The sequence below is a fragment of the Hordeum vulgare genome, chromosome 3H (genome assembly GCF_904849725.1).
Source record: "Hordeum vulgare subsp. vulgare chromosome 3H, MorexV3_pseudomolecules_assembly, whole genome shotgun sequence".
NCBI lineage: Eukaryota > Viridiplantae > Streptophyta > Magnoliopsida > Poales > Poaceae > Hordeum > Hordeum vulgare.
In genome coordinates this window covers 231,357,107-231,501,285 of record NC_058520.1, presented here as the reverse complement: position 1 = coordinate 231,501,285, position 144,179 = coordinate 231,357,107, and positions in this window count along the sequence as shown.

The following is a 144,179-nucleotide window of genomic DNA, read 5'->3' as shown; positions in this document are numbered from 1 at the left end:
TATTCAGAAAGAGAGAGAGGCAATGCAGGCGGCTATGGCGGAGAAGGATAAGGAAATTAGGGAGCTGGAGAAGAGGACGAGTGCATTGGTGGAGGCGGAGAGGGCACGGAATGATGCGTCTACCAGGGCCATATACGAGCTCTTCGTGGTAAGTTTCTTCTTCATGTTATTTCAAATCTTGCATTTGAATGTCCGTTTCATTAATAAATAAAAAGTTTGACTTGTCGAAACCAAATGTACAGTCTATGTGCGAGAAGAACGGCCAAGTCCCCCCGCCGATGCCAGTCATTAACGTGGCGGGGACGGTGAGTTTCATTTCAGTGGAGTGATCTTAAGAGTGTCCTCATGCTAACTACACATTGCAAACGATGTTTGGTGCAGAATATGTCCCGAAACGCATCGCACGACCCTTCTACAGTCGAGCCTTCTCCAGGGCAGCCTTCTCCAGGTGAAACAAGCCAGAGCCACCGTGCTTTACCCTAACTTAGGTATGTTATTTCTAGTGTTTTAATAAAAGATAGCTAGATGACATAATTAGCTTAGTTAGCTCCAAAATGACATATTTAATCAAAAATGACCTATACTTAGCTAATTATCCTCGAAATGACATAATTAGCTCCAAATAGGCATTCTTAGCCAATTTAGCCCAAAGAAGGGGACAAGAGGAGAAGAAAGAGGAAAAATGAAAGGAAGGAAGAAGAAGAAGAGGAGAAGAAGAAGAAGGAGAGGGAGGAGGATAAGAAGAAGGAGAAGAAGGAGGAGAAGAAGGAGGAGAAGAAGGAGAAGGAGCTCCTCCTTCTCCTCCTTCTCCTTCTTCTTCCTCCTTCTTCCTCCTTCTCCTTCTCCTTCTTCTTTTCTTCTTCTTCTCCTCTTCCTTCTCCTTCTCCTCCTCCTCCTCCTCCTCCTCCTTCTTTTACTTCTTCTTCTCTTTCTCTTCTTCTACGTAGCTTAGACTCATCCAAGAAAGGCTAAATTGGCTAATTATCCATCTAAATGACATAATTAGCTTAGTTAGCTCCTAAATGGTCTATTTAATAAAACATGACCTATAATTAGCAATTTATCCTCGAAATGACATAATTAGCTCCAAAAAGGCATTCTTAGCCAATTTAGCCCGAAGAAGGGGACAAGAGGAGAAGAAAGAGGAAAAATGAAAGGAAGGAAGAAGAAGAAGAGGAGAAGAAGAAGAAGGAGAGGGAGGAGGATAAGAAGAAGGAGAAGGAGCTCCTCCTTCTCCTTCTTCTTCCTCCTTCTTCCTCCTTCTCCTTCTCCTTCTTCTTTTCTTCTTCTTCTCCTCTTCCTTCTCCTTCTCCTCCTCCTCCTCCTCCTCCTCCTCCTTCTTTTACTTCTTCTTCTCTTTCTCTTCTTCTACGTAGCTTAGACTCATCCAACAAAGGCTAAATTGGCTAATTATCCATCTAAATGACATAATTAGCTTAGTTAGCTCCTAAATGGTCTATTTAATAAAACATGACCTATAGTTAGCTAAGTTCTCTCCTAAATGACATAATAAGGCTTACGTAGCTGCAACATGACCTATGCCCCCTAACTTAGGTATTAAATGGCCTATAATTAGCCTAGATAGATCAAAAATGGCTTAATAAGCATAGTTTGCTCCGGAATGACCTATTTTACCCAAGTTAGCTCCGAAACGACCTATAGTTAGCTAGGGTTCCACCTAAATGACATAATTAGCTTAGTTAGCTCCTAAATGGTCTATACTTAGCTAATTTCTCTCCGAAATAACCTATATATACACTACTTCATCTAGTATTATTCTTCTAACTTTCTTATTTGTCATTTTGCAGATTACCTTCACTTCACGGGAAGCTTGGAAAATATTGATGGAATGCTTGAAGATGATTTCATGTACCATGGGTTGTATTGAAACTATTGTAGTATATGAATATATGAAACTTTGTATGCACGTGGATGAAACTGGTGTAATATATGAAACTTTGTATGCACGTGGATGCAACTTGAAAGCTGGATATAAGAGGCTATTTTAATATGGTTATGAGTACGAAAAGAAATTTATTTATGTCATATATATATATATATATATATCCTGATTATTGTTAAAAATGCTGGATATAACAAAAAATAAATAAATAAGGGGCTGGTTCCCCTCTTTGCCGTCTGCCCCCACATGGCAAAGGGGGGAGGCAGACGGCAAAGGGGGGAATCTGCCCCCTCTCTCTCCCCTCTTTGCCGTCTGCCCCCACATGGGAAAGGGGGGGAGGCAGACGGCAAAGGGGGGAATCTGCCCCCTCTCTCTCCCCTCTTTGCCGTCTGCCCTCCCATGGCAAAGGGGGGGGAGGCAGACGGCAAAGGGGGGAATCTGCCCCTCTCTCTCCCCTCTTTGCCGTCTGCCCCCACATGGCAAAGTGGGGGAGGCAGACGGCAAAGGGAGGAGGCTTGTCGTTAACACTTAACGGGGACGTTGCAATATATGCCGTCCCAGTTAATTTGCCATCTGCCTCCTCATGGCAAAGATTCTTTGCCGTCCGCTTTGGGAAAGCAGACGGCAAAGAACTTCTTCACCGGATTTTTTTTACCGTCTACTTTGCCGTCAGCTGACCGACGGCAAAGCCTTTGCCGTCCGTGGTTGCACCATCTGCCGTCCGCTTTGGCAGATGGCAAATATCTGAATTTCAGTAGTGAGAAGCACATCTAAGCTTCTCGCAAACAAGGTATCACAGCACATAAATAATAATAACAGATAGACAATCAATGGTTCAATTGCCTTCTCATAATTATATCAGAGTACATCACGCATACAATTAAGTAGTTCCGCTACAGACTACAAAACAAGGGAAATGGCTATGCTACCCTGCCTGCTGGCCCACGATCACGACCACGCCTCAATCTTCTGGATAGTTCACGTACAGGCGGTCGGTCTCCTCGTCGTACTGCCACGCCAGCTGCGTGCCGTAGGGATCACCTGTCTCTGGGGTACCTGAACCTGTTGGTGTTGTGAAGGAATCTGTGAGCCACGGGGACTCAACAATCTAAGACCTTGGTGCCAGAACTAGTCAAGTTATTAGGTTGGATAGGTGGAGTGTTTAAGGTTGCAGCATCCTAAGCTTGATATGGTGGTAAGCTTGATACTAGCGGTCGTTTATACTTGATCACTAAGTGATCCTGAACACCTACCTACGTCATTCATAACCCCACCGTGTTCCCGATCGAAGAGAGATCTTCGAGGGGACATTCACGGTTACGCACACAGTTGGCAATTTTATTAGCTTATGTTTAAATTATCTATTACCGGATGTTAACAAAATATTCCAAGTTGCCACATAACCACGGGCACGTCTTTCCGAAAGATTAAACTATGCAGGGGTGCTCCAACTAGTCCACCACAAATTTACACGGGCCGCAAAGTAATCCTCTATCACGAATCTCGTGATCTCGTCGGATTCCTTAGAGGAAAACCTCAACTCTGGGGAGAACCAAAGCTTCACCGGGATTCCTATACGCAAGATATATCGCTAAGGTAAGACAAGACTAGCAGGACCTCCAGACGTGTCGACGACCCTGATAAGAGCCGCGTATCTCAGTCTCAGTACACGTTGGATAAGCGAAGCGTACAGTGGCCAGAGAAATCTCCCGAGTTGCCCCGGGATGGTCCCGCACGGTTCTCTAGTTTGGACCAATACTCATGAGGAGCACTGGCCCGGGTTGTTGATTAAATTCCTCGGGTAGGCCATTCCCTATGCAGTTTATTATTAAGTGATTAGCAAATTAACACCAATGTTGGGTCATGCCGGACAGGTCTTAACACTATGCGATTTATCGAGGGGGTCCCATAACAACCCCGAACGTGTTAGGAGCGATCAATATGGAATCAAACACTGGTAGCCGGTAACTATGGCGGCAATAACGGAACAAAGCACCCGGCAAAAGGCTAGGCCTTCCGTTATTTACAAGTATATAGGTGCATTAATTAAATAACAGAATTTAAGATAATGATATCAAGCTCATGTTATCACATGAGGCAAAGCACCTGCATCTAGCAACGCTAACATTAGTAGCTGAGCAAAGCCTACTTAGCCATTCAAGTTTTCTAGGAAGGGATCAATGTTTGGGTTCATGGCATAACAAGAGGCAAATATTTCAGTGGTAGGTAGCGAGCATATGACAAGGAAACGTAATCTAGCATAACAAGTCAAGAAATGGAATCAAGGTCATTTCATCTTGCCTGTGATATCCTCAGCTTGGAATGGTTCTTGTTCATCCTACACGTACTCTCCTGAATCCATGTATTCGTTCTCCGATCCCGGTGCTACCCAACATAAGAATAACATCCGATGAACAACAGCACCTCAAGATGCAACAAGCACATGATGCATGAGATGAATATGAGCATGCATCACTATTTCTATCACTAGCATAAGCATAAGGAGTGAAAACATGTTCCTGGACAGAACTGCATCCTAATATATTTTGACATGCATGAGAATGACATGATCATATGTGTCTTGTGAAAACAATGCAAAACCATATAAAGAACATTACAATCGGAGCTACGGATCAACGGGAACCAACGAAACAAGATATGAAGCCCTACGTGTCAAAAATATCACCACTCACTCAAATGGCACAACTCTGGTATTTCCAGGTTGCCAAGTCATAAGACAAACCAACATGGATGGGGTGGAGCAAGGAAGAACACCACATCATCAACTAAGCACCCACAAACATAAGACAAAACTACACCATCTGCCATAAACTGCATCATAGCACTTTGTGAGCTACATGCAAAGCACCTACAACCACCCAAATATGACAAATAATATATATGGTTGTATCTATTCAAGAATACTACAAGCACAAGCAAGAATCACACAAAAATTAATTAAACACAGAAAGATACAAGGCTGCAAACTTGCCCAAAAATATCAGTTTTCAGAGACTTAGTGAAAATTCCAGATTCTCACTTTCTGTCTTTGCTCTGAAGCATTTTGACAGCAGCCAAAACAATATCTACAGGGCTCCAAATGACATGAAATTTTACAGGGAGGTAGACAAACATATCAGGTCCAACTTTCCAGTTTAAAGCTAAGGCTAGATTCACAACACGTTGACCTTGACAACCTCATCAACAGGAGAAGAAAATATAAACAGATTCTCAGACTTAGTGAAAAATCTCAGATTTTCACTAATATGGAATTTCAGCCACATGCCTACTTTGAGTGGGCATAACTTGCACATATGGAATCGTAATCATGAGATGAAACCAACATGAGGTAGAGGGGGTCACCCTCTACTAGCACAACCAAGAAGCAAACCTTTGTGCTCAACAAATCACATGGAACCAAGCTCTAAACATAGAAGAAAATGAAATATGTCATCTCCAGAAAATGTTCCAATGGAAAAGCTGAGTTCACCAATGGATTCCTTGGGATATTATACCCCAAAAACATATATAATATGAATGCACTTACTTGGAGCAAGTGACTACAAACTAGGAAGGAAGAAACTACAAGAAATCATGCATAGTGAATAGTGCAACATTTCATGCATTTGACTAGAACAACTCCTACAAGGATACTTGTTCATGTGCATCATGACAATAGTGGCATGAGGGTTTTGACCCCATGTATGTGTCATAGCCCATCAAAACAAGCTCATCTACCCAACTATCCACACACACACAACACCATGCCCTCTCACATATGGTCATGTGAAGGAACATAGTTTGCAAAGGTGGGAAAGTTCCACACACACACGTCTACTCCACATCACCCACAACCACATCATGCTCTTGATCAAAACACATACCTACACATGTTATCATAACAATCATCACTAGAACAAGATCACACATACCAAAATATATGTGGTGAGGGGGATACCATCTACACACACAATCACACTCCTCTAAATCTTATAAAATCACTACACAAGAGATATAGTGCAGCAACCTAACAAATCATTGAGCTTGCAAGCCTGCAAACATAACACAACCTACACTAGTAACTCCACTTCACGCATCTACAAGCACATGCTTATGCTAGCATCTCCACACAAACACTTGCACATCACCATGTGCACACACATACACACATGCACCACACTCCCATGTTTGTCATCACCATTGCAAATACTGGACAGGTAAGAAAAGAATAAGATGCACACCTTCATGTCTATAAATCAGGGACAAGGTGTAGCATCATATAGCAAGGCAAAAGAAATAAAGAAAGAAAAAATAAAATAAAGGGCAGCCCTGGGTTTCGAACCCCAGTGCCCCTGGTTGCTGGCCTGTGGTGCAAACCACTATGCTACTGTCATGGTTTTTGACAGAGAGAGGGGAACATACCAGGTTAACTCCCCTGCTGCTGCTACTACTATCGAACAGAGAAAAGAAAACCCAAAAAGGGACTCGAAGGTGCTACACCTCTTGATAACCAACATGACTCTCTACCACTGCGCTATGAAACGATTACTGACAGAGAAGGGAACTAATCCTAGGAATACTAGCAACATCACCTGGTGCTCTGCTTGCACGCAGGTTCGCCGACGACATGAAGAACGCCGGGGCTGATCTGTTGCTGCTGCTCCGAAGGGAACCACTACCCTACGCATCATCGCTGATAACACAAGGGGGAGGAAGCCCCTGCCCTGCACACTTATCCACGAGCGTGCCAACACAGAACACGCCACAACCATCACCTGCACCTGCCGTTCTCTCCCCTGAACAGAGGAGCACGGCGACCCACTACGATGGATCTGAGCCGATCCAAATGAGGAGTAAGGGGAAGGAGAGTTCCTCAGCTTGGGAAGGAAGAGAGGAAGCCGAGCTGCGGAGGAAGAGGCGCTGGAGGGATGAAGTCGATCTACTGCTATCGAACCGATGAAGGGAAAGAAGAGCTCCTAGTCCGAGGCGATGACGAGGTCCTGGCCGTCGAGGAGGGCGTTCCCCGGCCTCAGCGAGGTTGGGAATGGGACAGGGAGAGCAACCCCTCGCCCCTGGACATGGCGGCCTCGCCGGACGACGTGGATGCAGGGGGTTAGACGCCAGCGACGCTCTCTCTCTCTCTATGATCTGAGGATGCAGAAGCTTACCTGTGGGGAAGGAAGAAGAGAGGGAGATGTGGAAAGGGGAGAGGTGGCGGCGGCGGCTGAGGAAGAAGGGAACCCTAGGACGAGGGCATAGACGCCCACGCATATAAATGGGGGACCTCGGCGTTGGTGCCCTCACGGCGCTCGCGCACTCTCTGTGCTTCCTGACGGAAAGCACGCGCGGGGAGCGAACGTCGTCAGAAGAAAGAAGAAAGGTGCCACGCGTGGGCTCCTGCGCTCACGAGAGGGAGTTGAGATGGGCCGTCCTGTGGGAGTGAGCCCACAGGTGGCGCCAATTAAAAGGAAAACACTCCCTGGACTCTCTATTTACAGAATAACAACGGACAAGAAAGAAACGCTCATGGAAATCTACTGGGGATAAAAATACAACAAAAATGCCCCTGTGCTTGGAAAAATCTAATCTATTTGAATAAAATGCAAAGATGAATATTAGGGCAATTGAATATTTTACAAAACAACAATAAGTGGGCTGTTTTGTAATTATTTTGCACGTGTCAAACCTAAGTTAAAACAGAGACTTCACTTCACCACACCCAACTCAAATCAACCTAAACCATAGGCATTTTTAAAACAGAAAAGGAAGAAGAGTTTTCTGGAGCTTGGAGTAAAAGAGAAAGGAAAGGTTTTAAAACCTATGCCATCCCAAGGTTGCTCCTACTAGCACAAGGTACACTTCACACAAGGTCATAACTCACATCACCACATAAGATCACATGACTCAAAGCAACAACACATAACACATGAAATGATATGACCATATTGTAACAACACCTAACACATGACATGATATCATATGCATGCAAGCAAGGGAACAAATAATAATGAGACAACACATGAATTCACAAGCATGGGCTCTCTCATAGCAATGTCAAGGTGGACCCACATGGAATCTTACAAAAAGGGGAAGCTTTACACTTGGGGCACTACAATCTGCCACTGTTCAGGTTCAGGCACACAACGTCTAATAACACCATCTACTCCTTCCTTATAAAGGTGAGGATCATCCCAAAAGTAGTGTCTCAAATCAAAGAAGAATTTCATCTTTTGCTGATAGGTGAAACTGGGTGGTATGTATTTGGCTAATATAATTTGCGTAATCAGCATACCACGGTGTACTATGTGAAGTGCGGATGACATTTAATTGCTTATCAGGAAAGTTGTCATCAATAGGTCGTGGGTCATCAAGGACATTCTCTAGCCTGGACAAGTTATCTGCTACAGGGTTATCAGCACCCTTTCGGTCAACGATGTGCAAATGAAATTCTTGTAGCAGGAGAACCCATCTGATCAGACTAGGCTTACCATCCTTCTTATCCATAAGGTACTTAATAGCAGCATGATCAGAGTGAATAGTGACTTTGGAGTCAACTATATAAGATATGAACTTTTCACATGCGAACACGACTGCTAAAAACTCCTTGTCCGTAGTGGCATAGTTTCTTTGGGCATTGTCTAGAGTTTTACTAGCGTAGTGAATAACATTCAACTTCTTGTCAACTCTTTGTCCTAGAACAACACCAACAACATAATCACTAGCGTCGCACATGATTTCAAAGGGTAAGTTCCAGTCAGGTGGTTGAACAACAGGTGCAGTTATCAAAGCCTTCTTAAGTATTTCGAAAGCTTCCTCACAATCCTCATCAAAAACAAAAGGAACATCCTTCTGCAAGAGGTTGGTAAGAGGCCTAGAAATCTTAGAGAAGTCTTTAATGAACCTTCTATAGAAACCAGCATGACCTAGGAAACTTCGTATACCTCTGATATTTGTGGGGCAAGGCATTTTCTCAATTGCATCAACCTTAGCCTTATCAACTCCAATGCCTCTTTCAGAGATTTTGTGTCCTAAGATGATGCCTTCATTAACCATAAAGTGGCACTTCTCCCAATTCAAGACGAGGTTGGTATCTTTGCATCTCTGTAAGACTCGATCAAGGTTGCTAAGGCAATCTTCAAAGGAAGACCCGTAAACGGAGAAGTCATCCATGAAAACCTCGACAACCTTTTCACAAAAGTCAGAGAATATAGCCATCATTCATCTTTGAAAGGTGACAGGTGCATTGCATAAGCCAAAAGGCATACGTCTATAAGCAAAGGTACCGAAGGGGCAGGTGAAAGTGGTTTTCTCCTGATCAGATTGTGCAACAGGTATTTGCGAGAAACCTGAATTACCGTCTAGAAAGCAGAAGTGTGTGTGTCTGGATAGCCTTTCTAGCATTTGGTCAATAAACGACAAAGGATAATGGTCTTTCCTGGTTGCCTTGTTCACTTTCCAGAAGTCTATTACCATCCTATTTCCAGTAATAATCCTTTGTGGGATTAATTCATTCTTATCATTAGGAACGACGATGATACCTCCCTTCTTAGGTACGCAATGTACTGGACTTACCCAATCACTATGAGCAACAGGATAAATGATTCCTGCTTCCAAAAGCTTTAATATTTCTTTTCTAACGACCTCTTTCATCTTAGGATTTAATCTCCTTTGATGATCAGCAACTCGTTTAGAATCAGGATCAGTTTTAATCTTGTGCTGACATAGAGTGGGACTAATACCCTTCAGATCATCAAGAGTATATCCAATAGCAACACGGTGCTTCCTTAGAGTTTTTAGTAACTTCTTCTCTTCGTGCTCTGAGAGGAGAGCACTAATAATAGCAGGATATATCTCCTTCTCATCAAGATAGGCATACTTAAGAGTATGAGGCAACTGTTTAAGCTCGAACACAGGATCACCCTTTGGTGGGGGAGGATCCCCAAGCAGTTCAATAGGCAGATTATTCTTGAGAATAGGATATTGTTCTTAGACAATTTTATCTATCTCATCTCTTTCCTTTCCACACTTGTGCATATTAAGCACCATGCACACTTGTGCATATTAAGCACCATGATCTTCATGATTGAGAGTCTCTCGTTTTGTCACCACCATATAGCTAGTGGGAAATTTTCATTATATAACTTAGCTTGTATATTCCAATGATAGCCTTTCTCAAATTTGCCTTAGGTCTTCGTGAGCAAGCAAGTTGGATGCACACCCACTAGTTTTCTTGAAGAGATTTCACATACTCTTAGCTCTAGTGCATCATTTGTATGGCAATCCCTACTCATTCACGTTGATATCTATTGATGAGCATCTCCATAGCTCATTGATATGCCTAGTCAATGTGACCATCTTCTCCTTGTTTGTCTTGCAACCTCCACCACACTCCACACCACTTATAGTGCTAAAACCATGGCTCACGCTCATGTATTGCGTGAGATTTGAAAAAGTTTGAGAAAGTAAATGTGTGAAAACAATTACTTGGCCAATACTGGGGTTGTGCGTGATTTAAATTCGTTGTGCAATGATGATAGAGCATAGACAGACTATATGATTTTGTAGGGATAACTTTCTTTTGGCCTTGTTATTTTGAAAGTCCATGATTAGCTAGCTAGTTTGCTTGAATTATTATTGTCTCCACGTCAATATCCAACTATTGTTTTGAATCTAATGGATCTGAACATTCCTGTCACATAAGAGGAGTTACAAAGGACATCTATGCTAGGTAGCATGAAAGAATCAAAAATTCATTCTTTATCACTTCCCTACTTGAGGACGAGCAGGAGTTAAGCTTGGGGATGCTTGATATGTCTCAAACGTATCTATATTTTTTGATGGTTTCACACTGTTATCTTGTCAACTTTGGATGTTTTGTTTACCTTTTATATCTTTTTTGGGACTAACTTATTAATTCAGTGCCAAGCGCGAGTTCCTGTTTTTTCTGTGTTTTTGACTCTTTTCAGATCTGATTTTGGAACGGAGTCCAAACGGAATAAAATCCCCAAAATATTTTTTTCCAAAACGGAAGAAGATCGGGAGGCTTGAGGGCCAAGCAAGTGGGCCCACAGGGGCCCCACAAGCCCTGTTGCCGCGACCAGGGGGGTGGCTGCGGCAACCAAGCTTGTGGCCCCCCTGGCGCTCCCCTGCCCTAGGTCTTTGGCCTATAAATTCCCTAAAAATCCAGAAAAAATCAGGGCATCCACGAAAACACTTTTCCGCCGCCGCAAGCTTCCATTTCCGCGAGATCTCATCTAGAGACCCTTCACGGTGCCGTGCCAGAGGGGACTTTGGTGTTGGAGGGGTTATTCATCAACATCATCATCTCTCCGATGACTCGTGATTAGTTCACTTCACACCTATGGGTCCGTAGTTAGTAGCTAGATGGCTTCTTCTCTCTCTTGGATCTTCAATACAAAGTTCTCCATGATCTTCATGGAGATCTATCCGATGTAATCCTCTTTGGCGGTGTGTTTGTCGAGATCCGATGAATTTTGGATTTGTGATTAGTTTATCTATGATATATATTTGAGTCTTTGCCGATTTCTTATATGCATGATTTGATATCCTTGTAAGTCTCTCCGAGTCTTGGGTTTTGTATGGCCAACTAGATCTATGATTCTTGCAATGGGAGAAGTGCTTGGTTTTGGGTTCATACCGTGTGGTGGCCTTTCCCAGTGACAGTAGGGGCAGCAAGGCACACATCGTGTTGTTGCCATCAAGGGTAACAAGATGAGATTTTATCGTAGATATGAGATTGTCCATCTACATCATGTCATCTTGCTTAAGGCGTTATTGTGTTCTTCTGGACTTAATACACTAGATGCATGCTACTGCTACGGCTTGTGTCTCCCGTCTTCTGTTGAGGAGTAGCAAGACAAGGAGTGGGAGCATGCTACTGCAACAAAAGACCTTCCAACGGCGCCAGACACAAGCGTGCTGACGGGAGAGTATTCTTGTCTTGCTACTCCTCAGCAACGACACCAGGAATCCTTCTGCTACGACTACGCCTTTAGGGACTTCCTTGGCAAATATGCAAAGGATTCCCACGTGGCCTAGGAGCCTTGCGTTGGTGTTGCCTCGAAGCGGAAAGGGTGATGTAGCACAGCGGCGGTAAGTATGCCCTTAGTTTTGAGAACCAATGTATCGATCCAGTGAAGGATTATCACAAGTACCTGCACAAACACAAAGAGCTTGCACCCAATGCTATGAAGGGGTTGTCAATCCCTTATAGATTGTTTGCCAAGTGAGAACTGAAAGCAACAAAGAAACAAAGCAAAGTAAAAGCAAAAGTGGAAACGATAGGTGTGAATAGACCCCGGGGCCGTAGTGTTCATTAGTGGCTTCTCTCATGAAAGCAAGTAGACGGTGGGTGAACGAATTACTGTCGAGCAATTGATAGAACCACACAAAGTCGTGACGTTATCTATGGCAATGATTATATCTATAGGCATCACGTCCAAAACAAGTAGACCGATACTTTCTGCATCTACTACTATTACTCCACATGTCGACCGCTATCTAGCATGCATCTAGTGTGTTAAGTCCAAAAGAACAGAGTAACACCTTAAGCAAGATGACATGATGTAGATGGACAATCTCATACATACGATAAAAGCCCTTCTTGTTACCCTTGATGGCAACAACATGATGTGTGCCTTGCTGCCCCTTCTGTCAATGAGAAAGGTCACCACACGGTATGAACCCAAAACCAAGCACTTCTCCCATTGCAAGAATCATAGATCTAGTTGGCCAAACAAAACCCAAGACTCGGAGAGACTTACAAGGATATCAAATCATGCATAATCAGCAAAGACTCAAATATATATCATAGATAATCTGATCACAAATCCACAATTCACCGGATCTCGACAAACACACTGCCGAAGAGGATTACATCGGATAGATCTCCATGAAGGTCATGGTGAACTTTGTATTGAAGATCCAAGAGAGAGAAGAAGCCATCTAGCTACTAACTACGGACCTATAGGTATGAAGTGAACTACTCACGAGTCATTGGAGAGGCGATGATGTTGATGAAGAAGCCCTCCAACTCCAAAGTCCCCTCCGACAGGGCACCGGGAAGGGTCTCCAGATGAGATCTCGCGAAAACGGAAGCTTGCGGCGGCGGAAAAGTGTTTTCGTGGATGCCCTGATTTTTTTGGATTTTTAGGGAATTTATAGGCCAAAGACCTAGGGCAGGGGAGCGCCAGGGGGGCCACAAGCTTGGTTGCCGCGACCTCCCCCCTGGCCGCGGCAATAGGGCTTGTGGGGCCCCTGTGGGCCCACTTGCTTGGCCCTCAAGCCTCCCGATCTTCTTCCTCTCTGGAAAAAAATTATTTCGGGGATTTTATTCCGTTTGGACTCCGTTCCAAAATCAGATCTGAAAAGAGTCAAAAACACAGAAAAAACAGGATCTGGCGCTTGGCACTGAATTAATAAGTTAGTCCCAAAAAAGATATAAAAGGTAAACAAAACATCCAAAGTTGACAAGATAACAACGTGAAACCATAAAAAATTATAGATACGTTTGAGATGTATCAAGCATCCCCAAGCATAACTCCTGCTCGTCCTCGAGTAGGGAAGTGATAAAGAATGAATTTTTGATGCTTTCATGCTACCTATCATAGATGTCCTTTGTAACTCCTCTTATGTGATGTGAATGTTCAGATCCATTAGATTCAAAACAATAGTTTGCTATTGACGTGGAGACAATAATAATTCAAGCAAACTAGCAAGGTAATCATGAACTTTCAAAATAACAAGGCCAAAAGAAAGTTATCCCTACAAAATCATATAGTCTGGCTATGCTCTATCATCATTGCACAACGAATTTAAATCATGCACAACCCCGGTATTGGCCAAGTAATTGTTTTCACACCTTTACTTTCTCAAACTTTTTCAACTCTCACGCAATACATGAGCGTGAGCCATGGTTTTAGCACTATAAGAGGTGTGGAGTGTGGTGGAGGTTATAAGACAAACAAGGAGAAGATGGTCACATTGACTAGGCATATCAATGAGCTATGGAGATGCTCATCAATAGATATCAACGTGAATGAGTAGGGATTGCCATAAAAATGATGCACTAGAGCTAAGAGTATGTGAAAGCTCTTAAAGAAAACTAGTGGGTGTGCATCCAACTTGCTTGCTCACGAAGACCTAAGGAAAATTTGAGAAAGCCTATCATTGGAATATACAAGCCAAGTTATATAATGAAAATTTCCCACTAGCTATATGGTGTTGACAAAACGAGAGACTCTCAATCATGAAGATCATGGTGCTTAATATGCACAAGTGTGGAAAGGTGGTATCATTGTCCCTTCTCTCTTTTTCTCTCATTTTTTTGGATGGGCTCTTTGGCCTCTTTTTTTTTGGTAGGCAACTTTGACCTCTTTTATTTCCTCACATGGGACAATGCTCCATGAATGATGATCATCACACTTACAACTCAGAACTTAGAGCAACGATGACTCTATATGGAATGCCTTCGGTAGTGTACGGTGACAATGATCTAGCATGGCATATACATTAATGGAAACATCATGCTAGCTATATTACGATCATGCAATGGCAATGTAGACGTGGTGGCACATGTCATGGTGGTAGTTGCATGCCAATATATCTCGGAATGACTTTGAAAAAGCCATAGTAGGTAGGTATGGTGGCTGTTTTGAGGGAGGCTAATGGTGGGTTTTGTGCACTGGCGAAAGTTGCACGGCACTAAAGAAGATAGTGACGGTGGAAGGTGAAAGTGCATCTAAACCATGGACTCAACATTACTCATGAAGAACTCGTATACTTGTTGCAAAAGTTTTATTAGTAATGGAAGCAAAGCATTCAACGCATACTCCTAGGGGAAGGGTTGGTAGGTATAAACCATCGTGCGATCCCGACCGCCACACAAAGGATGACAATCAAAAGACTAATCATGCTCAGACTTCATCACATAGCGGTTCACCATACGTGCATGCTACGGGAATCACTAACTTCAACACAAGTATTTCTAGATCCACAACACCTTACTAATGTAACTTCAATATTACCATAACCACAACTCAAAACTAGTTGAGATGAATCAAACTTCTGTAACTATTCAATGCACATGAAGGTGGAAGTTTTCATATCCCTTTGGATAACTACCCCTTTTGAGACTACTTTCATAGCATAGATCAACTACCAAGCCACGCACCGCCATGCTCTAAAAGATATAAGTGAAGCACATAGAGCAAAATCAACTAGCTCAAAAGATATAAGTGAAGCACATGTGAGCTGAATTGTCTACCAAAGGATATAATTGAAGCTCGACAAAATCACGGTGAGTGCATGTCTCTCTCTCTAGGTGTGCAGCAAGGATGATTGTGACACAACAAAAATAAAATACTCCTAAGATACAAGACGCTCCAAGCAAAACACATAACATGTGGTGAATAAAAATATAGCCCCAAGTAACGTTACAGATGGATTGAAGACGAAAGAGGGGATGCCTTCACGGGGCATCCCCAAGCTTATTCTTTTACGACATACTTGAATCATCTTGGGGAGCCTTGGGCATCCCCAAGCTTGAGCTCTTGCCACTCTTTATCTTTTTGTCCATAAGAACTTCACCCAAAACTTGAAAACTTCACAACACGAAAATTAAACACAGACTCATGATAACATTAGTATAAGAAAGAAAACCACCACTTCCTTAGGTACTGTAGAAAACTTAAATTCTACTTATATTGATGTTGGGTTACTGTATTTTCAATCTTCCATGGCTAATACCCCCCGATACTATCCATAGTTTCATCAAAATAAGTAACCAACACAACAAAAACAGAATCTGTTAACAGCAGACCAGTCTGTAGTAATCTGTATACTTCGTATACTTCTGGTACTTCAAAAATTCTGAAAAATTACGATAGTCTGAAGAATTTGCGTATAAATCTGCAGAAAAAGAATCAACTCAAAATCTTGTACATAAAAAAATGAAAATTATTTTCGTGAGCAGAAAGTTTCTGTCTTTTCCAGCATGACCAAACGATCATCCCCAAGACTAATCATAACGGTTTTGCTTGGCACAAACGCAAATAGAAACACAAAAAACACAATCATAACAGAACTATGAAAGTGTGGAAAACACAAAACAGAAAGAAAAAGGATAGATTCGTTGGGTTGCCTCCCAACAAGCGCTATTGTTTAACGCCCTTAGCTAGGCATAAGGATTTTAATGATGCTCACATAAAATACAAGAACTGAAGCACAACGAGAGCATCATAAAGCATGTGAAAATCACATCTAAGTCTAACATACTTCCTATGCATAGGCATTTTATAGAAAACAGATTGTCAAGACAACCAATAGTTGCCATATGCAAGGAAGAAGAAAGAGACAATAGCAATCTCCACATAACGAGAGGTAATTTGGTAACATGAAAGTTTCTACCACAATATTTTCCTCTCTCATAGAAATTACATGTGGGATCATAATCAAATTCAACAATGTAACTATCACATAGGATTTTCTTTTCATGATCCACATGCAGACAAAGTTGACGCTCTTCAAAAATAGTGGGATTATCATCAAATAAAGTCATGACTTCTCCAATCACACTTTCAACATTGTTGCAAATATCATATTCATCATGAGGCTTAAACAAATTTTCAAGATCATAAGAAAAATCATCGCCCAACTCATGATTATTGCAACAAGTAGTGGACATAGCAAAACTAGCATCCCCAAGCTTAAGGTTTTGCATATTTTTAGCATGATTGTCACTAATAGAATTTATAGTGAAACCATTGCAATCATGCTTTTCATCCAAGGAGCCCTCGTGAATCACTTCATCAATTTCTTCCTCACAATTTTCAGATTCATGCATCTCAAGCAAAACTCCATAAAGATAGTCAAGTGCACTCAACTCACTAGCAATTGGATCAACATAATTGGATCTCTTAAGGAGATTAGCAAGTGGATGAGGATCCGTATCACTAGATTTTCAGCAAGTGAAGATGCAAGCATATTGAAGGCACATGGCACACAAACGAACAGAAAGCAAGCGAGAGAAAAGGGCGAACGAAAAAGGCAAACGAAAAAAAGGCAAACGAAAAAGGCAAATTGGTGAAGTGGGGGAGAGGAAAACAAGAGGCAACTGGCAAAAAGGTAAATGCAAGAGATGAGTTTGTGACACCTACTTGGATAGATCTCTCCTTCCCCGGCAACGGCGCCAGAAATACTTCTTCTACTGCAACAAAAGACCTTCCAACGGCGCCAGAAACAAGCGTGCTGACGGGAGACTATTCTTGTCTTGCTACTCCTCAACAACGGCACCAGAAATCCTTCTGCTACGGCTACGCCTTTAGGGACTTCCTTGGCAAATATGCAAAGGATTCCCCCGTGGCCTTGGAGCCTTGCGTTGGTGTTCCCTCGAAGCGAAAAGGGTGATGTAGCACAACGGCGGTAAGTATTTCCCTCAGTTTTGAGAACCAAGGTATCGATCCAGTGAAGGATTATCACAAGTACCTGCACAAACACAAAGAGCTTGCACCCAACGCTATGAAGGGGTTGTCAATCCCTTATTGATGTTTGCCAAGTGAGAACTAAAAGCAACAAAGAAACAAAGCAAAGTAAAAGCGAAACTGGAAACGATAGGTGTGAATAGACCCGGGGGCCGTAGTGTTCACTAGTGGCTTCTCTCATGAAAGCAAGTAGACGGTGGGTGAACGAATTACTGTCAAGCAATTGATAGAACCACAGAAAGTCATGACGTTATCTATGGAAATGATTATATCTATAGGCATCACGTCCAAAACAAGTAGACTGATACTTTCTGCATCTACAACTATTACTCCACACGTCGACCGCTATCCAGCATGCATCTAGTGTATTAAGTCCAAAAGAACAGAGTAATGCCTCAAGCAAGATGACATGATGTAGATGGACAATCTCATATCTACGATAAAAGCCCATCTTGTTACCCTTGATGGCAACAACATGATGTGTGCCTTGCTGCCGCTTCTGTCACTGGGAAAGGTCACCACACCGTATGAACCCAAAACCAAGGAGTTCTCCCATTTGAAGAATCATAGATCTAGTTGTCCAAACAAAACCCAAGACTCAGAGAGACTTACAAGGATATCAAATCATGCATATAAGAAATCGTCAAAGACTCAAATATATATCATATATAATCTGATCACAAATCCACAATTCATCGGATCTCGACAAACACACCGCCAAAGAGGATTACATCGGATAGATCTCCATGAAGATCATGGAGAACTTTGTATTGAAGATCCAAGAGAGAGAAGAAGCCATGTAGCTACTAACTACAGACCCGTAGGTCTGAAGTGAACTACTCACGAGTCATTGGAGAGGCGATGATGTTGATGAAGAAGCCCTCCAACTCCAAAGTCCCCTCCGGCATGGCACCGGGAAGGGTCTCTAGATGATATCTCGCGGAAACGGAAGCTTGCGCCGGCGGAAAAGTGTTTTCGTGGATGCCCTGATTTTTTCTGGATTTTTAGGGAATTTATAGGCCAAAGACCTAGGGCAGGGGAGCGCCACGGGGGCCACAAGCTTGGTTGCCGCGGCATCCCCCCTGGCCGCGGCAACAGGGCTTGTGGGCCCACTTGCTTGGCCCTCAAGCCTCCCGATCTTCTTCCGTTCTGGAAAAAATTATTTCGGGGATTTTATTCCGTTTGGACTCCGTTCCAAATCAGATCTGAAAAGAGTCAAAAACACAGAAAAACAGGAACTGGCGCTTGGCACTGAATTAATAAGTTATTCCCAAAAAAGATATAAAAGGTAAACAAAACATCCAAAGTTGACAAGATAACAACGTGAAACCATCAAAAATTATAGGTACGTTTGAGACGTATCATGGGACCGGAAGGGAATAGCCCTTCCTAGTGAGCGCGCGGTATAAATTTTGTATCCCATGCTAGTCGAGGTCAGAGCCTCCCCGTCTTATGGTTTTGTCGGCAGCGTAGTACGGGTGAAGACGGACTTTGCGGAGGTAAAGTGGGTGTGTGCTGGTTCTGAGTGTCCACTTCTAAAATGCCGTACGCCGGATTATTCTTCTGGACTATCGAAACCCGTGAGCTATGGGTAAAGAGTACACCCTCTGCAGAGTCAAAACTATTCGAGTAGTCGTGTCCCCGGTCAAGGACGTTGTTTGACGAGTCAAGTGTCGGTCCTAGAGTCGGTCTGTGGAGTATAAGCGGTGATAATAATAATGGTTGTGGAAAATCATATGATGATGTGGGGCATGATCATATTATTATTTTACTCTGGTCTAACTCCTATGATTATAATTGTTGATTATCCCTGGGACGGTTCTACCTCGTGGATATTCTTTACTTATTCTTATAAGCCCTTTCTGTGGTGTCGCTCAGACGCTCGATTGTGGCATGTTTATTATTATCCCTTATAAGCCGTTTTTGTGGTGTCGCTGAGACGCCCGACTGTGGAATGCTTATTATTATTTCTTATAAGCCCTTTCTATGATGTTGCTCCGACGCCCGACTGCGGCACGCTTATTATTACTTATTCATTATTACCTTCCTTGCTTGTTTATAAAACATTGGTGGAAACATTGCATATCTTCATGAATGCATCCATGAATTAAACTCTGATGGTAGAATATAATTGTTGGTGGAATTTGCATGCATCTCACGTGCTTAACTTATCTGTTTTCTTGATGTTTGTGAGTACATTCAAAGTACTCACTGGCCTGTCCCTGGCTATTGTCTTGGCCAGATTGCATTCCGAGAGGAGCACGATGTCGTCAATCCGTTAACCTAGGAGCCGAGGATAGCAACCTTGTGAGATAGGAATTTATCTAGGTCAACTGTTCCTGTGGGAATGGAGTCCCATGGGCACTGGAGATTCCTTGAGTCGCTTCCTTCATCAACCTCAGACTTTTGTTCCACCCAGTAGACCTTCGTGGTCTTGTAACCCAGATTTTGTATTTTTCTTGGATATTCTGTATCAAGTGAGTGTGTACCAGCTAACACTAGTCCTGGGGCTGGTGAGCACAAAGACTTGTTTTCTAAAAAATATTTTCTAAAAAACACGTCGCTACAGAAACTGTTAAGGAACGCTGTTTTGACAACCATCTGTCAAATTTCATAATCGAAACATGCAGCTATTGCTAACATAACTCTGAAAGACTTAAGCATCGCTACGGGTGAGAAAGTCTCATCGTAGTCAACTCCTTGAACTTGTGAAAAACCCTTTGCCACAAGTCGAGCATTATAGACGGTGACATTGCCGTTTGCGTCCGTCTTCATCTTAAATATCCATTTATTCTGAATGGCCTTTTGCCCTTTAGGTAATACTTCCAAAGTCCACACTTTGTTTTCATACATGCATCATATCTCAGATTTCATGGCCTCTAACCATTTGTTGGAATCCGAGCCCACCATCACTTCTCCATAGCTCATAGGTTTATCATTGTCCAACACCATGATTCGTAAGATAGGGTTACTGTACCACTTAGGAGCAGTACGTGTCCGTGTTGACCTACGAGGTTCGATAGAAACTTGATCGGAAGCTTCATGATCATCATCATTAGCTTCCTCTTCAATTAATGTAGGCTCCACAAAAACACTTTCTGTGTTGCGCTACTCTCCGGTTGAAGTAAAGGTTCAATAACCACATAAAGTTATATCTTCATCCCATCAATTCTTTCGAAAGAAACACTTTCTGAATAAATGATCCGTTTTTAGCGACAAACACTTTGCCATCGGATCTAAGATAGAAGGTATACCCAAGAGTCTATTTCACGTATCCTATGAAGACGCATATCTCCACTTTGGGTTCCAGCTTTTCTGGCTAAAGATTTTTTACATAAGAACCACATCCCCAAACTTTAAGAAACGACAACTATGGTTTCTTGCCAAACCACAGTTCATATGGCATCGTCTCAACGGATTTTCATGGTTCCGAATTTAAAGTGAATGAAGTTGTCTCTAATGCATAACCCCAAAATGATAACGGCAAATTGGCAAGAGACATCATAGAATGCACCATATCCAATAAAGTACGATTATGATGTTCGGACACACCATTTCGCTGTGGTGTTCCGGGCAGTGTTAATAGTGAAACAATTCCACATTGTCTTAAGTGAGTGCAAAACTCATAACTCTGATATTCTCCTCCTCGATTAGATCGAAGGAATTTGATCTTCTTGTTATGATGATTATCCACTTCACTCTAAAATTGCTTGAACTTTTCAAATGTTTCAGACTTGTGTGTCATTAAGTAAATATAACCATATCTAGTTAAGTCATCAGTGAAGGTGAGAAAATAACGATATCCACCACTCGCCTCAATGCTCATCGGACCTCACACATCAGTATGTATGATTTCCAATAAGTCACTTGCTCGCTCCATTGTTCCAGAGAATACAGTTTTGGTGATGTTGTCCATGAGGCATGGTTCACATGTGTCAAGTGATTCAAAACCAAGTGACTCCAAAAGACCATCGACATGGAGTTTCTTCATGCTTTTACATCAATATGACCGAAGTGGCAGTGCCACAAGAAACTGGTACTATAATTATCAACTCTACATATTTTGGCATCAATGTTATGAACATGTGTGTCATTACTATCGATATTCAATAAGAATAAACCCCTCACATTGGGTGCATGACCATAAAAGATATTACTCATATAAATAGAACAACCATTATTCTCTGATTTAAATGAGTAACCATCTCGCAATAAAAAAGATCCAGATATAATGTTCATGCTTAATGCACACACTAAATAACAATTTTTTAGGTTCATCACTAATCCCTATGGTAATTGAAGTGAGAGTGTACCAACGACGATCGCATCAACCTTGGAACCATTTCCCACGTGCATCATCACTTTGTCCTTCGTCAACCTCCATCTGTTCTGTAACTCCTACTTTGAGTTGCAAATGTGAGCAACCAAACCGGTAGCAAATATCGAGGCATTACAACGAGAGTTGGTTAGGTACACATCAATAACATGTAGATCATATATACCTTGTTTGGTGCTGGCCGCCTTCTTGTGGTCCAGATATTTGGGAAGTTCCAGTTCCAATGAACAGTCCCCTTGCAATTATAACACTCAGTTTATGGCTTGGGTCCAGGCTTGATTTTCTTCTCGGGAGGGGCAACAACTTTTACACTCTTTTGGAAGTTACCTTTCTTGCCCTTGCCATTTTTCTGGAAACTGGTGGTTTTATTGACCATCAACACTTGATGTTCCTTTTGAATTTCTGACTCTGGGACTTTCAGCATCACAAACAGCTCAACGACTTATTTATTCATCCCTTGCATGTTGTAGTTCATCACAAAGCTTTTGTAAATAGGTGGCAGTGATTGAAGAACTCTGTCAGTGATTTCCTGTGGCGGGAGAATGGTTCCCAACTCAGCCAGACGGTTGGAATACCTAGACATTCTGAGCACGTGCTCATGGACAGACCCGTTCTCCTCCATCTTGCAAGCATAGAACTTATCGGAGGTCTCATACCTCTCGATCCAGACACTCTTCTCAAAGATAAAATTCAATTCTTGGAACATCTCATACGCTCCATGACGTTCAAAACGTCTTTGAAGTCCCAGTTCTAAGCCATACAAAATTGCACACTGAACTAGTGAGTAGTCATTCAGACGCGACCGTCAGACGTTCATAACGTCTTCAACCGCCGGGAAGGGGGCGCTTCACCAAGTTATGCATCAAGGACATAACTCTTTTGGGAAACCATGAGGACAATCCTGAGATTATGGGCCCATTCTACAAAGTTTCCCCCATCGTCTTTCATCTTGGCTTTCTCTAGGAACGCATTAAAATTCACGGGTGCTACTGCGCGAGCCATTGATCACCAACATAAATTTGCAAAGATTACTTAGACTATTGTTCAAGATAATGAGTTCAGTTAATTATATTACTAAAAAAACTCCCACCCAAATTGATATCCCATTATTCATTCAAGTGATACATGATCCAAATCCTCCAACCCAAGTTTGATCATCACGTGAGATGATCTGGTTTCAATGGTGAACATCTTCATGTTTATCATATATACTATATGACTCATGTTCGACCTTTCGGTCTCTTGTGTTCTGAGGCCACGTCTGTACATGCTAGGCTCATCAAGTTTAACCCGAGTGTTCCGAGTGGGCAAAACTGTCTTGTACCGGTTGTATGTGAACATAGTGTCTATCACACCCGATCATCACGTGGTGTCTCGAAACGATGAACTTTCACAATGGTGCACACACGTGGAGAACGCAATTTTATCTTGGAATTTTAGTGAGGGAGCACTTTATAATGCTGCCATCGTCCTAAGAAAAACAAGGTGCATAAAAATGATTGACATCACATGCAAATCATAAGTGACATGATATGGCCATGATCTTGTGCTTTTGATCTCCATCTCCAAAGCACCAACATGATCTCCATCGTCACCGGCACAACACCATGATCTCCATCATTGTGTTTCCATCGAGGTTGTCACGCCAACCATTCTTGAACTACTATTGCTATCGTTTAGCAATAAAGTAAAGCTTTACATAGCGCTTTATGAGTGACACACAGGTCATACAAAAATTAAAGACAACCCTATGGCTCTTGCCAGTTGCCATAGCATCGACATGCAAGATATTAACTGTTACAACATGATCATATCATACATCAAATATATATATATATCATCATGTATTTCGCCATATCATATCACAACATACCATGCAAAAAAAAGTTAGACAACCTCTAATTTGTTGATACATGTTTTACGTGGCTGCTATAGGTATCTAGCAAGAACGCTTTAGACCTACGCAAAAACCAAAACGGTGATATGCAAGTTTCTATTTAACCTTCTACAAGGACCGCCTCTGTCGAATCCGATTCAACTAAAGTAGGAGATGCAGACACCCGCCATCCATCTTTATGGAACAAGTTGCATGTCAGTCGATGGAACCGGTCTCTCGTACGTGGAAGACTAAGGTTAGTGTGGGCCGCTTCATCCAACAATACTGCTGAATCAAGAAAAGACCAAGGATGGAAGCAATTTGAATATCAATGCCCACAAACTCCTTTGTGTTCTACTCGAGATGTCATCTACTCATGCACCTAGCTCACGATACCACTGTTGGGGAACGTTGCAAGGGAAAAAATCCTATGCGCATACAAGATCTATCCATGGTCATGACCATCTACGAGAGGAGAGATCGTATCCACATACCCTTATAGATCGCTAAGCGGGAAGCATTAAGAAACGCGGTTCATGTAGTCGAATGTCTTCACGATACAAATCGCAAGCTGTCCCGCGATCCAATCACGATCTAGCACCGAATGGATGGCACCTCCGTGTTCAGCACACATACAGCTCGATGACGATCTCCGCCTTCTTGATCCAGCAAGAGGGGGCGGAGAGGTAGATGCGTTCTCCGGCAACACAAGGCGTGGTGGGGGTGGTGGTGAACTAATCCGACAGGGCTTTGCCAAGCTCTACCGAACTAATCTAGACGAAGAAGAGGGTCTAGGGAGGATAGGGCAGCACGTGGCTTTTCAGGTGGTGGCTACCGTCAAAACCTCCACTATATATAGGAGGAAGGGGTAGGTGGGCTGCCTTGGCCCCTCCTCCAACAAGGAGAGGTTTGGCCGAAGTAGGGGGAGAGTCCACCTCCCACAAGGGAAGTGGACACCCTTGGGAAGACTCCTCTCCACCTCCTCCACCTAGGCATGGCACATGGGCCTCGTGGTGTGGCTTCCCAAGCCCACCACAGGGTGGTGCGCCATCTCCTAGGCCCATATGCGCCCGCGGGGTGGGTGGACGCCCGAAACCTTTTCGGAACTCCCTGTATAATACCAGAAATCCTAGAAACTATTCTGGAACCTGAATACCACTTTCCTATATGTAAATCTTTACCTCTGAACCATTTCGGAGCTCCTCGTGACATTCGGGATCTCATCCAGGACTCTAAACAACTTTAGGTCACCAACATACATAACTCAATAATATCGAAATTTCACCGAACCTTAAGTGTCCACACCTTGCGGTTTCGAGAACTATATAGACATGACCGAGACACTCTCCGATCAATAACCAATAGCGAGCCGTGGATGCCCATATTGGTTCCTACATATTCTACAAAGATCTTTATCGGTTGAACCTCTATGTCAAGGATTTAGCTAATCTCGTATGTTGTTCCCTTTGTCCATCGGTATGTTCCTTACCGAAGGTTCGATCATCGGTGTCTGCATACCTAGTCCAATCTCATTACTGGCAAGTCTCTTTACTAGTTGTCTAATACAAGATCCTGTGACTAACTCCTTAGTCACATTGCTTGCAAGCTTCTTGTGATGTTGTATTACCGAGTGGGCCCCAGATATACCTCTCCGTCATACGGAGTGACAAATCCCAGTCTCATTTCACGCCAACCCAACTGACACCTTCGGAGATACCTGTAGAGCACCTTTATAGTCACCCAGTTAGGTTGTGACGTTTGATATACAAAAGGCACCTCCAGTGTCTGGGAGTTGCATGATCTCATGAGCATAGGAATAGATACTTGACATGCAGAAAACAATAGCAATAAGCTGACACGATCATATGCTACTTTCATAGTTTGGGTCTTGTCCATCACATCATTCTCCTAATGATGTGATCACGTTATCAAATGACAACTCATGTGTATGGATAGCAAACCTTGTGCATCTTTGACCTACGAGCTAGTCCTTAGAGGCTCACTAGGGAGAGTGTGTTGTCTATGTACCCACACATGTATTTGAGTTTCCAATCAATACAATTATAGCATGGATAATAAACGATTATCATGAACAAAGAAATATAATAATAAAAAATTTATTATTGCCTCTAGGGCATATTTCCAACACAATCATCCTCCAAAGTTCACAAGTTTTAACAGTTTCAGACTTATACACTAAGCCCTTGCAACACAGATTTGAGCATGTAGATGCAACCTACTATGCATGCAAAGACCATAAACATGTAGAGCACGAAGAGTAGAACATTTTCCATACAAAGTTTATTAACAAGTTTGTTGCAACAAAAAAAAAGAAATACAACAGGGCCCAAACTGTATCTAACGGGCCACGCGGGGATTGAGCGCAGGATAGCAATTTCGCGCGCTAGGCGGGGAATACAGAGGCGCCAACCAAAAGGCCTTGGGTTTGCTCGGGGTCGCGGGGTACTGGGCCTTGGGGCGAGCTGGAGGAGGTTGGGCCCGAGGCACGCATTGGCCATGGTCGGGACCCACCTAGCCTTGGCGCTAGACATCACACACAAGCGGGAGCCGAGGTCGTCATTCTCCTCATGATCGTGCGAAGGGCGGCGCTCGCCATGGCAGATGCGAGGGGGCTCGGGATGGACGGGAACTAGAGGATCTCGCATGGGGATGCCTAGATCTACCCATTCCCGGTCAGATCCAGCAGGAAGAGGCTCGAGACAGCCATGGCGTGGGGCTTGGGATCCATGGCAGGGTTGCTCCTACAGGGAGAACATAGGGACACAGAGAGAGCACTGAGATGAGAGAGAGAGCAGCGGTCGAGGGAAGGAGAAGAGGGACGCGAGGTGACCCGATGGTTAACGGCGGTGGGGGCTCCGGTGTCCGGCTGACACGGGGGAAGGTCGGAGGTGACCAGGTGGTGGGTGGCCGGATTTTGAGGAGGGCTAGGCTAGGTAGTGATAACTTCCCTTTTATATAGCGGGGTAACTAGGTTTAGGGGGATTTAGCCCGATTCGATCCATTCGATCACAATCAAAGGGCTCCGGTTGCGGGATACGGTAGCTTGGGATAGGTGGGTCGTGCAGAGGGGCTTGGCGGGGATGAGAGGAAATGTTGTGGCCTATGAAAGGTTTTCTACAAACCGAAATGTCTGAAAATTAACCTGGCTATAGTGCCGCTATAGGTCTAATGGTAGGGGTATAAAACCACCTCGGAATGCTATTAAATTTGGCAGACGCTCTACATACATTAAAATAAGATAGCACGCCAACTTTCAACCCATTCTGAGAAAGTTTTATACACACTTCTAAAAACAATATTTCAATGCTCCAACGAGCGTGTCCGTGTGCGGTTGGTCACGAAATGGTCGACGACGAGAACGGAGAGAAGCGCAACTATGAACCGATGAAAGTTTTGAAAAAAATGATGACAATGGAGTGCTGATGCAATGTTGATGATGTGCAAGATGAAATGATGAATGTGACAACCAAATAAATCACAAACCGATACGAAATAAAAGGGAATCTTCGGAAGCATCAGTTCTGGGATGTTACATAGGCGTGGGATGAATCTATGCCCTGTCATCTTAGATCTGTTGGTTGAAATAGGACGGGTTTGGGGATTTCGATATCAGAGGGATGTGGGTCTAGAAGGTGGGGCTGTTTAGGGGGTGGTCGTAATTTTAGCAAGGGGAACCCTAGAGAGTGAGAGGGGTCTCTCAATGGGATGGTTTTTATATAGGGAATGGACTATGGTGGAATGGATAAAGTCCGTCCGATCGTGATCCAATAACCATAAACGAAGGGGTAAGTTAGGTGGGCTTGTGGGTTGTGTAGTTGGGCTAGGCTGAGAAGATAGGGAAGATTGTGGCCACCCATAGAGTTTTAGAAACTGAAATCATCCGCGAATTAAACCGGCTACAGTGCTGCTCTATGATTATCCATTGAGGTATCAAACATCCTCCAAATATGACGAAATTTGGCACGAGGTCTTCCTACACTATTGTAAGACTGCATGCCAACTTTCAACCCATTCGGAGAATGTTTTATATACACCTTTAAAAACAATAGTTTATCAATGTCGCGGGCGCGTGCGTGTGTGGTTGGACTCAGAACGCTCATTGATGAGAACAGAGAGAACATGCAACTAATAACAGATGCAAATTTTAAAAACTGAAGGCAACAAAGTTCCAATGTAATGCGGATGATGTGCATGATGCAGTGATGAATGCGAAAACCAAATAAATCACACGGTGATAATAAAATAAAGAGAGAATCTTCTGGAGCGTCGGTCTCGGGTTGTTACAAATCTATTGCAGACAGCCATGGGAATCAAATTCTTGTTGATGGTTTAGTATTCTTGATTCTTTGATAGCTCTCACGACTTCAGACATCAAGATCATTCTGGGGATGGACTGGATGACAGTTCATCATGCCAAAATTGATTGCTACTCCAGGTCTGTTCAGCTGACCCATCCTTCTGGCTAGATAGTCAATGTCTTGACTCATATTTCAAAACGCCACATATATGCTCTCAATGCCAACCCTCTTCCAGACCTTGAAAACATTTCGTTAGCCCATGACTTTCCGGATGTCTTTCCACAAGAACCGCCACGTGTTCCACCTGGCAGAAAAGTAGAGTTTGTCATAGACCTTATTTGAGGAACTGCTCCAATCGCTAGGAGGCCCTATAAGGTATCCCCTCAAGAGATCGCTGAGCTTGAAATCCAACTCGATGAATATTTGAGGAAAGGTTTAACCGTCCTATTTCTTCCCCCATGGGGTTGTCATGTCCTCTGCGTCAAGAAGAAGGATGGTATGGATTGGGTGGTTGTAGATTATCGACCCCTTCATTTGGTTACAATAAAGAACAGATATATGCTCCATAAGATCAATGGTCTGTATGATCAGCTTCCTAGATCTATAGTCTTTTCCAATGTGGATTTGAGATTATGTTATCATCAATTAAAAATCAGGAATTGGGACATTCCTAAGACGACTTTTGTCACTCATTATAGCCAATACGAGTACAATGTCATGTCCTTCGGTCTAACCAATGCCCCAGCCACCTTCTCCCTCTTAATGAATTCGATCTTCATGGAGTATCTAGATAGATTTATCGTGGTTTACCTCGATGATATCCTCATTTACTTGAAGAACAAATAAGAACATGTTGAGCATCTTAGGAAGCTATTGATGAAACTTGGAGAGCACCACCTTTCCGCCAAATTCTCTAAGTGCAAATTCTAGTTGCCAGAAGTGACCTATCTAGGCCACGTAATCTCTGCGATAGGTATTGGTGTCAATCCTGAGAGAGTTAACGTTGTTCTTGATTGGACTCTACCTAAATTGGTGAAGCAAGTTAGGAGTCTCCTTGGCCTCACGAGCTATTGTCGCCGTTTCATTGAGAACTTCTCCAAAGTTTCCAAACCTCTAACTAAACTCCTCAAGAAAGACAAGAAGTTCAAGTGGACCCCATAGTGCGAGGAAAGTTTTCAGGAGTTGAAAAGATGGCTAACTATTGCACCAGTACTTGTGCCCCCAGATTTCCAAAAGGACTTTATTATCTATTGGGATTCCTCATTACAAGGACTAGGTTGCATTATTATGCAGGATCGTCATGTGATTGCCTATGCTTCTCGACAGTTTCATCCACATGAGGAGGATTATCCAACACAAGATCTAGAATTTGCCGTTGTAGTTCATGCACTTTTAACCTGGCGACATTACCTTATGGGTAATCATTGCAAAACTTACAATGATCACCAGAATCTCAAGTATATATTCACCCAACCAAATTTGAATCTCAGGAAAAGACATAGGCTTGAGTTGGTTACACATTATGACATAGGAATATCTTACACCCCACGCAAAGCTAATGTCATGGCTTATGCACTAAGTCATAAATACTATTGCAACAACATCATGTTGCTAAAAAATCAACAACTTATCCATGAGGAATTTCATAAGCTTAATCTTCACATTGTTCCTCGAGGATTCCTTTCTACCTTGGTCGCGAAACAGACTCTTGAGGATCAGATCATAGAAGCACAGAAGCATGATACAGGAATTTCTTAGATCAAGAGCAATCTTCCCAAAAGAGTTATTGGTCCCCTCTCTATAGATGGTCAAGGTGTTGTATTCTTTGAGAACCTCTTGGTGGTCCCAGCTGATCCTTAAAGAAGCTCATGAATCTCCTCTCAGATTCATCCCGGTAGTACCAATATGTATTAGGACCTACACCAGAGGTTCTCGTGGACTAGGATGAAGTGAGAAATATCTCAATTCATAGCTAACTATGATGTTTGTCGTCGCGTTAAGGCAGAGCATCAAAGGGATGTTGGCACTCTTCAGACCTTACCTATTCCCGAGGGGAAATGGGACAAGGTCGATACGGATTTCATTACCGGCTTTCCAAAGACTAAGAAAGGGAATGATGCCATCTTCATGGTCATCGATTGCCTTTCCAACGTTGTTCATTTCCTTCAAGTTCAAGAAAGTATAACTGCTAGTCAATTAGCAAACATGTATGTTTCTCGAATAGTTTCTCTTCATGGTGTTCCTCTAGAGATCAATTCAGACCATGGAAGTCTTTTCACCTCTCGATTTTGGGAAAGTTTCCAGAATGCTATGGGAACCCGTCTCTCCTTTAGCACCGATTATCACCCTAACTCAAGTGGCCAAGTAGAAAGAGTCAATCAAATTCTTGAAGATATGCTCAGAACCTATGTTATCTCATTCATAATGAATTGGCAGAAATGTCTTATGTTTGCCGAATTTGCTTATAATAACAGCTTCTAGTCTAGTCTACGCAATCCTCCTTTTGAAGTGTTGTATGGACGAAGATGTCGAAGACCATTAAACTAGTAGGAAACCAGTGAAAGACAATTCTTTGGACCGGATATGATCCAGTAGGCAGAAGAGCAAGTTTGCATCATTCGTGAAAATTTGAAAACCGCCCAGTCTCATCAAAAGAGCCAATATGACCATCGTCATAAGGAAGTAAGTTATTAAGTAGACGAGAAGGCTTATCTTCGGGTTTCACCTATGAAGGGTACCCATTGCTTCGTATCAAAGGCAAATTGGGTCCTCGTTACATTGGTCCTTTTTATATTCTTGCTAAATGAGGAGGGGTTGCCTACCAATTGGAAATAACCCCACAATTTTCCAAAGTTCATGATGTCTTCCACGTTTATCAACTAACGCGTTACTTCAAGGATCCTCTCCGCAAAGTGCACCACGAAACGCTTGATCTCCAAGATGACCTTTCATATCAAGAATATCATGTTCATATTCTTGATGAAGCTGAGCACAACACTCGACATTGCAACATCAAGTTTCTCAAGGTACAGTGGTCACACCATTTAAAGGATGAATCAACTTCGGAGCATGAAGATCGTCTTCGACTTGAGTACCCCGCCCTCTTCCCGACTAGTCTCAGAATGAGATTCTTTTTTAGTGGGGTGAATTGTCAGATCCCTAGTTTAACTTTGCTTGTTAGTCATTCATGCATGCATTTATTTTTGATCAAATAAATTTCAATTGGGGAACTATCAAGCCTCAGAAATCATTTATGAAAACCTGGCCAAGATAGAAGTTGCCTCAAATAACTCCAAGAAAATGTCCATATTGTTCTATGAAAATATTGGCAAGAGGAAAAACCTAAACCAATTTTTTTGAATCATAGAAATATTTATCTTGGGCATTTGAGTTAACCCATATATTACTTGCATTGGATTTATATTTAATATATATATAATATATGTCCAATTTTTTTGAGATTTATTATGTGGCTTTGGAAAAGTCCATTTGACCCACATATAAATACTCATGAGTTTTGAAAATGGTTTTATATTTTTTATAAACCAAAACAAAACTTCATAAATTAGAAAAAACATGAAATAACACAAAGCAAGAAGAGTTACCTGGTTTACCTGAGCCAAATAATAGGTCATCCCAGGTGACCCAGTGGCCAGTCATCAGTCACCTCTTGCCAGGAGCACGAGGTGTGGCAGCACGCGCATGCCCGAGGCCTCCACCTCCTTCCTGCCTTCCTGGTCCACTCGTGGCCAGTATGACACTCCGGACGAACTCTCCATTTCCTCGCCTCCTCGACTTGTCCATAGTATCTGCCACCTCGATCTGGTCCTCTCCATCGAACGACGGAGGCCCGGACGCCCTCTAGAGTCGCCACTGTCGTCGTTCCCATCTCCGGCCACCGAAGATCGCCGCTTCAATTAGCTCTCCTTGGGCCATCCCATCCATATCATTTTCATGCATGTTTGAACAACTTATACACACTATTTAGTTCAATTTCATTAAAGGCATTTAAATGCTTATAAATGGAGTTGGAATTGATGTATATTGATCAAATAACCTCCATTTAACTTGTGACCAATTCCACTAGGTACATCCAACACCATGTCAACATGCCATAATCATGCATCATTGTCAAGCAATTGTCATGCTTAAATTGTTCCTCGTTTGATCTTGTCGATAGACTTGTTAGAGGTAGTTCTCGATGACATCGAAGAACAACCGTGTTCTTCCAGACTTTCTGGTAAGCAACCCCCACTTGAACATTTTGATACAAACCCACTCTCTCGCTATTGGTCTATTTTGAATGCATTAGGAAAACACAATTTCAACTGTTACTTGTGTTCCGGTAGTTGAACCCATTCATGTGCTGACGTGTCATTATCATAGTAAATAGCTAAACCTTTCTAGAATGATTAGGAATTGCTTGAGCCATGTTGTGGCTCTTCATCCATAACATGCTTCCTATGCATAGAGTTGAGCCGGTCTGGTTCATTTGGGTGATGAGTTGGAATGAACATATTCTACTAAAAAGAGTTAAGCATGTGAACTCGTTTTTGTAAAGGTAGCGATGAGAGGCCATGTAGGAGTACATGGTGGGTTGTCTCATTGACGCCGCACTTAGGACCTAATATCTTTTGTTGGTGTTCCAAGATTAGCTACTACCGCACATTGGGTCCCGATAACTTGACCCCTCTCGACGTATTAACCTACCCTGTTCTCAGTCCAGGAGTCGTAGTAGTTCGAAAAATTTATAGGTTGTGGCATGACCTGCGAAGTGGATGAACGGGCCAATCGGGTCTGGCTTGGGGCCCTGCTCACATCGTTTGAGGCCATGTTGGAAACCTTTTTCGGACTTCCATTATGGGCTCCAACTCAGATAGGCGACTACCTTGGATGTGAGTTGTTGTAAGTTAACATCTATGGACGATATCCTCGCATGGCCTCCACTTTAAGGTTGATGAGTACATGACGTGTCCGGGCGATAAGTGGTGGAGGAATGTGTGACGAAGTACACCCCTGCGGGGTAAACTATCTATTCGAATAGTCGTGTACTCGGATATGGACTACTTGGAGACTTGCCTGGCTCATAGATAATTTAAATGGATACTCTAAATTGCACAAGATAAGTGTGAGTTCTATGGATGTACTTCTCGTAGGGAGATGGGAGAGAATCCATAGTGCTGTGTTGTTTGGTGACTAGCTAGATGGACTGGTGTGCGCTCTCTCATAGGGAGGCGGGAGAGGGATAATATTTTGTCATAGTTCAGGTTAGCCAAAGGTCAAAGCTGGCATTTCTGCAGTAAACCCCACAATACCGTTCATTGATACATGATGCATGAGTAGTTAGTTTTGATGTAAGTCTTGCTGAGTACTTTCATACTCATTGTTGCTTATTTACATTTTTGCAGAGATAGACACTGTTCACTTTTTGTTTTCCTCTTGACATTGACATCGATGGATTACCTTGGGAACCCATATAGTGGTCTGGCTCCTATGCTAGGGTCATTGTTGCTTTTCAGGCTCTTCCAGCCATTTTTAGTAGATGTCTAAACCAGACATGTAACTTCTGCTCATCGTTTGTATACTCTTAATGTTGTGTCATGTGACCCCCCTGCTTGTAACATCATACTATATTAGCTCTTTGGAGCCTTCTAAATAAATGTTGTGTTGTAGAGTTATGTTGTGATGCAATGTTGTATCTACACATATCATGCATATTGCATCTATGTCTCAAATGCATTCGTATGTGTGGGATTCGACACATAGTTGTGTGACTATGGTAGAGTGCTTTACAGGAAAGTGCATCTTTGTGCTTCCATTGAGCCCTGGTAGCTGATACATCTCCAATGTATCAATAATTTGTGAAGTATTCATGCCATATTTGCCTATGTTTATAATAACTTTATATGGTATTGATGCACTTTATATGATTTATTTAGAACTAACGCGGACTGACGATGTTTTCAGCAGAATTATCATGGTGTTGTTTTTTGTGTAGAAAATGAAAGTTCTCGAAATCGCCTAGAACTTTTTTATGATTTTTTCTGGAACATATGAGCAACGTTGGAGCGAAGAATCACCAGAGGAGGGCTGCCACGGAGGCACAAGACAACAGGGTACGACCTGGGCCTTGGGCGCGCCGTGATGGCTTGTGGGGCCCACGTGGCTCCGTGGCGCGTGATTCCAACGCTGAACAATCCTATAAATCCTAGAAACCCCAGAAATAAAGAGAGAACTTCCGCTCCGTCGCCGCAACTCTTTGTATCGTCGAAAAAACAATCTGGAGCTCCTTGCACCCTATCGGAGAGGAAAAACCGTCACCGGTGGCTATCTTCATCATCCCGACGGAGGCCATGATGGGGAGGGAGTAATTCACCCTCAAGGCTGAGGGTATATACAAGTAGCTATGTGTTCGATCTCTCTCTCTCTCTCTCATGTTCTTGAGATGGCACGATCTCAAGAACACAAGCTTTGTTAATATAGTTGGATCATATGATGTATTTCCCTTACCATCTGGTTGTGATGAATTGAGTCTTTCCCTTTAAGATCTAGTCATGTTGGATTGAGCATATTGGTATGACAGCACTTGATGTAAGTCTTGCATGGGATACCCGTAGTGACATTGGGGGTATTCTATTGATTCACTTGATATATGTTGAGGCATCATCTTGGGGGTTCCGGTGACCTTGGGGATCTATGCATAGGGGTTGATTGCATGTTTTCATACCATGTTCTCCGATAGAAATCTTGGGGTGCTCCTTGCACGTTCTTTGTGTTGGATTGAATATGATAGCTCTTATATTGTTTGATGCAATTCGCATAATTTACCCATGGATACTTGAGGTGACATTGGAATATCTAGGTGAAATTAGGGTCGATTGATATGTATCATTGGTGTTATTCTAGTACGAACTCTTAGATAGATCGAATGGAAAGGATAGCTTGCTGTTATCTTAGTATGAACTCTTGAATAGATTGAACAGAAAGGATAGCTTGATGTTACCTTAGTATGAAACTTGAATAGATTGATCGGAAAGAATAACTTTGAGGTGGATCTACTACCTATACCAATTTCATCTGATTGTTCTCCACTAGATAGGAACTTTGGAGTGATTCTTTGTTGCACGTTGAGGGATCCAACTATGTTAGAATTGTTGAGAGATTACACTAGTGAAAGTATGTACCCTAGGCCTTATTTGCAAGCATTAATACAATGTTTTGATCGTTGTTTGCCACTTGTTACCTTGCTGTTTTTATATTTTCAGATTACAAAAACCTACATCTACCATCCATATTGCACTTGTATCATCATCTCTTCGTCGAACTAGTGCACCTATACAATTTAGTATTGTACTGGGTGTGTTGGGGACACAAGATATTTCTTGTATTTGATTGCAGGGTTGCTTGAGAGAGACCATCTTCATCCCACACCTCCCACGGATTGATAAACCTTAGGTCATCCAATTGAGGGAAAATTGCTATTGTCCTACAAAACTCTGCGCTTGGAGGCCCAACACGAGTCTACAAGAATAAGGTAGTGTAGTAGACATCAGTAGCTTGCTACTACTCCAGACACACTGATTAGTCAGAATGTATCCTTCTTTGTTGGTGTGTTTATACTTACGGGGAAATACCACATGGTGTAATGGAGTACATGTAGCTTTCTATGAATCGTCTACACGTAGTTGATGACCGACACCTGCACTGTTGGGTTACGTATGTATGTTCTTGTACGGTTGCGCCATTTGGGTCTATAACTGGTCATGTCGACCCGGGTTCTCTGACATATGATTTCTAGCAACATATTCATATACGTGAGCCAAAAGGCGCAAACGGTCATGTCCAAGGTAAGGTGGCAGTCGTGGTGATATGATGTTTTACATGCTAGATTCATATGGCTTAGAATCGGGGTCCCCACATCTACACTCAGACAGAACTCAATATAAAATTTAGTGTCAAAACCCTCTCGACACCCCGTTCCCATGGGTATGTACCATGTGCACGAGGTCCCCATGCATAGGGGGTAATTTAGCCCCGTGCAAACAAGGTGTTCGGTTCCTCGACTAAAGAGGTGGGATGTTGGGGGCTAGGGTTCATTCCCACCCAATCACCCCCATTGCCCAAGAAACCTCCAGGATTGTCGTTGTTGCCTCGAGCCTCTCTGGCGCCTCCTCGCACCGCGGAGCCATCCCTCTCCGCGAAAATCATCGAGGATGAGGTCCTCTCAGGTATGCCGCTCCCATTTTCCATTTCCTTTGTTGTTTCCTCCTAGAATGAATTCACCCATTCTAGGGATTCCACTATTATCTAGATCAGGATTAAAAAATTGCAATTTAGAATAAAACTGGGTAGATCAACTATATAGGTCCTCTCGCCACATCCACTCCCAACTTTTGATTTGGAAGTGGTTGTCGCTGGGAGACCCCCGTGTGCACGGGTCGGTACCATGCCCATGGGACCCCATGTGCATCACCTTGTATCGTGCGCATGGGGCCCCATGTACATGGTGGTCTGACCCCCTATGCATGGGGTGTACAGAAGGTGGTGCCAAATTTTGTTTTGAAGTCATTCCTTGCCATGTCCTCGAGCATTTGCACTCGTTCCTTTTGCATATGTTGTTTGGTTGGTTTTGTTTCTCAGACTTCGCTGCAAGGTGGCGATTGCTCGTCACAAACACAATAAGATAGGAGGTGATCAGTTTGCTGTTACTCGCAATCAACCGTGAGAAGGTCTTCGCCATGGTTCGATATTGCTAGTCGCGCTCGTCGTGCTACCTCAAAGATGCTAGTTATGGAAGCCTATAACGAATGAAAGTAAGTATGATTCTCATGATGATGCACACTATAAAGAAGATCCATAATATGTGTTTTTTGATGACGATGAAGAGGAGGAAGGAGATGAGTGACCAGAGGAACATGTTCTTCTAGGAGGTCGTAATTTTAGGAATCTACCCCTCTCTATGTGGACCAAGCCAGAACTTCTAGGTAGAATTTCCCCTATGAGCTAGACACACGTACACGAGTTGACACAAGGTTCAAGAATGAGTTTCATTACCACGTGTTCACTGAGTTCATCATGACCAAGAAGAACAAGTTTGCCCCTAACAAGTAGATCATTGTCTTGCTATTTGTACACCACACCTCGGGTTCAGAGTGTTTCATGTGTGGTGGTGTCCTTGTGCGTCCGATCTCCAACGCCGAACTGCATCGAAGGTGTCTTTTCCGAGATGTCATAAATTACCCCGGCCTCTGAAAATTTGAAGGAGTTCATCCGAGTTTAAAGGCCGAAATAGTCTTTTATGGAGCCAGCCATTCGCATCTGAGCTTTATGTCGAACTGCTTTTGAGGTGGTGAACCACCTCGGTGTTGGGCTGTTTGTTACGGAATTTATTTCTGATCACCGCAATTTATTTACTACCGAGATGTATAGCTAGTAGTCCCCAAGGTGTGTGTCGGTTTAAAACCCGAGATGACCCTGAAGGAAACATAAAAACACTGATCCCAGTAGCCTGAGGCTCAGGTCCATTCGCGAAATCAGCATGTGGATCAAGTCCTTGCTCGTCAGCATACGTTAGGAATAAAAACATGATGTGTTGTATCCCCTGACACTCAGGTTGGGTATAGCCGACCGACCTGAGGATTGAATCTCCTCAGAAACCGTATTGCACTTTGAAATTGCTACATTGAATAGACAATGAAATAGCCCTCGAGCCTTAATTTGGGCACGGGTGGTCAAATTAGGGATCTATATTTGTTTGACACAAATTTTGTTACGTTTGGCACAATTTATGTGTAATGATTCTATATATCCAAGTACTTTACATCATTAATGCTTGGATCCACATTGTACAAGACTTTATTGACCGGCCATCATAATAAACCTCCTCGGCCAGTAGCCGAGGAGTGCTTGTTCTACTTTATATATCCTTTATAAGCGAAAAGATTTACGGAAAACGAGGCAACCCGACCATACGGTTTATAAAAAAGGGTATGCGGAGTGATATGTTATATTACTATTTAACATAAGAAACATTTTGTGGGAAACATAGTTTATTTATAAGTTCCTTTTCCCAGGATACCATGTTAACCATGATCGTGAAACCTCAACTTCGCTCAATGTGGGGGGTATTGAAGATTCAGTTTGGGGAATGTTCCCAAACTCTGTGGTCTTTACTGAACCAAAATTTTTGTCTCATCATTTTCGGCCAATTATATTCTTAAGATGGCTAGCATTCGGCTTCACCCATTTTGAGGTACTAACCTGGATGACCCGTAAGTAACAATCACAAAGGTGCTCCCTTTACCCCCTAGCCGAACAATCGAGAATGTAGGGGGTAAGCACAGGAGCCAGCAAACCCACCTTGGCTAGTCTTAAGTCAAATTGATGCATATTTATGGCTTTACAATGATGATTACGGAAGTCAACACTCACATATTGAATACAAATACTTTTATGCTATATGCTATTTTGACACCTTTGTGGCCGTTTATCATTTGAGACTAGTCCATCGTTGGCTTCTACCCCTTTGTAGATGATATGCAGGGTGTTTCCGCAATAACAAGAAAACACTTAGCTGACATCTCGGTGCCCGGAGGTGGTTGTGTTAGCGGAAATGAAGCAATCAGGTATCTAGTCTTTATAACTTTCACTTAGTCATAGGAGCTTAAAGTTCGGGAGGCCAGTTACTAGCCCCACGTTTAGTGTTCGACGTTAGCCGAGGTCAAGCCATTAACACTTTGGGAAATTTTATGAAAGGCCTACGAGGTAACCTCTATAGGTCTATAGTTTGACAGAGTCATAGGATCGTTGAACAGCTTTGCGCTCATTGTGACAGTCAGTTTTCAGCTTTCTCCACTAAGGTACTTGACTGGTTAAATCGGAAGTACAATAGTAGTGGTTCTCCTTTTGGACACCTAGCCGAACAACGCAGAATGTATGAGGTAATCTCAGGAGCTGAGCAACCCAACTATTGACCGAAGACACAATTCTAAACTCATGCATATAAAGCAATATCCGAGAATGTTTTGCCAGGACTACTTGGAGTACCTTGGCTTTTGCTGGGTTCGGCTCTAGTCACAGTCCCCCGTTGATATTGCCGGTACTTTAAAGGTATCCGATGTTGTACAAAGATATGAGGCAATCTCGCGTAAGAAGTATGATGTGGTCCTTAGGTTTTAAAGGTTGCATTGTTGTGGGTAGTGATGGTCAGAGTGGTGGCCTGGCCCTATTCTGGTTACAGTCTGATGATGTTGAGCTGAAATTGGCTAATAGTAGGTGTATTGATGTTCATGTTACCTCCGAGGGGGCCTACTTGGCGTTCTACATGTGTGTACGGTGAACCTCGAAGGGAAGAGAGATATCATTTCTATAATTTCCGTCGACTCATGCGTGCACAATGGAATGGCCCATGGATATGTTGTTGTGATTTTAATGAGGTTTTGTCTCAAGATGAACATTGTGGACCTCGGGATTGTTCAGAGAGTCAAATTGTCACTTTTCGTGATTGTATGGTTGAGTGTGAACTTGTGGACCTATGCTACTCACAATCGAAATTTACATTGTGTAATCGTCAGAATGTGGATAGTCATGTGAAGGTTCGCCTTGACAGGGAAGTTGCTAATTGAGAGTTTACCATGTTATTTGATGATTGTTGTGTGGAGAATGTCATTACCACTACTTCCGACCATTATGTTCTACTGATCTAGCTATCTCATGACAGTTCTTTGCAGCGTCCCAGGCCAATCCAACGTGCTTTTAAATTTGAGGCTATGTGGCTATGAGCTAATGATCACAAGGAAATGGTGGAACAAGCTTGGGAAGATGGAAGAAACAGTTATGTGTCCTTACAATCTACCTGGTCCAATCTGAATCATGTGGTTGGATGTCTGCGTATAAGGAGCCAAGACTCTTTTGAGAGTGTCCGTAAGGAAATATACGAATTAGAACGGAGGCTCAAGACAATCTGGTCCACCTCTATTTCAGAGACTACGCTTATGGAGGAGCGTTCTATTTAAGGTCGCCTTTGTGAGTTATTTGATAAGCAAGAAATCATGGAGCAACAACGGTCTCGGGTGGACTAGTTGTGCGATGGGGATAGAAACACGACGTTTTTCCATGCACATGCGGCTGCAAGACGTCGAGCTAACAAAATTTCTGCCTTGTTGCGTAATGATGAATCTGTTTGTGACTCGCACGGTGATATTAATAGTATGGTTCAATGTTTTTATGAAAATTTGTTCACATCTAAATCATGTATTGAGATTGATAATGTCCTAGCCTCTATTCCTCGAAAAGTGTCAGACATGAACGAAGAACTATGCAGACCGTACACTAATTAGGAGATCAAAACAGCCTTATTTCAAATGGGTCCGACCAAGTCACCTGACCCGGATAGGTTCCATGCCTTGTTTTATCAAACACATTGTACTTTCGTGGAGGAGGATATTTGTCATGGAGTTCGAAGCTTCTTGGAGGCACGGCCGATTTTGGAGGGGTTTTGTGATTCAGTCATTGTGCTTATCCCTAAACTTGCGAGGCCAAAAGATTGAAGAATTTTCGTCCCACTAGTCTCTCCAATGTCCTCTAAAAAATCACCTCCAAATTCTTGGCTAATCTTCTCAAATTAATTTTGTCGTTGATTATTTCTGATTATTAAAGTGCATTAGTCCTAGGAAGACTTACCATGGATAAGACTTTGATTTCTTATGAATGCATGCATACTATACGGCGCCAAATGGTGAAACAAACTTATTTTGCTATGAAGATTGATATGATGAAGGAATATGATCGTGTCGATTGGTGTTATCTTCATGGGTGTCTTTCAAGGCTTGTCTTTGCTCGGACCTGGATTGACTCCGTGGTGCGGTGTGTCACTAATGTTCGTTAGGCCGTCAAGGTTAATGGTGAGCTTACATAAGTTTTGGTTCCATCACGTGGTATTAGACAAGGTGACCCAATCAGCCCTACTTGTTCCGTCTTTGCAGAGAAGGTTTGCCAAGTCTGTTATTACAGAAAAAGAGATGTGGCGAGCTCCAAGGTATTCGTAACGGTCGCCATGGCCCTCCTATCTCACATCTTCTCTTTGTCGATTACAGTGTCTTCTTTGCGAGAAGTGATACACGAAGCACGGCTTCTCTGGACACTACTTTGGACATGTATTGTAAGGGTTCTAGGCAACTTATTAATAAAGAGAAATAGTCTCTTTTATTTGGAACTCACTGTGATGATGTGGTGAAGAACCGAGTCAAGACCCAGTTGGGAATCAGTAGTGAAACAATTCAAAAAATTGCATCTGGGAATGCCTACTGAGGCAAGATATCGACCTACAACAACTTTCAGCATTTGGCCCGACAAAGCATGGCAAAGGAGCCATCCTTGGTCAGATCATCCTGCACCTCGTGCGAGCAAAGAGGCACTTTGTCTGTCATTCAAGCGATCCCAACGCATGTCATGAGTTGTTTTCAGTTTCCTATCACTACTTGTGAGAAGTTCAGACAAATCATGGTTGATCAACGGTGGGGCTGTCAGAATGTGAAGAAAAAAGTACACTGGTGACCCTGGGAATGGCTTACACCTCCTAAGTTCCTGGGCGGGATGGGATTCCGTGACATGGTTCGGTTCAATCAAGATAAGCTTGGTCGGCAAGGTAGGTGTATCCTTACAGCGCCAGACTCCCTTTGTGCTCGTGTTCTAAGGGAAGATATTTCCCTGATGGTGATTTCTGACATCCTGTTGTACCTCGAACTGCTTCTTACACTTGGCACAATATTTTGTTTCGTCGGGAGATTTTACATCAAGGAGTGCAATGGGGCATTGGTGATGGATCGTGTGTTTGCATCACTACTGATCATTGGATTTCGTCCACACCACGAGACTTACTACAAACAGTGTCTCTGATTCCTTCTTCCGCTACAGTTAAATGTCTACTAAATGAAGACCAAGGCTCATGGTGCGTGCAAACTGTTCGTTCTATCTTTCAAGAGGATATTGCTAATGAAATATTGACTCTCCCAGTTGGCCAATTTGGCAAAAATTATTATGTGCGATGGCCTCACACAAGATTTGGAGTATATTCAGTGTGGTCGAGGTACAATTTGGCATGAACTTCTCGTTTCTAAAGGTTGCACGGTGTTCCCGGACGTGGTATGTCATCGGATGGTGGGGCTATTATTAAGAGATGGAAGTCTATTTGGTCTATCAAATCCCCAAATAAAATGAAGGTAGTTCTTTGGAGGTTAGCGCATGATTGCCTTCCATCTAGTGTCCAACTCCAGCACCGCAATGTGCCGACGTCCAACCTTTGTTGCTTCTATGGAAGAATTGAAGGTATTAAGCATGTGTTTCTGTTGTGTCCATTTGCTTACGAGGTTTGAAAAAAATGTGAAGCAATCTTTTGATAGCAAGTTATGTCGGACTAGCTTTGTTTGTCCAAGACAGTGGCTATTAGACTTCCTCTCCCACTCTTTGTATGTTATGAACATGGTCATGGCGGTGCCCGTATGGCATATTTCGGAGGCACGGAATTCTGCTCAAAATAACGAAGATGAACCACATCCTATTTATACTGCTTTCAAGATTAAAGCATACGTTGATCTGATCTGTCGGCATCTATACAAACTAGAGTCTACTCATAGGCGTGAGAGTATTGCTTCAAGCATTATTTGGTCTCCGCTGCCGCAAGTCTCTCTCTTAATCATGTCCTATGCCGCAATCTTCGACGATATGGGAAAAGTTGGTCCCGGGGTGGTTGCTCTGAACTCTAATGGTCAATGTGTTGTGGCATATCAAGAAGCAACCACTTGAAGACAGGAACCTGAACATCTCGCGTACTGTGATCTTTGAAACCAAAGGACCACATCATGTTTCTTACGCGAGATTCCCTCATATCTTAGTACAACGTCTGATCTTGCGTAGTGTGATATTTGCCTCCGACTGCCTTTATGTGGTGCACAGTGTTAATTCTCATATCCGTGACCATTCGATGGTCAGCGTTGTGGTAGAAGACATCAAGAATGGCGTGTCGCACATCTCCTCTGTTTGATTCAAGCACATTCGTCGACTGTCTAACATTTTAGCTCATAACTTAGCTAAGTCGTGTATGAACTATACTGGTCTTTGTGTTTTTTCCTTTTACGCCGGAGTGTATCCGGGAGACTATTTGTAGCTTTACTGCTTGATTAATAAAATAACTATGTTTCCTAAAAAAATACATCTGATGGCAAAAATAATTTATGTTGTATGTAATCATTAAAATGAATAGCACGTGATATTGGATCCAAATCAGCTAGTAATAAGATATTGGATCAAAATTCGTACAGTGTGATAGGTCTGGCATGGGTGTTAGCAAGTATAGGTATACGATACTACCCACGAAAGGATCAAACCAATCTAGTACTAGAGAAGTGCAAGGAATACATACTACAAGAGAAAATCATTGACTATCTCCAGGCTTGATTAAGGCTGGCCATAGTGGGAGTAACTTAGGTAGTATCATGTACTTGGGACTAGCAAACATGGTGATGTGGTAGACAATTAAAGAAGAGAGAGGGTTACAGTAACATAGGTAGATATCGTATCATGTTAAATGTTTTGTTACTATGTGTCATGCATGTCAATAAATGAGGTCATCTATGATACTAGTTTATGATACTATGCATTATGGAGGTAGTATCATACAATAGTATCAATATGCATGATATTACTATATGATACTCCCCACTATGAGTAGCCTATATAAAATAAAGAAAACAAAGGGTTGAATCTCCTTGTGGGTTGGCTGAATTCATGTCGATCCCGGCGTACTGCTCCATGAGAATTAATGTGTGTGTGATCTCCTCGGCTAGAATGTTGCTGGTCGGATCACTTCATATTTTTCTGTTGCGCTGACCTAGATCGAAGTTGTTGTTCGCACGCCGGCATTTCTTGGATCCGGCATACTCCCCGGCGGGCGGATACAACTGTCATTGCTAAAATCTTCTCAACCCAATCTACGTGTAAACCAAGTAGCACGACGCAGCAAGGAGACACCGCTTAGAGCTCCCGCGACCGCTTAGGCCTTGTTTGGCGCTGGAGGCTTTCAAGCCCCAAAGGGGCTAGGGATTTTCAGGGATTTGGTGAATCCCTCCCCTTCACCAATCCCCTACAATCCCCTACATTCCCTCCCACCCCCAGCCCCAATATTTCCAAACACATAAAATTGTTGTTTAGCTAGGGATAGCCTTTGGATGCACAATAGAATAAAAATGTAATTTTTATCACACCAACAGCATGTAAAAATGTGACTTTTATCACAACCATCATTTCACATCTGGGCCAAATAAAAATAATTATGACAGTTGTCAATTACAACAGTTCATTCCAGCAACATCACCATCATTTTTCACACCATTGAGTCAAATAAACCAAGAATATCTCATCTAGGCTAAAGAAAAAGATCATGCCATCATAACAAGTCAAGTATGGAAGCAGCGCATACGGGGTGGAACTTTCATCAAAGGCAAAGAATCGTCGTGATCTTCTGAACTCATGAACATGAAGGCTGAAGGGACACACCTACAAAAACAAAGCAAAGGAGTATAAATCAGAAGTTGATCCATCCACCATTGGAAGCATGCAAGAGAAACAACAACATATCGAGCAATGGCTATATATGTGCTGAAGATTGCACAGTACCTTCAGTGCCTGCTCTACGTTTAAACTAAAACTGCAGCATTGGGTTGATGGTGTTATCGACATACAAATAGAGAGGGAATAAATCATGCATGGATTGAAAAATAAGAACACAATTTCTGTAGGCTTAAACATGTAATTCCTCCGCGGTTCATGTTCACAGTATGGAAAACTAGCTGGGTTGACACAATATCATGTCCAAATCGTATCGGTGAGAACGAGAACAGTGGCACAAAGACCCAAGGCAAAAATGTAAAAAAGGACAAGCCTTTGCATGTTGAAAATTTTGAAAAGCTTCGCGTAAAGGATTTGATATAGCACTGGCATCTCAGAGTGAAAATAGAGAGAGAGGTCTGGAGAAACACACTAAAATCCTGGCCTTGCAAGAAAGTAAGAAAAAATGGCCTTGTTCCTTGATCTTTGAACTTTATATTCATTTGTTCTTTGCAGTTTGAATATGCTAAGCTCTTCTGCTGCTTTGCAGATCATGATAATTCTATCTATCCTACCTATGTAACTTAGACAGCCTAACACATGCACCTCCTGCCTAACTTAGCAAGGCTAACTGAACTTACATATATATGTATATTAGAAGAGAACATATATACTCTCTCTTGTCTCTTCTTGGGAGACATCAAGCTAATTAATCCTGATGAGATAAACGACACCAAAGACTTAAAAAAATGATTTTGCGGCATCCAAAAGCAGGGCATGCATGGATTCAAAAGCAGGGCATGTATGCATAAAAGTTTCTGGACCAAAATCTGTGATGATTATTGTGGACATTCCAATTACTGTGATGCATATTAATATGTGTTCACCAATCATGTGTTGGCTGAATTAAGCAAGCAAGAAACTCTAATATCAAGCAATATTCAAGAACCAAACCAAGCAAGCAAGAACATTATGAACCGATCCAATATTCAAGTTCCAAGAAAGTTTACCTCTTCTAGGTAGCCAACTCATCCATTTCGCTCCGAAGCCACTCGACTGCACTCGCTTCATCCTCGGCAGCGGAAGTGATGAAGGTTTCACGGTTCTCAACATTTTTGAACACCTTATATGCTCTGGCTCTCTCATGGCGTACGATGTCTCCCATCTTGTGCACTAGAGAAATGCACCTGCTGATGGAGAATTCATGCCCATTTGTTGATCCAGCACTCTCTTTTGTCACCAGGGCGATTTCATCCTCCGCTTGTTTCTTCTTTATGTTCACGTACTGCTGCATCACTTCCACCATCGCATCTCCAGTCTTCTTTGCCTTCTTTGCCTCCTTCCGAGGCTTCATTTTTGCAGCAGCAGGAACCCTCTTTTCACTAACTTGTTCATCAGTTCCTACAGGATCAGCGTCTGCAACCCTCTTTTCACCAACTCTAGCAGCAGAAATATCCTCTTCCTCCAGGATCTGCAATTCATCAGCATCTACCTCTTCTACCCGCTCTTCTTCAGTCTCATCCTCCACTTGTGTAATACCTGGTACTTGTGACAGCCCAGCTTGATGTGATGGTTCAGAAGATATGAAATTGTAATAAGACAATATACAAAATCTGAAGATATAGATAAGACAAGAAGTGAAAGTGTCGAGGTGAAAACCTCAAAGTATGGGAAGAATCTTGGATCTCCAGCAATCTTTGGATGAGGTTCATCGATGCTTTGATGCTTTAAAAATCGACATGATAGAGTCGGGACGATGTCGAAGAAAGACTTGATGTATTCATGGAAGGTCCACCCGCTATGTTGGTATTCTAGTTGTAGATCTTGAAAAGACGCGTTGTGAGACAACATGTAAAGGAAAAAGGCTAATTTCTCCTCCACCTTGATTGTCTTGTCCTTCATCAAATTTTCCCTTCTAAGATATGATGCTAGCACTTCGAAGATGTGGGGCTCCATCCTAAAAGATACCAGGCAATTCTTGACATGACCTTGAAGGATTTCATTAACACGCCTCTTGCCATACAGGACAGAGCTATGTCGCTGTTTTTTGTCGATCCTACTAAGGTTCTGGTACAGTGTTGGCCAAATAAAGAAGATCATGTCATCTTCATCCTCTTCCCTCCTCTTCCTAATTCTCTCAAGGCTCCGTGAATTCATTTTGACTGTAAGTAATTAAGAAATAATAAGACTGATGATATACAAATGAAACTTATGTGCAGCACAATGATTCTCCCCTCACATTTTTGCACTACATCCAGTTATCATACATACTATATATGCTAATAATACCACTACTGAAAGGTAGAGATCCTACTTGAGCATCTACATGTATAATTTTAAATAGTAGTCCAGATCCTACTTGAACATCTACTTGAGCATCTATATGCTAATAATATTTTAAATGGAAGTGACTAATTAATCAAGGAAGAGAAGCCGATGGTGGAACAACAGGAACAACAGGAAGGTCTGGGCATGCGCACTTTGGCATTTCTTATTCAGTAGTGGTGGCTTGTGGAATTTCCTATGATTAGCTCAAAAGTTAGGCAACAACCAGTGCATGAACATGGATGGGACCATGGCCAGCACCATTTATATCAAATACCAACTCAAGGAACATATATATGTGATCAGAAATCCTCGCGAGAATAATATTTCAGGCACACGCACAAAAAAGAAAGTGTAATAATCCAATTCAGAAAGGGAAATTTCCAAGCAAAGTCCAGGATTGCCTCCAACTTGCCTGAAAAAGGTGGGTTGTCTCAGTCAACAAAGGTGAAACTGACACTACAAGGTCGCATCAGCACTCAGCAATCTTGTATGAAAAACACCGCCACTAAACAGTTGAGCACTCTTAAATCTGAATGTACTGCATCATGATTGATTAGTCACTAATTGCATGGTCAACAGTTGAGCACTCTTAAATCTGAATGTACTGCATCATGATTGATTAGTCACTAATTGCATGGTCAACAGTTGAGCACTCTTAAATCTGAATGCACTGCATCATGATTGATTAGTCACTAATTGCATGGTCAATAGGTAGTAGACATTACCAGTTTTCAGTACGTACTAATTCAGTCGCATTTTGCAGGTTCGAATCCGCCTATTATTCACCAATATTGAGAAACCCTAGATCGAGATGGAGTGGAGGGGAGGGGAGGGGGCGGTGTACCTTGGGGGAGAAGGTCAGTTTGCCTGAAGCAAGCGCCCGGTGATGACGACGACGACGGAGGCGGAGGCGGAGGCGGGGACGGAGGCGGCGACGGAGGCGGAGGCGGAGGCGGGGACGGAGGCGGCGACGGAGGCGACGACGACGCAGGCGGAGGAGGCGACGGCGACGGAGGCGGAGGAGGCGGCGGCGACGGCGCGTGGTTCTTGCACGGGGTGTGCGAGCCGCGAGCCCTCTCTCGCGCAGGGTGTGCGAGCCGCGAGGTACCGCACGATGCTGGAAAGCCCCGTGGATTGGGGAGGATGTGACGGGATATTTGGGGCTGGGCCGGTTGAGGCCCGGTGTGCCAAACGCTCTTTTTGGGATTTTAGGGGCTTTTAATCCCAACGGGGAAAATCCACTAAGAACCCCCTCAATCCCTGTGTGCCAAACAAGGCCTTAGGCGGTCTGGCGGCGATGGAATATGAGAGAGGGTGAGAGGGGAGTGCCGGCACCAGAGGATCCTCCCGATGAGGGCTTTCACCTGAGCCTCCTCAGCAGGAGAGAGTGGACCATCTTCAAGGAAGAAGCAAGGCAGATCCTATCGATTATGGAAGCTCGGAGAAGTTGTTTGGAGAAATCAAAGAAGAGGGCAAGGGAGGTCTGGACTAGTTCAACATGTGAGTCATCCTCTTCCATGGGGGATAGAGGATAAATCAAAGGGAAAGAAGGTTTTTTCCTGTGTTGATTCCTTAGAGGGGGATGGGGTTTCGATGCCTTATTTTGAGGATGGAAAGGGGGACAGCTCATGCGTGAGTGAATTAGTGGATTGGAAGCGTTCTTCTTCCTATGATTGGAGCATGGAACAAGGGATTCAGAGGGTCTGTATTAAGGCAAAGGAAATCACACAAAAAGGGCATACTTAGAGTTAATTCTGGCATCACAGCTATTAGCGCTGGTAGTTTTGAGTAACTGCAGTTCAGGATCAATTAGTCGTTGTAATTCGAGTTATTCCCGTTGAAAAGAGGGCTAGATTTCTGGAAAATCTGCATTATATCTATCCCAAGACAAAAAAATTCTCTACCACAAGGAGAAGTGCAGAACAGGGGAGCGCTTGTCTCTGTTCTTCCTTTCAGGGGTGGGCATACATGGGAGTTGCTAATGGCGAATCAAGAAGGAAACACAAAGAGGACTGAAATGGCAGACACGAAGATGACCGCGAGTGAGGGACGGTTGCTGGCATCTGCTGCCATCGAGGGGGCGTGGCTTCCCAGTCTCCTTCTCCTCCAAGAGTGTGACGTGACACGCAGTGGCGGAGCCAGAAATGAAATGGAGGGTGTGCACACCTAAATTTTTTTTCCTACCTAATCCAAGTGTCACACAAAAGTTGGCAACAATATAATACATATAGCTCAAAAGTCAGACAACATTATAGTTTCCACATGTAGCAAATTTGCAACTTGCAAATACAAAGTCTTACATGGATACAAATATGTAGCAAACTACTACACTAAGTAACTCTACGACGTTCCTTTGCCATGAAAGCTTCAACAATGTCGTCCTCGCTTACTTTCAAGAACACATCTCGTTCAATGAATGTCACTAAGCAATCATTCAGGAGATCATCACTCATACTATTTCTCAATTTATTTTTCACTAGATTCATTGCCGAGAATACTCTTTCAACACTCGCTGTGGCGACCGGTAAGATCAATACCAATTTGATAAGCATGTAGACCAAATTATAGAGAACATGTTTGTTTGTACAAACAAGCATAACAGATAGTTCACCAATAGTATGCACAGATCTGAACCTAGCATCTTGTCTCATATCATCAATAAAAGTAGCAAGTTGGAATTCTAGCCTTACCAAATCCATGCTTGATATGTCCTGAGGGTAGAATTCAGCAAGTTTCATTACCTTGAGTACATCATAAGAAGCAAATGAATTGGCGGGATTCAAAGCAGACATGCAAATCAACAACTCCATATTAACCTCGTCAAACCTATTGTCAAGCTCTTGAATGATTTGATCAAGGATACCAAGATATACTTCTCTTCTATAACGATCATCATTTGTTTGCACTTCATAATACCGAGGTGAGCTTCCATGAGGCACATAACTATCCTCCGGTGTAGGAACTTGAATGCCATGTTTGTTGCAAAACAATGTTACCTTTGCAAGAAATTCTTCCCAACCATGAGACCTCATATGCCGCATTTTATTCTTTGCCAAACTAACAAGTGCCATTGCATTAACAATATCTTGATCCCTCTTTTGCAATGACTGAGATAACTCATTAGTGTGGCCAAGAATAACAAGCATCACATGAAGATTGAAAACAAAGTCATATGATTCCAAGGCAAAAGTCACTGCACGTATTCTTGTCCACTCACCCCTTTGTGAAGGATCTTTTCCAATAGCATCAAGTACTTCTAGTATTGTGGGATACATGGTAACAATGTGCAAAATGGTTCGAAAATGAGAACCCCATCGAGTATCACCGGGTCTAGGTAATCCCATCTCTTGATTTAAACCACTTCCACTTTCAATTTCACCCATTTCAAGTGCTTCCAAAACCTTTTGAGCTCTAACATCTCGAAGCATGTCATGGCGCTTGCAAGAAACTCCAACAATATTAAGCAAGTAAGAAACATGATCAAAAAACCATTTACATGGTTCATTTCCCTTTGCCACGGCAATAAGAACCAATTGAAGTTGATGTGCAAAGCAATGAATGTAATAAGCAGAGGGTGACTCATTCATGATCAAAGTTTTCAACCCTTTTATCTCCCCTTTCATATTGCTAGCCCCGTCATATCCTTGCCCACGGATTTGAGTAAGAGACAAATGATGATCAATAAGCAAAGATTCAATTGCAGCTTTAAGTGACAAGGAAGTTGTGTTGGCAACATGAACAACACCAAGAAATCTCTCACACCCCTTTCCAACTTTATCAACATAACGTATGCAAATAGCAAGTTGCTCTTTGTGAGATGCATCACTAGACTCATCAGCTAGGATTGCATAGTGCTCATCACCAAGATCTTCAATAATTTGTTTTGTAGTTAGTACAGCACAACATTGAATAATCTGTTTTTGTATCGTTGGACTAGTCAATATGCAGTTTCCAGGAGCATTGTGCAAAACAATATTATCAACTTCTTCATCATTTTCTGCAAGCCATTTTAGAAGTTCAAGAAAGTTCCCCCTATTACTAGATTCTTCACTCTCATCATGTCCACGAAATGCCAATCCTTGATTCAAAAGAAACCTCAAGCATCTAAGTGAATAGGTTAGCCTAGCCTTGTAAAGACGCATATCCTCTTTAGACACCCTCACAATGATATTATCAATTGCCATTTGAGGTGTCACAAATGAATTATACTTCTCTTGAGCTTGGTTGTGAATGCTACCAATACCACCTACATGCTTGTCCAATGCATCAGGTTTGTTCCAATTTCTCCAACCATTTTTAACAAAGGCATCACCCCTAGGCCCCCCATTAGTTTTCTCTTTGAACAAATAACACACAAAGCAATACGCCGCTTCCTTTGAGACACTATATTCTAGCCAACTATACTTTTCAAACCAAACAAAACTAAAGTGTCGTTTTTTACCATAGATTTTCCTAACTTCAAAAGCATGTCCATATGGACGACATGCTGTTTTTGCAATATATCTTCTCCGAACACTATCTTGATCATTAAAATCATACTCTGAAATAGGAGTTCTTTTCGCTGGATCACCTGAAAAGACATGTGCACTTGGTTGTTGAGGTGATGGAAGACTTGGCGTTGCCTCCTTGATTTCAGTATCCGAATGGATAGGAGATGGGGAATTAGGACACCCCACATTTTCAATATCTTCCGTGTGATGTTCAGTAGCAATCTTCCTCACTTTCTCTTCATGTTTTTTAAAAAGATCCAGAATGGCACTTTTCCTCTTCATGTTCTGCTTTGCAAGTTGCAACTGCAAGTCTACAATTATATCCAATCCAATGTGAATGTGTGAATATATCACTGGCTCCAATGAGAAATCCTACAGGCTACAGCCAGAGAAAAAATATGTTCCCAGTGTGCTTACCACTTTACCAGACAAAGGAGGGGATCTGACGATCTGTGCAGACCGGCTGAGGCCTGAGACTGAGAGGAAGGGAGGGGCGACCGCAGCGACCGGCGGGAGGAGGGGCGCCGCGGGCGCGGCGACCGGCGGGAGGAGGGGAGCCGCGGGCGCGGCGACCGGCGGGAGGAGGGGAGCTGCGGCCTGCGGGCGCGGCGGCCACGGGATGACGGGAGCTGCGGGCGCGGCGACCGGCGGGAGGAGGGGAGCTGCGGCCTGCGGGCGCGGCGACCGGCGGGTGGCGGGAGGAGGGGAGCTGCGGCCTGCAGGCGTGGCGACCGGCGGCGGCGGGAGGAGGGGAGCTGCGGCCTGCGGGCGCGGCGGCCACGGGATGACGGGAGCTGCGGGCGCAGCGACCGGCGGGAGGAGCGGAGCTGCGGCCTGCGGGCGCGGCGACCGGCGGCGGCGGGAGGAGGGGAGCCACGGCCTGCGGGAGGAGGGGCGAGCAGGCGACGGGAGGGGAGCTGGCCAGCTGGGGAGGGCCAGCGACGGCTTGGTCAACTTTAATTTTTAATAGATAATAATAAAATATTCCAGATTCTGGGTGGGCCACGGCCCACCGTGCCTACACGCTGGATCCGCAAGTGGTGACACGTCTAACATGGGGGCCATGGCTCCCCTGCCTCCTTCTCCACCTCGGCTGCGACCTCTTGCACCCAAAATGGAGATAGTGGCTTCCCAACTACCCACTTGTGATAGGCTGGCTTATTAGGGATGATATAGAGTACTCATATAAATAAGGAATTCCTTCTTTTCCGGGAGCCCATTCAAACAGAACTCTCAGGTTAAGCATGCTCGGCTTGGAGTAGTTCTAGGATGGGTGACCGAGGTGCTCATGAGTGAGGACAAAGTGCGCAGAAAAAACTAGTATTGATATGTCGGGCCATTATAGATCTCGCTAGGAGTAACGACCGCGGTTACACGGATGTTTGCGGACAGGTGTGCGGTCATGTTGTTCATGACGTTTGTGACCCATCGTGTCACACGGCATGGCACATGTGCTAGACTGGATGCAAAGACTAGTATTGATATGTGGGGCCAGTATAGATCTTGCTAGGAGTAACGAACGCCGGCGGGCGCGGTTACACGGATGTTTGCGGACGGGTGTGTAGTCATGTTGTTCATGACGTTTGTGACCCGTCGTGCCACACGGCATGGCACATGTACTGGACTGGATGCGCACACGTTTTTGCCAAGAGGGAACACTCCTATGTCCCGACGAGGATGTCGGTTCCTTTAAGTGGTGGTGCATGTGATAGCCTGGCTTGTTAGGGATCATAGACTTCTCATATCAATAAGGAATTCCTTCTTTTTCGGGAACCCATTCGAACAGAACTCCTAGCTTAAGCTTGCTCGGCTTGGAGTAGTTCTAGTATGGGTGGCCGACCGGGAAGTTGATCCCAGGTGCGCATGAGTGAGGACAAAGTGCGTAGAAAAGACTAGTATTGATATGTGGGGCCAGTCCAGATCCCCCCGGTGGGTGTGTCCGGGGCGTTACACCACTACACCAGATCATGAAGGCAAGATGGCATCGAGACACCTCCGGGGGGTGTGATGGGTGACCGACCGGAAAGTTGATCTCGGGTGCGCATGAGTGAGTACAAAGTGCGTAGAAAAGACTAGTATTGATATGTGGGGCCAGTCTAGATCCTGCCAGGAGTAACGACCGCCAGCGGGTGTGTTTGGGGCGTTACACCACTACACCAAATCATGGAGGCAAGATGACATCAAGACGCCTCCGGGGGGTGTGACCCCTCCACTCGTCATCGAATTGGAGACGGCTAGGAGGGCCGTCTGCAGGTACTTGGTGGTCGGGCGTCTACTTTCGCCTTTCTAGGTGAACCACCAGGTCCTCATCGATGAGCTCTGGGCCTCGGGGGCGTGGAGACTCCAAGGCGATGTCACTGTTCAATAGATGGTCTGTGAGGACGGGAGATTCATCCTCAATTTTGCAGTGAAGGGAGATCAAAAGTTGGTGCTTAAAATGCAGCCTTCACATTACAAGCGAGACGGCATCATCTTTGCTGAATTCGATGGCAAGGACGATGTGACGAAGGTTGACCTCGGCGTTATGGCCATTTCGGACCAGGTAGGCGACCTTCCGTTCGAGCTAAAGGCGAAGAGTATGGGAGGACTCTTCAGGATCAATTGGGGGTGGTCAAGGCAGTATCACACTGTAACCATGTTATAATTGAAAAATACCTCCAGATCAGGCCAGAGATTCTATTGCATGAAGCTATCAAAAATTTTAGTTGAGTTTACTCCTCTGGATAGTTCTAAGGTGTCGAAATATGATGTAAAGTATGAAAAACTACCTATGTACTGTGAGTGTTGTGGTCTGGTAGGACATACGTATGAGATCTTTTGTGGCATACCTAGAGACAAATGAACTGTTATGTAACCAAAGAACCTCAGTGTAGATGCCTACTCGAAGGGACAGAGCTCAAATAGGAGAGCCTGATCTTTGGGGGTGCTCCTCGAAATGTCAAGCTTAAGATTGGCGGCTCCAACAACAAAGAAACCTCCATGGGCATGGAGGCATTCATCGTCAAGGTGGCCAAGGATGTGAGTGGCCTTCAAGTCTGTGACGATTGCATCGTTGTTACCAATCTGGGGGCAGTCCAGGCCTACCACAAGCTCGGCCACGAGGGCCGGGTTGTTGGGGCTACTTCCACGGCGACTTTGGGCGCAACTTCTAGTAAGGAGGACTCGGCAGTGGCGCCATCTGTTGCTGTCAAATTTGGCCAGGACAGCCAAGGTTTGGCCATCGGGCTGAACACACATCTGGGTCTAAAGCTGATCCAACATGCCAATCCAAAGATATGGCTGGGTATTCTCAGCAATGATGGGTGTCTCTCTGTTGCACATGAGGGCCACAAAAAGAAGTTGTCTAGTGTGTCTGTTGTGTACCATGCAGGTGATGGAGCCGCTGCACAGCAAGCAAAAAATGTGGATGCACCACAGGAGCAACAACTGCTCTTCCAGTCGGGACTCCTAGAAGCTCTTACAAGGGTTGTTCTAGCTCGCCTTGCTACCTCATCAATGGCAGGTGATGCAATTTTTGTTAATACTTGCTATACTTTCAATGCTACAAAAAATGATGTGCATGGACACACTAAGATCAAATAGAAAAAGAAGAAAAAGGTAGGAGGCACCGTGAGAGAGGAGGAAGCTCGCAAGAAATCCATAGGTAAAAATAGAAGACACATGGTAGAGGCTCACCGGACGGGTAGTGAATTATACTTGTCATTTGAGAAACATGTGTATAGTTATGAGTGCCTACTTTACGATGACACTGATATCACAGAAGTTTCCTCTAAGCAGGTTTCTATGGGCAGAGTGGAGACAATGAAATATGCAAAGGGTGTGATGAAACATGTGGCAAGGGAGACATAGGAGAAAGAGGAGGAGTTTGTGGAGAACGACGGAGACACAATTGCAGAAGGAAAGAAAAATGTTGGCGCATTGGCAGCCTCCGAAGAGGATGACCGCTAAGCTAAACGTGAATCATAAGTTGGAACTTTCTTGGTATTCAATCATTTACGATAGTTCACGAGCTCTTGGATCTACAAGGGCGAACTAAGGGAGAGTTAATTTTCCTTTTAGAGTCTCATTTGAATAAATGTAAAGCTGATTAACTTCGTCATGTTTTAGATTTTGAGTCGATGTTTGTAATGGAGAGTGATGGGCGGGCCCGTGGCCTTGTATTATTTTTCACAAGAGGAATAAAATTGTTTTGAACTACATGTCGGATAATTTTATAGATGTTCTTATTATGTATGAGAATGTTGTACAATGGCGCTTTACAGGCTTCTATGGTCATCCCAGTTGGAGTGAGCATACACATTCTTGGGATGATATGCGTAACTTGCACCACAAGGGTAATCTTCCCTGGGTGGTCTTGGGAGATTTTAATGAGATTTTTCTTTCTTCAGAAAAAGAAGGAGGTAATGCAAGACATAATGCTTTGATGAGGGATTTTCGTAGTTGTTTGGGAGAATGCGGTCTCGATGATATGGGCTATATTGGTGATATTTTAACTTGGAAGTGGGGAGATATTAGAGAAAGACTTGATCATGTGGTTTGTAATGTGGAGTGAGTGAATAAATTTCCTCGGGCTGCAGTAGTACATGTAGAACATATACACTCTGATCACCGGCCTCTCATAGTAAACACGAAATATTATGATGATAATATATTTGAACAATCAAAGAGACGTGTGAAACAGTTCGAGGATCGATGGCACAAAGAAGATACTGAACACGGAAATTGGTCGCACATCATGGGGTAAAGCGAAGATGTTAGGCATTGGACCGTCCCTTGCTGATTGTACAAAGGCGGTGCATCCAGATTTGCACATGTGGGACCATGATATACTAAGGGGACCAAAAAGAAGAATTAATAAACTCAAAAAAGATTTAGAAAAGCTAAGAAAGGGACCTATGAATATGGAGTCCCAAGCACGACAAAAGGAGATTCTAGTCCTGATTAAAAATCTTTTGGAACAAGAGGAGATCTACTGGATACAACGGGGTCATGCTAATTGGTTGTTACATGGAGATTGTAACACTTCTTTGTTTTCATAATCCGACAATGGCTAGGAAAAAGAGAAAAATGATTAAAAAATTTCTTGATGACAATGTTGTTTGGGTACAAGACACGCAGATGAAGAATCATATTAGGGGGTATTTCACAAGACTGTTCACTTCGGAAGTAGCCCAACCCGACCCGGAGGTTCCATCTCTCGTTAAAAAAAATAACGGATGAAATGAACAATGATCTTATGGCCCCTTATACGGAAGAGGAGGTTCGGAAGGCCCTTTTTGATATTGGAGACCTGAAAGCATGGGGTTTGAATGGGTTACACTCCATTTTTATAAAAGATGTTGGTCTATGTTGGGGGATGACCTGGCCGAAGAGGTACTCCAGGCGGTGAATACATGTACTATACCTGAAGGGTGGAAAGAAACTGCAATGGTAATGATTCCAAAGATTAACTCGTGCAATGTCGTATACAAGGTAATCTCAAAAATTATTATGGTCCATTTGAAGTTAATCCTATCAGATATTATCAGCATGACCAAGAGTGCGTTTGTGCCAGGATGGATTATTACAGATAATATTTTAGTGGCATATGAATGTTTCAATAATATAAAGAGGAACAAAAATGGTAAAGAGGGTCTGTGTGCTATTAAACTAATATGCACACATCATATGATCGAGTGGAATGGTCTTTTCTAAAGGAGATTATGCATAAATTTGGGTTCAATGAAAACTGAGTAAATTTAATCATGCAATGTGTAACCTCAGTGGAATATCAAGTTCGTTTCGATACAGAAAAACTGAAAGTTTTAAACCTACTAGAGGATTGAGGTAGGGCGGCCCTCTCTCTCCATAGTTATTCTTGTTATGTACAAAGGGGTTAACAACTCTCTTAGCCAAAGTAGAGGAGAATGGGAAATTTTCAGGAATAAAGGTTAGTAGGGATGCACCATCGATTTAAAATCTTCTCTTTGTCGATGATTCACTAATCCTCATGAAAGCAGATGCTATGAATGCACAGGCACTGAAATCGGTTTTGGACTCTTATTGTGTTGCCTCAGGGCAAAAGGTTAGTATTGAGAAGTCTAGCATATTTTTTAGTCCTAATACCAAGGTGGCAGATAAGGTGCAAATTTGTACAATTCAAAATATTATGACTGAAGCACTCAATGATAAGTATTTGGGTTTGCCTGTGAATGTGGGTATGGATAAAAGTGATTGCTTCAAATTCCTGATTGATCGGATTATTAAAAAAATTAGTGGATGGAAAGAAAAAAATTATCAGTAGGAGGAAAGGAAATTTTACTCAAATCTATTGTACAAGTTATCCCACCTTATGCCATGTTTGCCTTTAAAATTCCTAAAAATTGTAAAGGAATCATTGACGTGATGTCTCTATTTTGGTGGGGTGATGAGGACAATCATAAGAGAATGCATTGGATGGCTTGGTGGAAGATGTGTGTCCATAAAGAACAAGTAGGGGCGGTTTCAGAGATATACACTTTTTAAACCTCGCACTATTAGCAAAACAACCGTGGCATCTGATTGACAACCCTGACTCCTTATGTGCTATTATCTTGAGAACAAAATAATTTTTGGATGCGATTTAATGGGTGCAACCTTAAAAAAGGGTTATTCTTTCACTTGGCAAAGTATTATGGTGGGACTGAATTGTCTAAAAAATGAATATATATGGTGAGTTGCTAATGGACATAATATTAATATTTGGCGAGATGCTTGCATCCAGAACTGTGCGAATAGGAAAATTATTACTCCTAGGAGGGGACATCTTGTGTCAAAGGTGAGCGATCTTATTGACCCAGTCACAAACATATGGGATGAAGATTTGGTGAAACAAATGTTGTGGCCAATTGATCCTCAAAGGGTACTTGAAATTCCATTTCCCATGAATAATATGACGGATTTTATTGCTTGGAGATATACAAAAAAATGGAATGTTCCCTGCTCGTTTGGCTTATTTGAAAGAATGGAACCAGCAATGACTCCGTGTGACAACAGACCTTCCCTTGCAATGGCACCAGAAGTATGCTGCTGGCACTCCCTGGTAACGAAACTAGAAGAATGTTGTTGACGGCCCACCAGCGCGTGGGTTCGCGACAGTTTTCGAGGGTGGAGTATTCGACCCAATTTGTTGATACGCCAAATGGAGGTGAGAGGATACTCTCGAGAATTAGCAGCTGAATATGTCAGATTCAACCACACCTGAAAGATTAGTATCTACAAGCAAAGTATCAACAACAAAGTAGTATGATAACAACGGTGTCAGAAATGATCTGTTGACGGCAAACTATTCCTAACTGTCGTATCAATGGCGCCAGAAGTTGCCTCGTTGACGGAAATTGTCTGTTCCCGTCAACGACCAGCGTACCAAAATTGTAGCAGCAGTGTAACGAGTAATTGCAGTGGCAAGGAACAGCAGTAGTGACAGCGGTAGCAAGTAGCAACAGTAGCAAGCGACAGCAGCATCAAGTAACAGTAGTGGCAGCAGAGCAAGTAACAGTAGCAGCAACAGTAGTAACAGCAGCAGAGCAAAACAAGTAACAACAGCAGTGGGACAAACTCGTAGGCAATGGGTCGGTGATTTGTTTGGATGATATTTATCATGCAACAGTTATAACACGGAGAGATATGTGGCTAGCTCCCGTTTGTCAATTCGATGTAGGCATGCATTCCGTGTGTCGTCATACGTCCTTAGGGAAAATAACTTGCATGACATCTATTGTCCATCCCTTCCATGGCAGCGGGGTCCAAAAGGATACTACGGGATATTAAGGTTCTCCTTTTAATAAAGAACCGGAACAACGCATTAGCACTTGGTGAACACATGAACTGCTCAAACTATGATCATCACCGGGAGTGGTTCCGGTTATTGTCACTCCGGGGTTGCCGGGTCATAACAAATAGTAGGTAACTACAACTTACAAGATCGGATCTAAAACACACATATATTGGTGACAACATAATAATTTCAGATCTGAAATCATGGCACTCGGGCCCTAGTGACAAGCATTAAGCATGGAAATGTAGTAGCAACATCAATCTCAGAACATAGTGGATACTAGGTATCAATCCCCGTCAAAACTAACTCGATTACATGATAGATCTCATCCTACTCATCACCGCCCAGCGAGCCTACGAATAGATTACTCACGAAAGATGAAGAGCTTCATGGAATTGGAGAGGGAAGAAGGTTCATGATGACGATGGCGACGATTTCCCCTCTCCGGAGCCCAAAACGTACTCCAGATCTGTCCTCCAGATGAAGAACAAGATGTGGCGGCGCCTACGTATCGCAAACGCGACGAAATCTTCTCTTCAGATTTTTTTTCTGGGCGAAAGTGAATTTATAGAGCAGAGATTGGGGGCGGCAGAGCCACGTGGGCCCCACAAGCTTGGTTACCGCGACCAGGGGGTGGCCGCGGCAACAAGGTTTGTGGCCCACTGGCCCACCCCCTCTGGTGGATCTTGGCGCAGGTATTTTTCATATTTTCCATAAAAATTCTCCGTAATTTTTCAGGACGTTCCGAGAACTTTCATTTCTGCAGAAAAACAACACCATGACAATTCTGCTGAAAACAGCGTCAGTCCGGGTTAGTTCCATTCAAATCATGCAAATTAGAGTCCGAAACAAGGGCAAAAGAGTTTGGAAAAGTAGATACGACGGAGATGTACCAAACTCCCCCAATCTTAAAACCTTGCTTGTCCTCAAGCAACTCAGTTGACAAACTGAGAGAGAAAGAAAAACTTTGACAAACTTTGTTTGATCTTGTTGTTGCAACTATGCCTAACTCATAACCAGAATTTCAGCAAGATCACAAGTTAACCACATAAGCAAGGGACACAAAGGGTCTCACCGTAAACTAATATCAATGGCATAATCAGCTAGCGAGCAAATAATAATGAGTTTCAGATACCAACAATTCAATCAAAACAAGCATGAGGCAATATGAGTAGGTGGTATCTCGCTAGTTCTTTCTGAGACCGCAAAACATAAATGCAGAGCACTTTCAAAGATCAAGGGCTGACTAAACATTGTAATTCATAGCAACGAAGATCCAGTCATAGTCATACTCAATATCAATCAAAAGCAAAGCATAAAAATGACACAGGTGCTCTCTAATTGGTGCTTATATAAGAAGAGGATGACTCAACAGGAAAATAAATAGACAGGCCCTTCGCAGAGGGAAGCATTGATTTGCAGAGGTGCCAGAGCTCAACCTTTGAAAGCAGAGATAATAATTTTGGGTGGCATGCTTTCATTGTCAACGTAATGACCAAGAGTTCTCAATATCTTCCATGCTACTCATGCTATAGGCGGTTCCCAAACAGAAAAGTAAAGTTTTAACTCCCCCACCACCAATCAATCACACTCCACGGCTAGCCGAATCCTCGGGTACCGTCCATACTAACATCAATCTGGGGGGAGTCTTGTTTTACAGTTATGTTTTCAATTTAAGCGTGGAACTGGGCATTCCAATTACCGGCCCCTTTCTCGTGAATGGCAGTGAATAAACACATGTCGAGGATAACACGCCTAGCATGGAAGATATCAATAGCCCCCTGTCACCACATGAGCGGTTTGGGCATGCAAAACAGATTATTTCTTGAAGGTTTAGAGAATGGCACATGCAAATTTACTTGGAACGGCAGGTAAATACCGCAAATAGGTAGGTATGGTGGACTCTCATGGGAAAACTTTTGGGTTTATGGCAGTGGATGCACAAGAAGTATTCTGCTTAGTACAAGTGAAGGCTAGCAAAAGACTGGGAAGCGACCAACTAGAGAGCGACAACGGTCATCAAGATGCAATGAGTTTGACTAACATGGAGTGCAAGCATGAACAGGATATAAATCACCATGAACACGAACATCATAGAGGCTATGTTGATTTTGTTTCAACTACATGCATGAACATGCGCCAAGTCAAGCCACTTGAATCATTCAAAGGGGAATACCATCCTATCATACTACATCATAGTCATCTCAAAATCTATGTTGGCATTCAAGGCAAACCATTATAAGCTCCTAGCTAAATAAGCATGGCATGAGAAACTATGATCTCTAAGTTGTCATTGAAAACATGGTTCTCTCACAACAAAGCTGAATCTGGGACGACAAGCTAGTCATATTTACAAAAACAAAATAGATAGAGCTCATACCAGCTTTTTCCAGTCTCAGTCACTTCATCATATATCATCATTATTGCCTTTCACTTGCACGATCGAACGATGTGAACAATAATAAGCGTGCTCGTGCATTGGACTAAGCTGAATCTGTAGGCAAACACAAAGGAGAAGACAAAGTAATATGGCTCTTTGAAAGCTAAACAGGTATGCATGCAAGAGCCACTAAACATTGTAACCAATATGTTCTACCTTGACCCAAAGAAAAAGAAAACTATTTACACGGGAAAGCTCCCAACAAGCAAAAGAAGAAAGGAAAATCTTTTTGGGTTTTCTCAAAAGGATACAAAACAAGAAACCAAGAAAACGAAAATAAACTAGCATGGATAATACAGTGGCTAAGTGTAAACACCGACGAACAAAGTAAAAGCATAAGCATGAATGTAAGATCGGTGAGAACACGTACTCCCCCAAGCTTAGGCTTTTGGCCTAGCTTGGTCTACTCCCAAGGACGGTCCTGGAGAAATCCAAAATCATAATCGGGGTTATACGGGAGCGCTGCAGCCACTGCCTGAATAGCTGCCTCACGAAGACGAGCAGCCGTCGCCTCCCTCTCATACTCCTCTGCCTCTCCTATGGTTATGTAGTATCTCTGTTTTACCTGAAAGTAAAAGAAAGCAGGAGCGGGAAGGGTAATATGGAAGACACGCTGCCGGTTAAATATCAATCGGTATAGGAGGGATTCATCATCCCTCTCAAGAAACTGGTAGCGTGTCAAAGCGACGCGGTCAAGGAAAGCTGTATGGAGCGGGGGATCTCCTGCGCGGATGGGTACTCCAAGAAAATTTGCTATGCGAGTGGCATAGATGCCGCCAAATAAATCTCCCTCAATAGCATTCTTATTCAGCCTCCTTGCTATAATTGCTCCCATGTTGAAGCTTTTGTCACCCATAACTGCGCTCTTAAGGATAGTAAGGTCGGATGCGCACAGGTGACAATGTTCAACCTTACCGTTAATGCATCTACCTATAAAGAGGGCAAAGTAGTGCAAGGCAGGGAAATGAATGCTTCCTATGGTAGCTTGTGTGATGTGTCTAGTTTCTCCAACAGATATACTAGAGAAAAAATCTCTAACTGAAGATTTAGCAGGATCTTTAAGATTACCCCCATCGGGTATTTTGCAAATCCTATTGAAATCCTCCAAATCCATGGCATAGGATTTATCATACAAGTCAAACAGTATGGATGAGTCACGGCCGACTGAAAATTTAAATCTATGCACGAAAGATGTAGTGAGCATAGCATACTGTTCACATTTATCTGAGAGGAATTCTGCTAACCCGGCATTGCGAACAAGCGTATCAAACTCATCCTTGAAGCCTGCTTCGATCATGAACTCATCGGAAGGCCATTCACATTGTTGTACCGTTGCATCCCTTAGTTGATAAGGATCGGGCTCCCGAAAAGAAAGACGGGGACCCTTCTTACTTGAGGAACCACCATGAAACTTCCTCCTGAACATAATTTATTTTTGCTGAAATTTTGAAGTTCAAGAGAAAAGTGAATAAAGACCAACCATACCTTGTAGCAACTACTCCTACTAGTGCCTAGAGACCGTATCACGCGCTAAAACTACTTGGGACCAGCTAAAATCAACATTTCAAGCTCAAGAACAGGGTCACCAAGGTAGCAAGAATACGCGAAGGATAAAGTACTAGAGCAAAAACTAATTGGACCAATGGACGAGTCACTTACCAAGGAGTAATTTCCCCAAAACGGTTCGGAGAATGGTGCTTTGAGCAAGGAGATCGAGAATCACACCCAAATGAGCAAGAACACGGGTTTGAGCTACGAAACAATTTTTTCTGGAGGAAGAAGAAGAGGATAGGAGCTGTAATGAGTGGAGGGGGCCCCTGTGGGCCCCACAAGCTTGCTCCCCGCGGCCAGGGGATACCCCGCGGTGACAGGGCTTGTGGCCCACTAGGGTGGCCCCCAGGCCAGCTCTCTGTCCCAGTACACTACAAGGAATATGCTAATACACGACGCTATTTTTTCGTCGCTACATCGTCACGGTTTTTAATTTACGACGATCTCACGACGAAAAACCAAGCATCGAAAATGGAGCGTCAGAAATGAACAGCAGCGATGTTTTGATCAAAATCGTCGTAACTTTTACGACGATTCCTGGATTGTCGTAACCTTTATGATGATCCTAAATCTTCGTTGGCAATTTAACTCAGTCCTACGTGAAAAAATTACGACGAAATCAAAACATCATAGTTGAAATCAGTCCAACCCATTTCAATTGATCACATGGGCTGGTTTTATTTTCTTTGGGCTTTTTCTTATTGGGCCTTGGCCTGTTTACATACATTTCTAGTATTTGTTTCGATTTTTTTTATCATTATAATTTGGGCCCTGGCCTTTTAGTGCCCAAATACATTTGGTCCAGTTTCAGTTTTGGCCCTTTATCATTTTTGAATTCAGCAACTTTTTGTTCGAAAACTTGGTTTCATTTCTATTTGTTGGGCCTTTTTCAACCCAATTATTTGTCCAATATTAAATCCAACACTATTTCATATTCAAATCAAGAAAACTGCAAGTCGAATTAAAATCATCCATCATATAAAATCACATAATACATCTCTCAAGTTTACATAACACAATAACTCATCTCATTAATACATTTCCTTACACAGGAAAATAGCAAGAACAAGCAGAATTGACCAATAAAACAATGACACATCTGCTAACAATAGAGTTCATTCCACTCTCCTATGAGACATAGGTTCAGAAATTTTTATGTTGTGTTGATTTGAATGTCCCAAGTATGCATCATCGACATCTTCTCACCACTTTCCTAGCAAGAGAAAAAGAGACAAAACAAAAAACATTAGACCGTAACATTACACAAGAGCATAGATCAGTAACTTCAAATCACAAAATATATCCATTATACTAGATGTAAGAGTTGTATAGAAGTTGCTAGTTATAAAAAAATATGGAGCTACCAAATTAGCAGAAAATTAGCTCACACTAAATTTGCCTTTGTGGAGCATATGAAATATGAAATTGCAGTGAGTTTCTATCAAGGATGCTTGCAGTAATTGTAACTGTTCTGGAGGTGATAACAGCAGAATGCTTCGGTTAGAAAATTCAACTCTAATTATGCACCCATCTAGTCACATGTTACACTATCCATTTACAGATGCAGTAAGAGCAGAGGAGGTGTAATACAGCAGCAGCTATCTATCTATTTTCCATAAGCAATACCAGCCAACGACATAGCTCACACTGAAACAGATTTAGTGCATGATGTACTATGTAACAACAGCATCTAATAAGCAAAACATATGCACATCACGCCCATGCCCCAATCTCCAACACTAGTCCTGTAATGGTAGGAGCTAGTCCTGTAATAGTCAGACAACAAGATATCAATTAGGAATGGTCGTGTCATCTACAAACTACCACTTTAACTGCAAACTACCACTTTAACTGCATCCCTTAGAATCCTGACAATACAGCCCATCATTACTCTTATATACAAAGAAAAATCCTAAGAAACTGATTTCATAATGTCCATCCATGATTTTATATATAACACAAACATTGTAGAAAAGGTACACAACAGATAGAGCACCACGACCCAGATATGACCAGCAGCCATATGCCAACTTACAGGTGCGCGTCGAAGCGGGAGTCAAGCAGCGCCAGGATGGCGGCGTCCTCCGGGTCATCGTACAGGTGTGTGTCCGTGCCCATCCATCCCACCACCCACGACGCCGCCGTGCCACTCGCGTGCATCCCGAACATCCCTCCCTATAGGCTGCAAACATATAGCAGACGTGTAACGCAGCAGCATCTGCTTCCAGTGGCACCAAGTATAAACTTAAAAAACATGTTCGGACGACCAACTAAGAATTAGTGGAACATGAGAGCACTGGCAGGTGCGGAGCTGGAGCCAAAGTCACTCTGATGCATCATTTAAAAAAATTCAGCAGTAAATATAAGTGTGCTTCATAACCTCTGCCATAGAAAGACAAGTATGCTTGGCACAGAGATTGATATAGAATGCAATGCCAGTGCATCCGAACCAAATATAGAGAAAGCGGCAATATATCATTTTCCTTGATGCAAATTTGCAAATGGGAAACATGGAACAAACAGCAGCAGTGCTCATCCCAGATTTTCCTTGACTGCGCTTTGTTGTTTCGACAACACCCACTACTGAATCCCAGATTTAATTTACCCCCATCTGCATTTGTTGTGGATACATTTTCCCCCCTCTTGCTGTGGATACATTTGTGCACAGCTTGTTTCCTGAGGAGATGAAACATGAGTGAGACCCATGGTACAACAGATTTTTTATGGTAGATCAATCATAAAACAACGCTCCAGTTATTCCCAGAGTTACTGAAATGAACTGAAGCATTTCAATTATAAGCCATGGTGTATTACCAATAAAGCAACAGACCATCAAATTAATTACCTTATGATACCGACTAATGTCAGTTCTAGATTATTATAAAAAAGATTGAAATGATTCACAAAGGAGTTTGATAGCTCATGTTTTTGCAGTTAGATTAGTGAGAACTGTACCATGGTAGCTTGAAGTTGTCTCTCCAGCGAGTTTGCTTGGAACAACTTGCAGATATCTTGTTCAGGCGTACAATTATATCTGAGAACATTGGCCTGCCGGAAGGTGTTGGATCCCAGCACTCTTGTATTAGCCTGTGACATGCAAAAAAAAAACTACTGTGAGCCGCAGATAGCGAAATTAAGCAAGGACAATGCAGGGGAATTTGGACACGTGAAGCCAGAGCACCTTGAAAGATTATTAATACAGTATATAGATATGTATGAACAGAAAGCAAAAGCTACGCAAACATATGACTGTAAATAAAGAGGGAGAACGGAGCACAGCATAAGATTCACTTACTCTTTCACGCCCTCAGGATATGATTTGGATTTATTCTTGAATAATGGTCTCAAACCCTCTGAACAAATCATCTTGGCCGCTTCCTCTTGAGGCTTTGGGTGAAATGCAGGAGATCCTTCAATCATCTGACACTTAGCTAAAAATATGCGCTCATTTGAATTACGGACTGGCGATAGCTGCAACAAAATATCAGTTGATTTATTGTTTTGAAGGTTGGATACTTCTACATACCTCATAAAGAATGAGACTGAATGCAAATGTTGATCTAGGCGAGAGGAGCAAGGAGAGGGAGCGCACGTACCAGCGCCACTCGCGGAGGAGGATTCCATCATGGGCCCCCATCTGGGAAGGGTCGGGGAGGACGGGGTCGGAGTCGGTGAAGAGGCCGTCGTCGTCCTCGTGGTGGGTGCCGTTGCCGTTGGAGTCGAGCATGTCGAGGCGTGCGCGGCGGCGGAGTCGTGGCGGAAGGCGTAGGGGCCAAGGGAGGCCGGGAAGTTGTCGCCACCGCTCCCGGAGACGTGGATGTCGGCCGCCGGGGCTCCGTCGTCTGCGAAGCTGAGGAAGGGGTCGTCGTGGAAGGGCCCGACGGCCGGGGAGGAAGTCGGCGAGTCGAAGGCGGTCGCCATGGACGGGCGATGGGGTCAGGATCGGGTCGGCCCTGGCTGCACGGAGGCGCCCGCGGAGGAGGATCTACGACCTCGGGCACTCCGTCGGGGCGCCGTAGGAGGGGGCTCCCTCTCGTCGCGTGCCCAGCCGTCCACGGCGCCGTCGTCCTGGGCCTGGTGCGAGGGGAAGGGAAGGGGCCTGGTGCGAGGCGCCGTCGTCCTGGGCCTGGTCGGCGATGGGTGGGAGCGGCAGGGACAGGACTGGATCCGGAGGGGGCGGGGACGGGGAGGAGGTGGCGGTGGCGAGGAGATGGGGACGAGGGTGCGATGGGGGGAGGGGTCTGAGCTAGGGTTTGGGTTGCCGGTGGTTTTTTTCTGTAGATACATCGATGGATGGATGTGAGATCATAAGGTGGATGGATGGATGGATGGGCGCCATGTCATCAATCCGTGGAAAGAGTTTTGATTGGTTCGAAAAAATAATGATTTAAAATAGTTTTCAGGTACTAAAAATAAAGGAATTTTGTGAAGCATCTATCAATTTTTTTTACAAAAGGGCATTGTTTGATGTGATTTTGTGCTTATCTTTTGCTGAAATTTTAAATAAGATGGGTCATTGCCCTTCTTCCAGCTTATCTTTAGCTAGCTTTTGTTTGATTTGGCAGGGTTCTTTGCATGCATGTTAGGATTATGTGGGTACGTATACTTTTTGAAAGGCCAGGACTCCATCACCACATGGAGCTCGTCGAGATACCGCCCACTTGGTCATGGAGGTCGACGGCACCAAGGGCTCCATCACCACCGTGCTCCTCTAGGTCTGAAGCGGAGTGGTCAGCACAACAAGGCGGGTTCACGAGCCACAGCAACGAGAGACACTGCTGCGAGCCATGACGAGCAGCCGGGATACGAACGAACAGAGAAACGGGAACGGTCAAACATGAAGCTAGCTAATTTGGGCTCGGGCAGTTTGGTCACTGATTTTGTGTTATATTTCCATGTCGTCCATAAGGGGCAAATCATTAAGACTCTCATAAAGGTGTGGCTAATTATTAGTAACAAGAAAAACATGGGTAAATCCTCAAAGTGTAAACAAACTAGTGGAAAATCTTCAAATTCCCCTTCAAAAAATCAATGATTTAAAATAATTTTCAAGTACTAAAAATAGAGGAATTTTATAAAAGCATCTATCAAAAACATTTTGCAAAAGTGCACCATACAAATTTTGAAAAGTCAGCTGGAAGCGTCTCAAATTTGAATTGCAGCTATATTATAGTTTGATTTTATTTTTCTGAAAAATCATTTCTAGGTACACAAGTATCTACTTAATCAGAGAAACATCAAAATATTTTCAAGATTCAGCCACTAGGTAGGAACGGTCATACCCGCTGTTTTGACCACATTTTGAAATGGCCATGAAAAATTCAAAAAAAATCAAAAAAATGGAAAACCTTTGCATTGTGTCATTATATGTGACAGAGTTACCAGGAAAAATAATAAACTTGTAATACGACAATTATTTTAAAAAAGTGTTCTTAAAAATGAGCTATCATGTGTGAAGATCCATGTCTTTCAAGCCAAAATATCAATCTTATGGCCACATTAATGACATAGTTTGTTGAAATGATATAATATTATGCACAAGGATGCATATTGGAATGACAAACAATATTGATTAAGAAGTTTTCATTTTCCTGGTATGTAAAAATCGTTTTCCATTTTTCAAGTGTCCAAAATGAACTTTTTTGTGAAGGACCTACCATATATTTGTTTCAAAATTGGACCAAATCATTTTTCTAAAATACTAGGCCATATTTAATGTATAATTGACAAAATGGTTGGGTGTTAAAGGCTTTTATTGATCTCTCCTAAAAAAGACAAATTTTCGTTGAATCAGTTGAAAGCGGGTCAAATTTGAACTGCATCTACATTATAGTTTGCTCTATATTTTTTCTAAAAACAATTTATAGGTACATAAGTATGTATTTAATCATAGAAACATCAAAACATTTCCAAGATTCAACCACTAGGTATGAATGGTCATACCCGCTATTTTGACCGCGTTTTGAAATGGCCATGGAAAATTCAAAACAAATTCAAAAAATGGAAAACCATTGCATTGTGTCATTATATGTGACAAAGTTACCAGGAAAAATAATAAACTTGTAATACGGTAATTATTTTAAACAAGTGTTCTTATAAATGAGCTATCATGTGTGAAGATTCATGACTTTTAAGCCAAATGATCAATCTTATAGCCACATTCATGACATAGTTTGTTGAAATGATATAATATTATGCACAATGCATATCGGAATGGCAAACAATGTTGATTAAGGAAGTTTTCATTTTCCTTGTATGAAAAATTCATTTTCCATTTTTCAAGTGATCAAAATGAGTTGTTTTGTGAAGGACCTACCATATATTTGTTTTAAAATTGGACCAAATCATTTTTATAAAATACTAGTCCATATTTAATGTACAATTGACAAAATGGTTGGGTGTTAAAAGATTTTATCCACCTCTCGTGAAAAAGACAAATTTATGTCGATTCAGCTGGAAGCGGGTCAAATTTGAACTGCAGTTGCATTATAGTTTGCTCTTTATTTTTCCCAAAAATAATTTATAGGTATATAAGTATCTATTTAATCAGAAATACATGGTGTGGTGCCTTGACATCGAGGTTTGCATGGTGATCGAGGGCCCCAACTCCAGAGTGCGTGAACTTGCATGCCAGTCGCATGGTCACCGCCTAACCGTTGCATTGCCACACGTTCTAGGTGGAATAGTCATGTCTGGTGGGTTGGAAAATCCCTCGATAGGTGTTAGCAAGAATAGTACAATAGAATAATCTCATGAGGAGACTGAACTAAGCATAAACATGAATTAGCAGCCAAGTGTTTGATTAGCGGTGCGGGTAATTCACATAGACAATGGGCCTAAATTTTGGCTGAGGATGATCATCTACTAAGGAGACTCTCTTGACAAATTTTTATCTCAAATGGATGAATCTAGGTGGCACTTGCTTTGCAAAGTAACACATTGTGCAGAAATATGGATGTTGAAGCTAGGATCAAATGAATGAATGGATTGACCTGAAATTTGGTGTATGATGTTAATTTGGGCATATGAAGGCACTATATAAAAATTATACCATTTGGACATGCCAAAGTGACACTTCCTTCACAATGTGCCAATCTGGACAGAAAATGGTAATTAAAACTGGGCTCACATAGATGATTGGATTGAGCTTAAATTTGGAGGAGGAGGATAATTTGGGCACATTAAGGTACTGTAAAAAATTCATAAAATTTGGATAAACAAAAATTTTACTTCCTTCACAATGCTCTCTACTGAATAGAATATTGGGAAAAATATTGAGAGAAACTGGCTGAATTAAATGAGCTAAAATTTGGTGCAGTGAGGTTATATGGTCAGTATCATCCCGTGGTAAATTTTTCATCAACTATAAAGCAATATAAAACATAGTTACTTCAAAAAATGAAAATATTACCAAAAACAAAGATTGGATGATGAGCTCACATGAATTGTTAGATGTGGCTAAAATTTTATGGAGAGCTACGTTTTGGGCACATAGATGATGTGGAAAAAATTCAACTCATGAGGATATTCCTATCTTGTACTTCCTTCACAAAGCTGCTAGCTGAACACAAACTTTGGAAATTTGCTGAGAAAGATTTACTAGGCAAATCATTACGAAAGTTTTCATGAGGCAATGACTTGGATAGGAAAGAGTGCCCAAACAATATGAGGGTAATCAAAGAAATAGAAATAGCACTTCCTTCACAAAGTGCTATTCTGAACAGAATAGGAAAATGAATATTTTTGAATTATTTTTGAACTATGGAAAGGAGGGTTTTCACATATTTGAGGAATACATAGTCCAAAGTATTTATGAGAATTTTTCGAGAATTTTTGGAATGATAGAATAGTAGGTTGCTTCACAAACTAGGATCAAGTGGGATATAATGGACCCACGAGTGACATGTCAACATAGTTAGAACATGTTACGACATTTTTACAATCGTCGTAAAAGTTATGACGATCTCATCTTATGCGGTTACGACGTTTTGACTCACATCGTCGTAATTTATATGTAGATTTGATCCCCTCAAACGGTTTACGACGATCTCGGATGAAATTGTCATAGATTTATGACGAATTCATCAACGACATTTTAAAAAACATCACATATGAGCATATTTCTTGTAGTGGTATTTTTCAAATATTCCAGAAAAATCATACTAGATTTTCAGGGACATCGGAGAACTTTTATTTTCGAGGTATTTTTCTCCGGGACGCTAAAACAGAAAACAGGAAAAACTAAACTAATTCTATCATTTTTCTTCTAAGAAAAAGAAAGTGACAGCTTAAAACAGAGGTATGTGACTCCTTGGTTCATCCATTTCATGGTCATCGAAAGAAATCCGTCAATGGGGTTGATCAAATCCTTATGACAAAACTTTCTCGAATCGCAAGAGAGCACGAAGAATTTTCAAATAGCCACTAAGTCACCTCAATGGGGATATGAATCTCCCCAACAAGCAATTCACACTTCATCTTGACACAAGGAATATGGCATTCAAAGCTCCCAATAAGAATCGATGAAGTTTTTTGATAGCATTGATGCAATGTACTGGATATCGTTTCTTTGAAAAGTGCACGGTATGCTCATTACCGTTGACATGGAAAGTGACATTGCCTTTGTTGCAATCTATAACAGCCTCTAAAGTGTTTAAAAAGGGTCTTCCGAGGATGAAAGCCATGGCATCGTCCTCGGGAATATCCAAGAAAACAAAGTCTGTTAAGATAGTGGTATTAGCAACCACAACAGGCACATCCTCGCAAATGCCGACATGGAAAGCAGTTGATTTGTCGGCCATTTGTAGAGAAATTTGAGTGGGTGTCAACTTATCCAGTTCAAGTCTATTATAAAGAGAGAGAGGCATAACACTAACTCCGGCTCCGAGGTCACATAAGGCAGTTCTTACGTAGTTTCCTTTAACGGAGCAAGGTATAGTGGGCACTCGAGGATCACCAAGTTTCTTAGGAGTTCCACCTTTGAAAGTGTAATTGGCAAGCATGGTGGAGATCTCAAGATCTGGTAACTTCCGTTTATTGGTCACGATATCTTTCATGTACTTGGCATATGGAGACATTTTGAGCATATCAGCTAACCGCATCTGCAGAAAGACGGGTCTTATCATTTCAATGAAGCGCTCAAAATCCTCATCATCCGTTTTCTTGGATGGATTAGGAGGAAAGGGCATGGGCCTCTGAACCCATGGCTCTCTTTCTCTACCATGCTTCCTAGCAGTGAAGTCATTCTTATCGTATCTCTTAGGTTGTGGGTTATCATGATTAACCGTAGGTTCAATCTCCACATCCTTATCATTGCTAGGTTGAGCATCATTATGAACATCGCTGTCCATATTGTCACCACGTTCATGTTCATCACCAGATTGTGTTTCTGCATCAGACGCAGAGATATCACTTGGTTCTTCAGGTGTGACAGTATTTGGTGAACTAACATGTAGGTTTCTATCATCCTTCTTCTTCTCCTTAGGATGACTGGGTGCATCTGCATTAATTCCTTGAGAATCTTGATCGATTCTCTTAGGATGACCGTCAGGATACAAAGGTTCCTGAGTCATTTTGCCTCCTCTAGTAATGACTCTGACAGAGTTGTCATTTAACTCATTGAGAAGGTCATTCTGAGCTTTAAGTACTTGTTCTACCTGAGTAGTAATCATAGAAGCATGTTTACTCAGAAGCTTCAGATCATTGACATTTCTGTCTACACAAGGACTTAAATGGCTAAGCATACGAGTGCTTTGTTCCAAATGTCTGCTAACATAATCATTGAAACTCTGTTGTTTGGCAACAAAGTTGTCAAATTCATCAAAGCATAGGCTAGCAGGTTTATCAAAAGTAATATCACTCTCATCAAACCTACGCAGTGAATTTACTTCCACTACCTGTATCGGGTTATCGAGACCATGGATCTCTTCGATAGGTGGTAGATTTTTGACATCTTCAGATCTAATGCCTTCCTCTTGCATAGATTTCTTGGCTTCTTGCATATCTTCGGGACTGAGGAATAGAATACCTCTTTTCTTCGTAGTTGGCTTAGGAGGTGGTTCGGGAATAGTCGAAGCATTATCGTTGATCAAGATGTTATTCAGTAGAGTCTCAGCTTGTTCTACAACTCGTTCCCTAAAAACACAACCGGCACAACTATCTAGGTGGTCTCTAGAGGCATCGGTAAGTCCGTTATAGAGGATATCAGGTATCTCTCTCTTCTTAAGAGGGTGATCAGGTAAAGCATTCTGTAGCTGGACAAGCCTCCCCCAAGCTTGTGGGAGACTCTCTTCGTTGAGTTGAGCAAAGTAGTATATTTCCTGCAAGGCAGCTTGCTTCTTATGGGCAGGGAAATATTTCTCACAGAAGTAATAGATCATATCCTGGGGACTACTCACACATCCAGGAGCAAGAGAAGTAAACCAGGCTTTAGCATCATCCTTTAGAGAGAAAGGAAACAGCTTAAGGATATAGTAGTAGCGGATCTTCTCCTCACTCGTGAAAAGGGTGGCTATATCATGTAGTTTGGTAAGATGGGCTACGACCGTCTCAGACTCATAACCGTGGAAAGGATCAGATTCAAGTAGAGAGATTATCTCAGGATCGGCAGAGAATTCATAATCCTTATCGGTGATAAAGAAAGGTGAATTGGCAAACTTCGGGTCATATTTCATCCTAGCTTTCAGAGATTTTTCCTTCCACTTGAGAAGTAATTTCTCAGCGTCATAGGCATCCTTACATGCAAGAAAATCCTCAGCTATCTCTCCCTCCATAACGTAACCCTCAGGTATATCAGGAAATCCATATCTAGGAGAGCTAGATCTAGCAGGAGCAAAAGCAGGTTCTATCTCAATGGTATCGGCAGTTTCAGAAGCATCACGAGCATTGGCAGTAACTCTAGAAATATGAGCATAAGGGAACACTCCTAGTGGCACATGAGGCAAAATAGCATCTCTAGCAGCATCAGGCATAGTATCATCAGGCAAAATAGCATCTCTAGCATCATCAGGCAAGGCAGTATCAAGCATAGTATCTCTAGCAGTATCAGGCATAGCATCTCTAGCACCATCAGGCATAGTATCAAGAATAGTATCTCTAGCAGTAGCATCATAAGCATCATCAAGCACAGGCGATATATCAAGATTTCTAGCAGGAGGTGATGTCGCAAACTTGCTCTTAACTGAAGGTGAATCAAGTGCAGAGCTAGATGGCAGTTCCTTACCTCCCCTCGTAGTTGAGGAAAAGACTTTGGTTTTTGGATCCTTCAAATTCTTCATAGTGATCAGCAGATATAAATCCCAAGTGACTCAAAGAATATAGCAATACCTCCCCGGCAATGGCGCCAGAAAAATGCTGACTCCGGGTGACAACAGACCTTCCCTTGCAACGGCACCAGAAGAATGCTGCTAGCACTCCCCGGTAACGAAACTAGAAGAATGTTGTTGACAGCCCACCAGCGCGTGGGTTCGCGGCAGTTTTCGAGGGTAGAGTATTCGACCCAATTTGTTGATACACCAAATGGAGGTGAGAGGATACTCTCGAGTATTAGCAGCTGAATATGTCAGATTCAACCACCCCTGAAAGATTAGTATCTGCAAGCAAAGTATCAACAACAAAGTAGTCTGATAACAACGGTGTCAGAAACGATCTGTTGACGGCAGACTATTCCTCACTGTCATATCAATGGCACCAGAAGTTGCCTCGTTGACGGATATTGTCTATTCCCTTGAATGACCAGCATACCAAAATTGTAGCAGCAGTGTAACGAGTACTAGCAGTGGCAAGGAACAGCAGTAGTGACAGCGGTAGCAAGTAGTAACAGTAGCAAGCGACAGCAACAACAAGTAACAGTAGTGGCAGCAGGGCAAGTAACAGTAGCAGCAACATTAGTAACAGCAGCAGAGCAAAACAAGTAACAGCAGCAGTGGGACAAACTCGTAGGCAATGGGTCGGTGATTTGCTTGGATGATATTCATCATGCAACAGTTATAACACGGAGAGATATGTGGCTAGCTCCCGTTCATCAATGTGATGTGGGCATGCATTTCGTGTGTCGTCATACGTGCTTAGGGAAAAGAACTTGCATGACATCTATTGTCCATCCCTCCTGTGGCAGCGGGGTCCAAAAGGATACTACGGGATATTAAGGTTCTCCTTTTAATAAAGAACCAGAACAACGCATTAGCACTTGGTGAACACATGAACTCAAACTATGATCATCACCGGGAGTGGTTCCAGTTATTGTCACTCCGGGGTTGCCGGGTCATAACACAGAGTAGGTAACTACAACTTGCAAGATCGGATCTAAAACACACATATATTGGTGACAACATAATAATTTTAGATCTGAAATCATGGCACTCGGGCCCTAGTGACAAGCATTAAGCATGGCAAAGTAGTAGCAACATCAATCTCAGAACATAGTGGATACTAGGGTTCAATCCCCATCAAAACTAACTCGATTACATGATAGATCTCATCCTACTCATCACCGCCCAGCGAGCCTATGAATATATTACTCACGAACGATGAACAACTTCATGGAATTGGAGAGGGAAGAAGGTTGATGATGACGATGGCGACGATTTCCCCTCTCCAGAGCCCAAAACGGACTCCAGATCTGTCCTCCAGAGGAAGAACAGGATGTGGCGGTGCCTCCGAATCGCAAACGAGACAAAATCTTCTCTTCTGATTTTTTTTCTGGGTGAAAGTGAATTTATAGAGCTGAGATTAGGGGTGGCAGAGCCACGTGGGCCCCGCAAGCTTGGTTGCCGCGGCCAGGGGGGTGGCCGCGGCAACAGGGCTTGTGGCCCACTGGCCCACCCCCTATGGTGGATCTTGGCGTAGGTATTTTTCATATTTTCCAAAAAATTCTCCGTAAATTTTCAGGACGTTCCGAGAACTTTCATTTCTGCACAAAAACAACACCATGGCAATTCTGCTGAAAACAACGTCACTTCGGGTTAGTTCCATTCAAATCATGCAAATTAGAGTCCAAAACAAGGGCAAAAGAGTTTGGAAAAGTAGATACGACGGAGAGGTATCAAGCAACATGAGACAAATTACAACATGCAAATGGAATGGGTAGAAATCATGTCAATCCTATTTGGGGAAAGATTTGGAAATTATCCTCTACAGCGAAGGTAAAAAAATCATATGGCGTACACTGCATGGAACCCTACCATGCCAAGTGACATTGGCTAATAGGCATATTAAAATTTCACCAATCTGCCCATCATGCTCAAAAGGTCCGGAAGATACATAACATGTTCTATTTCGGTTCCCAAAGTCAAAAGAAGTTTGGAAAAATTTAGGCATGTATGATGTCATCAATAAAGCATGTGTTGTTAATAGGGCGGGGGAGACGGTTCTAGAATTCTTACTCCTTATGCAAGATCACGAACTAACTATTCTGGGCATCCAGAATGCATGTAAGTTGATCGATATGACAGCTTTGTATTTGTGGTGGGATAGATGGAAATTGGTTCACGAAGAAAGATCCAAGATGCAAATCAAACTTCAATGGAAGCTCGGGCCATAACGACATATTTTGTCAATGTATATTCTGCCAAAGGAACAAAAAAAGATTGAGGGATGGAATATCTGAAAGCATAATTGCTCCCTAGGGTGGTTTTGATAATTGATCACAACATATGCATCACTGGACTAATGTGTTTTCCAAGTATATTTCAGAAATTTTCAAAAGATGATATGGCTTAAGGTTTATGTGGAGATGCCCCTGGATGCAAGAAAGGAATAATATTGGCTCAAGCTTCAAACTAGAAGACTCTTCATTTTATATTTGTGAGAAATCACTTTTGAGTCCATAGGAAAGCCAACACTATTAAAAGGGGGTGAGGTAGTAACATGAACTGATTGCTAAAATGCTCAAAGTTAGCCACGAAAACACTGAGTCATTTTTCCCCACATATCCACTCTGTCAAGTTCCACATTCACAAATTCGATGTAACCAACATTGCCACATTGGACCCACCGAGTTTGACCCTAAGACAGAACCCTAGCCATTCCCACCAAATAGGTGCAACTGAAACTGCATCAGTGCTACCGAGTTCACTGTGACCAACATTCTGTTGCCAAGATATACAAAATCAGAATTTCCAAGTTTGAGTATCGGTGCCACCGAGTTTGGCCATCTGACCGTTAGTCACCTTCTCGGGGCCACCGAGTTCTATATATCGGTCTCACCGAGATTCAAAAGTTCACCACTTTAGTGCTAATCGGTACCACCGAGTTGTCCACTTCGGTGTCACCGAGTTTGCTCTTTTGTGAGTAAGGGTTGGATTTTGGCTGCTTCCTATATATACCCCTTAACCCACCTCTCATTCGTGGGAGAAGCACTCAGAACACACACTTCATTTCCAGATCCATTTTTTGAGAGAGAACCACCTACTCATGTGTTGAGACCAAGATATTCCAATCAAATCATTTGAATCTTAATCTCTAGCCTCCCCAAACTACTTTCCACCAAATCAACCTCTCCTATCCATGCATATTCTGTGAGATAGAGATTTGTGTTGAGGAGACTATCTTTAGAAGCACAAGAGCGAGTTCATAGATCTACCCCATCTATTACTTTTTGGAGGGTGGTGCCTCCTAGATTGGTTAGGTGTCGCTTGGGAGTCTCCTACTTTCTGTTGTGGAGTTGAACCAAGATGTTTGTAAGGGCAAGCAGATCGCCTACTTAATGAAGATCTGCCATGAGTAAGGCTAGTCCTCTGTGGACGGAAGCCGTGGTAGGATAGACAAGGCCGGTCCTTTGTGGACCCTCCGTGGGTGGAGTCCTCCTTGCACTCTCGCAGCCGTTACCCTCCGTGGGTTGAATTCTCCACTAACATGGACGTACGATAGCGCCACCTATCGGGACCATGCCAAAAATAGTTGTGTCAACTTTATGCGTTTGATCTCCCTTCCTTACTCCTCTATTTACACTTGCATGTTTACTTTCCGCTACAATACTATTAGAACTGCATGTGTAGGGTGTATTTGACTTGTCATAACTGTCGTCATTGCCTCTCAAGTAAAATTGGGAAAAAGAAAAAAATATCTTGTCAAGTAGTCTAATCACCCCCCCTCTAGACATACTTCCGATCCTACAAGTGGTATCACATCTTTGCTCTCCATTTCATTGGTTTAGCAACCTAGGAGAGTATGGCATCTAGTGAGGGAAATTATCATTGTAGAGGTCCTTACTTCGATGGCACTAATTTTGCTAGTTGGAATCATAAAATGAAGATGCATATTCTTGGCTTTAGTCCTCATATTTGGGTTGTTATTTGTGTTGGTGCAAAAAGTAACTTCTTTTGAGAAGGGCATGAACCAGATCGTGATGCGACAGCTAATGAACTGAAGATGTTGTGAAAGTGCGTTATATCGACTAGAGGGGGGCGAATAGGAGATTTTTAGAATTTCATCACTGAGGAAATTCCTTTTGAGGAAATTCCTCACTGATGACTAACTTGCAGCGGAAACAACAAAGGATCAGGGGTGCTACGTATCACTACAACAGTTTTCAAGATTGAGGAATATGAAAAATAGTTTGCAGAGTATGCAGACACAGAGAAAACAGGTGACGATTAAATTACGTGAAGAATTTGAGGTTGAGGAATTTCAGAGAAAGTCTTCAGCAAATTCTTCAAATAGTGACAATGAAAATCTTCAACATACAATATTGAAGAATTAAAAGAGTTCAAGAAAATGAACCCGTATCATAGTGAAGACAGTGGTTGATGACCCAGTTCCAACTGCTATGACAGTTTTACGTCTGGTTTGGAGCGGCTTGGTATTGAAACCAAAGGACACACAGTCCCGGAAGACACAGTCCCTACCGTATTCTCCTTGAGCTAAAGACACACAGTCCTCGCCCAACACTCGTCGTAAGTCTTCAGGGCAGACTTCCAAACCCTCACAAACTTGGTCACCTGGCGATCCACAATTGACTGCTGGAATGCTCCACACCATGACGCCTAACCGTCTGGAGGATGCACAGTCCTCAAAGGTAAAAGGCTTCAGTCCCACACAAGAACAAATTCTTCAGTGATGCTCTTTGGTTTGTGGTTTAGTGTTTGGGGTATTTCCTCATTGATGATTTACTCTCGAAGACTCTGAGGAATTTGGGTTGCTCTAAATGACAAGTGTGAGTTTCTCACGGAGCAGCCAACCAGCTAATGGTTGTGGGGGCGGCTATTTATAGCATGGGAGCATCCCAACATGATTTGACATTAATGCCCTTAAATAATATGACCGTTCGTGTGGATAAGATCGGTAATGTGGCGCGAATTGCGGCAACGGTCGAGACCCTCAATTCTGAGAGTCCTCATGTCTCTCATATTCCTCACTTGAGGCTTTTGGTAGGATTAAGCTTGGGTTGAGCATCATGAGGAAATTCATTCCAAAGTGTTACCTCGACCCCCTTTAACAGTACAGTGTTCCTATGACTCAAGAGTGAAGAAAATGAAACAGAAAGAATAAATCTTCATGCTTCAAAGTCTTCGGATTTATTTTAATTAGGACACATCGAATTCCTCATCTTCAATATCTACATGAGGAATATCAATTTCATCGCAATTTCTTTGCGATCAAAGTCTTCAGCACAACACCAATTTCTTCACCCGAAGATATATATATATATTTAGGGGTCGATATTCATCATATATTTCAAACTCCTCAGCGACTTATAGATCAGGTGTACACTGATGAACACAGTAGATACTTAACCTATAAGTCTTCAAACCACCAAACTCACTAAGGGGCACTAGATGCACTTACAATCTCCCCCTTTTTGGTGGTTGATGACAATTAGGTTAAGTCTTCAACGGGTATAAAACTATGAAGCCTAAATACTCATTTTGAGGAATTTGAAATCAAGATACACAGAGACTCCCCCTGAAGATGTGCATATCTTGAGGATTTTGCTTTTCATAGCAAATGCACATTGATGATTTATATCATGGAGATCTCCCCCTGAGTCTTGTAAATCATGCATGCATATGACATATAATATGAAGAATTTGAGAATGCATGATGACAAATGGTATCTGACGAATTTCAGCATGCGTGCATTAATATTTTAAAGAATAAGCATGCGAAGAAAAACGTTCAAAAGCGTCATTGTACCATCGGGCTTAAGTTACCACTCATTACATAAAACACTTCAGAAGAACCAAGATTTTGTAACTTAATAAAGTTCATAAGCCCCAAAATATATCCCGCGTGAAGACTAACTCTCAGATTTCTCCCCCTTTGTCATCAAGTGATGAAAAGGGACAAAACTGAGGACTAACGCCCCTTCAAGATATTCACTTCTTAGCTGATGAAGAAGATGCGTGAGGATTCTTGGCGGGCTTCCTCCTTCGGCCGGTGGCAGTGTCTTCTTGATCTTTATCAGACTCAGCACTGCGGAATGAAGAAAATGAATTGTCCTCAAGGTCTGGAACTGGGATTGGTTTGAATTTCCTCTTGGGAGGCCACGACTAGTCAAAGTCCTGAGTAAATTCCAATTTATCAATTTCTTGTCGAGTCTTCAGATGAGCCAAATTGGACCAGGTGCGATCAAAAACCTCATGAATATAATAGTGATTTTTCTTCACTGCATTCTGAGTCTCATTGAGGGTTTTCACAATGGCACTGAATTGACATTTGACACATTTGTGATTGCGATTGACCTTCTGATGAAGACTGAGGAGTAGTTCCCGGTTAGTCATCACCCTTGGTGCAACAAGGCTAGGCGGCTCCTAAGTTTCAGTATCATCTCATGAGGAATATGCATCTGGTTGACGAAACTGGCCATGAAGGGGCCGACTACCTTCATCGATGACTGATTTTCCTTTTGCTTCAACAGGCTCAAAAGTCTTCTTGTTGACTCTCATAGGAGGCATATATCCAATGTGATTGTTGAAATCAGCATGATAGTTGATGTCTGACCTATGTCTGATGAATCTCATCATCCATGGAGCGTAAATCTTCAGATCGAAGGGTGACATAACATTGCCAGCCAGAGTCCTTAGGAAGAAGTCGTGAAGGTTTATAGGGATGCCATGGATGATGTTGAAGAGGATATTCTTCATGATGCCTACAACATCTTCTTCATCATCACGGACCTTGATTGGAGCAATGACACTGCACAGAATCCTGTAGACGGTCCTGGGTTCATACTTCAAGTCTTGAACCAGAATAGTCGTTCTAGGAGGTTGATCCTTGGCCAAAGGCTTCATGAGGACTTCCATCAGCTTATTGGGCAACTCCCGTTCATCATACATCATCAGAACATGTTCTGACGGAATTGACACTAGAAGTACTCACAGCAGTTCAGTAGCAGGGGCCTTGTAATGTGTGTGTTGTGTCATCCAGTCCAGCACCCAAGTGTTGATATCCTTCGGGTCTCCAGAGATGTTCAAAGTTGCATAGAATTGAAGAACGATATCGTTGTTCCAATCATAGATATCAGTGCAAAGTGGCAGCAGTCCGGCTTCATGAAGAACGTTGAGGACTGGGCCGAAGGAAGGAATTTCTTCCAACTCAACATGAGGAATATGCCTGTGTTGAAATATTTTGTTTCTTCCACAGAGCACAGATGCATAATAGTTGAGCTGAGTCCTTGTCCAAAACTTCATGTGCCTGATGCAAAGCTTGTCATAAGGATTGTCGCCGATGAAATACAAACATTCTTCATAGAACGCTGCCTTCTGGAACTTTGGCCTCTTTGAAAAAGGCTGATTTTGCATAGGCTGAAGATTATGCTGCTTCTCTTGAGGAGATACTATCATTGCAGTCTCAGTGTTGACCACCACAATAGCAGTTTCAGTATTAGGTGCAGGAGCATTTTCTTCATCCTGTACCTCAGGTTGAGGATTTTCTTCGGTCCGAACCTCAGGTTTACGATTTGCTTCAGGTTGAGGGTTTTCCTCAGGATGAGGATTTTCCTCAGGTTGAGGATTTTCCTCTGGGTTTTCCTCGGTTCAGGAATTTGCTTGGAGGAGGAGGCAAAATCTTCAGCTGTTGCAGCTGATCCTTGTGCAGTTTCATCAGGCGTCTTGTGAGGAACGAAGGACAGAGGAATGTCATCAATTTGAATTTCCTCATCCATGGTTTCGTCAGAATCAGCGTCCTCCATTTCCTCATCAACTGGAATCTCCTCATCTTCTTCAGGAATGACATAGTCAATTTCGAAAGGGACCATACTTTATGATGGAGCTATCTTCAGAGGCACAACATCCAGTGGAGCAGTTTCATCAGGAGTCTTTTGACGCTTAGCCTGTGATCATTCTGGAGTTAAAGAAGCTTTTCTTTTCTTTGCTTCTTTCTCGGCTGCCTTGGTTTTCTTCACGTCTAATGCACACGGAACCATTTTCTTCACCTTTGATGACTGTGGTGAAGTAATTTTCTCTTCAGGAGCTGGTGCAGTATCAGTCCTGGCAGTTTCCCTAGCTGAAGCATTTTGTTCAGCTGGAGCAGATTCATCAGCTGGAATGTCCTTAGTTATTTCTTCAATAATCGGTGCATCAGCACGACTTTCTTGAGGCATTTACTCAGCAGGGGTTGCTTCTTCTTCATTTTCCTCTGTGAGCTGAACAGAAAAGCTGGGCTCAGACTGCTCAGGCTGCTTTGGTTCTGCCGGAGGGGCAGCCTTCTTGTTGTATTCATCAACTGCATTGGTTCCAAACTTGATGAAATTGGTCTTGAGACTTTGATGATTAGATAGTTTGGTATACTTGTCGGTCAAAGTCTTCAGTTCCGCATGGGTTGACACAAGAGGATCAGGCGTCATGTTTAGGAGATTTTGTTTGGGGAATTTCTCCTTCTTCAGCTTTGCGGCCTTTGCTTGCTTGGCTTGCATCTCCTTCCATTTGGCCTCATTGATGAATGTGGCCACCATATGGCTGATACCAGGGGGAAGCTTCAAGTCATCAATGGGTGTGTTAGGGTAATCATACTAGACATTGATGTAGTCCAGCAGGACCTTTGGGTCCATGGCAAGAGGAATAGCGCTGCCTGAAGCTTGTGCGACGCGTTCCTGCTTGTTTTGGATGATGGCTTGAAGAGTTTCATCATCATATTCATCACTTCCTTCTGATGCAGAAGGGACTTGGATGACTTTGCTTGGGCTGGGTCTGATGCCTCTTCCAGTAGTCATTTTAGTCTTCAAAGGTGTTGGTGAATAATTTGTGTCCGAGCTTGTGGCAGGTGGAACAGAGGAGCTGGAGTGAGCAGGCTGTTGCTTGACAATCTGCTTGTGTTCAGGCTTTGAAGCCTGTGTGCCTGTTGAGGGTTTTGGCACAGGCGCACGCGCAGCCTTTTGAAGCAATTTCTCTTTACCCTTTGACGCCTTTGGTTTCTGTGGCACATGCTTCACTTGAGGAATAGTTGTGCCTGAAGCTTCAGCGGCAGAGGAGGTGGCTGCAGTAGCAGCAGCAGATTCCTCATTGAATTTCCTTACTGCAGCTTCTCCTTTCTTCTGAAGCTTTGACAAGTGTTTGTCTTTCTCCTCAGGATAATCATCAATAGTTACGAGGCTTGAAGGATGTGCAACCTGATGATCCTCTAGAGGAGGCCTTTTGCCAGGTGGCTTAAGGGCGAATTTCTTCGCATACTTTGGAGTGACGAAGCCGTATTCCTTCCACTCCTTAGCCCACCTGCGTTCTATCTTTTGAAGCCTGATTTTCCTCTTTGGCATTGGTTCTTGCTCATCTGGCGTGCAATAGTCAATGTATATATCCTCAGGGATATCAATTGCAGTGTTTTGTTCGAGTTTCTTGCCACCCTTTTGCTTTCTATCATCTTCCAATTTCTTCAGCTGATGCTTTTGCTGAGGAATTTGCACTCTTGAGGATTCTGATTACACTGGCAAATTTTCTTCGAGAAATGCTGCAAATGAGTTAAGTTGATGAGAAACTAGAGATTCATCGGCTCACATTTTGTACGTGTGAACAGAGTATAGGTGCAACGAATTGGGAGAGGTCATATGCATTCTCAAATTTCAAGAAATTGAAAATTTTAAAAGTTGAGGAATTTGACCAGTGGGTTGAGGAATTTGTCTAAGCACTCCGATCTTGGGTTCCAGAGTTGTACAGATTCAAAAATTTGCAAAATTGGGGAATCACGTGAAGAATTTTAGTGGCTTAGTGAAATTGATCAAGTGTTTGAGGAATAGAGTGTGCGAAGCTGATAGACATTGAGGAAAAACAGATTTCACGAATCTAAGGTAAAATAGTAGATCGAAAGGGACAGTAAAAATAGGATTTTATTTACCCTATATAGCAAGCACGAAGAATAGAGGTAGCAAGAGTAGATGCTCTTTGCTGCGAGTCCACTGCGCCCTAACTTGGCGGCAGAAGACGGCTATGGCGGAGGTGGACGAAGATGTTCCGGCTCCGGTGTGAATTCGGCGATGGAGAGATCGAGGCAGTGAAGTTGTTCCTCGCCGGCGACGAAGCTTCTAGCAGTGGCACTAGGTTTTTGCTGAGGCGGGGAGAAGGTTGAGACAGAAGAAAGAGTTTTGACCGAGGGGGGTAAGGACGTATTTATAGCTCAGGTGAAAACTGTCCGGCCGAAACTTTCGGACCGAACTGCCCTTGCCCATCCGTCTCCGCGTCACACGTGTAGTTTGAGTTTAAAGAGGTGGAGATCGTGCTTATCTGATCGTGGGAAGTGGGGATCAGTAACTGTGTAAAGATTTAAAAATTATTTTTGAAGATTTTAGGATTTCGTTGTGAAGTCCTCAGCTGACAAGGACACGGTGAGGATTTTGAACAAAGTTTCAAGTAGAACGCATATGAAGAATTGAATAGACTGGGTGAGTATAGCATAGAGGGGAGTAGGGTCCGATCACATTCACTTAGATGAAATATCAAGTTGAAGAAATAGCTATAAGTGAATGCTGTTGAGGACTTTGAAATCACAATATATATATATAGGAAAATGAAAATCATCAAGTGTTTGAAGATTTTGAAGATTTTTTTAAAAAAACTTGAGGATTTTGTGACAAAACGTCAGGTTGATGAATTTCAGCTTTGAAGAAAATCAACTTTGAAGAATATCAAAGTTGGGTGGTCGCGTGACCCATTGTATAAGAATGATGATTTCAAGCGCCGCGTACAATTGTCCTAGGGCCCTGAGAACCAAATTCTTCATTAATTTCCTCATACTAAGAGTGACATTCTTCATTGGTTGAAGAAAATCAATTCTTTGTGTGTTGCACATCTAAGTCATCAATTTTGCATAAGTGTTAGGATGTGTGCATGTTTTTACAAAACATTTGAAGATTCTAAGATATTTAGCTCACACTGCAAGTTGCAAAACCTTTTCTCATCCAAGGGCTTAGTGAAAATATCTGCTAGTTGATCGTCAGTCTTCACATGGTTGATGAGGATATTGCCCTTGAGGACATGGTCCCGATGAAAATGATGACAAATCTGGATGTGCTGAGTCTTTGAATGTTGTACTGGGTTGTATGCAATCTTGACTGCACTCTCATTGTCCCAGTAGAGAGGCACATTCTTCATGTTGATGCCCTAGTCCTTGAGGGTTTGCTTCATCCACAGCAATTGAGCACAACATGATCAAGCAGCAATGTACTCAGCTTCGGCAGTAGAGAGAGAAACGTAGTTCTGCTTCTTTGAGGACCAACAGACTAATGATCTTCCGAGGAAATGACAAGTGCCAAAAGTTGACTTGTGATCCACATGGTCACCAGCATAGTCAGAATCATAATACCCCACAAGATGAAGATTTGAGCCCTTGGGTACCATAATCCTAGTGTTAGTGTGTGAGCTAAGTATCGAAGAATATGCTCCATAGTCTTATGGTGTGATTCCTTCGGTTTTGCTTGTAAACATGCACACATGCAAACACTAAGCATTATATCTGGCCTAGACGCACACACATGTAGTAAAGAGCGAATCATGGAGCGATATACCTGCTGATCGAATTCTTTACCATTTTCGTCATTGCACAGGTGGCCGTTGGTAGGCATGGGAGTCTTGGCGCCTTTGCATTCATGCATGTCGAATTTCCTCAGAACATCCTTGAGGTATTTCTCCTATGATATGAAGATCCTATTGCGTTGTTGACGAATTTTAAGACCTAAGAAGAATTTCAGATCCCCCATCATAGACATCTGATATTCTTCACTCATCATGTAAGCAAACTCATCACTATAACGTTTGTCAGTACAGCCAAATATGATGTCATCGACATATATTTGACACACAAATAGTTCACTGTCATAGGATTTTGTGAAAAGAGTTGGATCGAGTGAACCAGGTTTGAAGCCTTTCTTCATGAGGAATTCCTTTAATTTATCGTACCACGCCCGAGGGGCTTGCTTGAGACCATAGAGCGCCTTTTTGAGTCTGAAGACTTTGTCTGGATTCATCGGATCCTCAAAACCTGGGGGTTGAGCAACATATACTTCTTCCTCAAGATTACCATTGAGGAATGCACTTTTCACATCCATTTGATATAAGGTAATGTTATGATGATTAGCATAAGCAATTAGTATTCGAATAGCTTCAAGTCTAGCAACAGGTGCAAAAGTTTCATCGAAATCAATTCCTTCAACCTGTGTGTAGCCTTGGGCTACAAGTCGTGCCTTATTCCTCACCACTTGACCATCCTCATCTTGCTTGTTTCGGAAAATCGACTTGGTGTCGATGATATTGTGCTTGCGAGGATCTGGTCATTTGACGAGCTCCCACACACCATTTAGCTTGAATTGAAGAAGTTCGTCTTGCATTGCTTGAATCCACTCAGGTTGCATGAAAGCCTGACCAACTTTTGAAGGTTCTGTGATAGACACAAAGGAAGGATGCCCACAAAAGTTAACTAAGTGTGAAGCTTTTGAGCGAGTGAGAGGACCTGGCGCATTGATGTCATCGAGGATTTTGTCAAGTTCTACTTCATTTGCAATCCTTGGATGAGCTGATTGAGGATTTCGTCTAGGCTGAGGAGTTGGTTCTGGAGCAATTTCCTCAGGAGCATCTTCTTAATTTTCATCAGTGTTGGGAGTGATTTCTTCAGCAATTTCCTCAGTAGGAACAATGTCTTCAGTAGCTTTGAGCTTTATTGCTTCCTCAGGAGACAACTTATCTGGATCAGGAGGCAATTGCTCTCGTTGTGAGCCATTAGTTTCATCGAACCGCACATCTACAGTTTCAACAACCTTGTTTTGATAGGTGTTGAAGACTCTGTAGGTGTGCGAGTCCTTTCCGTATCCAAGCATAAAACCCTCATGTGCCTTAGGTGCAAACTTTGAGCTATGGTGAGGATCTCTAATCTAGCATTTTGCACCGAAGACTTTGAAATAACTTACATAGGGTTTCTTGTCAATGAGGAGTTCATATGAGGTTTTCTTGAGGAATTTGTGAAGATATACACTGTTGATGATATGGCAAGCAGTGTTGATTGCTTCAGGCCAGAAACGGCGAGGAGTCAGATATCTTCAAGCATGGTTCGTGCCATCTCAACCAGAGTCCTGTTCTTTCTTTCCACGACGCCATTGTGGTGAGGAGTATAAGGAGCAGAGAATTCGTGAGTAATACCAAGTTCATCAAGATAATCATCAAGACCTGTGTTTTTCAATTTTGTTCCATTATCACTCCTGATGTGTTTGATCTTGTTGCCGAAGTTCGTTGAGGCCCTTGAGGAAAATCGTTTGATGACTTCCTGCACTTCAGTTTTATACAAAATGATATGCACCCAAGTATATCTAGAGTAATCATCAACTATAACAAATCTGTATAGAGATGCTGAATTTGTTAGTGTCATAATGAGTAGGTACAAATAAATCCATGTGAAGCAATTCAAATGGACGAGTAGTAGTCATGACAGTCTTCGAGGGGTGTTTGGATCTGGTCATTTTTCCACACTCACAAGCACCGCAGAGGTGGTCCTTGAGGAATTTGACTGATTCGATCCCAATGACATGCTTCTTCTTCGTCGGCGTGTGCAAATTCCTCATGCCTGCATGACCAAGTCTTCGATGCCACAACCACCCTTCTGAGGTTTTTGCTAGTAAGCATGTGGCTGGTTGAGGACCTATAGAGAAATCAACAATGTACAAATCCCCTCTTCTAACACCTTTGAAGACTTTGGATTTTTCAGATTCCATGATGACAACACATCTATATTTTCCAAAGATAACAACCATATCAATATCACAAAGCATTGAGGCTGACATGAGGTTAAACCCAAGGTATTCAACAAGCATTACTATGTCCATGTGCATGTCCTTGGAAATAGCCACTTTGCCAAGTCCCAATACCTTGCTTTTACCTTTGTCAGCATAAGTTCTTTGCTTCAGTGGTGATGGAGTCAGTGGCATATTCATCAGCAAGCTTTTTTCACCACCCACATCTAAAGGGGTGGTAAAGAGTTCATCATCCTGCGAGCACCATATGAGAAAGGGGGCATTGAAGCTAATGCACTTCTCTTCACAGTAGGGGGGTTAGAGTACTCAAATGAATAGGCAAAGAAGTTCTTTGAGGATTTATGAACATAAAGATTTAAAGAGTAATGCACATATTCACATCCCTTGTAATTTCCCTACATATTAGAAGTATTAGCACGGGTACGAGCATAGTTTTGACCAGTAGAGGATTTTGATCCTTTTGAAGACTTTGGTCCTCCTAAGGAATTTGATCTGGGGTTCAAATTCTTCACAGGTGGTGTCATGAGGACATTCACCTGAAGATTTTCAAGGCAACTCTTGGGCACCCAAATTTTCCTCAGGGGTGGTCCATTCCTGAAGTTAGTTCCAACATATTGAGCAAATACGTCACCAAATTGATTTTTTGAACAGTTTATAGTTAGAGTCAAATGACTCATCTAAGGAATAGGAAAATTCACATGCAAAGCCTGTTAGATTCGATGGATCAACAGGAGGACCTTTAGCAGCAACCCATGAGGTTTTGGGGTACTGCTCAGGTTTCCAGTATGATCCATCAGCATTCAATTTCCTCTCAAAGGCAATTCCTTCTTTCCTCGGGTTCCTATTCAAAATATGCATTTTGAGCACATCGCAAAGGGTTTGGTGCCCTTTGAGACTTTTGTACATGCCTCTCGCATACAATTCCTTCAGCCGTGCATTTCGTCAGTGACATTTGTGGTTTCATCAAGTGAGGAATTTGATACCACATGAGCAGTTGAAGAATTTGTAGCAATAGAGGCATTTGATGATTCTGGTGAAGAATTGGCAGTTTCACATTCAATGCATTTAAGACATGGAGGAATGAATTCAACCTGAGGGGCACTGATCTGTTGAGCGAGTAATGAATCATTTTCCATACGAAGATCATCATGAGACATCCTCAGCTTCTCAAGATCAAGTTTCCTTTGAAGAAATTCATATGAAAGTTTATCATGATCAGGGAGGAGTGTGCCATGACGACCTTGAAGATATCAAATCTGGACTGAAGACTTTTCATATTTCAGTGAGGATTTGGGTAAGATTTATTTCATCATTCAATAGGTCATTGCTTCTGTCTAGTTGTTTCTGAAGTTTTTCAAGGGCAGTTTGTTGTTTGGTTGCAATGATAGCAAGTTAATTGTAACTAGGTTTGTTATAATCATCAATTTCACAGTCACTTGAATTAGAGGAGGAAGCATCATTCGGTACCATTGAACCTTTTGCCATGAAGCAATAGGTTGGAGCAAAGCCATCAGCATAGTCATCAGTGTGGATGGCGTTGTCGTTTTCTTCAAAGTTGAAGATTGACTTGCTGACGAATCTGGTAGCTAGTGCAAGACTAGTCTGTCCAGATTCTGATTCTTCTTGAGAACCCTCCTCTTTATCACATTCCTTAGATTCTGCCTCAGAATCCATTTCCTTGCCAATAAGTGGCCGAGCCTTTCTGAAACTAGTCTTCTTGTGCGATGAGGACTTTGAGGAGAGGATTTTTAAGATATCTTCTTTTTCTTCGAGTCATTATAACTTTCATCCCTGTATTTCTTCTTCTTTGATTCCTTCATCCAACGAGGCCAATCAGCAATGTAGTTACCTGATTTCTTGCATTTGTGATAGGTTCTTTTCTTGTAGTCCTCAGATGAAGATTCTGATTTCCTCATATCTCTTCTTGAAGATTTACCAAACTGGCCACGTCTTGTAAACTTCTAGAATTTCCTCACGAGCACTGCAAGCTCCTGTCCAAGTTATTCGGGATCACCAATGCTGCAATCCAAGTCTTCTTCTTCACAAGAGGAAATTGCTTTGGCCTTCAGTGCACGAGGTCTAGTATAGCTTGGTCCATATAGATCTCTCTTTTCTTCTTGTTGGAATTCATGAGTATTGAGTATTTCGAGTATGTCAGCAGGATCAAGCATTTTGTAGTCTGGTCTTTCTTGAATCATCAGAACTAAAGTATCAAATGAAGAATCCAAAGATCTTAGCAGTTTCTTCACAACTTCATGGTCAGTAATGTCTCGAGCTCCCAGTGCTAGCAGTTCATTTGATATGTCAGTGAGGCGGTCAAAGGTATCTTGGCAGCTTTCATTGTCAAGCCTCTTGAAGCGATTGAAGAGATTGCGAAGAACATCAACACGAGAGTCACGCTGAGTTGATACTCCTTCATTTACTTTGGACAGCCTTTCCCAGATTAGTTTTGGTGAGCCCAAAGCACTCACTCGGCCATACTGACCTTTGCTCAGATGACCACAAATGATATTCTTCGCTTGAGAATCAAGTTGCCTGAATTTCTTCACATCAGCGACAGAGACAGTAGAAGTGATGATAGGGACACCATGTTCCACAATGTACCAGAGATCATTGTGAATAGCTTGTAGATGCATCTACATCTTGGTATTCCAGAAGGGAAAGTCCTTTCCTTCAAAGGTAGGACATCCTGCGGTAACCTTGATCATGCCTGCAGTCGACATAACTCAAACTCCAGGTGGTTAAACCAAAATCACACAGAACAAGGGAGTACCTTGCTCTAATACCAATTGAAAGTGCGTTATATCGACTAGAGGGGGGTGAATAGGAGATTTTTAGAATTTCATCACTGAGGAAACTCCTTTTGAGGAAATTCCTCATTGATGACTAACTTGCAGCGGAAACAGCAAAGGATCAGGGGTGTAACGTATCACTACATCAGTTTTCAGGATTGAGGAATATGAAAAACATTTGCACAGTATGCAAACACAGAGAAAACATGTGAGGATTAACTCGCGTGAAGAATTTGAGGTTGATGAATTTCAGAGAAAGTCTTTAGCAAATTCTTCAAACAGTGACAATGAAAATCTTCAACATACAATATTGAGGAATTAAAAGAGTTGAAGAAATAGAACCCGTATGATAGTGAAGTCAGTGGTTGATGACCCAGTTCTAACTGTTGTGATAGTTGTACGTCTGGTTTGGAGCGGCTTGGTACTGAAACCAAAGGACACAGTCCCTACCGTATTCTCCTTGAGCTAAGGACACACAGTCCTCACCCAGCACTCGTGGTAAGTCATCAGGGCAGACTTCCAAACCCTCACAAACTTGGTCACCCGGCGATCCATAATTGACTGCTGGAATGCTCTAAACCATGACGCCTAACCGTCTGGAGGATACACAGTCCTCAAAGGTAAAAGGCCTCAGTCCCACACAGGAACAAATTCTTCAGTGATGCTCAATCACTTGGTTTTTTGGTTTGTGGTTTGGTGTTTGGGGTATTTCCTCACTGACGATTTACTCTCGAAGACTGAGGAATTTGGGTTGCTCTAAATGACAAGTGTCAGTTTCTCACGGAGCAGCCAACCAGCTAATGGTTGTGGGGGCGGCTATTTATAGCCTCGGAGCATCCCGACGTGATTTGACATTAATGTCTTTAAATAATATGACCGTTGGTGTGGATAATATCGGTGATGTGGCACGAATTGCGGCAACGGTCGGGACCCTAAACTGTGAGAGTCCTCATGTCTCTCATATTCCTCACTGGAGGCTTTTGGTAGGATTAGGCTTGGGTTGAGCGTCATGAGGAAATTCATTCCAAAGTGCTACCTCGACCCCCTTTAACAGTACCGTGTTCCTATGACTCAAGAGTGAAGAAAATGAAACGGAAAGAATAAATCTTCATGCTTCAAAGTCTTCGGATTGATTTTCATCTGGACACGCTGAATTCCTCATCTTCAATATCTTCACGGGGAATATCAATTTCATCGCAATTTCTTTGTGATCAAAGTCTTGAGCAGAACACCAATTTCTTCAGCCAGAGATATTTTTTTTAGGGGTCGATATTCATCATATATTTCAAACTCCTCAGCGACTTATAGATCCTGTGTACACTCATGAACACATTAGATACTTAACCTATAAGTCTTCAAACCACCAAAATCACTAAGGAGCACTAGATGCACTTACATGTTGCAACTTAATGCTCAAACCTGCGATATCATCTTCAACTGTCTTTGCCCCGAAGAATTCAACAAAATCAGTCGTCTTGAGAATGCAAAAGAGATTTGTGATACTTTGATTGATATGCACGTAGGTATTGATTCTGTCAGAGAATCTAAGTTGGATGTGCTTCAAAGTCAACTTGACAAGTTCAAGATGAAAGATGGTGAAGGAGTTGCTATAATGACACAGTGTGCACATTGATCCAAATGATGCCAGATTACAAAGATCTCAAGCCAACTGAAGTCATTGGTGGGATTTTTGCTCATGAGATGTCACTCAAAGACAAAGATGAGCTGCACAACAAGCTAAGCGGTGCTTATAAAGCTTCATATGATGCTCCCGCTACTTCAAAAGACAATCCTGTCACAAATGAAGAGATAAGCCTCATGGTCAAAAAATTCAACAAGTTCTACAAGAGTAGAGGCAAAGATAGAAGCTCAAGTTCAAGAAATGATGAGAAGCGTTCGTCCAGTCGTGACCGAAACTGCTACAATTGTGGGAAACCTGGACACTACTCAAGTGAGTGCTCGGCTCCCTACAAAAGAAGAGAAGATTCACCTCGAAGATGAAGCTCAAGAGATGAGTCACCTTGCAGAGAGAGAAGGGGTAGAGAAGATCACTATGAATGCAGACACTCACGGAGAGGCAAGGAATCGGAGAAGAAGGACAAATACACCAAGAGCAGTTCAAGAAGAAGACATCAAGCTCATGTTGGTGAATGGGTTTCTGGCTCCGAATCTGATCACCACTCCGAGAGAAGCTATCACTCCCACTCCGATTATAGTCAAGATGAAGGTGTTTCCGGCATTATACTTGTTTCCTCCAACTCCTACGACTTATTTGATTCACCAAATGAGGGACTCAGAAACTGCTTCATGGCTAAAGGCCCCAAGGTATCACACCCCGAGTATCTTGATTTCAATAGTGATAAGAACGACTTGTTAGGAGAAGATGACTTGCTTCTAGATAAAACTAGTGATTGCACTAAAAATGAACTTGCTAATTATCATGCTAGTCAGGAGAAATCGAATGATGATGATAAGAAAGAGATTGAACGGCTAACTCAAGAATTAAAAACTCTTAAGTTAGCTCATGAGACTACTCTAGAAGATCATAGAGAGCTTGCAAGAACCCATGAGAAGCTACGCTTCGAGAAGCTCAACTAGAAGCAATAGCATGAGTTCTTAAAAGCAATTAATGATGACCATCGAAAGAAGAGTTCTTTTATCTAGCCAAACGATTGCTCTTGTCTAATTTTGTTCCACAAGTTAAGCCTAAGAACACTATTAACAAAGGCAAGAAGGTTTCTTCATCTAGTAACAACAATGCTAAAGCTAAATCCAATAATGTTGTTGATAGTAACTCTATTGATTCCACTAATGATTCTCTTAGCCAAGTTACACTTGAGCAAGCAAATGATTTATTGAAAGGGATTATAGAGAGGGGCGTCTTCAAGAGTCTTTCCGGAAGTAAGCAATTCGAGGAAACTGTGCGCAAGCAAGGAGGACATCGAAAGAAACAAGGTGTTGGCTATTTCAACGTCAACGGATATGTTTGGGAAGAAGGTCCATATCCCAATCCCAAGTTTGTTCCCCAAGAGGATAAGTTGACTCCTTCCGAAGTAACAAGCTCACAAGATGACCTTCCACCACAAGACCACAATGGCAAGGGAAAGCTTCTAGATGACATTGACCTATTTGAAGAAGAACCGCAAGCCAAGGTCGAGTGGGTTCCCAAGGATACTAATAGCTCTACCTCAACAAGTGCTATAACAACTCCAAGGATTCCCATCAATTTGATGTGGATTCCCAAGAGGAAGAACTAGAAGTTCTTGAGGGGTGACTCTGCCAATGAAATTCACTCTTATTCATTTTGGCAAGAACTATATGCAATCAACCTCAACCTTATGTAAGCAAGGAACTAGGTAATCAATGCATCTTTGGACATCATCCCATTTGTGCTTCACTCCATGTCCATAGATATACTTGCATATGTTCCTTTTTTCTTTGGGAATAACCCATGTAGGTGAGAACAGTATGAAAACAACAAGGATTGCTCCCAACTCAAGATGATCTTCATCAACTTTGAGCATCCACCACCACTTCACCTACTTGAAGTCTTCCACGACAAAACCCAAGGTTAGTTGATCCCTCTTTGTGGGGATATCATATCAAGGGAGAGATTTACTCTAATACTTGAGTATAAGCATCTCCTAAGGATATGGACACATTAATTCTTATGTAAAAGTGGTAACCCCACTTGGGCTTAGCGATGAGTATGACCTATGATCAAGTATTCTTACTTGACTCCTATGTCAATATACTCATATATAAATGACCTTCTAATCGCCCAAGTGCTTGATAGTTGCTAGGATGTTTGTTCATGTTCAACATGTTTGTATCATCATTCTTATTGTGTAAGCTGTTGGGGAACGTAGCATAAATTCAAAATTTCCTACGCATATTCAGATCTTCCTATGGAGAGACCAGCAACGAGAGAGGGGTGAGTGCATCTTCATACCTTTGAAGATCGCTAAGTGGAAGCATTACTAGAACGCGGTTGATGGGGTCGTACTCGCGGCGATTCAGATCGCGGTGTGATTCTGATCTAGTGTCGAACCACGACACCTCCGCGTTCAACACACGTGCAGCCCGGTGACGTCTCCTGCACCTTGATCCAACAAGGAGGAGGCAGAGGTTGGGGAAGATCTCCAGCAGCACGACGGCGTGATTTCGATGGAGAGACGAGGTCTCCCGGCAGGGATTTGCCAAGCACCGGCAGAGAGGAGGAGAAAGAAGAGCAGGGCTGCGCCGAGGGAGAGGGAAAAATGTGTCTCCAAAAACCCAAAATTGCCCACTATATATAGGGGGAGGGAGGGGCTGTGCTCCCTTGAGGGTTTCCCTCTCCTGGGAGGGGCGGCAGCCCTAGATGGGGGGAGGTGCAGCGACCAAGGGGGGGAGGAGGGGTGGCGCACCCTTCTGGTGGGCCTTAGGCCCACCTGCGCTAGGGTTCCCCCCTCTCCCTTCTTCTTGCGCCATGGGCTGAGTGGGGGGGGGGCGCACCAGCCCGCCTAGGGGCTGGTTCCCTCCCGCACTTGGCCCATCTAGCCTCCTGGGGTCGTTGCCCCCTTCCGGTGGACCCCCGGGGCCACCTCCGGTGGTCCCGGTGGTCCCGGTACGTTACCGGTGACGACCGAAACACTTCCTGTGTCCGAAACCATCCGTCCTATATATCAATGTTTACCTCCGGATCATTCCGGAGCTCCTAGTGACGTCCGGGATCTCATCCCAGACTCCGAACAACTTTCGATAACCTCGTATAACAATTCCCTATAACCCTAGTGTCATCGAGCCTTAAGTGTGTAGACCCTATGGGTTAGGGAGACAGGTAGACATGACTGAGACACCTCTCCGGCCAATAACCATCAGCGGGGTCTGGATACCCATGGTGGCTCCCACTTGCTCCACAATGATCTCATCGAATGAACCACGATGTCAAGGATTCAATCAATCCCGTATACAATTCCCTTTGTCTGTCGGTATAGAACTTGCCCGAGATTCGATCGTCGGTATACCTATACCTTGTTCAATCTCGTTACCGGTAAGTCTCTTTACTCGTTCCATAGCACGTCATCGTGTGACTAACTCCTCAGTCACATTGAGCTCATGATGATGTTCTATCGAGTGGGCCCAGAGATACCTCTCCGTCACGTGGAGTGACAAATCCCGATCTCGATTCGTACCAACCCAACAGACACTTTCAGAAGTACCCGTAGTGCACCTTTATAGTCACCCAATTACGTTGTGACGTTTGATACACCCAAAGCACTCCTACGGTACCCGGGAGTTGCATCCTCGCGGTCGAAGGAAAAGACACTTGACATTAGAAAAGCTTTAGCATACGAACAATACGATATAGTGCTATGTTTAGGATTGGGTCTTGTCCATCACATCATTCTCCCAATGATGTGATCCCGTTATCAATGACATCTAATGCCCATGACCAGGAAACCATGATCATCTATTGACTAATGAGCTATCCAACTAGAGGATTGCTAGGGACACATTGTGATCTATTTATTCACACATGTATTACTGTTTCCTGTTAATACAATTATAGCATGAACAATAGACGATTATCATGAACAAGGAAATATGATAATAACCATTTTATTATTGCCTCTAAGGCATATTTCCAACAGTCTCCCACTTGCACTAGAGTCAATAATCTAGTTACATTGTGATGTATCGAAAACCCATACCATTATGGTGTTGATCATGTTTTGCTCGTGGAAGAGGTTTAGTCAACGGGTCTGCAACATTCAGATCCGTGTGTACTTTACAAATCTCTATTACTCCACTCTGGACATGGTCCTGGATGGAGTTGTAGCGGCGTTTGATGTGCTTCGTCTTCCGGTGAAACCTGGGCTCCTTGGCTATGGCAATGGCCCCAGTGTTATCACAGAAGAGTGTCATTGGACCCGACACGCTTGGAACCACTCCAAGGTCGGTGATGAGCTCCTTCATCCAAATTCCTTCATGAGCTGCTTCTGAAGCAGCTATGTACTCCGCTTCACATGTAGATGCTACCAAGACTTCTTGCTTGCTGCTACACCAGCTCACTGCCCCACCATTCAAAACATATACGTATCCGGTCTGTGACTTAGAGTCATCCAGTCGAAGCTAGCGTCGACGTAACCCTTTACGACGAGCTCTTCGTCACCTCCATAATCAAGAAACATTTCCTTAGTCCTTTTCAGGTACTTAAGGATATTCTTGACCGTTGTCCAGTGTTCCATACCGGGATCACTTTGGTACCTCCCTACAAAACTTATGGCAAGGTTTATATCAGGTTTGGTACACAACATGGCATACATAAGAGAACCTACGGCTGAAGCGTAGGGGACAGAACTCATCTTCTCTCAATCTGCTGCCGTGGTCGGCGACTGAGTCTTACTCAATCTCATACCTTGCAAAACTGGCAAGAACCCTTTCTTTCAGTTTTCCATATTGAACTTCTTCAATATCTTGTCAAGGTATGTAATTTGCGAAAGACCTATGAGACGTCTCGATCTATCTCTATAGATTTTGATGCCTAATATGTATGCAGCTTCTCCAAGGTCCTTCATTGAAAAACTCTTGTTCAAATAGGCCTTTATGCTCTCCAACATCTCTATGTCATTCCCCATCAATATATGTCATCCACATACAGTATGAGGAAAGCTACAGAGCTCCCACTCACTTTCTTGTACGGACAGGCTTCTCTGTAAACCTGTATGAACCCAAACGCTTTAATCACCTCATTAAAGCGAATGTTCCAACTCCGAGATGCTTGCACGAGCCCATAGATGGAGCGCTGGAGCTTGCACACTTTTTTAGCACCCTTAGGGTCGACAAAACTTTCTGGTTGCATCATGTACAACTCTTCCTTAAGGTTCCCGTTAAGGAACGCTGTTTTGACGTCCATTTGCCAAATTTCATAATCATAAAAGGCGGCAATTGCTAACATGATTCGGACTGATTTTAGCTTCGCTACGGGAGAGAAAGTCTCTTCATAGTCAATTCCTTGAATTTGTCGAAAACCCTTTGCGACAAGTCGAGCTTTATAAACGGTTGCATTACCGTTTGCATCAGTCTACTTCTTGAAGATCCATTTATTTTCTATGGATCGCCGGTCATCGGGCAAGTCCACCAAAGTCCATACTTTGTTCTCATACATGGATCCTATCTCGGATTTCATAGCTTCAAGCCATTTGTTGGAATCCGGGCCCGCCATCGCTTCTTCATAGTTCGAAGGTTCACCGTTGTCTAACAACATGATTTCCATCACAGGGTTGCCATACCACTCTGGTGCGGAGCGTGCCCTCGTGGACCTTCGCGGTTCAGTAGTAACTTGATCCGAAGCTTCATGATCATTATCATTAACTTCCTCTTCAGTTGGTGTAGGCGCCACTGGAACAACTTCCCGCGCTGCGCTACTATCCTGTTCGAGAGGGGGTGTAATTACCTCATCAAGTTCTACCTTCCTCCCACTTACTTCTTTCGAGAGAAACTCATTCTCTAGAAAGGATCCGTTCTTGGCAACAAAGGTTTTACCTTCGGATCTAAGATAGAAGGTATACCCAATAGTTTCCTTAGGGTATGCTATGAATACACATTTCTCCGCTTTGGGTTCAAGCTTTTCTGGTTGAAGTTTCTTCACATAAGCATCGCAACCCCAAACTTTAAGAAACAACAACTTAGGTTTCTTGCCAAACCATAGTTCATACGGTGTCGTCTCAACGGATTTAGACGGTGCCCTATTTAAAGTGAATGCTGCAGTTTCTAATGCGTATCCCCAAAATGATAGCGGTAAGTCGGTAAGAGACATCATAGATCGTACCATATCTAATAAAGTGCGATTACGACGTTTAGACACTCCGTTGCGTTGCGGTGTGCCAGGCGGTGTTAGTTGTGAAACGATTCCACACTTCCTTAGGTGTGTGCCAAACTCGTGACTCAAATATTCTCCTCCACGATCAGATCGTAGACACTTAATTTTTCTGTCACGTTGAATCTCGACCTCACTCTGAAATTCCTTGAACTTTTCAAATGTCTCAGATTTGTCCTTCATCAAGTAGATATACCCATACCTACTCAAATCATCGGTGAGAGTAAGAACATATCGATAGCCACCGCGAGCTTCAACGTTCATTGGACCACACACATGAGTATGTATTATTTCCAATAAGTCGGTCGCTCTCTCCATTATTCCTGAGAATGGAGTCTTAGTCATCTTGCCCATGAGGCACGGTTCGGATGTGTCAAATGATTCAAAGTCAAGAGACTCTAATAGTCCATCAGTATGGAGCTTCTTCATGCGCTTAACGCCGATATGACCAAGGCGGCAGTGCCACAAGTATGTGGGACTATCATTATCAACTTTACATCTTTTGGTACTCACACTATGAATATGCATAACATCACGATCGAGATTCATCAAGAATAAACCATTCACCAGCGGAGCATGACCATAAAACATATCACTCATATAAATAGAACAACCGTTATTTTCTGACTTAAATGAGTAGCCATCTCGCATTAAGCAAGACCCTGCTACACTGTTCATGCTTAAAGCTGGTACTAAATAACAATTATTAAGGTTTAAAAGTAATCCCGATGGTAGATGTAGAGGTAGCGTGCCGATGGCGATCACATCGACCTTGGAGCCATTCCCGACGCGCATCGTCACCTCGTCCTTGGCCAGTCTCCGCTTATTCCGCAGTTCCTGCTTTGAGTTGCAAATGTGAGCAACATCACCGGTATCAAATACCCAGGAGCTACTACGAGCGCTGGTAAGGTACACATCAATAACATGTATATCACATATACCTTTAACGTTGTCGACCTTATTGTCCGCTAAGTATTTGGGGCAGTTTCGCTTCCAGTGACCCTTTCCCTTGCAATAGAAGCACTCAGTCTCAGGCTTGGGTCCATTCTTTTTCTTCTTCCCGGCATCTGGCTTACCGGGCGCGGCAACGGCTTTGCCGTCTTTCTTGAAGTTCTTCTTACCCTTGCCCTTCTTGAAACTAGTGGTCTTGTTGACCATCAACACTTGATGCTCTTTCTTGATTTCTACTTCTGCAGACTTGAGCATCGAGGACAACTCGAGAATGGTCTTCTCCATCCCTTGCATGTTGTAGTTCAGCACAAAAACTTTGTAGCTTGGTGGGAGAGACTGGAGGATTCTGTCAATTATAGCATCATCCAGAAGTTCGACTCCAAGTGAAGTCAGACGATCGTGTAACCCAGACAGTTTGAGTATGTGCTCACTGACAGAAGAACTGTTCTCCTCATCTTACAGCTAAAGAACTTGTCGGAGACTTCATATCTCTCGACACGAGCATGAGCTTGAAAAACTAGCTTGAGCTCTTGGAACATCTCATATGCATCGTGTTGCTCAAAACGACTTTGGAGCCCCGTTTCTAAACTGTATAACATGCCACACCTAACCAGAAAGTAGTCATCACTCCGCGTTTGCCAGACGTTCAGAATGTTCTGGGCTGCTGTGGGAGCGGGAGGGTCACCTAGCAGCGCATCAAGGACATAAGCCTTTTTAGCTGCTTCAAGGATGAGCTTCAAGTTGCGAACCCAGTCCGCATAGTTACTACCATCATCTTTCAGCTTGTTTTTCTCTAGGAATGCGTTGAAATTGAGGTTGACGTTGGCCATCTACAATATTTATAAAGACAACTTTTAGACTAAGTTCATGACAATTAAGTTCATTTAATCAAATTAAGTATGAACTCCCACTTAAATCGACATCCCTCTAGTCATCTAAGTGATACATGATCCATGTTGACTAACCCGTGTCCGATCATCACGTGAGACGGACTAGTCACCATGGTGAGCAACTTCATGCTGATCGTATTCAACCATACGACTCATGTTCGACCTTTCGGTCTCTTGTATTCGAGGTCATGTCTGTACATGCTAAGCTCGTCGGGTCAACCTAGGTGTTTCGCGTGTGTAAATCTGGCTTACACCTGTTGTATGCGAACGTTAGAATCTATCACACCCGATCATCACGTGGTGCTTCGAGACAACAATCCTTCGCAACGGTGCACACTTAGGGGAATACATTCTCGAAATTTTTAAGAGGGATCATCTTATTATGCTACCGACGTTCTAAGCAATAAGATGAAAAACATGATAAACATCACAATGCAAACATATAGTGACATGATATGGCCATTATCATATTTGCTCTTTCGATCTCCATCTTCAGGCATCGCATGATCGTCATCGTCACCGGCGTGGCACCATGATCTCCATCATCATGATCTCCATCATCGTGTCTCCGTGAAGTCGTCACGCCAACTACTACTATCACTACTACTATAGCTAACCGTTAGCAATGAAGTAAAAGTAATAAGCACATGGCGTTGCATCTCATACAATAAATTAAGACAACTCCGATGGCTCGTGCCGGTTGTCATACTCATCGACATGCAAGTCGTGAAACCTATTACAATAACATGATCATCTCATACATCATACATGCAACATCACAACTTTGGCCATATCACATCACATGTCAAACCCTGCAAAAACAAGTTAGATGTCCTCTAATTGTTGTTGCAAGTTTTACGTGGCTTATTTGGGTTTCTAGCAAGAACGCTTTCTTACCTATGTGACAGCGACAACGATGATATGCTAAAGCTATTTACCCTTCATAAGGACCCTTTTCATCAAATCCAATCCGACTAGAGTAGGAGAGATAGACACCCGCTAGCCACCTTTATGCACAGTGTGCATGTCTGTCGGTGGAACCAGTCTCACGTAGGCGTACGTGTGATGTTGGTCCGGGACGCTTCATCCCACAGTACCGCCGGAAAAGAATAAGAATAGTAGCGGCAAGCAATTCACAAATCATCGCCCACAACCTTTTGTGTTCTACTCGTGCATAGAATCTACGCATAGAAAACCTGGCTCGGATGCCACTGTTGGGGAACGTAGCATAAATTCAAAATTTTCCTACGCATATTCAGATCTTCCTATGGAGAGACCAACAACGAGAGAGGGGTGAGTGCATCTTCATATCTTCGAAGATCGCTAAGTGGAAGCGTTACTAGAACGCGGTTGATGGAGTCGTACTCGCGGCGATTCAAATCGCGGTGTGATTCCGATCTAGTGCCGAACCACGGCACCTCCGCGTTCAACACACGTGCAGCCCGGTAACGTCTCCCACACCTTGATACAGCAAGGAGGAGGGAGAGGTTGGGGAAGATCTCCAATAGCACGACGGCGTGGTGTCGATGGAGAGACGAGGTCTCCCGGCAGGTCTTCGCCAAGCACCGGCAGAGAGGAGGAGAAAGAAGAGCAGGGCTGCGCCGAGGGAGAGGAAAAACAGTGTCTCCAAAAGCCCAAAATTGCCCACTATATATAGGGGGAGGGAGGGGCTGCGCCCCCTTTAGGGTTTCCCTCTCCTGGGAGGGGCGGCATAAGCATGTTGGTCTGCATGAATTTAATCATTCGAGGACATCCAATTGTTGTTATATGGCTTTTGTTTTATCTTTTGCCAATTGGATGGACAAGAATTCCTAGGACCCTTCTCTAGGTATCTATTTTATCTCATATCAAGTTCTATTCATGATTCATCACTAAACTTGAACAACCACTTGTTGATCCCTCTGTGTGAAGGTGCACTCGGAGTTCAGTATCGTCAAAGGCTGCCTTCCAAAACCTCTTTGAAAAACTCGGTGTGACCAACTCCACAAACTTGGAGCCACCAATTTTCCAAAGTTGATTAGGTTTTCTCATCTCGGTAGCACCAGAATCGCCAACTCGGTTACACCGAGTTTCCCTATCTACTTATAGTGGAGGAACTCGGTGACACCGATTTTTCCATCTCGGTGACACCGATGGCGCATGGGTATATATACTTGTGGACCAGACCTTTTTATTTCACTTCTTCAAAATGGTTCATTCACCAAACCCTCGATGCCCTCCCCCCCTGAGACCCCAGGTCATTGCCTTGACTCCCCGAGCGCCACCGCCGCTGGGACTCGCCCTCGTCGATGAAATCTGCTCCTTCGTCGTCGCCATAGCCAAACCGCCATCGAGCTAGGGTACGGTTCGATCCCCTTTGTGTCCCCCTTCTCTTTCTCACGCATTGGATCTTTTAATTCTGATTTTCCACTTTGTGCAAACCTCCTGTCCACCAGATAAAATTAGTAGATTAGGAGAAGTAGGAAATTTAGGATCTGATCTGCCGCAGAATGTAACTCGGTGAGACCGAGTTTGTAAAATCGGTTCCACCGATTCCTGTTTTAGGGTTCCTCAGAAGAACCTCGGTGATACCGAGAAGCTATTTTCGATGCCACCGAAAATGACTGCCAAGTTTCTGTTAAGTGAGTTTTTTTTTCTCGGTAGCTCTGAAAATGGCAACTCGGTGCCACCGATTTACATCCTGCAGAAGATCATACCCTGAGTTTCAAACTTCAAATTTTCAAAAAATATATGAATTTTGTGATGCTCATCCATTCTGTCTTTCCTACATCCACTTCACAGGATCTGTTGTTTGCTACTGAATGTGTGTCTATCAGTATGTAAGGTTCAGATGACAGTCAAAATGATTTTAGAGAGCAGAGTATCAAGATGGATGCTGGCACTAGTCCAGAGAGGATAGACTCTGACCCTGGATTATACAATTCTCATGGCTTACTCCAGGCAGCCACTAGGCAAAGGATGAAGCTAAATTTTGATGAGGAGGACTCAGACTTTTTGCCAGAAGAAACTTCAGCCCCTCCTAAGGCTCCTCCAAGGAAATTTGTCAGGAAGATGTTTCCAGTGTTGCTGATCTGAGAGCACGTGATTATGCCAAGAAGCGAAAAGCTATTTCCAAGGAAGCACCTGCAAAGAAGGCTGGTGTGAAGAGGCCCAGGAAGGGAACTATCCGTCTTGTTAGAAGAGAGACTTCTATGTTTGAAGACCCAGAAGAAGCTCCTGAGGAGATCCCAGTTCCTCCCAAGAAGAAGAAGCATATGTAGATGTGTATGCAGATGCTAAGAAGAATCACAACTCCATGGCCAACATGTACAAGACCATTCCACATCAGTACTTGGCGAGTCACAAGTTTGGCTCAGCATATTTTCTGCAAGCTGGTATTCCCACGACAAATTCTATATTGCGATACACTCACATGCCTAAGTGAGGAGATGAGAAGATAATCACATGATATTCAATCAACCTCGGAGTTGACTAGCATGAGTGGTATGGAGTTGACTTATGTGAGATGGTATCTTCGGTGATATAGAGTCATTTTGTCAGAGCAAGAGGTCACATTATTGGCATCTAAGGAATGTGCTTAGAGATAAGATGATAACTGTTCACCCACATCCTAAGTTCCTTGAGACCCTAAAGCTTCACCCAGCCAAAAGGTGGTCGGATTACGACCATAGAAAATGACTCTTAGTCGTTGGAACATGGCCAGTACTCCGCCCGAACACCACCCATCGTGTCCATGATGAACATGGGCATGAAGAACTAGATCGTGTTGGACCCGAACCCCTCAGCCAGCAACCACCCATAGCAAGCTCCCGTTCTCCTCACCTATTGTCACACCCTATTTTTGCTACCACTTTCTTTGTAACGCAAAAATCTAAGCTTGTTAAAACTTTTTCAAAACTAATGATGTGAGTGCCATGTTTTTTGCTGAATGACTTGTGTGATGATCATGTGATGATAAATCCCCAATTCACAATATTCAATTGTTTTCAAAACCTTCTTCTTGTTTTTGATCAGGGTAAAACCCTACTTTGAGTTGCACTACTTGCCCTTGATGGCAAGATTGGTCTCTACCCAAAGTTGGTCATCTGATTTTAACTTATTTTAGTATTTCAAAACCACAAAAATAATTATTTTTAGAATTGTTTTCTTAATTTAATTACATGTCCATTTCTGAGGCTAGAAATGGTATTCCTACATGGGAAAAAACTATTCTGCCTTAGCAAAATCTGATTAAATTTGGGGATGATCACAAGGACATATATTTCCATACATAGGATTTTAAACCCCTATTTTTATTATAGTTATTTGAGTAAAACCCTGAAAAACCATTTATGTCTGTTTTGACCTTTTGAAATATTTCCAAAGGAAATATTCTCAATAAAATCCTAGAAAATTCGATTGGAATCCCTAAGCCATATTTTGTGTCCACATAAAGCATCACCTTGATCCAAGGTGATTAAGGACTCCTAATAACCTAAAAACCCCTTCTATCCAGATTGGAGTTAAAGCAACTCTACATAGCAAAGTTTGTCCTTTGATGCCGAAACTTTGCAGGAATGCCTAATACCTCAATTGGCAGCTTCACGTTCAATGCATTTAAGACATCGAGGAATGAATTCAACCTAAGGGGCACTGATTTGTTGAGCGAGTAATGAATCATTTTCCATACGAAGATCATCATGAGACATCCTCAGCTTCTCAAGATCAAGTTTCCTTTGAAGAAATTCATATGAAAGTTTATCATGATCAGCGAGGAGTGTGCCATGACGATCTTGAAGATTATAAAATCTGGACTGAAGACTTTTCATATCTTCAGCGAGGATTTGGGTAAGATTAATTTCATCATTCAATAGGTCATCACTTCTGTCTAGTTGTTTCTGAAGTTTTTCAAGGGCAGATTGTTGTTTGGTTGCAATGATAGCAAGTTTATTGTAACTGGGTTTGTTATAGTCATCAAGTTCACAGTCACTTGAATTAGAGGAGGAAGCATCATTCGGTACCTTTGAACCTTTTGCCATGAAGCAATAGATTGGAGCAAAGTCATCAGCATAGTCATCAGTGTGTATGGCGTTGTCGTTTTCTTCAAGGTTGAAGATTGACTTGCTGACGAATCTGGTAGCTAGTGCAAGACTAGCCTGTCCAGATTCTGATTTTTCTTTAGAACCCTCCTCTTCATCACATTCCTTAGATTCTGCCTCAGAATCCATTTCCTTGCCAATAAGTGGCTGAGCCTTTCTGAAACTAGTCTTCTTGTGTGATGAGGACTTTGAAGATGAGGATTTTTAAGATATCTTCTTTTTCTTCGAGTCATTATAACTTTCATCCTTGTATTTCTTCTTCTTTGATTCCTTCACCCAACGAGGACAATCAGCAATGTAGTTACCTGATTTCTTGCATTTGTGACAGGTTCTTTTCTTGTAGTCCTCGGATGAAGATTCTGATTTCCTCATATCTATTCTTGAAGATTTACCAAAGTGGCCACGTCTTGTAAACTTCTTGAATTTCCTCACGAGCATTGCAAGCTCCTGTCCAAGTTCTTCAGGATCACCAATGTTGTAATCTGAGTCTTCTTCAGTGCACGAGGTCTAGAATAGCTTGGTCTATATAGATCTCTCTTTTCTTGTTGGAATTCATGAGTATTGAGTCTTTCGAGTATGTCAGCAGGATCAAGCATTTTGTAGTCTGGTCTTTCTTGAATCATGAGAACTAAAGTATCAAATGAAGAATCCAAAGATCTTAGCAGTTTCTTCACAACGTCATGGTCAGTAATGTCTCGAGCTCCCAGTGCTTGTAGTTCATTTGATATCTCAGTGAGGCGGTCAAAGTTATCTTGACAGCTTTCATTGTCAAGCCTCTTGAAGCGATTGAAGAGATTGCGAAGAACATAAACACGAGAGTCACGCTGAGTTGATACTCCATCATTTACTTTGGACAACCTTTCCGAGATTAGTTTTGGTGAGCCCAAAGCACTCACTCTGCCATACTGACTGTCGGGATATTCCCTGCAGTGTAACCCGGCTTGGATTATGACCCGCCAAAGGACTTGGCGACTCACCGGTGACTCAGTAGTGACCTGGCGGGCGACTCATACTTGTCCCCACATGCGACTTAGATAAATGACGAAGGCCCAAGGCCAAGCGTGCACCGTGGCATAAGGCGACTCATAGAGAGGCCAGGAGGGCCGACTCACAAGAGAAGGCCCAAGAAGAGGAAAGACTCCCACAAGAAGGAAACAAGACCCGGATTAGGATTCAAGAGAGACTAGTCCTATTCCTACTACTAGTAGGACTCTACGTGTAAACCTACCCCTTCCACCTATATAAGGAGGGGTAAGGCGCCCCAAGAGGGAGAAGATTCACAACTTAGGTCTAGACAAGACAAATCATGAGATAGACAGATTAGACACCCACGAGATTAGAGGTGGTGAGTCTGCACCCTGGTAATTGAGATCATCATCTTCATCAATAAAGCACAAGCAGGACGTAGGCTTTTACCTCCATCGGAGGGGCCGAACCTGGATAAACTCGCGTCTCTCGATTCTGACCAATCCCTTGAAGTCGCCACATGGTTGGGATGGCCTCACACCTAAGTTCTCTCACGAGGGCATCTGCCGTGACAAAACCACGACAGTTGGCGCCCACAGTGGGGCTGATCGCACGGTGGAATTATGTTCTTGGAGGGATCTCTATCAGGGATCGAGAAGTTGAAAGATTTGGCGGATGAAGAAGAACCGGTGGAATAGATCTACATCATCTCCAGATCGAGCAATCAAAATAACCAGATGTCGACGGCCGCTGGAGCAACCGAAAGTCACATCTACAAGCGCGCGTTGACATCGTGCCGTGCCCGACTCAGCCTCGACCAGCTGTCGCACCATAGCCACCTCGGCCTCGTCTCGGCCGCCTCGCCTCACCTCGAGCTGCTGCACCATGGTTGACTACGCGATTTGAGTTCAAAGAAAAATTAGGGTTGCATGCCGCGTCTCGTCTCTCGGTGACCCGGCGAAATCGAACTTTCTGCTGCTACATCACCGAGTTCGACTAGGTTCTGCGCTCCGTGTCCGTGCGTGAGATTGACTCGAAGTGGATTATCTCTTGAGATCGGAACCTGCGGTTTTCAAGATGGAGGACTCGATCTTGCTATGGCGCGTGCGAGACGCGATGGCCGGGACTTTGCGTATCCGAGTCAGCTCAGCCTTACCTGCGCCTCAACTGGTCCTAAGCCTGCTGGCTCGTCACGTCATACCCCGCGAATCCAACTAGAGTCCTGCTGCCGTCTCCACCACGAGCAGCACTTACGCCGCGGCCGTCTCCATCACACGCAGCACCTCCGCCACCGCCATGCAGCACGCCACCCGCCTCGCTCCAATGCCGCAGTTGCCCGCCCTCGAGCCGCCGTCCGCCGTCCGCTGCTGACTTCACTAAGTCGCCGCCCGCCTCGGTGGCCTCCTCGCATCGCAGCGCGCTTAGTTCTGCTGCGCTCACACGAGCCGCCGCATCACTTACCTCTGCGTGCTCATGTTGCTGCGTGCCACGGCTCCAATCCGCCGCGACTGTCTCCACCACGCGGCTGCCGCTCTGCCCCGCACACCAACTCACCGCGTTCGTCGTACAACACCGCCACCGGCTTGGCCGTCGCCTCGCCTCCAATCCGGCCGCACGCTGGCCACCAGCCCGCTGCGTCGGCTCCATCAGCCGCGCTTCATCAACTCCTCGCCCGGGTCGCACGCGCATGCACCGGCTCTCCTATGCTCGTGCGCCTTGCCCCAGCTCCGCTGTCAGCCACATCGCGCCTCATCGATGCCGTGCACGCCTGTCCCAGCGCTCGCATGCCTCACATGCTGGCGTAGCTCCGCCTGTTCGGTTGCACGAGCCGTGTTGTGCCGCGCTTCGCGCCTAAGCCGCCGCGCCTCGCCAGTCTGCCTGCACCATGGATTCATGCCCTACCCGTCGTCGCAACCAAGGAGGCAGGGCCATGCTCATCAAAAAGTGATCGCCATCACAATCCTTGCTATCCGAAATTGAAGATATAAGTACTATTCTAAGGAACAAATGGAGTATTGGTATACTGCTTGGTAAGTTCTCGGCTACCACATCACGTGGGGGGTCAAAAAACAAAAGAAGGGAAGTGCACACGGACACTAAAACGGCTTTGATCGAAACCAACCTCGACCAGAAAAAGCTTGCCGAGCTCGCCTGCCCCCGTGGTCCCGTTCGTCGGTCTGTTCAGCCGCCGAGGCCTCGCTCTGCCATGCCTCCGCTGAGCCACCGTGACCCTGACTCGCTCACCTCTGCTACGAGGCGTACGACCGCAGCGCCTAAAACCGTCCCCACGCCCATCGCGCGTCTGAGCCGGCTGTTGCTACAAATTTGATATTACAGATAGAGAAGCAGAGTACGAATAGTAGAAGCCAATGTCTACCCTGGCTGCTACTTCTCCGTACAAGACATATCCATCGAGGCATACTAAGAAAGTGCATTGCTGCTCACATGCATGGAGGTCGGTGTTACACAATTGCTACATCCACACGCATCCGAAAGGCATCAGTTAGCATTTTTGGGTTGACACATTACGCGTGGATCATCTGTCGTCCGAATATACCAGGTGTTATCCAATCTATTTATTTTATCAAGTATACTTTAAATTATTTTGAAAACAATTACTCTGTCCAGCGATATTTTTACGCAGGCCAATTATTCATTTTCGAAGCGGCACAATACCGTGGAGATACATGCGTGCCAACATCAGTCTGGACCAGCGTTCGTTTGCGTTGTACCAAAACGACTTACAATGACGCGGCCGACTCTCACGTCCGTGCGACCAAGATGGTTTACAATGAGGCGACCAACTCTTACATCCGCGCGACCAAGGCCACTTACAATATCGCGGCCAACTCTCACGTCTGCATGATCAAAGGCAGTTTACAATGCCGCGGCCGATTCTCGAATCTGTACCCAATTGCCAGAAAACTCTCGAGTTCAACTCAACCCGCCCGTGCAGTACTCACCTCTCTTATACGAGCCGCCCCACAGACGGACGCAAGTCGCCGCCCTCACGGCCCGGATTACATCAACCTACCGGTGCAATGCTCGCCGGTACGAGCCGCCCAACAGAAGGACGCAAGTCGCCACCCTCATGGTCCGGACAACATCAACTTGCCGGTGGAGTGGCTTTATATCTCGGAGATGGAGCGAGTACCAGTATATTTTCTCCGCCGGTTTATGCCACAATCAAGTACGGAGACTCTCAAGCCGCCTCCTTGAGTCGACTTAAGACTCGGGGGCTACATGGACATGGCTCGGCACACTCAACTGGGATGAATAATTCAAGAACCCCGAGTCGTTACGGAAAAATTAAGCCAGTTCCGGGGCTGCTTCCTCATTGACGAGAAGATTTAAGAATCGCTAAGAAGACAAGTCGCCAGGATGAGACCGCCCAAACATGGGTGCCCGGCCTTATTGGCGGATGATTCATAAAGTCGTCCAAGCATGGGCGCTATCAGTATCAAAGAACATAAGTCGCCATGCTGCACTTATTTCAAATTGGATACTGGTAAGCCAAAGAGGACCAAAGTTGCCACGTAGCACGGTTCAAACATGGGCGCCTTATATGATTCTGTGGATTAGGCCGGCATACTTGGGGGAAATTTGTTCCCAAGTCGTTTTGTGGTAATAGCGTATACGCTTCTACAATCCTATGACCGGTCTTTTCCCTAATCATAGGTCACTTGGGGGCTTCCTCTCACTGAGATCAGCCTTACTACCCATTTGGCATGTGAAAAATTACCACATTACAAATGGTTATACTGGACTGTGTGTTGGCTGAATCGCCATATGGACCCATGAACTCTTGGCGAGTTATTCCGCTAAATGGACCCTGAACTTGCTTTGGTTAAAACATGTCTGGTACCGGCAAGCGCCTCACATGGAAAATAGAGAAACCATTGGTTCATGGAACCCGCTTCACTGAAGCTTGACTTGTGCCTGATCAGCCGGTCTAAATACTTGGGCTTTTGATACAAAATTCTCCCTTGGGTGGCGCTTGAGCTTGCTTGACTCACCCTATCCTGTCGCGACCTTACGAGCCGATGAAATTGCTACCTTGGGTGGCGCTTGAGCTTGCTTGACTCGCCCTATCCTGTCGCGACCTTATGAGCCGACGAAATTGTTATTTTGGGTGGCGCTTGAGCTTGTTTGACTCGCCCTATCCTGTCGCGACCTGATGAGCCGATGAAATTGCTATTTTTTACCTTCCTGGCACTGCCACAAGGTTTTTCAGGCTTTTTTCTGACTCGCCTCAAAATATCTTGGGCCGATTGCTATTTATTATCACCCATTACTCACGGAGGTGCTAGCCACCATGACTCACTGAGCCGGCTTATTTAAAATAGCTTGATGCCATACTTATCATATCATATACATGCATCATACTGCATTGATCATACATCATACATACATATCATGCCGGTCTTCAAACCGGGTCAAAGCATAAATTCTTGCAGGTGCAAATAAATCTTTGAATAGCCAATTTGGCTGGATATTTATCATGGTTTATCATAACCAGTGTTAAATGATTGGGGGTTTTTAAAGCCAGTTCGGAAGAATTGACTATTGTCAAAGAGCCGCCCTATCACATATAATGCCGAGTCATCTCATTGACCGGCCCTTGGATTTCTTCAACTTGTGTTCTGTAGTAAACTACAACACTTATGGATTTCTCCGATATATGGATTTCTCAAGGATATATTTGCCGGGTTACATTGCAACCACGGTCAAGGATTTCTTTTATCACAAAGGCATCATCAGCTCACAAAGTGGATATGATTTTATTCTACAATGGAAGGAATAGCCCCTAGTCACTGCAGGCACACAACCCGGCACTTGGGGGCTACATTATTCAAATCAAGATTACATCACAGTATGAAAGTCCCATGTCGCTACAAGCATACACCATGACACTTGGGGGCTAATGCAATCCGCTTTTCAAATCATCACATCATCAACAGACCCGGCTACCTCAAGGAGATAAGCCGGCCTTGGAAGGCCACATACCGCTCTTTATTCAAGAGAAGAGCATGGAAGTCCCGAGTCGCCGCAAGCAATCGACCCGTCACTTGAGGGTTACACTATTCAGATCATAATTTCTAAAGTCCCAGGTTGCTGCAGGCAAGACAACCCGGCTCTTGGGGGATACAACACTAAGTTGTTTCATAGATCATGAGGTTCAAATTGAAGACCCGGCCCATCACACACTGATGACCCGGCCCTTGGGGGCTACATGTAATATGGATATATCAAAAATTGAAGAACACATTTCATTATGTCATGGAGGTGAAGTATTGGGAGACCGGTTCACCTTATTTTTATCTAGTTGATGCATTGAAAGACGGGCTCAACATCACAAGGATTTGTCAATTGGAGTTCTGTTATTTGACGGGGCACTACTAATAATCATGACCCGCCATTAGCAATCATGACCCGCCATTGTCAATCATAACCCGCCGAAGCAAGAGAAGCTAGTTCAACATTGTGTGGATTTCTTATTTCCCAAATTTACATCAAGGCAAAGCATTGGAGGCCGACTCAATGGCATATGTATTTTATTACAAAGGACACGTACCAACAAGATGATTGTGAAGATGGCTCGAAGAAACCCGGATTTTTCAAGGAGCCACTTCAGTAAATCAAGCCGAATTCCTCATCTTCAATATCTTCATGAGGAATATCAATTTCATTGCAATTTCTTTGCGATCAAAGTCTTCAGCAGAACACCTATTTCTTCAGCCGGAGATGTATATTTTTTAGGGGTCGATATTCATCGTATATTTCAAACTCCTCAGCGACTTATAGATCCTGTGTACACTCATGAACACATTAGATACTTAACCTATAAGTCTTCAAACCACCAAAATCACTAAGGAGCACTAGATGCACTTACATGTTGCAACTTAATGCTCAAACCTGCGATATCATCTTCAACTGTCTTTGCCCCGAAGAATTCAACAAAATCAGTCGTCTTGAGAATGCAAAAGAGATTTGTGATACTTTGATTGATATGCACGTAGGTATTGATTCTGTCAGAGAATCTAAGTTGGATGTGCTTCAAAGTCAACTTGACAAGTTCAAGATGAAAGATGGTGAAGGAGTTGCTATAATGACACAGTGTGCACATTGATCCAAATGATGCCAGATTACAAAGATCTCAAGCCAACTGAAGTCATTGGTGGGATTTTTGCTCATGAGATGTCACTCAAAGACAAAGATGAGCTGCACAACAAGCTAAGCGGTGCTTATAAAGCTTCATATGATGCTCCCGCTACTTCAAAAGACAATCCTGTCACAAATGAAGAGATAAGCCTCATGGTCAAAAAATTCAACAAGTTCTACAAGAGTAGAGGCAAAGATAGAAGCTCAAGTTCAAGAAATGATGAGAAGCGTTCGTCCAGTCGTGACCGAAACTGCTACAATTGTGGGAAACCTGGACACTACTCAAGTGAGTGCTCGGCTCCCTACAAAAGAAGAGAAGAGTCACCTCGAAGATGAAGCTCAAGAGATGAGTCACCTTTGCAGAGAGAGAAGGGGTAGAGAAGATCACTATGAATGCAGACACTCACGGAGAGGCAAGGAATCGGAGAAGAAGGACAAATACACCAAGAGCAGTTCAAGAAGAAGACATCAAGCTCATGTTGGTGAATGGGTTTCTGGCTCCGAATCTGATCACCACTCCGAGAGAAGCTATCACTCCCACTCCGATTATAGTCAAGATGAAGGTGTTTCCGGCATTATACTTGTTTCCTCCAACTCCTACGACTTCTTTGATTCACCAAATGAGGGACTCGGAAACTGCTTCATGGCTAAAGTCCCCAAGGTATCACACCCCGAGTATCTTGATTTCAATAGTGATGAGAACGACTTGTTAGGAGAAGATGACTTGCTTCTAGATAAAACTAGTGATTGCACTAAAAATGAACTTGCTAATTATCATGCTAGTCAAGGGAAATCGAATGATGATGATAAGAAAGAGATTGAACGGCTAACTCAAGAATTAAAAACTCTTAAGTTAGCTCATGAGACTACTCTAGAAGACCATAGAGAGCTTGCAAGAACCCATGAGAAGCTATGCTTCGAGAAGCTCAACTTGAAGCAAGAGCATGAGTTCTTAAAAGCAATTAATGATGACCATCGAAAGAAGAGTTCTTTTATCTAGACAAACGATTGCTCTTGTCTAATTTTGTTCCACAAGTTAAGCCTAAGAACACTATTAACACAGGCAAGAAGGTTTCTTCACATAGTAACAACAATGCTAAAGCTAAATCCAATAATGTTGTTGCTAGTAACTCTATTGATTCCACTAATGATTCTATTAGCCAAGTTACGCTTGAGCAAGAAAATGATTTATTGAAAGGAATTATAGAGAGAGGCGTCTTCAAGAGTCTTGCCGGAAGTAAGCAATTCGAGGAAATTGTGCGCAAGCAAGGAGGACATCGGAAGAAACAAGGTGTTGGATATTTCAACGTCAACAGAGATGTTTGGGAAGAAGGTCCATATCCCACTCCCAAGTTTGTTCCCCAAGAGGATAAGTTGACTCCTTCCGAAGGAACAAGCTCACAAGATGACCTTCCACCACAAGACCACAATGGCAAGGGAAAGCTTCTAGATGACATTGACCTATTTGAAGAAGAACCCCAAGCCAAGGTCGAGTGGGTTCCCAAGGATACTAATAGCTCTACCTCAACAAGTGCTATAACAACTCCAAGGATTCCCATCAATTTGATGTGGATTCCCAAGAGGAAGAACTAGAAGTTCTTGAGGGGTGACTCTGCCAATGAAATTCACTCTTATTCATTTTGGCAAGAACTATATGCAATCAACCTCAACCTTATGTAAGCAAGGAACTAGGTAATCAATGCATCTTTGGACATCATCCCATTTGTGCTTCACTCCATGTCCATAGATATACTTGCATATGTTCCTTTTTTCTTTGGGAATAACCCATGTAGGAGAAAACAGTATGAAAACAACAAGGATTGCTCCCAACTCAAGATGATCTTCATCAACTTTGAGCATCCACCACTACTTCACCTACTTGAAGTCTTCCATGACAAAACCCAAGGTTATTTGATCCCTCTTTGTGGGGATATCATATCAAGGGGGAGATTTACTCTAATACTTGAGTATAAGCATCTCCTAAGGATATGAACACATTAATCCTTATGTAAAGGTGGTAACCCCACTTGGGCTTAACGATGAGTATGACCTATGATCAAGTATTCTTACTTGACTCCTATGTCAATTTACTCATATATAAATGACCTTGTAATCGCCCAAGTGCTTGATAGTTGCTAGGATGTTTGTGCATGTTCAACATGTTTGTATCATCATTCTTATTGTGTAAGCATGTTGCTCTGCATGAATTTAATCATTCGAGGATATCCAATTGTTGTTATATGACTTTTGTTTTATCTTTTGCCAATTGGATGGACAAGAATGCCTAGGACCCTTCTCTAGATATCTATTTTATCTCATCTCAAGTTCTATTCATGATTCATCACAAAACTTGAACAACCACTTGTTGATCCCTCTGTGTGAAGGTGCACTCGGAGTTCAGTATCGTCGAAGGCTGCCTTCCAAAACCTCTTTTAAAAACTCGGTGTGACCAACTCCACAAACTCGGAGCCACCGATTTTCCAAAGTTGATCAGGTTTTCTCATCTCGGTAGCACCAGAATCGCCAACTCGGTTACACCGAGTTTCCCTATCTACTGATAGTTGAGGAACTCGGTGACACCGATTTTGCCATCTCGGTGACACCGATGGCGCATGGGTATATATACTTGCGGACCGGACCTTTTTATTTCACTTCTTCAAAATGGTTCATTCACCAAACCCTCGATGCCCTCCCCCCTGAGACCCCAGGTCATCGCCTTGACTCCCCGAGCGCCACCACCGCTGGGACTCGGCGTCGTCGATGAAATCTGCTCCTTCGTCGTCGCCATAGACAAACCGCCACCGAGCTAGGGTACGGTTCGATCCCCTTTGTGTTCCCCGTCTCTTTCTCATGCATTGGATCTTTTAATTCTGATTTCCACTTTGTGCAAACCTCCTGTCCACCAGATAAAATTAGTAGATTAGGAGAAGTAGGAAATTTAGGATCTGATCTGCCGCAGAATGTAACTTGGTGAGACTGAGTTTGTAAAATCGGTTCCACCGATTCCTGTTTTAGGGTTCCTCAGAAGAAACTCGGTGAGACCGAGCAGCTATTTTTGGTGCCTTCGAAAATGACTGCCAAGTTTCTGTTAAGTGATTTTTTTTCTCGGTAACTCCAAAAATGCCAACTCGGTGCCGCCGATTTACATCCTGCAGAAGATCATACCCTGAGTTTCAAACTTCTAATTTTCAAAAAATATATGAATTTTGTGATGCTCATCCATTCTGTCTTTCCTACATCCACTTCACAAGATCTGTTGTTTGCTACTGAGTGTGTGTCTGTCAGTATGTAAGGTTCAGATGATAGTCAAAATGATTTTAGAGAGCAGAGTATCAAGATGGATGCTGGCACTAGTCCACAGAGGATAGACTCTGACCCTGGATTATACAGTTCTCATGGCTTACCCCAGGCAGCCACCAGGCAAAGGATGAAGCTAAATTTTGATGGGGAGGACTCAGACTTTTTGCCAAAAGAAACTTCAGCCCCTCCTAAGGCTCCTCCAAGGAAATTTGTCAGGAAGATGTTTCCAGTGGTGCTGATCTAAGAGCACCTGATTATGCCAAGAAGGTCAAAGCTATTTCCAAGGAAGCACCTGCAAAGAAGTCTGGTGTGAAGAGGCCCAGGAAGAGAACTATCCATCTTGTTGGCAGAAAGACTTCTTTGTTTGAAGACCCAGAAGAAGATCCGAGTTCCTCCCAAGAAGAAGAAGCATATGTAGATGTGTATGCAGATGCTAAGTAGAATCACAACTCCATGGCCAACATGTACAAGACCATTCCACATTAGTACTTGGCCAGTCACCAATTTGGCTCAGTATATTTTCTGCAAGCTGGTATTCCCACGACAAATTCTATATTGCAATACACTCACATGTCTAAGTGAGGAGATGAGAAGATGATCACATGATATTCAATCAACCTACTGCACCCACTTGATACCCATACCAGACTTAGAATGATGGACTTGATAGTTGAGACTATATGAAGGAGTGATGCGGATCAGAAGAGATCCTGTGGATACGCACCTTATATTCAGATGGTCATCAATGCCAAGCTAGGCAAGCATGCATATCAACTTGACTGTCCCCATCTACCTCTTCAGCCAGAATTTGAAGATAATGAGGTTGTGATGGATGACAATGATCGCAACTCAGTAGCAACAAGAATGGTAGCAGAGGCAGCAGAGGTTAAAGCCGCTAGAAACATGCCACCTCCAGTTCCATAGCTCAGAACTCAAGCTGAGCAAATAGAATTTCTAGTAAGCACTGTCTAAGGCATGGAGAAGAATATTCAGAAGATCATGCAAAATTAGAAGAGCCTTGAGAGAGTTGTGGAGACAAAATTCAACAACATGGATATGAAGGTAACTGACTTGACCACCATTGTCAGACAGCTTCAACATGAAGTTGACTCTGTGGAGATTCCACGCTCAGAGAATGAAGATGAAGATGATGATGACGAGGATGAGTCTCCTCCTCCCACTACTACTAAGTTCAGCACCAGGCCTCGGTCAGTTGTTGTTCCTGCTCCGGAGACAAGACATACATATTCCGCACAAGCTTCAGCACCTTCAGCACCAGCTCCATCTCAAGCTCCTTCTGTATCAACTCCTCCAGCTCGAGGGACGTCAGCAGAAGTCTTCGCAGATGCCATTCTATCGACTCCATCATCAGCTGCCCAGAGAGACGAGTAGTTATATACTTTTGAACTTTTTGGTAACTTGTTGCCAAAGGTGGAGAAATGTATAGATTATAGACTTCATGTGAGAGAGAGCTTTTGACTTTATTTTCTCTCGTTTGGTTTTAAAAACTTTGTTTCGTGTGAGAGAGAGATCTTGACTTTATTTGCTCTCGTTTGCTTTAAATACTTTGTTTGTTGGATGAGTTTATCCTATTTGTGTGTGATCATACGCTTTATCCGATGTGATGCTACGATATTATCTTTTAGCTATCCATGTTGTTATCATTCACTTATCTTGTTGGATTCATGTGCATTGCTATTCTTTTTACGCACCACCAATATGTATGTGACATGGAAGAGTAACCCATGATCCTAATCGATTGTGCATTTGCATTCAAACGCAAATTTTAAATAATTCACAAATTTAGGGGGAGCTCTTGCTTTTCACATACTTCTCAAGGCATCGATGATAATCATTGATTATATATGTTATCAAAGCTTTGATCTATATGTTGTCATCAATTACCAAAAAGGGGGAGATTGAAAGCACAATTGCTCCCTAGGGTGGTTTTGATAATTGATCACAACATATGCATCATTGGACTAATGTGTTCTCCAAGTGTATTTTAGAAAAGTTCAAAAGATACTATGGCTTAAGGTTTGTGTGGAGATGCCCCTGGATGCAAGAAAGGAATAATATTATCTCAAGCTTCAAGCTAGAAGACTCTTCATTTTATATTTGTGAGAAATCACTTTTGAGTCCATAGGAAAGCCAATACTATTAAAAGGGGGTGAGGTAGTAAAACGAATTGATTGCTCAAATTCTCAAAGTTAGCCACCAAAACACTCAGTCATTTTCCCCCACATATCCACTCTGCAAGTTCCACATTAACAAATTTGGTTTAACCAACATTGCCACATCGGACCCATCGAAACCCTAGTCATTCCCTAGTCATTCCCACCAAATCGGTGCAACTGAAACTGCATCGGCGCTGCCGAGTTCAGTGTGACCAACATTCTGTTGCCAAGATACACAAAATCGGAGTTTTCGAGTTTGAGTATCGGTGTCACCGAGTGTGGCCATCTAACCATTAGTCACCTTTTCGGTATCACCGAGTTCTATATACCGGTCTCACCGAGATTCAAATGTTCACCACTTTAGTGCTAATCGGTACCACCGAGTTGTCCACTTCGGTGTCACCGAGTTTGCTCTTTTGTGTGTAACGGTTGGATTTTGTCTGCTGCCTATATATACCCCTTCACCCACCTCTCATTCGTGGGATAAGCACACAGAACACACACTTCATTGCTAGATCCAATTTCTGAGAGAGAACCACCTACTCATGTGTTGAGACAAAGATATTCCTATCCAATCATTTGAATCTTGATCTCTAGCCTCCCCAAACTGCTTTCCACCAAATCAACCTCTCCTACCCATGCATATTTTGTGAGAGGGAGATTTGTGTTGAGGAGACTATATTTAGAAGCACCACAGCAAGGAGCTCATTGATCTACCCGATCTATTACCTTTTGGAGGGTGGTGCCTACTAGATTGGTTAGGTGTAGTTTGGGAGCCTCCTACTTCGTGTTGTGGAGTTGAACCTAGATGTTTGTAAGGGCAAGGAGATCGTCTACTTCATGAAGATCTACTGTGAGTAAGGCTAGTCCTGCGTGGACGGAAGCTGTGGTGGGATAGACAATGCCGCTTCTTTGTGGACCCTCCGTGGGTGGAGCCCTCCGTGGACTCTCGTAGTCGTTACCATCCGTGGGCTGAAGTCTCCACTAACATGGATGTACGATAGCGCCAACTATTGGAACCATGCCAAAAATATTCGTGTCAACCTTATGCGTTTGATCTCCCTTCCTTACTCCTCTATTTACACTTGCATGTTTACTTTCTGCTGCAATACTATTAGAACTGCTTGTGTAGGGTGTATTTGACTTGTCATAACTGTCGTAGTTGCCTCTCAAGTAAAATTGGGAAAAGGCAAAAAAATTATCTTGTCAAGTAGTCTAATCACCCCCCCTCTAGACATACTTTCGATCCTACAATATCCCTCATAGGGGTTTTGTGAAGATGAACATTGATGCCTCTTTTGATGACGACTTGCTCCAAGGGATGGCTCGGGCGGTCATTAGAGATAATAAGGGAAATTTCATCGTTGGTGGGAACTGGAGAATCGATTGGTGTATTGATGTCTTAACAGTAGAAGTTGTGGCTCTAAAGTTTGGCGTATTACTTGCACAAAAGGCGGGTTGCAATCGTCTGATAGTAAACTCGGACAATATGGAAGTGATTCATATAATGAATAATGGAGGACAATCGGGAGGACCGGTAGCGGAAGTTTTTTATCACTGTTATTTTTTGGCTTATGATTTCCCTAAATTAGTTTTGAACATTGTAATTGGAAAGCCAATAAGGTGGCTCATGAAATTGCTAGGATAGCGAAATTTTCACCCACTAGAGATTGGTGCGTGGAGCCAATGAATGATATTGTATCTTTTCTTTTGGATGATGTAATTATTATTTATAATTAATAAAGTGGAAGTTTTATGTCAAAAAAAAGTAGCACGATGCGGCCACAACTATTCTGCAAAAGAGATAATTTATGTTCAACAAATCTAGCTGAAAAAATATGACGTGGTCATTGATTTGGATTCCCATCAATCTGTGGCGATCACCCCGCAGGCTCTCAATGAAAGCATCAATATCCATGTCAAATTGGACAAATCTCGTAGGATGGGTCCAAAGCTAGGCGTCTTGGAGCGATGGTAACACGGACACATGTTTTTAACCAGGTTCGGGCTCTCTCAAGGAGATAATACCCTACGTTATGCTTCTCATTGTATTGATATGGGGATAGTACATAGTAGGTATCTACCACGATATTGTTGTAATGAATATGAGATTGCCTATTGACTATCTTGGCCTCGATTTATAGAATGCATGGTAGGCATAGGGTTTAGAGGAGTCTTTGTCTTGTGCACCAATTCTTGTGGAATCTCATTGTTAGAGCATATATCTCCATATGTGGTTTTGGTAATTAATGACAATTCCTATGGACTAATGGTTGCCTTAAGTTACATTTATAGGATTTGTCCATAGGCACTTCTTGAAGTCCATCTGTTGGGTTCAAGGAGTTTATATGATGACCAAGATGGTATTCAAGGTATTATCCAAAGAATGGTCATAGAGACACATGGTTGATCAAGATCTCAGACAAAGAGTAAATCAAGATGATCAACACACAAAGCGTACAAGATGTACCGAGAGGGATCAAGTGATCCCATGGTATGGTAAGCATTGTCCATTACGTGTTTGTGTACTAACCCATGGTCTTCATGAGAGTTCTATGTGGGGGTTAGGTGTGTTTCCATGGGCTTGCGTCAAAGGGAAGATCTCATACAACCCTGAAGTATGACGTCAAGTTGTGATCGTCATCAAGATTGCAATGTGCAAGTTCAAGTGGATCAGCACGAAGATATCGTGCTTGAAGCTTGCCGTCCACTGTGGTGGCAATGGACTTGTGAAGATATGCTGAAGAGTGGCTCACCCATAGTGAGTATGGGGGAGAAATCAACTAGTCTTCATCAAGCCAACGCAATCAAGAAAGGTGGTCCATCTTGAGGAAGCCAAGATCATCATCATCTATCTCAAGAGGACGAGGTGCAAGGTATAGGTTTGCCCTTGATAGGTTTTCCGTTTAGGATAGATTGTTGTACTATCAGGGGGGGCTCTCAAGTGAGTAGCTTGATCGTATCGTTCGTTGAGAGCTCAAACCATTTGCATCCTTGCATCATACTTCTTGGTTCTTGTTTGGTGTTTCTCTTTGTGAGTTTTAGAGCTTATGGTCATCTTCGTGACAAGCTCGAGTTCATCGAAAACGGAGTCCATATGCATCTACTATGATGTTTTCGATGTTGGAGTTCTTGCTGGTTCTTCATTCATAGAGGACTCACATCTCTATATCATTCGCTGTTTGGATAGCTCTTGTCGTCCTGAATCCAACAAGCTTGGGTTTGCTCGATTCGGAGCTCGTATGCGAAAGTTATGGCTGTTTCAGTGGCGAGCGGTAGTACCACTAGACCTAGCGGTAGTACCGCTAGAGTTGGCGGTGGTACCGCTAGCCCTAGCGGTAGTACCGCTAGAGCTGGCGGTCGTACTGCTGTCCCAGCGGTAGTACCGCCCCTGGCCAGCGGTAGTACCGCTCCATGTTTTTAGTACCGTCATCTTTGCGGTTGTACTGCGTCGGACATTTTTGCGAAGACTTTCTTGGCGGTGGTTGGCCCGGTAGTATCTTTGCGCTACCATGGGCTCAGCGGTAGTACCGCTGGAGGGTCAGCGGTAGTACCGCTGCAGCCAGCGGTAATACCGCCGGAGGGTCAGCGGTAGTACCGCACCGCTGCAGCCAGCGGTAGTACCGTTGGGCTCGGGCTGTAAGTGGGGGTAACGGTGTGATTTCTTGCCCCACTATATAAAGGGGGTCTTCTTCCCCCTTGGCCTTATCTATCCGTTGAGCTCTTGTTCTACCTCCATTGTTGACATTCTTAGAGCTTGCTTACTCTCAATCCCTCCAATGATTCTTGCTTGTTCTTGAGGGAAAAGAGAGAGGAGATCTAGATCCACATCTCCACCAATCACTTTCTCCTCTATGTGAGGGGAACCCCTTGGATCTTGATCTTGGAGTTCTTTGTGAGCTCCTTGTTCTTCTTCTCATATTTCTCCATAGCTTTCGTTGTTGTGGAGGGATTTGTGTGTGAGGGACTTGACCACTTCGTGTGTTCTTGCCATTGCATTAGTTGCATCGGTTTGAGTTCTCCACGGTGATACGTGGAAGTGAAGTTTGAGAAGCTTATTACCTTTGGTACTTTGTACCCTAGATATTGTTCTTCGCGGATGCTTTGGCGTCCTAGAAGCTTGGTGGTGTCTCGGAGCTCAATCGTTGTGGTGTGAAGCTCCGGGCAAGCATCGGGGTCTCCAATTAGGTTGTGGAGATTGCCCCGAGCAATTTGTACGGGTACCGGTAACCGCCCCCAAGGGTTGCCACGTGTACGGGTTCGGTGACCGCCCCCAAGGTTTTCCATTTGTACGGGTTCGGTGACCGCCCTCAAGGGTCCCTTAGTGGAATCACGACATCTTGCATTGTGCGAGGGCGTGAGGAGATTACGGTGGACTTAGTGGCATCTTGGGGAGCATTGTGCCTCCACACCGCTCTAACGGAGATTAGCATCCGCAAGGGTGTGAACTTCGGGATACATCATCGTCTCCCCGTGCCTCGGTTATCTCTTACCCGAACCCTTTACTTATGCACTTTACTTTGTGATAGACATATTGTTTATTGTAATATATCTTGCTATCACTTAGTTGTTTATCTTGCTTAGCATAAGTTGTTGGCGCACATAGGTGAGCCTAGTTGTTTGTAGGTTTTGTGCTTGACATATTAAACGTTAGTTTTATTCCGCATTTGTTCAAGCCTAAACCTTAATTATTCTAGGCCACATCCACGTCCTTTCACCTCGTATGCATCCATAGGCTGCCCCGAAGTAGCCCATTAGTGAATCATCATAGGGGTCCTCGGCTTGACTCACTAGTCGGGAGATGACGTGGTGAGTACCCCCTAGTCTTGGACATCGTCAAATACCCTAAGTATGGACGTGCCTATGAGACTAGAAGAGACAAGGATAAGATTGTGTTTCTTCCAAGAAGGGACGCAACCCAAGGCCTGAGGATCGTGCTACCTACACTGAGGGTTGTGCCTCTGATGCACGGATTCTGTGTGGCCAAGGGAAGTAGGTTGCTACGAATGCCAGCTTCACCAAAGAGTAGAATATGACTCTTCTGAAGATAGTGAGCAACATGTTCAAGATGTGTCAGTCTATCCAGTGTTGTTAGATCGATAAGACCAACATGTCAAAGCTTGAGAAGTGATAGAAGAAGAGTGAGCGTGCTGCTGCAAGGGAGCTGTCAGGTCCTGGCTTGGAGGACAGTGATAGTGTGGCTACCACTCGTTCATTCCCGATTGCAGGATGGTGTTTCAATGATGATGATGATGATGATGATGATGTGAGTGTGCCTCCTCTTGTCTACTTTCTCATTAGCATTGCCTTATCCCTTTTTCTGTCTTGATGACAAAGTGGGGACGTAATCGATTAGGAGCATCTGAAGTTGAATTGAGATCAAAAGGCCTCCTTTCTATTTGGTGTGTTTCATTTGGCTTGAGACACTCTTATTTGCTTTATATGTGCGGTTCTGAGCTACTTTATCTGTGTGCGAGATAATTTGCTCTATGGATCTATGCTTACCTTAATGTTCAATGGTGTGGCATATGTTCTAGTTGATATAATCTATTGTCTCACTACTTTCTCACCACACCTTCTTGCATGTGATCTAGGCACCATATAGATTGTCTTTTGATTGATCACATGTCAAGTCATTGATCTAGGACGAGCCTCATATGTGTGTGCTTCATGCATAATCGTGCATGTCCTATTTATCCATTCACATATAGGGGCAGCCCTCTAAGTAAATTGTTTTTGCACGGCAAGCCTTTTAAAATTGTCTTTTATGACATGCCCTAACCATCTGGTCATGAATGCACAAACAAGGGAGGCATTGTGGTACTAAATAATTTTTGTGTGATGACAATGTGGTTAGTGGAACTAATATCGGTTTGTATAGTTTATCTTGGTACATTGGTTTCATGGAGCTTCCATTGGAGTTGTGTGACCCCACCCCCCTCCCAATTTAAAAAGATCAAGTCGTGGTTTACTGATGACTCAAAGGTTTTCATTTTGGTCCGATTTGAGTCGTAGGAAAAACCGCCTTATCAAGAAGGTTCATCGTGGATAAGTGTCGAGCTGGAATGCCTCCAAAAATTATACACCAACACTCCTACACCATCCACCAAGATTCCTCTTATTGTGTGTTTTGTCGAGTTGTCATGTGAACTTTCATAGAAACTCTCTGGACACCCCGTGTGGACGGGGTCTTAGACCCGCCGTGCACACGGGGTGCCATAAAACCCTCAAGAAACCACGTGTTCATGGGGCCCTCGCCCCCCCATGCACATGGAGTGGTTGGAAAGTCTCTGGACACCCCATGTGCACGGGACTTACTTACCCCGTGTGCACGGGGTCCAACGGGCAGAAATCTCCACCCAACGAGGAACACTTTAAAAGCCCCATGTTTGACCTCTAACCCTTACCCCCTAATGTCTTGTTGAGCTTCTCCACTGCTACAGCTCATTTTTCTCAATACTCTCAATCCCTCCACACAAACTTGTTGAAACTTTGTGGATTGGGAGAGTAATACCCGATTTACACTTTGACCAAACCAAATTCGTGTTCCCCACAACATTTGTCCACCATTGACTTGTTACTCTTGGATCTTGGGCTCCTAGGTGGTTAGAGGTTCCTCCGGAAGCTTCCATGATTTTAGTGTGCTCCAGAGATGTTTGTAAAGGTGTGGTGGTCGCCTTCAAGACCAACCCCGAGTGATTTGAGGCTCATCTATTGGGGGTGACTCGAAAGAGATACGGTGAGCCTTCCATGGAGTTTCACAAGCTTTTGCTCCAGCACCGCTCGAATTGGGGATTAGCTCTTCCCCAAGGAAGAGTGAACTGTGTCCTCGCCCCACATGTGGTTAATTCTTTCCCACACTTTACTTTTCTTTCTATGCTTGTAGGATCACAAATTACTTTGTTGCCTAGCATATTTAGTTCTACATATGTTTCTCATAGAGTTTGTGTTCACCTAGTTGCATATTTAGTGAACCCTATTTATCCTCTTATCCATAAAGTTGACAAACAAGATTAAAATTTGTAGTATCCTCTCATTAAAATTTGTAGTCTCCTATTCACCACCCCCTAGTCGACTATATCGATCCTTTCAGCATCCCTCTCACCTGGAATAGTTAGCTGCAAACTAGTTTTTCCTAAGTATAAAACTTGTCCGAGTGAGGGTGTCCCTCTCATCTCGAAAACTTAGTTGCAAACCAGTCTCACGTAAGTATAAAATCCAATTTCTCTAAATACGAAACTCATCGAGTGAGAGCATCCCTCTCAAAACTGAGTGGAAAAAAGGGGATTAAGAAAAACATCCAAGCATGTATGATCTATTTGAATCATAAAAGAAAACAAGTCTTGAGCAGCATAAGTGCATGACCTCCGATCTCAACCAAGTTCAATGATTACATATTCACTCGACATTCTGAGGAAAATTTGAAGTGTCAAGTTTCTTAGGTTTCCCACTGCCACCTCGAGCATCTTCTCATGGATTGCAGGCTCGATGAAAGTGCTAAAGTCAATAGCTTCTGCAATCCGAGTAGCCGCATCTACGAACGTCGCGAGAAAGTCTTGGAACCCCAGTTTGTTCGTGTTGGTAAACTTGAGGGATTTCAACTTTTCCTTATTAACATACTTACAATGGACACGGACAAGTGAAAGAGCCACAACTGCCCCCACAGCAAGTCGTGGATTTATTCCAGGCATCCACTCGGCTTGGAATCGCCTTCACTCCGCCAATCCTAGATTTGAGATCATCTTCAAGAATTTCCCCTAGGAACAGCTCGTCCTCAGCCTTATCCATGGCTTCCTTCAGACCGAGCATCTGCTTCAGCATATTCTCCACGCACTCATCCAATACGAGGAGGGATCAAGTGGTGATGTCATGAAGAAGCTCCCTCGAAGGGTCAAGTTCTTTCTGGATCTACTCGATCTCCTCTTTAGCATCACACACAAACCTAGGTGCAAGGAAGGAATATAATTTGATCATGAAAACATGTCTCAAAACAAATAAAGAAACACTAGAATGAAAGTGTCGTACCTCCGAGCTTTTTGTTCACCACTCAACCAAGTCCTCAACGAACTGCTCAAGCTCGGTCATTTTCTGATGCAACTAGGATATTTTTTCCCCATGCTCTTTCTTGTCCTTTGCTATAGCTTTCGCCTCGTCATTCAGTTTTTTCATTTAGCAAAGATTTGCTTCAACTCAGCAATCTTCCCCTTCATGGTAGAGGCTGTACTTTTCACGGCCTCATGGGATTTCTTGAGTTACTCACTTTCTTTGAGAGAATCCTTTGTCAGCTTGGCCTTTGCCTTGGCATTCTTCCAAGATTTCGAGAGCCTTTTCTATTTGTTCTCAAGTGATTCAATTCATGGTTCCTATAGAAATACCGTTGTTGAATCTTTTGAATTCTTTTTATTGACATGTGTACAAGTACAAGTTACTCGGATCAAGGGGGACACAAGTTTGTTAAAAACACACGGGTCCAAGATCTTACCTCCCATGGCCTTATTCTCTCGTTGAAGTCGAGTGTTCTTGTCCTTCTCAATTATCCAGATCAATCCAAAGTTGTACGACCTCCCGCTCCAGGTCTACATGGAGGGTCCCCAACTCATAGGTTTTTTGTTAAAAAAAACACATGTAAAGCGATTAGTTGGCAAAAAAATGAACAACCTTAACAAGTGCCAAATACCGCTCTAAGATAGGAACAAGCTCGATCAATTCGAGATGTTTAAATAACTTCTAAGTCGATAAAAAGGATCAAGAAACCATAACCATCACGCAGTCAGCCGATTCGCGAGTAGTACTTCGAGTATGAAAAGCATAAAATCATAGTTCTAAATACACATATCGATTTCCTAGAAACGATAGGAGTCCCGGGACTACACTCAGTGGGTGCACTCAGCGTGCCCCCACTGGAAGAAATCCACTCGGACTAGTCTATCAAGCCCGATTGAATATCCACATTCAAAGAAAAACCAAAGTTCTAGGACTTCCACCGACTACTAATAGTCGACAACAGTCTCAGGGACTACACCGAGTCGGTGCGCATAGCGTGCCACCACTAGAGGACGAACTAGCGACACCCACTCGGTGTACTCCGTGTAAACCCACTAGCGTAACACCGTGTGTTTAGCTTTCCTAACTAATTAACTTATTTCAAAAATTAGGACCAGTTAAAATTTTTGTGAATGCTTGTGATGCTTGAAGTGACTATGGATTGCTTGCTTGCTGTTATGCTTGTGTTGATTCTCCATAATTCATGTTAGTCTCCATACTCACTTCCTTAACTCAAAACTCCCGCCTAATGACCATGCCATGTGTTTAGGACCAGAAACTATTTTTACCAAATATTATGTTCACCAAAAAGCACTTCTTTGAATTAAGCTTTCAAAACTCCTCAGATGGGATTTGTACTACAAGTCCTCAAATTAGGGAACTTATTTTGCACCAATTATTTTATTTAAAAACCCATTATCAAAATGACTTCCCAAAACCACAATATTATTATTTTAAAAGTTATTTTACTATTTTATTTAAATGCCTTCCAGTGAGGCCAGAAATAGTCTCTTATGAAGGAAAGTTACTTTTATTGCTTTAAAAATATTTAAAACAACTTAGGGAAACTGAGTGGATATATATATATTTCATATATATGAGTTTCAACACATGGTCATGTTCAAAATATTGGGCAAACCCCTCCAAAACCCTTCCTGCCTATTTCAAGCTTTTGTAATATTATAATAAATATTCTCAATAAATTCCAGTAAAATTCGAGCATGTCAAATATGATATATGTGATGATCTTGCCAAGTTTCATCTCAATCCAAGTTTATTTGATTTCTGTAATTATTCTAAAACCCTATCTGTCCAGATACAAATTTGAGCAACTCTACATTGCCAAGTGTCTCCTATTGTGCTCAAATTTGGTAGACATGTTCTGATACTCCAATAATGCATCCACACCAAGTGGTGCATGAAGGATAGTAGAAGAACTTGTCCCAAGCCCCTCAAAACCGACTCTGTTGATTTCTGACTTTGGGAAACTTCACATTATAAAGTTTCTCTAATTGACCCCAAACTTTTTGGACATGCTTTAATGCTCAAATAATGCCCCCACACCAAATATTGGATTTCTGAGAATTGAATTGAATAGTTTTGTTAGCAGAAGTGCATTTCTGCCCATTTCATGGGTTTTCCAAGTATACATTGGAAACCTTCTCCACTAAATCCCAAATTTGGTGTCCAAGCTTATTTTCATCTATTATTTGATCCTGTTAATTTTCATATCCATTGAGGTCCATCTGGTTGCCCTGACACTCATCAAACATCTTGTGTGCACTCACTTTATTGGCTACTTTGATCCCTTCCACTTTTACCCTTGAGCTCAACTTTCTACCACAGCCTCTCCTAGTTACCTTTTTTACTCCGGTAGCTTTTCCATGGCCAGTGGTCAATTATTGGAGAGAGACCCTTCATAGCTACTTCTCATTTTACCCTTGAAATCACCATTTCTACCCCTCTTGCCCCACTTCTTCTTAAGCCAAATCCCGCACCTCTTTCCATAGGGCCCCTAACATCCCAAGGCATCGATTCAAACCAAGTTATGGCATGCTCATGTGGGAAATATGAGAAGCGCATCTGCAAGTTTATTTCTGGCTGAAATATAGCTTTCTACAAAAAGTGCTAGCCGCCCTTCCTTGCTTGAGCTGAAACTTTGCAGAAAGGTAATCCTTCCATGCCTAAGACTGCTAGACATACTTTTCCTCCATTATCTCTCGAGTAAGTGCCCTCATCATTAGCCCTAAATTTGCTGCTGCAAACTTAACAGCAGTCAACACCAATTCAAGCCAGCTCCATATCTGTCCAAACTCGAACAGTGCTTCGTGGCATGCATGCCATGCATGCTTGACACCTTGGCCTGGCCAAGGGGTGGCCCAGGACAACACGTGGGGTGGTGACCACCTTCCTGGCCTGCATTATGGGTGATCTACGCCTTATTTCTTTCTTCCAGACCACATTCGACCATTGCTTACTGTCTCACAGCACTAGTGCATCTCCATTGACTTGTCCAAGCTCTTCCCGACACTAGCTAACCTCCAAGGTGCCCGAGGGACGCGTGCCCTCTCCCATGTCAGAGAGCTCAGAGAGCTCCGAGCTTCGCTTTGGCCACCCAACTCTATTTGACCCTGTCCCGAGCCCTCTTACACCCCATATCCTTCTCCCCCTCCTTCCACAACTCCCCAAGAGCAACCCAAGGCTGCTCCGAAGCTCTGTTCCCCCTCCCGTGGCCGAAGCTCACCGGTGGCGTCCGTTCCAAAATTCGGACAGGGCCGAGACTCCCCTCGCCCCTAGCCTCTCGTGCGGGCACTCCTGGCCGGCGTGGGCCCGTTCCCCTTCCTCTGGTCCTTCTCCTAGCGTCAAGGGCTTGAGTCCAGAGGAGGCTGCGGCCACCTACACTTCCACACGAGCCGGCGTGGCTCTAGCCTTCTCCGGCCGGTAGGAGCCACCGAGTTGGGTGCAACTCGCGACCCCGATGCCCTCCGGCGGTCGGACCGCGGGGAGTGATGGCCGGCAGTGTGGGCCACCGGCGATGGGTGCTCCTCCTCTTTTTCCTGCTCTGAAAGTGCAGTCATGCCCTTAATCGTGTTTTGGTGTTGCTGACAACACACATATAGATAATTAATCACTAATCCCCTTTAAGCTATTGTGAATGATCATGTGTTGATAAGGACAAGCTCATGTGCTAACAAGGACAAGATCAAGATAAGCATTCCTGAGCACTACATGCTTGATCCTTGTGGATGTTCACATGGTGGACAAATGAAGATGAATATATAAGCTAGGCTTTCCACATTGTGTATGGGAGAGCTACTTGAAGACTTCATCATGTCTTTCTTTCAACATTGAGCCAAGAAGGAACAACAACATCAAGCTCAAGTGAAAGGGCTAACTCAAAGGTATCAGTTCCTTTGAAGTTAGTGGTGCGGAATGATGATCAGCGAATAAAAGTATACACTCAAGCATGGATCATCGGTACCCCTTTTACAATTCTTGAGTCTTTAGGGATCCCGCACTATTAAGAGGGGATCAATGGTTTTGTGATGAACTTGCTCAAACTAGATATCCACTGTTCGGCTCATACCACATCTCCACTGCTCTACTGTTATCAGAAAACAGGACCAGTGCCTCGGACATCCGGCTTCCTCCAGACGTCCGAGGGCCGGACGACCGACTGCTTTGGAAATCCGGAATCCTATACCAGAGAAATCAGAGCCATATAACTTGGACTTCCGGCTCCCTCCAGACGTCCAAGGCCCGGACGTCCGACCAGCTTCGGAAATCCGGAACTATGCACCAGAGAAACTTGAGCCATATAACTCGGACTTCCGGCTCCCTCCAGACGTCCGAGGGCCGGACGTCCGACCAGCTTCGGAAATCCGGAGCTTTGCACCAGAGAAACTTGAGCCATATAACTCGGACTTCCGGCTCCCTCCGGACGTCCGAGGGCCGGACGTCCATCCACTTTCGGAAATCCGGTCGTGCACCAGAGAAGTTTGAATCGAATAACTCAGACTTTCGGATTTCTCCGGACATTCGGTCCCTGTTCAACTACACAGTGGTTCCAGATATATTTACATCCCTCGGATGACCGACCCGTGTCGGACGTCCGACTCCTTGTGGACGCCCGGACATCCGTGAACTGCCGGATGTCCGACCCCTGTCTGACTTAAAGTGTCCCCAATGACTGTTTTACTCTCCCCACTATATATACCCCCTCCCACTTCGTGAGAGGGTGCCCAACACAGCCATATCCTCATAAGAACACATTTCTACCCCACATACATTTGATCACACCAAATCTTAGATCCCAAGAGCATTTGTGAGCCCCTTTGAGAGTTGTTCCAATCAAAAGATAGATCGTCTCCCTCTCCTTCTCTCAACCCAAGCTATTTGAGATTTGATCAAGTTTTGAGCATTCCCCATGATCTTGTTACTCTTTGAGGTTGGAGACTCCTAGGCGGTAGGAGTTCTTCGAAGAGGAATCAATCCGTGTGATTACCCCCGGAAAAGTTTGTGAGGGTTTGGAAGCCACCTCAAAGGCTTACCACTAGACGTTGAGAAACACCTTCGTGGTGTTATCTCAAAGGGAGAATAGGGTGAGCCTTCGTGGCGTTGGTGTGCCTTCGTGGTAACATCCACCTCTCTAACGGTGACTAGCTTCCCTCCAAGGAAGTGAACATCAGGATACATCTTCGTCTCAGTGACCTTGGTTATCCTTAACCCTAACTCCTTACTTGTGGTTTACTTGTGTTACTTGAGCATACATACATTGCATATTGTTTGTGCTCATTATACTGCGTTGTCTATTTCTTGTACAAGATTAATCATTCAAGCATACCCTCTATATCCACACGTTAACACTTGCCGCTTTTCATATATCGTGTGCTATAGTGTGATCTAGTATCTTGTGTCGTTCACCTACTTGTCGTGTGATATAGCTCAAGTAAGTTTGTGTAACTTACTTGTGCTTGTTAGTAACTGTATTGTGTCCATCTTGGTAGATCGTGTTGTTGATACACGTTGCAGTGCCTAGTGCATTTAGGATTTGTGCTTGACAAGTATCATCTTAGTTTATTTCCGCATTAGGTTTAAGCCAAATCCGAAGAAGTTTTTAATAGCCTATTCACCCCCCCTCTAGGCGTCAACGAGGTCTTTTCAATTGGTATCAGAGCAAGGTCTCTCTTTAATTAGGTTTCACGACCTAGAGAGTATCGATGTCGACTATTGGATTAGTGCACAATGACACCTTTGACTTTGATGGCACAAATTATACCCTATGGAGAATTCGTATGCTTCATCACTTTCGGGCCATGGGCCCAAATACTTTACGAATTGTTCTTGTAGGGATTGCCGACAAAAAGGATGTGCATCTTCATTTACTAATGAAATGTATCTTGATTGTGAGGCTTTTCTTGCCATTCATCGAACCATAAGTCCTGAAGTGTTTAAGTCTATCTCGACTTGCAAGTCAGCTCATGAAGTTTGGACTAAACTTGAAAATATATATGGTGGGTCCAATCTTGATGAAGACGATATTAGGATGAAGGAGTTGGTGCATGAGATCTTCACTCTTTTCGATCATAAAGAGTCCACCATTACTTCCATATCCGATTGCTTGCACACCTCAACATATTCAATCTCACAAGGTAACGACATGGTGAGTGAAGAAATACATGTTGATGAAAATTTCATAGCCTCCATGGACACGAGCATATCTAGCACCACACATAGTGTAAATTATTGTGCTGATAGGTCATGCATTTCACCTAAAGATCCCTCGACAAATGTCTGTGGTGATATGCCTGCTTTCCCGTGTCCTCTTGATCAAAATATCTTGTTTCTCCCTAGTTGTTCTATGACTAATCATTTAGGGGAAACCAAGAAATATGAAGTACTTTTGACTAATGAAGAATCTGATTCACCAAAAGAATCATCATCAACTCCTCCAGTTCACATGTGCCTCATGGCAAGAGGTAATAATGAGGTATCATCTTCCCTATGAAATAACGATGATATTTGCGATGAGAATGATGATGATGACTTGACTGAAAATATCTATGTGATCAGTAAAATTCTTCATAAAGCTAAAAATAACGCTCTTCAAAGATTCCAAGATGTTCTTGCTTACTTTGAAAATTGTAATGATTCACTTAATCGTGAACAAGCTAAAAGTGAACAACTTGAACATGAACTTGAGAAGAGTCATCAAGCATGTAGAGACTTAAGATATTCAAAAGGAGAGATTGAAGTTGCTCATGATAAACTTAAAAAGGATTTTGAGGTCCTTCTCCTTGAATGCAAGAATGTCAAGGGATAGCTCATCAAAACCTCTAAGATCTATGAGGAGCTTCAATCTACTCATGAGAAGTCTCTAATCGCTAGTTACTCCTCTCATATTGTTGATGATACTTGTACATCTAACCCTATCTCTTTTGAAGTATCAACATTGAAGGAGAATGTTGAGCTACGTGCTCAACTTGATTTACTAACTAGCAAATATGGGAAGTTGGAAGAAAACCATGTAATGCTCACAAGCTCTCATGCCGATCTTCTAACATCCCATAATGTGCAAAAGTTAGCTCATGAGGCTATCATCACCAAGGTAACATCAAGTGAGCCTCATGTGGACAATGGCACCACTTCTAATCAAAGTACTATATTTCCATGTGCTAGTCATCGTAATTCGTCTACTCATAATGTTGCTACCTCGTGTCATGAATTACTTTCCTTGCCTTGTTGCTCTAACAATGAAGCTTACACTTCCTCTAGTACTTGCTTTGACAATAACCGTGCAGAGGAAATCGAAGAGCTCAAGGCCCAAGTCACTTCTTTGAAGAAAGACTTGGAACAGTGTCATGAAGGGATGTCCACACTCAACAACGTCCTGTGTGAGCAAACATCTCCGAATGACAAAAATGATGTTGGAGTAAACTCAAACAAGAACAAGAATGGCCCAGAACGAGTTAAGAATTCGGCCAAAATCATTTTCTTCAAGTGCAAATTTAAAGGGCACCATGTTAGATCTTGCCCTCTGAAGACGAAGTCTCAAAGTCACAAGCAACAAGGGAAGCGGCCACAAACTCAATCACACACTCAGCTACAAGTTGAAGGAAGGCCTCTTCCCAATAAGACCCAAGCCAACACTCCCCGAGGTGAGAAATCAACTTGGAAGAAAACAAAGGGTAGATGTTGCTACTTATGTCGTGAGAAGGGTCACGTCGCTTCGTCTTGCACGAGAGGTAACTTATCCAACCCAATCACTATTGATGATAGCTATTCCCTTGGGAAGGATGAGGTTGGCAATGTGTTTGCCAAGTTTGTTGGTACTCAAAATGGTGTCAAGAAAATAACCATTTGGGTTGCCAAGCCTATTGTGACTAACCTCTTAGGACCCAACGTAGTTCGGGACCAACAAGCTCAAACTTGATAAATAGGTGACTTTGGAGGACATTGGAGACTTGGATACACAATGAAGATTTGAGGACTCTTCATCATTCGTATCATCTCAAGCCAAGTCACTTGGATTATCGAGCCCATATCACATATCCAATGTGCCTCTTTGCGGTGACTTGTACTTAAATTGTTTACATTGAAAGTTGCCTGCCCCACTCCTTCTCATGTCTAGGTTTGGTACCTAGCATGTACTTTGAGATGTTGCACCTACTAGTATGATTGTTATATGTTATCTATCATGTGTAGGTCGTTATGTATGTCATATAGTTGTGTGTAGTCCTGATCATTACTTGCATCCTAGTTGCACCGTTGTGTGGGTCTTTTGAGACGTTAATAGCTCATCACATTAAGGGGGAGTGTTCTGCTCTACGCACACCACTAACCCAAAATATGTATATATGTATTGGACTCCATGTAGTATTCACGGTGCAAGATTATCCAATCAATTAGTTTGATGTCAAAGCCATCCGACGTTTAAATTGGCATCCACTTATCACCTTAGTTGGATGATTGATTGCCTTGTATGATCAATACATGTATTATCACATTATGGGAGTATGATATGCTTTGTGCATGTCACATCCCCTGGTAAGATAAAACATCTGATGTATGCCACTCATAATCTACCACATGGGGTTATCCTATAACTGTGTGGCATGTCATGCTCCACATATCTTAATTCGCATAATAAGCCATGTTGGTATCTAAATCCCTTAGATGTGCGTGAGTATAACGTCCTACTACAACAATACTCATGGCTTAGCCGCTAGATCGTATCTAAAAGAAGGGCATAGTTGATGCATGCCTTTCGAATTATTTCTCCACACTATGATCTAACTAATTGAGATGTTAACGTATGACATCTAAACATTATGCTTATGGTTGAACTCCCATATCACACTTGTGTGAGTATAAAACGATCTTTGTGCTCGTTTGGCACGTACCACCACTTATAATTCTAAATGCCATTATGTTCTCTCACACATGGTATCTCTCGCTTGGTAGTGTTTTTCATGGTCATTTTATTTCGGCTTTATCTTCAGATGACCTACATAACGTGCCGAGAAATTCATGTGTCTCCCGGTAATCTCCCATGCATGTCTTTGATTTCGCACTATTTATTTCATAATGTTGTGGGAGTTATAATCATATTACCTACACTTATACATCTACTGGGGTGAGACATGCATGTAAGGTTGTGCAAAATGCATTCCTTACATGGTTTGATGCCTTGACCAGTTCATGTGTTGAACTTGGGGTGCTACCATATGTTGACTTGTCACCCTGATCCATTTTGGATGACATGAATGTTCTGTAATAGAAAATTATGTGTTCATTTGTCCAAATTGTATATCCTTGGATTTTGATAGGGTTGTGTAGGCATATCTAGTATGTGTAGATGCACATGCCGTGTCTATCGTATCTTTGATCCAATATATGTATATGGTAAATCAGACGTATCCATTAAAAGTAGGGTGTGCTTGAAAGTAAAACTTATATCTATATGCACATAATTGAGTGATCTTACCCTATATATATTGTAGTTGGACTAACTACTTCGGACCCAATAAGTTTGGGGACCATATTGTGCTTAATTGGTGGTTTAGGTACTTTGGAGAAGCATTGATATCTTGACTTATTCTCACAAGAAGATGGTGCTGGTCACGAAAAAATTAGAGTCAAGCTAGGACTCGGCTACTTCTACGCCATACCAATGCTTTTCCGGTAACAAGTATTTACTTCATGCATGTACAACATTAGAGTCAACACTCTGTAGGTTGCATCATGGCATGAACATAATACTTTTTCCACTTTGTAATTTCCTGCATGTCCTTGTCAATCACATTGATGAAATGCTTAGTGTTGGTGTTCTCTTAGCTCTTCATGGTCATATGAATGAGACAAATTTGTGCCATGACCCTGGTGTCATGTGCCTTGCTCTTATAAGAGGATAACTTGTGCATGATTCTATGCACTCATGCGTTTGACGGTATTTTGGACACACAATTATCATAGTAATCGTATTAAAAGATTTACATGATACCATGTCCAAAATATGTTAGTTGAGAGGCCCCTTTGGTTGCTACACATGCGAGAATACTCCTTATCACCTTATCATCCAAATCCCAGAAATTGCCTCTGCCTTCTCTCTCGGTCGTTCGACGGATCTCGGACGTCTGATGGCTAAAATGCACTCCGGATGTCCGGCACATGTCGGTCGTCCGATGGCTAAACACACTCCGGACGTCCGACACTTCGGGAGCTCTATAAATAGAAGGGCGCAGGCTGGGCCTTGCCCTAGCCGCCACCCGCCTCCTTTTCTCCCAGCCGCCACCACAGCCGCCGCCGCCAGCGCCAATGGTGCTCGCCGGCGCCGCCACCAGGGGCCCTCCTCCGGGATCTAACTGATCTCCTCCACGGGATCCGATCTCCTCCGCGGGATCCGTCTTCCCTTCCTCTCCTCTCTCGATCTGCAGGTATCCCCTCGGTCTCACTCACGTTTGGTTCCCCTTTCTCCCAAGATTCATGTGTTCATTCATGTGGTTTGACCGTGACCATTCCCCATTGGGTTTCCAACCATGTAGGCCTTGTTCATCATGCCCAAGATTAAGCACACCGCCCGGAAAAACACTGCTGGCTCATCCGCTCGTGCCCCTACTGGCACAGGGTCGGATGACTCCGATGGGCAACGCCGTCCCTTCAAACGGCTCGCCCGGCGTCCTCCTCCTCAACAGCTCCCCTCGTCGTCTGATGGCTCAGACTTCGAGGATGAGCTTGCAGCTGAGGACCGTGCTGAACAGCCCGCAGTTCGAAAGTCTATGCCGAAGCCCGGGACTCGCAGGCCCTCCTATATGCCACCACCTCCTCCTGAACAGCCCGAAGGTGAAGCTCGTCGCATCTCTCTTGAACCTCCTGCTACTTTAGGTCGTGAAGTCAAGAACTTCACCATGAGTCCTAAGTCTTCCTACTTCACTTTCCGCCGCAACGTTGACCAATTCTCTGTTGTACGTGACTCTAGGGACTCACATTTCCGCACAAACGTCCAGGCGGACATCTTTACTACGGTCATGGTTCCTAAGGGTCTCTCTGTCCATCACTTTATTGATCTTGAGCATATTCTCACGCACCCAGCGAAATACCCGAGTGCCATTGAGCTCATTGAGTCATCGGGGCTTGTTGTCCCCTTTGCTTTTCGGTGCGATTTTAACGCTGCTGCTATTCACCAATTTTATGCCACATGTTTCTTTGGCCCAAACAACATTGTTAGCTGGATGACCTCTGAAGTTCAGTTCACATCATCTTATGATGAGTTTGTTGCCGCACTCGGTTTCCCCGACTCCGGCTTCAAAATCCATAAGAATGATCCTAACCATGCACATAAGCCAATTGAGGCGTGTGGGTTCTCCTCAAACCACTCCGTGAACTTGATGCAGACGAACGGATGAAGGATCTTAACCAATTATCCATCTGGCGCTCTCCCTACTTTATCATCTTTCAGTGTCTTATCCGCACCATCTATCCCAAGATGGGTGATAAGGGATCCTGAAGTGGCTACTGTATTGACATCATGTCACATTTGCACGAGAACCCCAAGCGCAAAATTAATGTGCCTCACTTTCTATGGCATGAGATTTGGCTCGCTAGTTTTCAATACAAGCGAGCCTTCCCTCATGCCCCCTTCATCCAGGCTTTTATTAACCGTGTTGCTGAATTGACTATTGCTGTCACTCACACGCATCACAAGTGGGTCATTCCCGCTCACATGGAGGATAACTATGCTCCCAAGAAAACCCCACCATCCACCTCCACTCGCCGCACTGCTGCCCGGACAGCAACACCTTCATCCAGCTCAGCTCCTCTCAGTCGCTTTGCCAAATTCATTGGCAAGGCACATTCTGCTATAATGAAGGCCTTCTCTTTCCAGTGCGGTCAAACTCATGATGTGGTTTCTCGCCTCGTGTCCTCCAAGAATTCCCTCAAGGCTTGTCTAAGAGACTCGGGCGCTCTTGATGTCAGTGACGATGAGGCCCTTCCTGCTGCTCCTCCTTTTGACTTTGGCTTCCCATCTAGTCCTGAGTGGGCTGATTTTCTTGATGAGGCTGGTGGCAGTGGTTTTCCTAACGATGAGGATGATGATGAGGATGATGCCTGATTAATGATGATATTGATGAGGGTGATATTTGAGTATGTGGTAGCATTGTCGGTTTTCCCTCCTTTTTGGTCATTGATGCCAAAGGGGGAGAACATTATCTTATCTTAGTTTCGATTTTAGTTTCTCTCATAATGTATGGTATGATGTATTATGTCGAACTTAATGATGTGTCATCATGTAACAATACTTATGGATGGTGTGCTATGCCATCACTTATGGATGATGTATTGTTGAACTATCATGTGGTGATGAGATATCATGATATTATCGTTGTGTCATATGATGATGAGTTTTATGCTATCCTATTGATTCATATGATATGCCTTGATTCATATGATATGCTATGTATTGTTGAAATATTATGGTGTTATATCATGCTATTATCTTCAATGCACACATTAAGGGGGATCTCCCGCACTTACCTATTTTACTATGCATATAATACGGGGAAGCTTCGTAAGCATCGTAACAAATCTCTCCTAAGCCACACATGTTTATTACTATTTTTGAGAGCTATATGTATGTTGTCATCAACTACCAAAAAGGGGGAGATTGAAAGTGCAGTCATGCCCTTAATTGTGTTTTGGTGTTGCTGACAACACACATATAGATAATTAATCACTAATCCCCTTTAAGCTATTGTGAATGATCATGTGTTGATAAGGACAAGCTCATGTGCTAACAAGGACAAGATCAAGATAAGCATTCCTGAGCACTACATGCTTGATCCTTGTGGATGTTCACATGGTGGACAAATGAAGATGAATATATAAGCTAGGCTTTCCACATTGTGTATGGGAGAGCTACTTGAAGACTTCATCATGTTTTGCTTTCAACATTGAGCCAAGAAGGAACAACAACATCAAGCTCAAGTGAAAGGGCTAACTCAAAGGTATCAGTTCCTTTGAAGTTAGTGGTGCGGAGTGATGATCAGCGAATAAAAGTATACACTCAAATATGGATCATCGGTACCCCTTTTACAATTCTTGAGTCTTTAGGGATCCCGCACTATTAAGAGGGGATCACAGGTTTTGTGATGAACTTGCTCAAACTAGATATCCGCTGTTCGGCTCATACCACATCTCCACGGCTCTGCTGTTATCAGAAAACAGGACGAGTGCCTCGGACATCCGGCTTCCTCCGGACGTCCAAGGGCCGGACGACCGACTGTTTCGGAAATCCGAAATCCTATACCAGAGAAATCACAGCCATATAACTCGAACTTTCGGCTCCCTCCAGACGTCCGAGGCCTGGACGTCCGACCAACTTCGGAAATCCGGAACTATGTGAAAAGGATCGAGATGGACCTACAGGGGGGGGGTGAATAGGTACGAATCCAAATTTTAATAATTACTTAGCAATTTTAGGCAAAAGTGCAGAATATGAGTGTAAGCCTAATAATTGCTATGTCAAAGAGTAAGCTATTTAGAGTGAAGTAAGACAAGCGGTAAACAATAAACAAATACAAGTATGTAATAAGGATTAACACAAGTAGAGAGTTAGGGTTAGGAATAACCGAAACTCCGAGAGAGACAAGGATGTATCCCGATGTTCACTTCCTTGGAGGGAAGCTACTCACTGTTAGAGGGGCGGATGTTACCACGAAGGCAGACAAATGCCACGAAGGCTCACCCTATTCTCCCTTTGAGATAACTCCACGAAGGCGTTTCTCAACCACTAGTGGTAAGCCTTGAGGTGGCTTCCAAACCTTCACAAACTATCCGGGGGATATCACAATGGTTTCATTCCTCTCCGAAGACTCCTACCGCCTAGGAGTCTCCAACCTCCAAGAGGAACAAGATCACGGGGATTGCTCAAAACTTGCTCAAATCACAAATCACTTTGGTGGGAAGGAGGAGAGGGAGACGATCTATCTTTTGATTGGAACAACACTCAAAGGGACTCACAAATGCTCTTGGGATCTAGGATTTGGTGTAGACAAGAGTGAGTGAGAGGAAAGGTGTTCTTGGGTGTATTCTAGCTGTGTTGAACACCCTTTCACGAGGTGGGAGAAGAGTATATATAGTGGGGAGTGAAATACAACCGTTGGAGTTACTTTAAGTCACACAGGGTCCGGACGTCCGACATTTGCCGGAAGTCCGGGCGTCTGCGAGAGGTCGGACGTCCGACAGGGGTCGGTCGTCCGAGGCCTATAGATACGACTGAAACTATTTTGAATTTATCAGCGAACGGACGTCCGGAGAGGACCAGAAATCCGAGTTATACAACTCAACTTCTTCTGGTGGTAGGTTTCGGATTTCCGACGGGGGTCGGACGTCCGGCGCTCGGATGTCCGGAGGGAGCCGGATTTCCGAGTTATAGAACTCAACTTCTACTGGTGCAGGCTTCCGGATTTCAGGGGCTTGGCCGGACGTCCGGCCCTCGTATGTCCGGAGGGAGCCGGATTTCCGAGTTATATGACTCACAAACTTCTGGTGAAGGGCTGCGGATATCCGAAGCCTGCCGGTCGTCCGGCCCTCGGACGTCCGGAGGGAGCCGGATGTCCGAGGCAATAGACCTGTTTTGAATTGAGAACAGAGTGGAGAGTATGTGGTATTGGGTATGATAGTAAATATGTGGTATGAGCAAGTTCATCGCAAAACCTGTGATCCCCTCTTAATAGTGCGGGATCCCTATACTCAATATCAGTAAACTCAAAAGACTAGTCTACATCATCTTTTCTTAATCCCGAGCCTTCTCAAAATATAAATCCCCAATCTTTTCAGACAACCTTTGGAACATAATTCTCAATCTACTAAAGTACTTGCCATCCTGAGATACACTCAACAAATAGGATTAGTTTCCTATGTATGTGTTGTCATTAACACCAAAAGACGATTAGGGGTATAGCATGCACTTTCAATCTCCCCCTTTTTGGTAGTTGATGACAACATATACATAGGTCTCAAAAAGATTTAACATACATTATAGTCTAGGAGATATTTAGTACGGAGCTCCCCCTTAGTATATGCATGATAATAAAAAATCGAAGCTCTAATGGATCAACATGTAAAGGTAATAGATCATCATAGAAGTAGTGGAGCAAGACATAATAGTCTATGATGATATCATAGCAATCCATAGCAAATCACAACCATTCATAAGTATCCATACATGAGTTTATCCATTACATTAAATCTCCAAAGACTAAAAACTACGATACATTACTCCCCCTTTGGAACCAAGTACCAAAAAGGGAGCCATCAACAGTACCAATCACGCTCAGAGCTCATCACCATCATCATCAGCATCATCAGGCAAGCCACTGCCACCAGCCTCGTCAAGGAAATCAGACCACTCAGGACCAGAAGGGAAGCCAAAATCAGTAGGAGGAGCAGCAGAAGGGGCCTCATCATCACTCACATCAAGAGCACCCGAGGCTCTCAGATGAGCCTTGAGGGCATTCTTGGAGGAGACTAAGCGAGAAACCACATCATGGGTTTGACCACACAGGAGAGAGACGGCCTTCATCAAAGCAGAATGTGCCTTGCCAAGGAATTTGGCAATGCAACCGAGAGGAGCAGAGCTAGATGAGGGGGTGGCGGCCCGTGCAGCAGTGCGGCGAGTGGATGTGGAGGATGAGGGGGCTTTCTTGGGAGCAAAGTCATCCACCATGTGAGCGGGAATGACCCACTTGCGATGTGTGTGAGTGACAGCCACAGAGAAATCAGCAACATGGTTAATAAGAGCCTGGATGAAAGGAGCGTGAGGAAAGGCTCGCTTGTACCGAAAGCTAGCAAGCCAAATCTCATGCCATTGAAAATGGGGCACATTGATTTTGCCCTTGGGGTGCTCGAATAAGTGAAACATGATGTCGATACAATAGCCACTTCAAGAACCCTTATCACCCATCTTGGGATAGATGGTGCGCATGAGACACTGAAAAATGATGAAGTAAGGTGAGCGCCAGATGGATACCTGGTTAAGGTCCTTCATGCGTTCATCCGCATCAAGCTCACGTAGTGGCTTGAGAAGATGCCCACACACGTCAATAGACTTAGGCGCATGGTTAGGATCATCCCTATGTATTTTGAAACCGGAATTGGGGAAACCCAGTGCGGCAACAAATGTATCATAAGAAGCTGTGAAGCGAACGTCCGAGGTGATCCAGCTGACAGTGTGGTCTGGGCCAAAATGGCAAGTGGCATAGAACTGGTGAATGGCAGCAGCATTAAAGTCGCAATGAAAGGCAAATGGGGCGGCAAGCCCCGATGCCTCAATAAGCTCAATGGCACCCGGATATTTCGTCGGGTGCATGCGAATATGCTCAACATCAATTGAGTGATGAATAGATAACCCCTTAGGAACTATGACTGTGGTAAAAATGTCCGCCTGGACGTTTGTGCGGAAACGTGAGTCCGTAGAGTCACGTACGACAGCGTATTGATCAATGTCGCGGTGGAAAGTAAGATATGAAGCTGCGCCAAGTGTGGTGAAATTCGTGATAGCACGACCTAACATGGCAGGAGGTTCTAGTGAGATGCGGCGAGCTTCACCTGCGGGCTGGGCAGGAGGAGGTTGTGGCATGTAGGACGCCTTGCGAGTCCCGAGCTTTGGCTTGGACCTTCCATCGATGTGCTGGACAGGAAGGTCCTCGGCGGCAAGCTCCTCCTCGAAGTCGGGGTCATCACCATCAGACGACGAGGGCAGTTGTGGAGACGGAGAACGCCGGGCCGGAGAACGCCGGGCAGTCTGTTTGAAGGGACGAAGTGGCTCATCTGAGTCCGACCCCGTGTTAATAGGGGCGCGAGAGGATGAGCCAGCGATGGTATTCCGAGCGGTGTGCTTGGTCTTCCCCATGGAGCACAAACACCTACGCGGATGAAAAAAATCCCCAAATGAGGAACAAACATGAAGATACATGGGAGAGAGCGAGAGAATCAAAACAAACGCGAAAGGAGACGGAGGAGCGACCTGAGGACGGATCCCGCGAAGAATACGGAGGAAGGAGTGGAGGATCCGCGGAGGAGATCGGCCCGATCTCGAGTTTGGCGGCGCAGGCAGGAGCTCCTCGAGCTGGCGGCGGCGGCTGTGGGAGGAAAAAGGGGCGCTGAGGGTTAGCGCAAGAGCCCAGCCCCCGCGCCCAGCTATATATATAGGCCTGAGGCGTCGGACGTCCGGAGGGGATTTTGCCGCCGGACGTCCGAGACCTGTCGGACGTCCGAGAAGGAGGAGGAGGCAGAGACTGATTCTGGATTCTTTTTGTTTTGATGATGAGATGATGACTTGCATGGTTTCGTACAAAAAAAATATGAACATGGTTTCCTACAAGCATTACATGCATGAATTGATTTATGCGTACTTTGTAAGCTTAAAAACAGAAAATTAAGACTCACTCCCCCTAAATACATGCCCACATCAAGACACAAACATAATGTGAGTGTGTGTATGTGTGCAAGATTTCAAGATATGTTGTCAAGCTCCAAGATACCAAGTTCACGCCTAAGTTGACAGAACCTAGCTATGCTAAGTGGCTTGGTGAAAATGTCGGCTAACTGCATGTCGGTACCCACATGGGTAATATCAATGTCACCCTTTTGCACAT